Source organism: Apium graveolens, chromosome 1, assembly GCF_009905375.1.
Source record: "Apium graveolens cultivar Ventura chromosome 1, ASM990537v1, whole genome shotgun sequence".
NCBI lineage: Eukaryota > Viridiplantae > Streptophyta > Magnoliopsida > Apiales > Apiaceae > Apium > Apium graveolens.
In genome coordinates this window covers 168,640,441-168,784,619 of record NC_133647.1, presented here as the reverse complement: position 1 = coordinate 168,784,619, position 144,179 = coordinate 168,640,441, and the positions used below count along the sequence as shown (strand labels likewise).

At 35.0% G+C, this 144,179-nt stretch overlaps 8 protein-coding genes and 1 long non-coding RNA gene across 13 annotated transcripts; 7 read left to right on the top strand and 2 right to left on the bottom strand.

Moving 5' to 3' along the window:
- Positions 1-41,913: 41,913 nt before the first annotated feature.
- LOC141711274 (uncharacterized) lies at positions 41,914-43,948 on the bottom strand. Its single transcript, XM_074513672.1, has 5 exons — positions 43,747-43,948; positions 43,442-43,675; positions 42,563-43,303; positions 42,359-42,477; positions 41,914-42,249 (listed from the first exon to the last, which is right to left on the bottom strand). The coding sequence occupies exons 1-5, from the start codon at positions 43,946-43,948 to the stop codon at positions 41,914-41,916; spliced, it is 1,632 nt and encodes a 543-aa protein (XP_074369773.1).
- A 1,119-nt stretch (positions 43,949-45,067) lies between these two features.
- LOC141711264 (uncharacterized) lies at positions 45,068-49,189 on the top strand. Its single transcript, XM_074513669.1, has 7 exons — positions 45,068-45,249; positions 45,340-45,460; positions 45,551-45,622; positions 46,146-46,656; positions 46,879-47,253; positions 47,449-47,593; positions 48,043-49,189. Exons 1-7 carry the CDS (start codon positions 45,068-45,070, stop codon positions 49,187-49,189), a joined length of 2,553 nt encoding a protein of 850 aa, XP_074369770.1.
- Positions 49,190-56,978: 7,789 nt separating this feature from the next.
- Positions 56,979-63,867, top strand: LOC141670702 (uncharacterized). Its single transcript, XR_012554683.1, has 2 exons — positions 56,979-57,620; positions 63,581-63,867. It is a non-coding gene; the product is annotated as an uncharacterized LOC141670702 (long non-coding RNA).
- Positions 63,868-67,584: 3,717 nt separating this feature from the next.
- Positions 67,585-70,617, top strand: LOC141670688 (ABC transporter G family member 14-like). The gene is made up of 5 exons (XM_074476644.1): positions 67,585-67,833; positions 67,943-68,702; positions 69,037-69,213; positions 69,367-69,554; positions 69,719-70,617. Exons 1-5 carry the CDS (start codon positions 67,678-67,680, stop codon positions 70,361-70,363), a joined length of 1,926 nt encoding a protein of 641 aa, XP_074332745.1. The 5' UTR covers positions 67,585-67,677; the 3' UTR covers positions 70,364-70,617.
- A 3,848-nt stretch (positions 70,618-74,465) lies between these two features.
- On the top strand, positions 74,466-78,259 carry LOC141670698 (putative zinc finger CCHC domain-containing protein At4g19190). Its single transcript, XM_074476655.1, has 7 exons — positions 74,466-74,774; positions 75,058-75,120; positions 75,568-75,722; positions 75,867-75,977; positions 76,290-76,491; positions 77,242-77,356; positions 77,465-78,259. Exons 1-7 carry the CDS (start codon positions 74,556-74,558, stop codon positions 78,139-78,141), a joined length of 1,542 nt encoding a protein of 513 aa, XP_074332756.1. The 5' UTR covers positions 74,466-74,555; the 3' UTR covers positions 78,142-78,259.
- A 6,890-nt stretch (positions 78,260-85,149) lies between these two features.
- LOC141670679 (nudix hydrolase 3-like) lies at positions 85,150-99,821 on the bottom strand. Its single transcript, XM_074476633.1, has 21 exons — positions 99,671-99,821; positions 98,639-98,818; positions 97,147-97,224; positions 94,848-94,944; positions 94,079-94,212; positions 93,375-93,456; positions 92,205-92,291; positions 91,567-91,673; positions 91,194-91,365; positions 90,849-91,090; positions 90,687-90,768; positions 89,848-89,913; positions 89,318-89,395; positions 89,130-89,225; positions 88,317-88,423; positions 88,031-88,199; positions 86,729-86,812; positions 86,278-86,372; positions 86,103-86,193; positions 85,882-86,028; positions 85,150-85,485 (listed from the first exon to the last, which is right to left on the bottom strand). Exons 1-21 carry the CDS (start codon positions 99,811-99,813, stop codon positions 85,423-85,425), a joined length of 2,400 nt encoding a protein of 799 aa, XP_074332734.1. The 5' UTR covers positions 99,814-99,821; the 3' UTR covers positions 85,150-85,422.
- A 28,881-nt stretch (positions 99,822-128,702) lies between these two features.
- On the top strand, positions 128,703-131,335 carry LOC141670637 (glycine-rich protein A3-like). 5 transcript variants are annotated; one of them, XM_074476584.1, is made up of 3 exons: positions 128,703-128,853; positions 130,091-130,429; positions 130,906-131,335. In XM_074476584.1, exons 2-3 carry the CDS (start codon positions 130,129-130,131, stop codon positions 131,124-131,126), a joined length of 522 nt encoding a protein of 173 aa, XP_074332685.1. In that variant the 5' UTR covers positions 128,703-128,853; positions 130,091-130,128; the 3' UTR covers positions 131,127-131,335. The 5 variants fall into 5 exon arrangements, with proteins under 5 accessions (XP_074332685.1, XP_074332706.1, XP_074332691.1 ...); XM_074476605.1 differs by having other exon boundaries at positions 128,776-128,853; positions 130,072-130,429; XM_074476590.1 differs by lacking the exon at positions 128,703-128,853 and adding an exon at positions 128,892-129,041.
- A 1,155-nt stretch (positions 131,336-132,490) lies between these two features.
- Positions 132,491-133,257, top strand: LOC141670669 (uncharacterized). The gene is made up of 2 exons (XM_074476622.1): positions 132,491-132,681; positions 132,829-133,257. Exons 1-2 carry the CDS (start codon positions 132,528-132,530, stop codon positions 133,029-133,031), a joined length of 357 nt encoding a protein of 118 aa, XP_074332723.1. The 5' UTR covers positions 132,491-132,527; the 3' UTR covers positions 133,032-133,257.
- An 8,579-nt stretch (positions 133,258-141,836) lies between these two features.
- On the top strand, positions 141,837-142,520 carry LOC141670629 (uncharacterized). The gene is made up of 2 exons (XM_074476574.1): positions 141,837-142,047; positions 142,130-142,520. Exons 1-2 carry the CDS (start codon positions 141,900-141,902, stop codon positions 142,327-142,329), a joined length of 348 nt encoding a protein of 115 aa, XP_074332675.1. The 5' UTR covers positions 141,837-141,899; the 3' UTR covers positions 142,330-142,520.
- Positions 142,521-144,179: the final 1,659 nt, after the last annotated feature.

Here is a 144,179-nt window from a genome sequence, read left to right as displayed (position 1 = left end):
ACGTCAAAGGAAGATGCACCTATGCAGGGGGAGCATATTCAAGATCCTACCACATCTCAAGAAACATCAGAACATACATCTGGCTCTTCAAGTTCTGATTCATCAAGTTCTGATAAGCCAAGTTCTGATAGTGCTGAAAATCTAAATACTGAAGAATTCAACTCAGAGAGCATAGTTTCAGGGGGAGCATCAGAAAATGAAAATGAAGACAGCATGGATCATGGGGGAGCATCCAGTTCTAGAGAAAACCTTCCATCTGCAAGGAAGTGGACAAAATCACATACACCTGATTTGATAATTGGAAATCCTGATGCAGGTGTCAGAACTAGAACAGGTACTTCAAATGAATGTCTCTACAATTCTTTTCTCTCTCAGACTGAGCCAAAGAAAGTGGAAGAAGCTCTTCAAGATGCTGATTGGGTGCAAGCAATGCAGGAAGAGTTAAATGAATTTAAAAGAAACAAAGTTTGGACCCTAGTGCCAAGACCAAAGAATAGATCTATTGTTGGTACAAAGTGGGTATTCAGAAACAAAACTGACAGTGATGGCATAATTACAAGGAATAAGGCAAGGCTGGTTGCAAAAGGATATTCTCAACAGGAGGGAATTGATTATGATGAAACATTTGCACCAGTTGCTAGGTTAGAAGCCATAAGGATATTTTTGGCTTATGCTGCTCACAAAAAGTTTACTGTCTTTCAAATGGATATGAAAAGTGCTTTTCTCAATGGAGAATTGGAGGAGGAGGTATATGTTGAACAACCTCCAGGCTTTGTAGATTCCAAACATCCAGATTATGTCTACAGGCTTGATAAAGCACTTTATGGACTTAAGCAAGCTCCTAGAGCATGGTATGAGACTTTAGCTCAGTTTCTTCTGGAAAGTGGATTCAACAGATGAACAATAGATAAAACACTGTTCTACCTCAACCATGGAAAGGACTTACTTCTGGTCCAGATTTATGTTGATGATATCATTTTTGGGTCTACAAATGACAGACTTTGCAAGAAGTTTGCCAAACTAATACAGTCAAGATATCAGATGAGTATGATGGGGGAACTTAGCTATTTTCTGGGCCTTCAAGTCAAGCAGAATGAAGAAGGCACTTTTATTTGTTAAACCAAATACACCAGAAACTTGCTGAAGAAATTTGGAATGCAAGATTGTTCTAGTGCATCCACTCCCATGGCCACTGCAACAAAACTGGATAAGGATACTGGTAAATCAGTAGATATTACTGATTACAGAGGTATGATTGGCTCTCTACTCTATCTAACTGCTAGTAGACCTGATATCATGTATGCTACCTGTCTTTGTGCAAGATTTCAAGCAGATCCAAGAGAACCTCACTTAACAGCTGTGAAAAGAATCTTTAAGTATCTTAAAGGAACAGCTGATCTGGGATTGTGGTGTCCTAGAGAATCAGATTTTAAACTAATAGGTTACTCAGATGCAGATTTTGCAGGTTGCAAAATTGACAGGAAAAGCACAAGTGGAAGCTGCCAATTCCTTGGAGGCAGATTGGTTTCTTGGTTCAGCAAGAAACAAAAGTCAATTTCCACATCAACTGCTGAAGCAGAGTATATTGCTGCAGAAAGCTGTTGTGCACAGATTCTTTGGATGAAGAATCAGTTACTGGATTATGGGTTAACATACTTCAAAATTCCTATTTACTGTGATAATCAAAGTGCTATTGTTATGACAGGTAATCCAGTTCAACACTCCATGACAAAGCACATCAGCATCAGGTACCACTTCATAAGGGAACATGTGGATGAAGGTACAGTGGAATTGCACTTTGTTCCAACAGATCAACAACTAGCAGATATCTTCATAAAACCACTGTGTGAAGCCACTTTTACAAGATTGGTAAATGAACTTGGAATGATTTCAGGTTTTTTCTCTAAATCTGCTTAGTCTTGTTCTGTATTATCAGACTTTATGATCAGTATTTACAGAATTTAATCTCTTTGTGTATTCTGTGATTAATTGACAAATGTTTTTAAGTACTGACTGCTGTCTGATATATGTTTCTAAACTCTGATAAGTGATATGTCTGTCTAAGTAACCATTCAATCCTATGAGGATAACTGTGCTAGATACTGACTTACTAGTCTTCAATAAACAAATGATCCCATGTAAGAAGTAATTATTTCTGTGGAAATCTTATGACACTAGCAAATTCTGATAATTGAGCTTAGTTGAGTTTACTTTGTTTATCTTATTACTAAGTCACAAATTAGAATATTGTTACTCATCTGTTAAGTTCTGATACTAGTAAAACTGCTGAATGTACTAAGTGCTGATAAACCTCACTTATAAAAAGAAAAATCAAAAGGATCAAAGAATAAAATCAGGTACTCCTTTGAGATCTAGAGTAAAAATGTGGAAGGGAAGACCCAAGTGCATTGCTGGTATTAAGTAAATATGCATTAGAAAAGCAAAATATTTTCTTGGTGACTTTTCACACTCTATGATTACTGGAGAAATACTCTGATAATAGCATAAATTCTGATAAGCAGTCATGACTCACTTACACTGAGGAGCCACTGTAAAATAGAATTTAAAAAGATGCATAAAATTAGCACAAAATAGATGAGGTGGACTCAAGCATGAACTCATTCATCAGTAGGTTTCAGGATAATGACAGCTCTTTAGCAAAATTTTAGTTATGCCTTATTTCTAAGATATACTGAAGTGAATCAGACTTTACTCTTTTTCTGCTATTTAGCTTGATGCACACACTAATCACTTCATCTGAATGATGAAAATTACTGTGGTGGTCTATGTTGTTTTAGATAAACAGTCATTGTGTCATTTTGCACTAACTCTGAGGCCAAGTTCTAGTTGCATATTCTGACGATTAAGTTCTGAAGAGTATAACTCAGCACTTGTATGAGGATTTACTTAGATAGGCATTCCTTTTTCGAGTTAAGAAATTATGTTCTGATGACTGTTGTTAGGAATATGTGTATTAGTTTGATGATAAGTTCAGCAAAACACTTAAGTAGAAATCTAGTGTTTGTAGCCTCAACGGATAAGACCATCTTGGCTATCCGTTGAAGGAGTAGCCTTACTTAGCAATAAGTTTGGTATTGTAGCACATCTCACTCTCTGATTTCAAGCTGTAATTCTTAGATGTTGTTAGGAGATAATCAGTCATGTTGACTACTAATGGATGTACAAATAGGAGGGCTAATTGTAAATATTTCATGCCTTGTAATTTTGTATAAGTGAAGAAGTGTCAACGGATATTGAAGACCTTCAACGGATGAGAAACTAAGCTTTAACGGATGCCTCTAATGCTTCAACGGATAATATCCATCAACGGATAAGTGCTTCAATGGATAAAGCTTCAACTGCTAGAGCATCAACGGATAAAGCCATCAACGGATGAAAGCTTCAATGGATGCACTGCTAGAGCATCAACGGATAAAGCCATCAACGGATGAAAGCTTCAACGGATGCTCAGTCTCATAGCAGTTGATAGTGACAGTTAACAAAGCTGACAGAGGCACATAGATTGACAGAGATGTGGTAGCCTATTTCAGGAACAGCAGAAAAAACAGCTATTTTTAGTCTGGTTCATAATGGAAAGTCAACAGATAATTCCATATTACACTGGATAAAAATGGAACAGAAACAAGTGGAGAATTATTGTCTTATTGTACTTTATCTTTGTCTTCACTTGTAAACTTGGGATATATAAACCAAGTAGTAGCTAGTAATTAGACATGAATTTTCCCTGAGCTGTTTAGAAATATCAAGAGAGAAAATCATCTAGTTTGTACTAGGAAGCAGCTGTGATTTAATTTTGAATCACAGATTTTCTGAAATAACACATCTCTGGTGGAACAACAAATCCACCAGAAAAGTTTTTAAGTTCTTTGTGTTCATTACATTTGTGTTTGAATATATATCTGTCTGCATCAGCTCCAAGCAATTCACACACATTTGATTACTCAAACACTTAGTCTTACAAACTGCTCAAAACTTGAAAAAGTTTTGAGATTTACATTCAACCCCCCTTCTGTAAATCTCATTGTTAGTCCACTGGGAATAACAATTGGTATCAGAGCAAGCTCTTAACATACAGAGAGTTTAAAGATCTATTCTGCTAACATCATGAGTAAGAAGGATATTGGTATAAAGATTCCAATCCTGGAAAGAGATAACTATCATCACTGGAAGGTGAAGATGCATTTACATCTTCTCTCTCAAGATGAAAGCTACATCAACTGCATTGAGAATGGTCCTCACATCCCACACAAGGTGGCCACAGCTGCTACTGCTACAGTTGCTGTTGGACAGTCTATTCCCAAGCCAAAGGCAGAATGGACTGTTGAAGATATTGAAGAGGTCCACAAGGACAAGAAAGCCATGAACATTTTGTTTAATGGCCTGGATCAAGATATGTTTGACAATGTCATCAATAGCCAAACTACTAAGGAAATTTGGGATACTGTGCAGCTTATCTGTGAAGGCACGGAGCAAGTTAGAGAAAACAAAATGCAGCTTCTCATTCAACAATATGAATATTTCCACTTTGAAGAAGGAGAATCATTGAATGATACATTCAACAGATTTCAGAAACTATTGAATGGATTAAAGCTGTATGGGAGAATGTACCAAGTCAAGGACTCCAATCTAAAATTTCTAAGGTCTCTACCAAAGGAATGGAAGCCTATGACTGTTTCTCTAAGAAATTCTCAAGATTATAAGGACTTCACACTTGAAAGATTATATGGAATTTTGAAGACTTATGAACTTGAGATGGAGCAAGATGAGCTGTTGGAAAAGGGAAAGAGAAAAGGAGGATCAGTTGCACTTGTAGCTGACAGTGAAAAAGTTGAAGCCAGAAATGAGGAAAAGACAATGCCAAGTCTCAAAATTGGCATAAGCAAATCAGAATCAAGCAAGGGTAAAGAGCAAGTTGCTGAGGATGAAGACAATTCCAGTCAGGATGAATCTGATGATATTGATGAACATCTGGCCTTTCTGTCCAGGAGGTTTGCAAAGATGAAGTTCAGGAAAAACACAAAGTTCACTAAGCCAAACAAAAATATGGTGGACAAATCAAAGTTCAAATGTTACAACTGTGGCATTAGTGGACACTTTGCAAGTGAGTGTAGGAAGCCAAATTCTGAGAAAAAGAAATTTGAGCAAGTTGATTACAAAAGGAAGTATTTTGATTTGCTCAAACAAAAGGAAAGAGCTTTTCTCACTCAAGATGATTGGGCAGCAGATGGGGTAAATGAAGATGATGATGTGGAATATGTCAACCTAGCCCTGATGGCTAATTCTGATGAAAATGAAACTAGTTCATCAAGCAACCAGGTAATTACTACTGATCTCTCTCAGCTTTCTAAACATGAATGCAATGAAGCCATAAATGATATGTCCAATGAATTATATCATTTGCGTGTTTCTCTTAAATCACTAGCTAAAGAAAACACTAGGATCAAAGAAAATAATGTGTTTTTAAGTGATAGGAATGTTGTGTTAGAGAGTCAGGTAATTGAGCTTGAAAAGATTAAACTTAAATGCTTGACTGTCGAGAGTGAACTAGAAGAAGCTGTTAAGAAAGTAGTGTTAGGTCCCAATGTGTTTGTAGAAGGGGGGGTTGAATACAAACGTTACCAAATAATCGAATAAAATGCGGAATAAAAAATGTGAAACAAAATTCAAGTTAAATAAAAATATTATTAAACTTGAAAGGTGTTACAACAACTGTATCGATTACAAGGTATTAATCTCAAATCAATTATCACAAATCTAGAATAAATTCGACATGAACTTTTTCTATTTTTGCAATAATTAGAATCAAATGCTAAACGCGATTTGAGATTAAGTTCTAGGGATTTTGATCCGCTAGATTGTTACACAAGAACAAGATAAATAATTCTAGTGGTTGAATTTAACATTAACAAACTAGAATTTTGATCTTTGATTAAACAGATGAAAAATGTAATATTTCAAGGCGGCTGCTTTTCTTGTTCTTTGTTCTTCTGTTTGAATGATTTTTTAGTTGCTGCTTCTCTGCTTCTTTTTAAATCAACAAACCAATAGAATTGAATTGGCATGACAATCCTATAGCTGGCAAGACTTTCGGTAGGACAATTGATTGAACTAGCAAGACAATCTGAATGAACTAGCATGACAATCAGAATGAACTAGCAAGACAATCATCCTCCTAGAGTAACTTTCGGTGAGACAATTGACAATGGCCTAGCATGACAATCGGTATGACAATCCTGATTGTCATGCTAGTTCATTTTCAATTGTCTTGCTGATTTAATGCTTGAATTTAATCCAATTAAACTTCTGAAAATTCCTAGAATTAATTCAGAATTAATTAATCAATTAATTCAATTAATAAATAAATTATTCTTCGCAGATATAATTTATTTTCTTAATTAAATTAGGTGACTTAATTAATTAATAGAGAATTAATTCTAGTCTTGAGCAGCAACCATTCTTCTGCAAATCTTCTGAAAATCACTGAAAATTATGAATCAATTCCACCACTTCAACGTTGACACTCGATGTACTGTCTGGTTCATGAGTGACTAACTTCCGTGACGTTTCTTCATGTCTTGACTTTGACACTTTGATTTTCTTCAGATTAAATCCTTGTAATTTATTGATACCCTGACGAGATCTCTGTCACTTGATTAAATCCACGATCTTGATTTATATCACTGAGGCATGATCAACTTCTTGAACTTCTTCCAGTGAATTAACTCCTCAAGTCTGTAGATGAACATTGTCTCTGAATCCTTTGACAGATATTACTTTGCGAGATCTCTCTGACGGTCGATCCACTATTTACTTATTACATTCTTATTTGAGTTGAGTTGAATCCTCGAATATACAAATAGGCTATGACATATGACTTACAAGTAGAAATTCTTTCTAAACAGTTAGAAAGTGAGCAAGAGGTAATCAAGGCCTGGAAAACATCTAGGGATGTTGGTGTTCAAATTGCCAAGGTTCAGGGAATTGAATCATTCTGTGAGGATGCCTGGAAGAAAAACAAAAAGAAGTTAGAATTAATTGATGGATTGTCGACGGATGTGGAATCAACGGATGATGAAAGTTATCCGTTGAAGGAAGAAAAGGAGCATCCGTTGAAGGCTCATCAATTAAAACAGGCAAGTTCTTTTAAAAATAAAAAGAATGATTCAACTCTCAAGAACTTTGTCAGAGAAGGAGCTAGTACATCCAGAGATGTCAGTAAGGTGAATATAGGACACATGACTTTAGATCAGTTGAAAGATAGGCTTAAGTTGGTTGAGGATAAGAAGGAAACTAAAAGAAAATCTAAAGAAATGGGAAGGTAGGGATTAATAAACATAACAATTACACACCTGATAGGTATGCTCCTAGAAAAAGCTGTGTACATTGTAAAAGTGTTAATCACCTATCTGATAATTGCAAATCTGTTAAAAATTCTCCCATGCCTTCAAATCCCTCCATGCCTAACATGTCTATGTCACCTCTGCATGCTATGCCTGTTATGTCTCACCAGAATCCCCATGCACATTTTGCAAACATGGCATACATTAACAATCCTTACTTTACTGCATTTAGTATGCCTCAAATACCATACAATATGCCTATATGAAATAACATGTTTGCACAACCTATGCCTTATCAAATTCAATCAAATGTGTTAAATGATTCTGTGACTAACCCTACACTTCAACCAACCACATCTGAGACCAAGGTTGACCCAAAGTTACCTAAGTCAAAAGATGCAGGAGGAATGAAGTCTAGGAAAAAGACTAACAAGGCTGGACCCAAGGAAACTTGGGTACCAAAATCAACTTGATTGATTTTGTTGTGTGCAGGGACAAAGAAGGAATCTTTGGTACTTGGACAGTGGTTGTTCAAGACACATGACAGGAGATTTCACCCTGCTCACAGAATTTAAGGAGAGAGCTGGCCCTAACATAACCTTTGGAGATGACAGCAAAGGATTCACTATGGGATATGGCTTGATTTCAAAAGAAAATGTCATCATTGATGAAGTTGCATTGGTTGATGGTCTCAAACACAATTTATTGAGCATCAGTCAACTATGTGACAGAGGGAATACTGTTTCCTTCAATTCTGAAGCCTGTATTGTCACAAGTAAAAAGGACAATAAAGTAGTTCTAACTGGAGTTAGAAAAGGAAATGTGTACTTAGCTGATTTCAACTCTACAGATGCAGAATCCATTACTTGTCTTCTCAGCAAAGCAAGTCCAGTTGAAAGTTGGCTATGGCATAAGAAGCTGTCCCATTTGAATTTCAAGACAATGAATGATCTAGTCAAAAAGGACTTAGTTAGAGGAATGCCTCTAGTGGAATTCACAAGGGATGGACTGTGTGATGCTTGTCAGAAAGGAAAGCAAAAGAAAGTATCATTCAGTAAGAAGCTTGAATCTGCAATTGATGAACCACTGCAACTTCTACACATGGATCTCTTTGGACCAGTCAATGTATTGTCAATTTCAAGGAAAAGATACTGCCTAGTGATTGTAGATGATTTCTCAAAGTTTTTATGGGTTTATTTTCTTGGATCAAAGGATGAAGCTAGTGAAATCATCATCAATCATATCAAGCAAGTCAACAATCATCCTGATTTCAAAGTAAGGAATATTAGGAGTGACAATGGAACTGAGTTCAAGAATTTAACCATAAAGATGTTCTGTGGAGTAAATGGGATCATGCATGAGTTCTCAGCTCCAAGAACTCCACAACAAAATGGTGTGGTGGAAAGGAAGAACAGATCACTAATTGAAGCTGCAAGGACAATGCTTGAGGAGTCAAAGCTCCCAACTTATTTTTGGGCTGAGGCTGTTAACAGTGCATGTTACACTCAGAATATCTCTCTAATCAATCAAGCAAAATGCATGACTCCCTATCAATTATTCAAGAGAAGAAAACCAACTTTAAACTTTCTACATGTCTTTGGTTGCAAATGTTACATCTTAAGGAATCAATCTGATCACAAAGGAAAGTTTGATGCAAAGGCTGATGAAGGAATATTTGTTGGTTATTCTGCTGGAAAATCTTATAGGGTCTACAATCTAAGAACCAACATTGTCATGGAATCTGTACATGTTGTGTTTGATGATAAAAAGATTAATGGACTAACAGATGAGGGACATCATGAAGGACTCAAATTTAAAAATATTGAGATATATTGTGATGATAGTGAATATGAATAATGAAGAAGACATCTCAAGAAGAAACCAGAGCCTGTCTTTGGATAATGCACAGAATGCTGCATCCGTTGAAAGTCAAAATTCAGCTTCCGTTGAAAGAAGCAATGCAGCATCCGTTGAAAGACAAAGTGCATCATCCGTTGAAGTTCATAACGAAGCATCCGTTGATCACAGTCTGTCAACGGATAATCACTTCACCTCATCAGTTGATAGAACTCCCATTTCCGTTCAAAGGATCAGCAACTCAGGGGGAGTTTCAATAAATCAACATGTTATTCCTAGAGGACTAACAATGAGATTTACAGAAGGGGGGGTTGAATGTAAATCTCAAAACTTTTTCAAGTTTTGAGAAGTTTATTAAAGCAGTGTGTTCTAGATGAACAAGTGTATGAATTGCTTTGAGCTAATGCAGACAGATATATATTCAAACACAAAATGTAAAGAACACAACAAACTTTAAAAACTTTTCTGGTGGATTTGTTGTTCCACCAGAGATGGTATATTAGAAAATCTGTGTTCAACAATGTTGATCACAGTTGCATCCTAGTACAAACTAGATGAATTTTCTCTCAAGATATTTCTTAACAGCTCTGGAAAAACTCTCTCTAATTACTAGCTTCTTCTTGGTTTATATATTACCAAGTGTACAAGTGAAAAACAATATAAAATTACAATAGTAAAATAAGTTCTTCACTTGCTTCTTTTCCTGTTCACTCAAGTACTTTGTTGACTATTGCAACTTTGTACTAAAGAAGAACGGCTGCTTTTTCTGTTGATCCTGAAATTCGGCTACCACATCTCAGGTTTTCTCTGTCAACCCACGTGCCTCTGTTTGTAGGTACAACTACCACTTATCAACGGCTAATTAGCAGAACATCCGTTGAAGCTTTCATCCATTGATGACTTCATCCGTTGAAGGATGTTATCCGTTGAAGCTTTCATCCGTTGATGCTCTCATCCGTTGAAGGATGTTATCCGTTGAAGCTTTAGAGACATCCGTTGAAGCTTAGCTTCTCATCCGTTGAAGGTCTTTAAGTCATCCGTTGATACCACTTCATTTATACAAAATTACAAGGCATGAAATATTTACAATTGGCCTTCCTATCTGCATATCATCTAGTAGTCAACATGACTCATAGTTTCTCTCAACTTCTAAGAATTACAATTTTAAATACAGAGACTGAAATATGCTACAATACTAGACTTATTTCTAAGTAAAGCTACACCATCAACGGATAGCCAAAGTGGTCTTATCCGTTGAGGCTACAGACACTAAATTTCTACTTAAGTGTTTTGTTAAACATATCATCAAACTAATGCACATATATTCCTAACAATCTCCCCCTATTTATGTCTATAAGAACTGTAGGCATAAATTCAGGGTTAACTTGATGATAACAAAACACTTAACAAATATTTGAATTGAAACTAAGTAGAAATATAAAAAGTGCTGCAAAAGTGTATGTACTAGGAGGTAATTGAAGATTTACAGTATTTCCAAGGGTGCTCCTCTAGCCTGAGCAAATCATCATTTTCTTCTTTGTTCCCTGGTTTTCTTTCCTAGCCCTTTGTCATTTTCCTCAATTTGGAGTTGGAGTTGTCTGAAGAATTCAGCTTCATCTTCATCACTGATATCCAACTTAGATTGCATTTCCTTGAGAGTTTCATTGCTGGCAATCTTGAGTTAGTCTTCAAGTCTGAAAAATCTTCTGACTCCTTTGTCATCTCTAAATTCCATCAACCAATGAGGTGATTTGTGAATTTTAGTTCCCCTTTCTTGTATGAGTAAGGTTCTGGGCAAAGCATTTGGTTCCCTCCAAGTCTTCCTTATGTTGGCAATCTTGTTGAGAATTTCAGTCTTGGCTGTTCTGGTAAAGCCAGAATCCTTTTTGATGGCTGAAAAGACTCTGATCAAGGTAGAGTAGCCTTCATTTAGAATCCTGTAGAGAGGCCATGTTCTTTCCCCAGCTCCCTTATATCTGAAAACCAATCTCTCTGGTAGCTGTCTGTAGGCAGCTATTCCCCTTACTTCCTCCAGCTCATCCAGATAGAGATTAATGTCTGAAGCTTCTTTTATGTCACAGATGTGAACATAATCATCTTTAGAAATGGGTGGCTTAGGGTTAGGTTTTTGTTTTTGAGTGAATTTCTTAGAGGTTAGGGGAGGTGTAGATTTAGATTTTCTTTTCTGTTTCTTTGGTAGTGGTATATTGGTTACAAAGGTAGGCAATGTGATGTTGTCCCAATCAATAGGTTCCTCTTTTGGAATGATTGGTTCACCATGGATATTTATAGAGGGATCAGCAACAAAAGGTTCAGGTATGGAAGGTAGTGGTTTAGATATAGATTTGGTATCTTCAGGGTTATCTTCACTCCTTCTGTGTGCCTTGGCCTTTCTTCTGTTTCCCTTCTGCCATTCCTCTCTTTCCTCCATATTTTCACCAAATATGCTCCCAAGAACCTCATCTAAGTTAGCAATCTTTTCTTCACCCCTGACTTCAATTCCTTTCATTTCTTCAACTTGGCTTGACTTTAGCTGTTTTTCAAGCTTTGCTTGTGCTCTTTTGTCAGCCTTGAGTTTTACAGCTTCTTTCTTCAACCTTCTGGTTTCTTCCCTTTTAGCCTTTAGAAATTTGGGATGTCCTTGCATCACACAGATACTCTTTCCCTCTCTATAGATAAAGGCCATGTTCATTCTCTCACCCTTGTCCTTGGTCTCCTTCTTCTTTATGATGCTTGCACTTAGAACTTTGTCTCCATCAGGTTTTGGAAGAGGAAAGTCTACTTCCTTTATCTGAGCAAAGTCTAGGGGATTCTTTGTGGAGTCCATACTGGATCTAGTGTTAGGCTTTAGAACCATAGGTTTTAAATTCTTGAAAGAAGTCTCTCCAACCTTATTTCTCCCTACTGGCTTGAGCTCCATGTTGATTGGTTCAATCTTTGTGCTAAATTTCACAGATGTTGATTTATTTTGTGTAGAACCAAACACCAATTGTAACCTTTCATCAATTTTCCTCCATTGTTCTTTCATTTGTATTTCAGCTGCTGCTAGCTGAATCAAATCAATTCCATCAGGTTTTCCCTTGATTTGAATGATTGGAGAGGTAGTGATGGCAGGAACTAGCACTTTAGATATCTGAATCTTTGTAGAGGGCTCTCCTTCCCCTTCCCTTTTATTCTCCCCCTTTTTGTTATCATCAAGGAGAGGGGTCAAGCCTTGTGCTTTTGCCAGCTGCATTAGGAGATTGGTTTGAGATTGTTGGTTGAGAAGAAGGGTGGCCACAGAGTCTTCAATTCCTTGAACTCTGTCTTCCAACTTGGCCAGCCTTTGTTCAGTAACTGATTCCTTTTTCAATCTCGAAACCAAGTCCTGCAAAGTACCATAGGGCAGGACTGAATCCAATTTTTCTGAAGTGAAGGATTTCAAGTCAGCAATATCTTTCCTGAGATCATCTAGACTCATATTTTGCTTTACTTTCTGCAACTTCATGAGATGCAGTGAGTCCAGGTGAGCTTGGAGGATAGCCTTGATATTTGCATTTGAAGTGTTCTGAATGGCCTGTTGAATAGTGATGATTTGTTTGACCAAGTGGACATTGAATTCACCTGTTCTATGCTCCTTAGTCAGGGCCCATTCAGGTAGATTAGGAATGGAACTAGGGTCTTCATCTCCCCCTATGTTCATGCTTCCATCAGAAGAAATAGAGTCATCATCATCAGAATTTACTCCAAATTCCTCAGATGGCTCACCAGCTGTAGAAGGCATCCTGTTAATAGCAGCTTTATCCCTTTGAAGAGATTCTGTTGTGTGCACTAGATGTAGTGTCCTTTCTGCCTCCTCATTGCCCTGAGCAGCCAACATTTGATAGGCTGTCACAGGATGAGTAAAAGTGTCAGCATCCAAGGAAATGTTATCAATTACAGCTTTGTAATGTTGCTGAAATTGTCTTTCCTTTTCAGCATCATCCACAATCATTGACTCATGAGCAATGGCTGGTTTCACCCTTGTATCAACTGTACCTGCTATTCTCTCTTTTTCTCTATGTTCTTGCATCAGGGGCTCCCCCTGGCTCACACATCTCACTCCCTCACCTTCACCTTCTAAGGTGGTACTCCACTCACTGACTTTTGCCATGCTGGAAGAAATAGCATGCATTTTTGTGCTCTCAATCTCTCCTTTTGCCTGGGAGCAACCCAGCCTCTCACTCAAATTTTCACTCCCTGCCCTCAATCCTAAAAGTGATTGCACAGTATTCATGTCTTCTACACTTGGAATCATTTCAGTTATTTGTGTAGAGACTATCAACGGATGTGGAATATCCGTTGAAGTTGAAACTGTTGTTATCAACGGATAACTGCTGTTAAGCTTATCCGTTGAAGAGCAACCACTTGTCAACGGATGAGTGATATCCGTTGAAGAAGGAAAAGAAGATGAAATTGAAAGTGATATAACTGTTGAATCTGTATAGATTGATTTGATATGTGTTGATACAGATCCTTCAATTATATCTGAAAGAATTTGCGGGTGATCCAACAAATCATCTAAAAGATGATGATCACCTGTATTTGAGTGGGGCTCCTCCCTGAGTTGTAAAGAGGGAGAATCAGGAATTGATGGGAATAACATATCCACATCCAGAGATGGTGAAGAAGTATTTGGTGATTGATGTGTAGTTATTGTGAGAGAATGGGGCTGTGACTCCACATTTATTGGAGTCACATCAAACTGAGTTTGAGAAGGCACAGAGACAGATGGATGTATCTGTGCAGTGTGTGCACCCTGTGTAGAAGATTGGGTTCTAGCCTTCTTCCTTCTAATAAAAGCTTTTGTAGGTGAGTGTTTGGCTTTAGTGTCCCTCCCTCTTTTGTTCTGTGTTCCTGGTTGGGAACTCTTTTCAATAGTAACATCCTTTTGGGAGGATGCTACTAGGGATGTGCTAGAAACCTTTTCAACCACCACAGCTTTTTGAGAAACTGGGGCTTGGCTAGCTTGGGAAGCACTCAACTCTCCTTCCTTATCCTGGGGGTTTCTTTGATGTTCACCCCTCCCCTCACCACTCACACCCTGTTCACTTCCCTCAGGGTTAATGGTTGTTGTTACAACTGTTGTCTTTTGAGAAACAACAGAGGTGGTTTTCTTTGTCTTGGATTTTGAAAGTTTAGATTTGGTGACCTTGGTAGAAATCTGTTGGGGCATTGACACAGATTTCATGGCCACACTAGAAGATAAAGAAATAGAGGGGTTGGAAGAAGTAGGAGTTGTAGAAGCAATTACCTCACCTACCTGGGGTGCATTCATGATTGGTAAATATACCAATTGCACACTGCTGTTGAGATCCATTCTCAATAAGTCTGCAAGAACTCTTTTCTCTTGTGCCCAACACTTGAGTTTATTATTCTCATTGATAATGACTAAACCTTCAGCAACATGGTTAGCCAATAACATAAAGAATCTAGCATAATAGATGTTATTAGGTCTATTAGCTTTGTTACCTAATCTAGTACCTAATTCTAGCATCACATAGTTGCTAAAGTTAAAGTACCTATCAGAAACAAGCATATAGAACATATTAACAAGAGATGAAGTTATGGCATCAAAATTACTAATTTTCCCAGAGAAAACCTTTATGAAGGCATCCCCAAGAAAACTCCATTCTTTCCTAAGGCCTTTTCGTCTAATACCCCCTAAATTAGCAGAGTTAAGAGAGTAACCTATGGAATCTAACATATTGGATACATCACTATCAGTGTGTGGTGTCATGGCATTGTTCTCAGGTAATTTAAAACATGCTTGTAAGTCATCACAGTTAATACAGTGATTTTTACCTTTGAGAGTGAAGGAGATAGTCATATCCATGGAGTTGAACTCAGCAGTTGTCCAAATCTCCTCAACTACTTCACAGAAAATCGTTGGGGCTTCCAGCATTGCATAGCTAAGTTTACAGTTTTTGATGAAGTCCATCATTTTGTGATAATCTGAGTGGGCTTCATTCTTTTCTACCAGAGCTATGAAATTGTTCTTCTCGTAGATGAACCCAGATTGAGACATAATCTTCACGACTGGTGCCATTGTTGTGAGTAGAAATTGCAGAGAATAACTTGAAGGTTTTGCAGAGAGAAAATGGTAAATGCTTGAAATTCTAAGAAAGCGTAAAGTAATAATGAACAATCAGAAGGGCTTATATGCTTTCAAAGAAAAAGAAATAAATAAAGGATTAATCAATAAATAGGTGTTAGTGAATTTCAGCCGTTTAAGAATAAACTGTAAGTATTCTAATAACTACCTTTAAAACCAATACATACAGATGTATGTATGGTATCAACGGTTAAGAAAATAGAATCAACGGCTATGAAACACCTCAAACGTCTGATGTGACATTTCAACGGATAATGTAAATTGTCATCCGTTGAAAGGTACTTCAGCTTTATCCGTTGACGGATAAAAGTTCCAGAGATATACTTGTCTTTCAACGGATAATGAATATCCGTTGATAGAGCAATTTTGACTTTCAACGGATAGGGAACATCCGTTGATAGAATAAACTTTGTTAAAAGTCAAATTTGTTCTAGCAACTAATATATTTCAGGCTTCACATCAAATTGCAAAGAAGACATGAATTTTAAGAGTAATTAAGCATACCTAGCTCACTTACCAATCTTGTGAATGTTGATTCATCAAGTGGCTTGGTAAATATGTCAGCAATTTGTTGTTCACTTGGAACAAAATGTAGTTCCACTGTACCATTCATGACATGCTCCCTGATGAAGTGGTACTTAATATCAATGTGCTTGGTCCTTGAGTGCTGCACAGGATTCTCTGTTATGGCTATGGCACTTGTGTTGTCACAAAAGATAGGTATTCTATCAACATGAAGTCCATAATCAAGGAGTTGATTCCTCATCCATAACATTTGAGAACAGCAACTTCCAGCAGCAATGTATTCAGCCTCAGCTGTAGAAGTAGAGACTGAATTTTGCTTTTTGCTAAACCATGATACAAGCTTGTTTCCCAGGAATTGGCAGGAGCCTGTTGTACTTTTCCTGTCTAATTTGCAACCTGCATAGTCTGCATCTGAATAACCAATTAGATCAAAGCCAGATTCTCTAGGATACCAAATTCCTAAATTTGGTGTACCCTTGAGATATCTGAAAATTCTCTTAATAGCAATTAAGTGAGACTCCCTAGGATCAACTTGAAATCTAGCACACAGACATGTAGCAAACATTATATCTGGTCTGCTAGCAGTTAAATATAAAAGTGAACCAACCATGCCTCTATAACTTGTAATGTCCACAGACCTTTCAGTCTTATTTAATTCAAGTTTGGTGGCAGTGGCCATGGGAGTTTTTGCAGATGAACATTCCATTAAGTCAAACTTCTTTAAAAGATCATGAATATATTTAGTTTGACTAATGAAAATTCCATTACTAACTTGTTTAATTTGTAAACCAAGAAAATAGGTTAGTTCTCCCATTAGGCTCATTTCATAATTACTTTGCATTAGCTTAGCAAACTTTTTACAAAGTTTATTATCTTTAGAACCAAATATTATGTCATCTACATAAATTTGAACAAGTATACTAGAGCCATTAACATTTCTAAAGAAGAGAGTTTTATCAACAGTACCTCTAGTGAAGTGATTCTCCAAAAGAAATTTTGATAATGTTTCATACCAGGCTCTAGGTGCTTGCTTCAGTCCATAGAGTGCTTTCAACAGATAATACACATAGTCTGGAAAATTTGGATCTTCAAATCCTGGAGGTTGACTTACATAGACTTCTTCCTCTAATTTTCCATTTAGAAATGCACTCTTGACATCCATTTGATAGACTTTGAAATTGGCATGGGCTGCATAGGCTAGAAAGATTCTGATAGCTTCAAGTCTTGCAACAGGAGCATATGTCTCATCAAAATCTATTCCCTCTTGCTGAGAATAGCCTTTAGCAACCAATCTGGCTTTATTCCTTATGATAATGCCATTTTCATCCATCTTATTTCTGAATACCCATTTTGTATCAATAGGACTTTTGTTCTTTGGTTTGGGTACCAGCTTCCAAACTTGGTTTTTCTCAAATTGGTTTAGCTCTTCCTGCATAGCTAATATCCAATCTGGATCCAATAAGGCTTCTTCCACTTTCTTAGGTTCCTCCTGAGATAGAAAACTACTATACAGACATTCATCTTGAGTAGCTCTTCTTGTTTGCACTTTAGATGATGCATCACCAATGATCAGTTCAAAGGGATGATTCTTGGTCCATTTCCTTTGAGGTGGAAGATGAGCTCTAGATGAGGTGATCTCAGTATTGTCATGATGTGAGACAGCGTTTTGATTAGTTGAAACTCCCCCTGAGTTGTTGGTCCTTTGCAGGGAACTTGGAGTTCCATCAATTAATGATGTAAATTGATTATCAGTTGATGAGCTATGATCAACGGATGCTTCATTAAGTACTTCAACGGATGATGCACAATGTCTTTCAACGGATGCTGAATTTTGTGCATTATCCAGGGGCAAATTTTGTATTCCTTTTGAAGTGTCGTCTCCATCAATCTCTTCTTCACTATCATCACAATATATTTCAATATTGTCAAATTTGAGTCTCTCATAATGTTCCTCATCTGTTAGTCCATCAATCTTTTTATCATCAAACACAACATGCACAGATTCCATAACAATGTTGGTTCTTAGATTGTAGACCCTATAAGATTTTCCAGCTGAATAACCAACAAATATTCCTTCATCAGCCTTTGCATCAAACTTCCCTTTATGGTCAGATTGATTCCTCAGTATAAAACATTTACATCCAAAGACATGAAGAAAGTTTAGAGTTGGTTTTCTTTTCTTGAACAACTGATAAGGAGTCATGCCTTTAGCTTGATTGATCAAAGAAATATTTTGAGTGAAACAGGCACAATTAACAGCTTCAGCCCAAAAATATGTTGGTAACTTTGATTCTTCAAGCATTGTTCTGGCAGCCTCAATTAAAGATCTGTTCTTTCTTTCAACTACCCCATTTTGCTGAGGTGTTCTTGGAGCTGAGAACTCATGCATGATTCCATTTTCTTCACAGAACAGCCTTAATGTCAAATTCTTGAACTCAGTTCCATTGTCACTCCTGATGTTTCTTACCTTCAAGTCAGGATGATTATTGACTTGCCTGATGTGATTGATAATGATTTCACTTGCTTCAGCCTTTGATCCAAGAAAATAGACCCATGAGAACTTTGAGAAATCATCTACAATCACTAAGCAATATCTTTTTCTTGCTATTGACAATACATTGACTGGTCCAAACAAATCCATATGTAGCAGCTGTAATGGTTCATCAATTGTTGTTTCAAGCTTCTTCTGAAATGATGCTTTCCTTTGTTTGCCTTTCTGACAAGCATCACACAGACCATCCCTTGAGAATTCAACAAGAGGAATTCCTCTTACTAAGTCCTTTTTGACTAGATCATTCATTGTCTTGAAATTCAAATGGGATAGCTTCTTGTGCCATAGCCAACTCTCAACTGAAATTGCTTTGCTGAAGAGACAAGTAATAGATTCTGCATCTGTAGAGTTGAAGTCAGCTAAGTACACATTTCCTTTTCTAACTCCAGTTAGAACCACTTTGTTGTCTTTCTTACTAGTGACAATACAGGCTTCAGAATTGAAGGAAACTGTATTCCCTCTATCACATAGTTGACTGATGCTCAGTAAGTTGTGCTTGAGACCATCAACTAATGCAACTTCTTCAATGATGACATTCCTTGTTGAAATCAAGCCATATCCCATAGTAAACCCTTTGCTGTCATCTCCAAAGGTTATGCTGGGGCCAGCTCTCTCTTTAAACTCTGTGAGCAGGGAGAAATCTCCAGTCATGTGTCTTGAACAGCCACTGTCCAAGTACCATAGATTTCTTCTATTTTCCTGCACACCACAAAATCAATCAATTTGATTTTGGTACCCAAGTTTCCTTGGGTCCATTCTTGTTAGCCTTTCTCCTAGACTTCATTCCTCCTGCATCTTTAGACTTAGGTGATTTTAGTCAACCTTGGTCTTAGATGTGGTTGGTTGAGGTGTAGGGTTAGTCACAACATTATCCAGCACATTTATAGAATTATTAGGCATGGATTGTGCATACATGTTATTCCACATTGGCATATTGTATGGCATTTGAGGCATACTGAATGCAGCAAGATAAGGATTGTTAAAATATGGCATGTTTGCATAATGTGCATAAGGATTTTGTTGAGACATAACAGGCATAGCATGTAGAGGTGATACAGACATGTTAGGCATGGAAGAGGGTACAGTTATGGGAGATTTCTTAATAGATTTACAATTAGCAGATAGATGATTAACACTACTACAATGCACACAGCTTTTTCTAGGAGCATACTTATCAGGTGTGTAATTGTTATGTTTGTTAACTCCTACCTTCCCATTTCTGTTGGATTTCCTTTTGGATTCCTTTTTATCCTCAACCATCTTGAGCCTATTGTTTAACTGTTCTAAGGTCATGTGCCCTACATTCACCTTTCTGACATCTTTGGATGTGCTTGCTTCTTCTTTGACAAAGTTCTTTGAAGTTGAACCAAACTTTTTGTTGAGTTTCTTTAGATTTTCTCTTTTAGAAACATCTGCCTGTTTTAATTGAGGAACCTTCAACGGATGTTCCTTTTCTTCCTTCAACGGATAACTTTCATCATCCGTTGATTCCACATCCGTTGACAGTCCATCAATTAATTCCAGTTTCTTTTTATTTTTATCCCAGGCAGTTTCACAGAATGATTCAATTCCTTGGACTTTGGCAATTTGAGCACTTACATCCCTAGATATTTTCCAGGCTTTAATCACCTCTTGCTCTTTCTCTAATTGATTGGAAAGTATTTTTACTTTCTTAACAGATTCAGCTAGTTCATTCTCAACAGATATACAATGCAATTTGGTTTTCTCTAGGTCAATCAACTTATTTTCTAACACAGTATTTCTATTGCTTAAAAACAGATTGTTCTCTTTGATCCTACTATTTTCTTTAGCAAGAGATTTAAGAGACACACGCAAATGATACAATTCAGTAGACATGTCATTGAAAGCATCATTGCACTCTTCTTTAGTAAGCTGTGTTAAATCAGTAGTGATTACCTGATTGCTTGATGAACTAACTTCGTTTTCTTCAGAATCAGCCATGAGAGCAAGGTTGACATAATCCACATCTTCATCCTCTTCATCTCCATCAGCTGCCCAGTCCTTTTCTTGAGTAATGAAAGCCCTTTCCTTCTGTTTGAGCAGATCAAAGTATTTCTTTTTGTAATCTACTTGTTCAAATTTCTTCTTTTCAGAGGTTGGCTTTCTGCACTCACTTGCAAAATGTCCACTTATACCACAATTAAAACACTTGAACTTGGATTTGTCCACCATGTTCTTATAGGGTTTAGTGGCTCTAGTGTTTTTCCTGAACTTCATCTTTGCAAATCTCCTGGACAGAAATGCAAGATGCTCATCAATACCATCAGAGTCATCTTGACTGGAGTTGTCTTCATTTTCAGCAACTTGCTCTTTACCCTTGTCTGATTCTGGATTTCTTACACCATCTTTGGAGCTTGATGTAGATCTCACAGTTTCTTTTCTGCATGCTTTCTCATTTTCAGCTACCAATGCAACTGAACCTCCTTTCTTTCTCCCCCTCTCCAATACCTCATCCTGTTCCAACTCTAGTTCATAAGTCTTCAAGATTCCATATAATCTTTCAAGAGTAAAGTCCTTATAATCCTGAGAGTTTCTTAAGGAAACAGTCATGGGTTTCCATTCCTTTGGTAAGGATCTCAAAAATTTAAGATTTGAATCCTTCACCTGGTACACTCTACCATACAGCTTCAGTCCATTCAACAGCTTTTGGAATCTATTGAATGTGTCATTTAAAGATTCATTCTCTTCAAAATGAAAGTACTCATACTGTTGAATGAGAAGCTGCATTTTGTTCTCTTTTACTTGTTCTGTACCTTCACACAGCAGCTGAACTGTGTCCCAAACCTCTTTGGCAGTTGAACAATTTATCACATTATCAAACATATCCTTATCAAGACCATTAAACAAAATGTTCATAGCCTTCTTATCCTTGTGGACTTCTTCTGTGTCTTCCATTGTCCATTCTGCTCTAGGTTTTGGAATGGATTGACCAACAGCAATTGTGGCCGTAGCAACTGTGGCTACTTTGTGGGGAATGTGAGGACCATTCTCAATGCAGTTTACATAACCTTCATCTTGGGAGAGTAGATGAAGGTGCATTTTCACCTTCCAGTGGTGATAACTGTCTTTGTCAAGAACTGGGATCTTTACTCCAATATCCTTCTTACTCATCTTTGTTAGATTCCAAGATCTTTAAACTCTTTGTGTGTCAAGAGCTTGCTCTGATACCAATTGTTATTCCTAGAGGACTAACAATGAGATTTACAGAAGGGGGGGTTGAATGTAAATCTCAAAACTTTTTCAAGTTTTGAGAAGTTTATTAAAGCAGTGTGTTCTAGATGAACAAGTGTATGAATTGCTTTGAGCTAATGCAGACAGATATATATTCAAACACAAAATGTAAAGAACACAACAAACTTTAAAAACTTTTCTGGTGGATTTGTTGTTCCACCAGAGATGGTATATTAGAAAATCTGTGTTCAACAATGTTGATCACAGCTGCATCCTAGTACAAACTAGATGAATTTTCTCTCAAGATATTTCTTAACAGCTCTGGAAAAACTCTCTCTAATTACTAGCTTCTTCTTGGTTTATATATTACCAAGTGTACAAGTGAAAAACAATATAAAATTACAATAGTAAAATAAGTTCTTCACTTGCTTCTTTTCCTGTTCACTCAAGTACTTTGTTGACTATTGCAACTTTGTACTAAAGAAGAACGGCTGCTTTTTCTGTTGATCCTGAAATTCGGCTACCACATCTCAGGTTTTCTCTGTCAACCCACGTGCCTCTGTTTGTAGGTACAACTACCACTTATCAACGGCTAATTAGCAGAACATCCGTTGAAGCTTTCATCCGTTGATGACTTCATCCGTTGAAGGATGTTATCCGTTGAAGCTTTCATCCGTTGATGCTCTCATCCGTTGAAGGATGTTATCCGTTGAAGCTTTAGAGACATCCGTTGAAGCTTAGCTTCTCATCCGTTGAAGGTCTTTAAGTCATCCGTTGATACCACTTCATTTATACAAAATTACAAGGCATGAAATATTTACAATTGGCCTTCCTATCTGCATATCATCTAGTAGTCAACATGACTCATAGTTTCTCTCAACTTCTAAGAATTACAATTTTAAATACAGAGACTGAAATATGCTACAATACTAGACTTATTTCTAAGTAAAGCTACACCATCAACGGATAGCCAAAGTGGTCTTATCCGTTGAGGCTACAGACACTAAATTTCTACTTAAGTGTTTTGTTAAACATATCATCAAACTAATGCACATATATTCCTAACACAACATTCTATCTCACATCATGACAATACTGAGGCAACCTCAGTAAGGGCTAATCTACCACCTCAAAGGAAATGGACCAAGAATCACCCTTTTGAACTGATCATTGGGAATGCTACATCAAAAGTACAAACTAGAAGGGCTACTTAAGATGAATGTCTGTATAGTAGCTTTCTATCACAGGAGGAACCTAAGAGAGTGGAAGAAGCTCTATTGGATCCAGATTGGATTTTAGCAATGCAAGAGGAGCTAAACCAATTTGAGAGGAACAAAGTATGGAAGCTGGTACCCAAGCCAAAGAACAAGAGTTCTATTGACACAAAATGGGTATTCAGAAACAAGATGGATGAAAATGGCATTGTCATAAGGAATAAAGCCAGATTGGTTGCCAAAGGCTATTCTCAACAAGAGGGAATAGATTTTGATGAAACATTTGCTCCAGTTGCAAGACTTGAAGCCATCAGAATCTTTCTAGCCTATGCAGCTAATGCCAATTTCAAAGTCTATCAGATGGATGTCAAGAGTGCATTTCTAAATGGGGAATTGGAGGAAGAAGTTTATGTAACCCAACCTCCTGGTTTTGAAGATCCAAATTTTCCAGACAATGTGTATTATTTGTTGAAAGCACTCTATGGACTAAAGCAAGCACCTAGAGCCTGGTATGAGACTTTATCAAAGTTCCTTCTAGATAATCACTTCACAAGAGGTACTGTTGACAAAACTCTCTTCTTTAGAAATGTTAATGGCTCTAAGATACTTGTACAAATTTATGTAGATGATATTATATTTGGATCTACAGATGATAAACTTTGTAAAAAGTTTGTTAAATTAATGCAAAGTAAATATGAAATGAGCATGATGGGAGAGCTAACTTACTTTCTTGGTTTACAAGTTAAACAAGTTAGTGGTGGAATTTTCATTAGTCAAACTAAATATATTTATGATCTTTTAAAGAAGTTTGACTTAATGGATTGTTCACCTGCAAAAACTCCCATGGCCACTGCCACCAAGCTTGAATTAAACAAGGCTGAAAAGTCTGTGGATATTACAAGTTATAGAGGCATGGTTGGCTCACTTTTATATTTAACTGCCAGTAGACCTGATATTATGTTTTCTACATGTCTCTGTGCTAGATTTCAAGCTGACCCTAAAGAATCTCACTTAGTGGCTATTAAAAGAATTTTCAGATATCTCAAAGGGACTCCAAATCTAGGAATTTGGTACCCTAGAGAGTCTAGTGTTGATCTAATTGGCTACTCAGATGCAGATTATGCAGGTTGCAAATTAGACAGGAAAAGCACAACAGGCACCTGTCAATTTCTAGGAAACAAGCTTGTATCATGGTTCAGCAAGAAGCAGAATTCTGTTTCCACATCAACAGCTGAAGCTGAATACATTGCAGCTGGTAGTTGCTGTGCACAAATACTGTGGATGAGGAATCAGTTATTTGACTATGGTATAACTGTTGACAAAATTCCAATATTTTGTGACAATACAAGTGCCATTGCCATTACTGAAAATCCAGTGCAGCACTCAAGAACCAAGCACATTGATATCAAGTACCATTTCATTAGGGAATATATGATGAAAGGTACAGTGGAACTTCATTTTGTTCCAAGTGAAAAGCATATTGCAGACATATTTACCAAGCCACTTGATGAATCAACATTCACAAGATTAGTAAGTGAGTTAGGTATGCTTAACTATTCATAATCTATGTCATCTATGTAATCTGTCTTGTAGCCTGAAATGAATTTGCTGCAAGAACAAAGTTGGCTTTTATCAAGACTTATCCTATCAACGGATATTCCCTATCCGTTGAAAGCCAAAATTGTTCTATCAACGGATATTCATTATCCGTTGAAAGACAAATACATTTCTGGTAATTTTATCCTTTAACGGATAAAATAGTGTTGTTCATCAACGGATAACTATTTACCTTATCCGTTGATGTGTCACGTTAGTGAGTCACAGCCGTTGATTCTTTTACTCAACCGTTGATACAGATATACAGTGTTGTATGTATTTGTATTTACGGTAGTTTTCAAAATTTCTATAGTTTCTTTTATTCCTGAACGGCTTTCACTTACTTAAAAGTATCATTTAATTGTTTTAATTTGTGTTTTAATTCAAGAAAGTATAAAAGCCCGATTGAATTCTTATTTTCACTTTACGCTTTCTTGCAATTATCATTCTCTTTCTCTCTCAATTCTCAAGTTCTTCTCTGCAACCTCTACTCACAAAAATGGCACCAGTAGTCAAAATTATATCTCAAACAGGATTTGTTTATGAAAAGAATAATTTCATAGTCTTGGTTGAAAAGAAGGAAGCCCATTCTGATTATCACAAGATGATGAACTTCATCAAGAACTGCAAACTAAGCTATGCAATGCTGGAAGCCCCAACCATCTACTGTGAAGTGATTGAGGAGATTTGGACAACTGCAGAGTTCAACTCCACAGATATGACCATTGCCTTCTCTCTCAAAGGTAAAGACTATTGCATTAATTGTGATGATTTACAATCTTGCTTTAAGTTGCCTGAGAATAATGCCATGACACAACACACTAATAAAGATGTCTCTGCTATGCTAGATTCCATAGGCTATGCTTTTGATTCTACTAGTTTAGGTAGTATTAGAAGGAAAGGCCTTAGGAAAGAATGGAGTTTTCTTGGAGATGCCTTTATTAAGGTTTTCTCTGGGAAGATTAGCAATTTTGATGCTATCACTTCATCTCTTGTTAATATGCTCTATATGCTAGTTTCTGATAGGTACTTTAATTTTAGCAACTGTGTTATGCTAGAATTAGGTTCCAGATTAGGTAACAAAGCTAATAGACCACATAACATCTATTTTGCTAGATTCTTTATGTTATTGGCTAACCATGTTGCTGAAGGTTTGGTTATATCCAATGAGAATAATAAACTCAAATGCTGGGCACAAGAGAAAAGAGTCCTTGCAAACCTTTTGAGAATGAACCTCAACAGCCAGGTGCCATTGGTATACTTGCCAATCATGAATGCACCACAGGTAAGTGAGGTAAATGTTTCTATAACTCCTACTATTTCCAACCCCAATGTTTCTTTGCCTTCTAGTGTGGCTATGGAACCTGTGTCATTGTCCAAACAGGCTCCTACCAAAGCCACCAAATCTAAAATCTCCAAAGTCAAGTCAAAGAAACCTACCTCTGTTGTTTCTCAAAAGACAACAGTTGTAACAACTACCATAAACCCTGAAGGGAGTAAACAGGGTGTGAGTGGTGAGGGGAGGGGTGAACATCAAAAAGCCCCCCAGGATAAGGTGGGAGAGGTGAGTGGTACCCAAACCAGCCAAGCCACAGTCTCTCAAAAGATTGTGGTGGTTCAAAAGGAGTCCAACACATCCCTAGTTGCATCCTCCCAAAAGGTTGTAACTATTGAAAATAGTCCCCAACCAGGGACACAGAACAAAAGAGGGAGGGACACTGAAGCTAAACATTCACCAATTCAAACCTTTTCAAGAAAGAAGATGGCCAAAACCCTAGTTTCCACACAAGGGGCACACACAGCACAGATACACCCACCAGTATCTGTGCCTTCTCAAATTCAGCTTGATGTGATTCCAGCAAATGTGGAATCACAGCCCCATTCTCTCAATATAGACACACATCATTCCTCAAACTCTCCTACTCCCTCTCTGGATGTGGATATGATATTCACATCAATTCCTGATTCTCCCTCATTAAAACTCAGGGAGGAGCCCCACTCAAAACCTGGTGATCATCATCTTTTAGATGATTTGTTGGATCATCAGCCAATTCTTTCAGATGTAGTTGCAGAATCTGTGTCACCTCACTTAAAATCAATCCACACAGATTCAACAATTATATCACTTTCTATCTCTACATCATTTCCTTCTTCAACGGATATCTCTCATCCGTTGACAAGTGGTTGTTCTTCAACGGATAAGCTTAACAGCAGTTATCCGTTGATACCATCAGTTTCCACTTCAACGGATACTCTCTATCCGTTGATGGCCTCTACACACTTAACAGAAACAACTCCAACTGTAGAGGACATGGCAACTGTACAATCACTTTTAGGCTTGAGGGAAGGGAGTGATTTCTTGAGTGAGAGGCTGGGTTGCTCCCAGGCAAAAGGAGAGGATGAGAGTCACCAAATGCATGCTATTTCTTCCAGCATGGCAAAAGTAAGTGAGAGGAGTGCCACCTTAGAAGGTGAAGGTGAGGGTGTGAGGGTGTGTGTGAGCCAGGGGGAGCCCCTGATGCAAGAAAAGAGAGAAATTGAGAGAAAGGCAGGTACAGAAGCTATAAGGGTGGATCCAGCCATTGCTAGTGAGTTAATGAGAGTGGATGATGCAGATAAGGGAAGACAATTTCAGCAACACTACAAAGCTGTCATTGATAACATTTCCTTGGATGCTGACACTTTTACTCACCCTGTTTCAGCCTATCAATTATTGGCTGCACAGGGCAATGTGGAGGCAGAACAGACACTACACATTGTACACACTTCATAATCTCTTCTAAGAGACAAAGTTGCTGTCAACAGGCTGCCTTCTCAAGCTGGTGAGCCATCTGAAGAATTTGGAGTAAATTCTAATGATGATGACTCTAATTCTTTGAATGAGAGCATAAACTTAGGGGGAGTAGCAGGCCCAAGTTCTGTTCCTAATCTTCCTGCATGGGCATGGGCCAAACCATCAACACCAGGAGAGTTTGGTGTCACTTTGGTCAAACAGGTCATGACAATTCAGCAAGCCATTCAGGAGACTCAGGATGTTGGCACCAAGGCAATTCTTCAAGCTCATCTGGAATCTCTGCATCTCTTGCAATTGCAGCATTACCAGCACAATCTAAGTGTGGATGAGCTCAAGCTGGACATTGCTGATCTGAAATCCTACAATGCTGAGAAATTGGATTCAGTTATACCATATGGTACTATGCAAGATTTGTTGGGGAGACTAAGGAAGGCCTCTGATGCTGATAAGAGGTTGGCCAGATTGGAAGATAGGGTTCAAATAATTGAAGACTCTATGGTCACCATTCTTCAGAATCAACAAACTCAAACAAATCTCCTCATGCAGCTGGCACAAGCACAAGGCTTGACCCCTACCCTTGATGATAACAAAAAGGGGGAGAATAAAGGGGAAGGGGAAGGAGAGCCATCTACAACAGTTCAGATTTCTCAAGTGCTAGTTCCTGTCATCACAACTTCTCCACCAATTCAAGTCAAAGGAAAGCTAGATGGAATTGATCTAATCCAGATAGCAGCAGCTGAATTGCAAGTCAAAGAGCAAAGGAAGAAGATTGATGAAAAGATGTAACTAATATTTGGTTCTACAACTTCTCAATCACAATCTGTGAAGCATAGCACAAAAGTGGAATCAATTATTATGGAACTCAAGCCAGTAGGGAGGCATAAGGATGGAGAAACTTCTTCCAAAGATCTGCAACCTATGGTTCTCAAGCCCAACAACAGATCCAATAAGGACTCTACAAAGAATCCTCTAAAAGAGGTGGATTTTCCTCTTCCAAAAGCAGATGAGGACAAGCTTTTAGGAAGAAGTATTGCATATCTCAAAGAGACCATGGATGAGGCTGTAAGGAGAAACATGGCTATTATTTTCAGAGAGATAAAGAGCATATGTGTGATGCAAGGACATCCCAAATTCTCAATAGCCAAGAAGGAAGAAACCAAAAGGTTGAAGGAAGAAGCCAAACAGCTAAAGGCTGACAAAAGAGCACAAGCAAAGCTTGAAAAACAGCTAGAGTCAAGTCAGGCTGATGATCAGAAAGTAATTGAAGACAAAGGTGAAGATGAAGCTATGGGGGACATGGTTGGTACTGAGATGGAGGAAAGAAGTAAGGAAGAATGGCAGAAAGGGAAAAGAAAGAAGGTCAATGCAAAGAGAAAGAAGGTAGATAAGACTGAAGAAACCCAATCAATATTCAAACCACTACCCTCCATTCCTGAACCCATTGTACCTGACCCCTTCATGAATATTCATGGTGAAACAATCATTCCCAAGGAGGAACCAATTGATTGGGACACCATCAAATTGCCCACCTTCCTAACCTCTTCTCCACCATCAAAGAAGCAGAAAAGAAGAATCAAATCAACACCCTCTAAAGCCTCAATCAAATTCACACAGAAGCCTAAGTCCAAACCTCAAAACTCTAAAGTTGATTATGTTCACATCTGTGACATAAAAGAATTTTCAGACATTGAACTCTATCTGGATGAGCTGGAGGATGTAAGGGGAATAGCTGCCTACAGACAGCTACCAGAAATACTAGTGTTCAAATACAAAGGAGCTGGGGAAAGAACATGGCCTCTTCACAGAATTATGAATGAAGGCTACACTACCTTGATTAGAGTCTACTCAGCCATACATAAGGATTCTGGCTTTACCAGAACTGCCAGGACTGAGATTCTCAACAAGATTGCCAACATAAGGAAAACTTGGAGGGAGCCCAATGCTTTGCCTAGAACCTTACTCATTCCAGAGAGAGGTATTACAATTCACAAATCACCTCATTGGTTGATGGAGTTCAGAGACAACAAAGGAGTCAGAAGATTTTTCAGAATTGAAGATCAGCTAAAGATTGCCAGTAATGAAACTCTCAAGGATATGCAATCTAAGTTAGATATCAATGAAGAAGATGAAGCTGAATTCTACAGACAACTTCAACTTCAAATAAAGGAGAATGACAGGATGCTAGGAAAGAAAACCAGGGATCAAAGGAAAAGAAAGTAATTTGCTCAGGCTAAAGGAGCACCCTTGGAAACAATGTACTTCTTCAATTTCATCTCAGCATATACACTTTTGCAGCACTTTTGAATTTCTGCTTTGTTACAGTTAATATATTTGTTAAGTGTTTTGTTATCATCAAGCTAAACCCAAATTTATGCCTACAGTTCTAGTAGACATAAATTAGGGGAGATTGTTAGGAATATGTGTATTAGTTTGATGATAAGTTCAGCAAAACACTTAAGTAGAAATCTAGTGTTTGTAGCCTCAACGGATAAGACCATCTTGGCTATCCGTTGAAGGAGTAGCCTTACTTAGCAATAAGTTTGGTATTGTAGCACATCTCACTCTCTGATTTCAAGCTGTAATTCTTAGATGTTGTTAGGAGATAATCAGTCATGTTGACTACTAATGGATGTACAAATAGGAGGGCTAATTGTAAATATTTCATGTCTTGTAATTTTGTATAAGTGAAGAATTGTCAACAGATATTGAAGACCTTCAACGGATGAGAAACTAAGCTTCAACGGATGCCTCTAATGCTTCAACGGATAATATCCATCAATGGATAAGTGCTTCAACGGATAAAGCTTCAACTGCTAGAGCATCAACGGATAAAGCCATCAACGGATGAAAACTTCAACGGATGCACTGCTAGAACATCAACGGATAAAGCCATCAACGGATGAAAGCTTCAACGGATGCTCAGTCTCATAGCAGTTGATAGTGACAGTTAACAAAGCTGACAGAGGCACATGGATTGACAGAGATGTGGTAGCCTATTTCAGGAACAGCAGAAAAAGCAGCCGTTTTTAGTCTGGTTCATAATGGAAAGTCAACAGATAATTCCATATTACACTGGATAAAAATGGAACAGAAACAAGTGGAGAACTATTGTCTTATTGTACTTTATCTTTGTCTTCACTTGTAAACTTGGGATATATAAACCAAGTAGTAGCTAGTAATTAGACATGAATTTTCCCTGAGCTGTTTAGAAATATCAAGAGAGAAAATCATCTAGTTTGTACTAGGAAGCAGCTGTGATTTAATTTTGAATTACAGATTTTCTGAAATAACACATCTCTGGTGGAACAACAAATCCACCAGAAAAGTTTTTAAGTTCTTTGTGTTCATTACATTTGTGTTTGAATATATATCTGTCTGCATCAGCTCCAAGCAATTCACACACATTTGATCACTCAAACACTTAGTCTTACAAACTGCTCAAAACTTGAAAAAGTTTTGAGATTTACATTCAACCCCCCTTCTGTAAATCTCATTGTTAGTCCACTGGGAATAACAACTGTTAAGTTCTGAAATAAGTCTAAGTTCTGATATTACAGTATAAATTCTTTACTTGACTTATCTGTGGATAAAATTTGATAACAGTCTCGGTACAAACTAGAACATGTGAAGTGGAAGATTAATAGTCACTATAGTTAGGATTAATGGTACTCGTACTTGAACAGTCAACTTTTACTTGTGTCTTGTGCGCATTCAACCATGTTTTCTCTTTCCAATGAATATTATTCTTTTTTCAAGTCTGGGGAGACGAGGTAGAATTAATTCTACATGTCAGCATTAACAACCTTTATGTCTCCTGGCATTCTCTTGCCTATATAAACAGCCTCTTCACATCATCCTTCCCATCAAATTCTTTCTCACAAACTTACCTTCATACTTTTTCTTTCAAAAACACAATGGTCAGATACAACATGTTTTTGAACTACCAAAACTTCAATATGGAGCTAAGCTGTGCCGACTGGCAGCAGGAATGGCATGTCACGGCCATTCCTGAGGAGATATGGGACTCTGTCCCACAGGAGGTACTGACCCACCTCCTGTTCTTCTATATGGACTACCATCGTCATCTGGAGCGATTGGAGGAGGAAAGGCTGGAAGCTCTCCGCCAGCAAGAGCGAATCATCCGACTCGCCATTCTGTTTGTCGAGAGTAGGAAGAAGAAATGATTTAATCTCGTCTTCTTCCTGTTTTTCTTCATCATCAACTTTGTCGGGCTTCTTAGCTAGGACTAAAGCTGTTGATGTTAGGTTTAGTAGCTTAGGGAAATCTTGTATAAGTACTGATGTAATTTCCATTTCATGAATGTATTCTCTTGATATATTAATGAAATATGTCTTTATTTCAAGAGTTTGTCTCTAAGTTATTTTGTAATGCATTGATAAATCCTGATTGATATTCTGATGACCATATAAATTCTGTTTTAATTTAAGTTCTGACTTTCCTTTATCAGTACTTACTCATATGATTTATCTTGGTCATTTTCACTTGATTTCTTTTCAGAATATTAATGATGCAGTGAAAAATAAGTAAATCAGTGGGAACGGTTTCAATTTTGAATTAAAACTGTTTCACCTTGATTAATGGAATATCTGGGTAAATGGAACGGTTTTTCCTTGAAAACAGGAAAGTGGGCAAGTAATGATTACTGTTTTCTCGCGCCCAGTAACTATCTGTTATTACTGCATGTCTGACAGGTGTCCAACGGTAACATTTTTTTTAGAGTATAAGTACGACAGAGAAAGGATTTCTTTAATCTCTTATTTCCTTCATACTTTTTCTCTCTACTTGCTTTTACTCTCTCTTTCTCTCACGTTGGTTTTTCATACAGACATTTTATCAAACACCTAACAAGCACTTTTGAATCTCAATTTTTCACATGGCACCTAAGGATTTAATTATTGATGGAGCTAAGTTTGTTCCAAACAACTATGTTGCAATTCTTGATCATGCTGAAGTTCCATCTGAATTGCATTTTGTGCAAGATCTTCTTGCACACAGTGAGATTGGGTATGCATTAACCCAGCCTTCAGTCTTTTCGAGTCAACAAGTTCTGACGTTTTGGCGGACTGGGCACTTTGATGATGGTGGTAAACATGGCACTCCCAGTATTGTTTTCGAAGTGGGTGATTCATCTTATGCAGTCACTCCTGGTATAATACGCAAAGCTCTACATCTCCCAGAAGATTGTACCTTTTCAATTCCAGAAGAATCAGCTCTTCAGGAGTTAATGGCAAATTTAGGGTATGAAAGGAGTTTGGAAAAACTTGGGCAGTTGAAACGGGCTCATATCAGAAGAGAATGGAGCTTCTTCTTCGACTGCATCATCAAAGCTTTTGGGAACAAATGTTCGAATTTTGATGTTATCCCAATTCTGAGTCAGCACATCGGGTATGCTATTATCAATCAAACTCATTTTGATTTTGTAACTGGTATAATTGGTTTTATTGGGGATAGGATAATAGAGGATAGGAATGTTGTCTATTTTGCTAGATTCTGTCAACTTATTTATACTTTTTGTACTGATGAACCTTAATTAGTCAGTTCCTCAACCCCACCTTTTAAAGTTGCAAAACGATACTGTAATGACCTGGTAAATGCTGACACTAAGAAATCAGTGGTTAGACCATTACAGATTCCTCAGTCTGTAAAACAGATCCTAGTAAATGCTGATCCTGATACTTATAGATCTGTTTACTCTGATGTCCAACCAACAATAAACACCCAAAAACCATCATCCTCAGCACCTACCACTCATTCTACTCAACCTACCCTCAGGAAATATCTCAAATCCTATCTCTCTACTTCACAAACTGTTCAACCCTCATCCTCAGCACCTACTGTGACGCCTTCATCCTCCAAGCCAAAGAGGACAAAGACTGTTCCTCAAACACCTCAAAAGAGAAGGAGGATTGCCTTGAAAGATGAATCTGATATTGAGGAACAGGTACATTCTTCAGAACCTGTTGTAGGTGAAGCTGAGAAAAAGACTTCTCAGAAGGATTATGGAATTGGGGGATCTAGGCTTCTCAAAAGGCTTAGAAGAATGACAGTCCCTGAAACTCCCAAGGAATCCAAATCAACAAAGAGATATCAGAAACAGAGGGCAAAAAGGCCAGTTTCAGATGATGAAGAGGAAGCAGCTAAGGAAGGGGATCAGGAGTCTCTGATCTCACAAGACAAGGAATTTGCTCCAGTCACTTCTTCTCCATCAACTCCATCTAAGGAAGCTGCTACTGAAAAGGCCAACACACCATCTGTGTTTCCTGTTCAAAAGTCTGTCTCTCCTGTTGATCCAGGCCTAAGTGCTGAAATTGATATTCAGAACCTGGTTGTGCCTGAAATACTTTTCTTAGAAGCTCCACCAGCAACTAATCCTTCTACAACACCTGTTCCTGATGTTGTTCAAACTCCAGAGTTATCAACAACATCTTCTCTGAATCATGATGCTGATGATGAGACTTTAGGTGAGCATCAGGATCTGGCTGTTGATCAGAACTTAGAACAAGATCAGCAATTAGAGGATGCTGAAGCCTCTATTTCCACTCACACTGTTGTCTTATCAGAAGATACTGATTCTTTAAGTTCTGATGCTGCAAATGCTGGAGATACTGGTGATGCTGCTCCAACTGCAGATGCTGATACAGCAGGTCCTTCAGGACATGCTCCTCAACAGACTATTCTAAAGTCTGAACTGGTTAAGAAGTTTGTTACCGGAGAAGCACCAGTACCTTGGAGTGAAACTCCTGCAGGTCAGGAGTGGACTAAGGAATGGAACTCAGTTTCATGTGTTCCAACTGAAAAGCATCTTGCTGAGCACTTGACTAAAGCTGATGAAATGTTAAATTCTGATGATTTCAAAACCCAGCTTAGAGTCACTGCATTGAGTACTAAACATCTACAAGGTCTTCATTCAACTACTCATGCAGAGCTACACAAGATTCAGGAGAACTTTATCAAACAGGAACAAGTTTGGAAAATTGATAAGAAAAAGTTCTTCTGTAATAACCCCAATTTTTGGAATTTTTGAAACCCTTATGAATAGTGATTTTGCTGATTATGCTGAATAAGAAAACTTTTCATACCACACCATGTAGGAGCTCTTTTATTGATCTTCTGGGATATTATTAGTACTCTATATGATAAATAAGTGTATGTAAAGATCGTCAGAATTCAAATTCGAACACTTTGATTTTTCCCGAAAATCTACCAGATACAGAAAGAATTGAGTATAAGGTAACAGAATAAAAAGAATTTAAATTCAAGGATTATAAGAGAGGATCATGAAAGGAATATAATGTATTGAGAAAGGTTAAAGAAACCTAAGTAATAAGATCCCGGGTATGATCCCTCAAACGATAAACGAAAACGAAAGTTAAGCGAACCGTATAACAGATCAGCGGTCATTAGGCAAGCAATTAAGAGTTAATCAAGGAGGTTAGGGATGACGATGTCATCAAACCAACAAGAAGAAGACAAGTGTGGAGGGTGACATCACATGATGACCAAAGCATGACATAAGGGAAAGAAGTGTGGTTGATTTATAACCACACAATTTTTTTTCATGGCTAAAAATGATTAAAACAAAACAAAAGTCAACCAACCAAGGCAAATCAAAACAAATCACAAAAAACACAAAAGCTCTTCCCTTTTCTTCATCAAGCTCCCGGCCAAAATAAACACAGCAACTTCAAACTGCCATATCTCCTTCAATACTCACTCAAATGTTGTGTTCTATAGCTCGTTGGAAAGGTATTGAGATGGCCTACAACCCTTGTTCACAAGTATCGTCCAAATAAGCATGGTAAGACCCTCATTTTTACAGTTCTTTCAATCGGACTTTTAGAAACTTTAAAGCCTAACTTTGTGTTCTTGATTTCTTTGGAAAGATCAAGCTTGTAGGAGGCTCCATAAGGATTCCTAGTAACTTTTCACCCTCCAAGAAAGGTATAAATCTTCACACCCTTTAGTAATAAGTTTGAATGTTGAAGTTTGGAGATGGTTTGGATGGATGAGTAGTAATTTGAATGATAAGCATGATTCGAGCTTAATTGTTAAGTAGTTTAGTTGAATTTGGAGATGTTATAATATATGATTGGATTGAGATCCTTGAGCTTATTATGACTGAAATCAGTAGCATTGATGTGTATCTTGAGTTTTTGTTGATTGGTAGTTGGATTGATATGATTTGGAATGGTAAAAATTTGGGAAATCGCGTAAACATAGCCGTCATAATGTCCGATTTACTTTAGACTGTTTTTGCTCTTAACATCAGGACCCGAGAACTCCCTGTTAGGTTTTTACCATTGCCATTATTAGATAGTTCATGTTACGAGCTTCGTTTTGATATGTGGTTCGTTTGAATCCGATGTACGGTTTAGGAGAAATGACTGTTTTAAGTAACGGCGTTTCGCGACCGAACCATTACCCCTCGCCTTACTTTGAAACCTTGGTTAAGGACCTTAAATAACTAATTGGGGTAAGAAACAATTATGTAAAGTGGATTAGGCAGTTGGTAAGGTACTCGCGAAAGAATCGCCTTAAAACCTTTAATGGTTAATTTATTAAAAATGGTGGAGCCGAGGGTACTCGAGCGACTTAAGTAAATCGTTAAGCGCGAAAGCGAACGTTAGGACTCTAAATGGTTAAAGTCTAGTTTCTTAAGCGACCGGGGTTTAATTCCGACTTATGTTGTTGTTCATAGGTTATCGGACCCACTCTAAGCTTAAGTCTATCCGGGAGCACTCAGGCAAGTTTTCTACCCGTTATACTGTTGTTGTGATGTATATATGTATATGCATTATCTTGTGATAAGTGCATGATTGTTATTAGCAAATCTTGCGATATATTGGAGCATGTGTTATGGTATATATGCATGCCTGTTTTCGAAATCTTGATTTCTAATTGTTGATTCAATTGCTTATAAGTTGCATAATACCTATGCTAGAGATAAGCAGTAGTTGCGTATACCCTTAGTATAGGGGACCCAAAGGTGAACATTTTCTAAAACCGGGAGTCGATGTTCCCGAGTATATTATATATATTTATATATATATTGATATAGTTTTCAAAACTATTAATCGAATAAGGTTTATTCGATAAGTTTATTTCATTTAATGAATATTATTTTGAATATTCATTTGAGGACTTATGACTCCGCTTACTTTATTTAATGAATATTATTTTGAATATTCATTCGAGGACTTAAGACTCCGTTTATTTTATTTAATGAATATTATTTTGAATATTCATTCGAGGACTTAAGACTCCGTTTATTTTATTTAATGAATATTATTTTGAATATTCATTTGAGGACTTAAGACTCCGTTTATTTTATTTAATGAATATTATTTTGAATATTCATTTGAGGACTTAAGACTCCGTTTATTTTATTTAATGAATATTATTTTGAATATTCATTTGAGGACTTATGACTCCGCTTATTTATTAAATAATATTCTTTATTTTATTAAAGAATAACATTCCGATAATCAAACTTATTTTCGATTATTCAAATAAAGATCGTACTTTCGTATAAGTATATCTTTGGTTATTTATTATTCATTTCAAGTATAAGTTTTAAAACTTTTACTTCAACTATTTTTATAAAGATTATTCTTTATGGGAATATTATTTAAATAACAATATTCAGATATTTTCTAATATATCGGGACTGATTTATTTTAATAAATCAGCAGTACTCCAAACATTCTTAAAAATGTTTTCGAGTCTTCAAAATGATTCTAAAAGTTAGGGCGGATCCCAAAAGTCATTCTTTTATATTTAAGATCCTCCTTTCGAAGGGGATTTAAATACTCGCTCAAAACCTGGGGGATCCGGCTCTGTGGTGTATTTTACATTCGCAACGTGGTTGCTGTTTTGAGAAAACAATTTGATTACTTGCCCAACGTTCGGGAAGTAAGTCCATCTAATTGAGTCGGCATAAGCGACAGGCCGGGGTACGGTCTATCAAAGTGTAAGTGGCTGGGTGGCAGTCCATCAACGCGTAAGAGGCCGGATGGCGGTCCAGCACAAGGTCCTAATGAGGCCAGGGTGATGACCGGTGGGGGATTCATCCATCTACTAGTAGAAAAGGTTACTTATTGGTATCTTTGCCTGATTAGCAAGATATCGGGTTTATGCCAAAATTCTTTTCTTTCCAAAATTCATTGGATATTGCAACTCTGTTCATACTTTACATGACAGAGGTTTTCAGGAAATGTATGAGATATATATATATATATATATATATATGGATATATATATATATATTGGGACTTAATGAAGTATCTCGTAACTTCATTTCATTCAATAATATTTCAAAGATTGAATCTATTCAAGTCTTATCTTGTATTCTCATCTATGTGATGAACTTTTGAAACTAATTATAACTTGAACGGTGGTAGTTCAAGTAGTATTCGGAAAGATATAAGTATATTGGAGTATCTTGTAACTTCATCTTTTAAACTTATATCTAGTAAATGATTATCTTGTGCATGTCAAAGATTTTCGGAAAAATGTTGAGACAAGGTTAGATATATGAGATCACCTTGCAACGATATTTTATACAGTTATAAATGGGAACTCTGTGTTTATTATGCATGGAGGAGGACTTCCAAGATTTTGAAAAGTATATGTATATATATACTGGATTATTTTGTGACTTGGTCGCGTTAAGATATCAGCTTGGTTCATTTCTTCTTGACCAAGACTTTCATGAGTACTATGAGAATGCTCATATATTGTTAATTATTATACATATTATTTTGGTGGGCTTGTTGCTCACCCTTGCTTTCTTCTTTCATCACACAACATCAGATAGACAAGATGAACAGGATCAAGCTCCCAATTCGCGAGCGGATAGGAAACATTCCGCAGTTTTCTGTAGGCGTTGATGCCATTGTAGCTGAGGTAGGATCTACCAATAGGCTAGGCTTTCAACTTTTGATGTACCAGACTTATGTATATTTATGAATTGTAATAATGACAAGGAAAATGTAAATTTATTCAGAAACCCTTTTAAGGTGTAATGGCAAATAATTGTGGAATAAAATGACTCGTGTTATTTTTGGATATTCATCTCTGAGACTATAACTTGTTGTGTGTGTGTTTATTGTGGGGTCACAGTACGGAGTAGTTGATTGTTTATTAAGATTGGGTGTTATTAAGGGAAATGGAACTCGTGACAACCCGGATCCCCGACCCCGGATTTGGGGGTGTTACATCTTCCAACCTACCATTGACAGGATTGCTTATATTGAGAAGACTCAAGATCATCAACAAGCTCAGATTGATGAAATTCTGAAAAATCAAGCTTCTCAGCAATCACAACTAACTGAAATCCAATCCTCAGTGGAATTGCTTATCTCTCTTCTACTACCTGCTGATGCCAAAAAGGGGGAAAAAGTAATTAAGTCCAAATGCAAGACTGACAAGACACTGACAGAAAAGGATAATGAAAAAGATGATCAAGGAAACTCTGGAATGGGTAGAGGTCATAGTCAAGGTAGAGGATTCACATCAAGACAAGCTAGTCACAGGACAAGTTCTGATACTGGGAAGAGAATAAGTTCTGCTACTGGTAAAAGGATAAGTTCTGATGAACTTTTAGATCTTGATGAGGAAATGTCAAGACAGTTATTTCTTCAGGAAAATCCAGGAATGGACTTGGAGAGTTTAATGAAAGAAGAAGCCAGGCTTAAATCAGAGAAAGTCACATCTAAATCTGAAGCTTCTGGTAAAAAGCCACTTCCAAAACTCAAAGGCATTGTGATCAAAGAAAGGACACTTACTGAAGCAACATTGGCTAGATCACAACCGTAGATAGATCCAAGATCCAAGGGTAAAGAAAAAGTTGGTGAACCTATCAAGGTTTATGTGCCTCCTGAGGATGAAGAAATTACTGATGCAAAAGGATGATCTTGCTCTGACTTCAAGAAAAGTTCTTAAAATAACCTCTGACATGGCTCAAGTTGTTCATAGTCAAGAAATTGTAAGTTCTGATATTTAGAAGAAGCAAGTAACCTCTGACATAGCTCAAGTTAACTTGATATCAGAAGATAGACCAAAGACACTCCTACCAGGATTCACTAAAGCAAAACAGACTCAACCTTTGAAGACTACTGCAAGTGGTTTTGAAGTAAGAGTAGTTACTGGAAAGGAAGCTAGAGATAAAACTGGATTGGGAAGTGCTGATGAAAGAAGAATACATAACACTACCAATGATCCAACTTTCTTGAGTGAACCAGGTATTGGAGCAACTCCTGAGAGATTGAATCAACTGGAATCTGTACAGATGGTTTACCATACCTACTTGAAAGAATACATCATGTTGTATTTCATGACAGATGGTAGGGTTTATCATATAAGACAAAATGCCATTCCATTGAAGTATTTTGAAGAATTGGAGCATGTACTTTTCTTACTTCAAGTGGATGACAGAATAATAGGAACTGCTGCAAACTATTTAAAAGAACAGATTCAGAGACAGAAAAGGCTTTATTCTATTAAGTCTGACAGCATATATGTTCCAAAGTACAGAGATCACAATGGTGATATAGTTGAAATGAAGCCCAACACTGCTAAGATTATAACTACCTTTCTGGGGTACAGGGCTGTTGAATTCAATCTTGAGTCTGATAAAGCTTATTTGATCAGACTGGATCAGGATATAAGAAAAGCAAAGATCAATGATCTCAGAGCTGCAATCTTTCAAATTGGTGAAGGTACTGCAGAGCTTAAAGATGCCAAAAGGAGAATGATTGATGAACTCAGATATGCTGAGAAATGTTTATTGAAGAACTATCTCAGAACAACTCCTGACATCAGAGAAATCAGATGATGAAGCCAAGTCGAAGATCTACAACTGCTTAAATTCTGATATTTGTACAGACTGAAGTTGTTATCAGAAGTTGAATATTGGTAAAGCTTTAAGGACTGTAAGTTGTACTTATCTAGTCTAATTCTCATGCATTTGTACTTAATATTTTTGACATCATCAAATATCTGTTAAACTTGTATATTATGCTAATTTACAAGTTGGGGGAGATTGTTAGATATATTTGATAATGTCATGGCTAATATAATTTATGTTTAGATTTCAGATCTTACTTAACAGGACAAATCAGTACTTAACTGTTGATCAGTACTTATACTGGAAGTCAGGACTTAAGGATATCAGTACTTATATTATCAGGAGATAATCATCAGAAGTTAGATATCAGAACTTAAGTGCTGAAGGACGATCAGATAAGGACAGTAGCTGATTAAAGGAAAGAAGATCGAGATAAACATAAGAAGAGATATGCATGAAGAAGGAGTTTCGTAAAGAATGGAATACTTGGATGAAAAGATATCTGATTGATATATTTTAGGAAGCAGAATTATATTCCATATCAATTAGTGATTATCTTGTAACTGTGTAGTATATAAACAAAGACATAGGGTTTATACTATAAGTGTTATCATATTCGAGAAGATTATTCATTGTAACCCTAGCAGCTCTCGTGATATTTGTTCATCACTGAGAGGTAACAGTTCCATACTGTAACAGAGTTTATTGTTTCAATAAAGTTTGTTTTCTGTTACTTAATATATTAAATATCGATTTGATTGTATTATACACTGTATTCACCCCCCTCTACAGTGTGTATGACCTAACATATCTCAAGTTTATATTTTTAAGATTAACCATATACTCCCTCTGTCCCAAATTGTATGAGCTACTTTGACTTACATGCTTTTTAAGAAATTTAAGATAGAATTCAATATGGACCACAAAAAGGAGATAGTGGAGGTTAAAGTAAGTGTATTATATAAATGTATGGTTGGAAGAATCTTAAATATATATTATAAAAGGGAGGTTCAATCTTTTTGGGACGTCCAAAAAAGGAAAGTTGTTCATATAAAATGGGATAGAGGGAGTACCATTTGTTATCAACTTTCATTTTTCTTAATATGTGAGATTTTTTAAAAGTGGACATGTAATTTAAAACAGATGAATTATATTTAATTAACTCTGTAGGTTAGATAAGTCTAATTAATAAAAAAAAATAGTCAAAAAAATTATGATCAAGTTGTTAGAGTTTTTCACTATTTTGAGTTTTTTTTTTATCATTACTTCAATCAACTAAATTGCATTTCTATAATTATTTAATTTACCATTTTGTTGACCGAAAGAAAGAGTTAGCCATTTTATCTCTAATTTATGTTTTTGAAATATAAGGATTTTAAAGAGATGACGTTAAAAATGGACTAAGGCCGTTAAATTTTACTCAAGTAAAGTTGTTTTGCAAAATTTTGTAAAAAATAGTCCAAACTGAGGGGACGGGGGTATCTAATTACGCCACGTGCATTTCTCCAAGTCTTGCTAGCAGTGTTGTAAAAAGCACAAATCGGACCAAAGCGGTGAGGGTACCTTCTAGCGCTTAAGCGCTAAAGCGGCCGCTTAAGCGGATTTTAAAGCGGCTCACTAAGCGGTTTCTAAATATATACAAATATATATATATATATGTATTTATATATATATGTACATAATTAAATAAAATATTGATTTTATTTATATATCATGTCATCAAATCAAGAACATTCACATTCACAAAGTCATAATCAGCTTAAGAAAATGCAATACTTGGACATATCAGACTACAATTTTTAAAAAAAACATATGCATTGTTTCACCATCCTTGTTCATCGGAATCATCGAAATCAAACATAAGATTTTCATTATTATTCACTTCGTCTTCCGATTGAAAGTCTTCTTCATCAAGTTCTCGAACAACCCTTGCTTCATCAATGTCCTCACTTGTGATGTTAGAATCAAAAGAAAGCTCTTCATCATCATCACCTCCCTCAACTATCCATGCTTGAGCCATACTAGCATCATTAGCAACTAACACATCATATTTTTCTTTCATTTTCTTCTTCCTGTTGAAAAGTTTTGAATTGAATTGAACATATACTAGATGGATCATCCTCACAGCATCTAATCCATTCCTCTTTTTGGTGTGAATCTGTAAAAACAAAAAATAAAAGAGACAACAATTAGCTAATAGTTACAAGCTGTAATTAAAAGAAACTCCTATAATAAATTTGTTTTGGAATATCATTCAATCAACTTACTCCCTCAAATGTACTCCAATTTCTTTCACATCCTGAAGAACTTGAAGTTAATGAAAGTATCTTCATGGCCATCATTTGTAAATTTGGAGTTTCGGCACCATAATTTGACCACCATCCAACTACAATAAGAAAATATGAAAGTATTAGTTAAAGTCAAATAAGTCACAAATATAGAAATTTAGAAGCAGATAATTATTTACTTACCAACGTCGAAACTATCATTATTAGCTATTCTGCCCATTTTGGCTAATTTTTTTCCAAACATTCCTTCCATTGCTTTATATTTCAGCAACTCAATATTGGATACCAAGTGCTGGACATGAAAGTCATCAGGAAAGAATGCTTCAATACATGTTAAAATAGCTGCCATACATGCTGGATCTTTTTGCGCCTCATCATCTCGATAGTAGTAATAAGGATTTAACAAGTATCCTGCTAAGTGTAAAGGGAAATCAAGTCGATCCTTAGCCCTTGAGTCTATGATTCCAATAATGGGCTCATATATCTCTTTTACATCTTTACAAAGTTTAATTATTTCTTTTTTGGCATCTTTAAGTTTACCATATACAAAACCCATAGATGGACACCAATCTCCGTCAACAAACCTAAGAACCTTAACTAAAGGTTTGAACAACTCAAAACACATTGCAAGATTAGTCCAAAATGATTGATTAACAATTGTTGCATAAGAGGCCACACTTTTTGCACTAGTTGAGAATTTGCATTGACCCCATTCTTCTGAGAGAAACATAAACTTCAACTTCTCTTGTTTCTCCAATATACTTTGCATCATCAGAAAGGAACTTGCAAATCGTGTAACACCAGGCCTCACGATATCTCTTTTTGTATACTTCCTCATCAAAGCCAAGGTTTTATGATGCGCATAGATAAAGATGGTCAAAGCCTTTGTTTTATCAATCACAAATTTAAATTTTGGAGTTTTACCTGAAATAAGAAATAGTACAAAAAATGCATAACAATTTGCACAAAAACTGCAGAAAAATTCTGCAAACAATGCAGAAAAATCTGCAGAAAACTAAATAAAAAACTGCATAGAGATTTGCAGAAAAGCTGCAGAATTACCTATGGCCTCAAGCATAAGATTGAGTGTATGTGTAGCACAAGAAGTCCAAAATATATGTGGTCTTTTATCTCTCAGTAATTTTACTGCAGCCATGTTATTTGATGCGTTGTCCGTCACCACCTGGATCACATTGCTTGGTCCAACTTCTTGAATGTACTTATCCACATACTCATATATAAACTTAGCCGTATGAGCCTCATTCGAACATTCAATAGAAGAGAGGAAAATTGTGCCTAGTTTACAATTTACACACAAAATTGTGGCTCCCTCAATTGGTGTTGGCTTGGTGGTATGTATCGGGGACCAAATTGTCCAACTGCTTCACAAAATCGATGAAAGTCGTCATTGTTAATTGCATTGAAAGGAATCCCTGCTCCATACACCCACTTAGCCAAGTAAGTATGTACTTCGTTGGTTCTATTCTTAAATAGCGCATCATTAATATTTTGTTGTCTTGTTTTCCTTAATGATGCATCTGGATCTATCGTCCGTGCGAACTGATCCATTGGTCCAAGGGACCGTACGGGTTTAGAGCCTCCACTGTCAAGTTCAACAACATCATCACTGTCTTTGCTGATTGTAACGTCATCCCTAACTTCCTCAATACGTTCTTTCTTGTCATATCTTCTTTTTTTATCCCTCCAAGGCTTGTAAGCATTTAGATTTATCCAAAGGAGTAGAGTTCGGACATGGTTTCACATTACCTCTAAGACCAGCTATATGTTGCTTTAACCGATATATTCCTCCACTAAATGCTTTGTCACATAACTTGCATTTGATTTTATCGTAGTTATTTGGTAAAGTTAATTCACCATAATCCCACCCAACATCATCTGATTTTCGCTTAACAACCTCTGGCTATAAGGAACCCATAGTCTGCGAATTGAAAGCAGCTGAAGAACCCCCTGTTTCCATTTCTAGTTTTCTACAAATACGAAATCAAAAAAGTTGAAAAAATTCAAGCATCTCAGTATCAAATCAAGTAATCAATATTCTATACACTTTACAAAGATTCCAAATTAAGCATCTCAGATTCTCAATATCAAATCTAGTATCAAATTAACATTCTAATATTATATATGCTATACAAAATTAAAAATACAAGTTACAACTTACAACTTACAGAGTTACAGGTGTGATTGTTTAATGTTAATACATATATGATTTAAACCTAAAGATATGAGACAAACCTGAAGAATGGAACCCTAGCGCCTCTTCTCCTCTTTCTTTTTGATTCTGAACTCTAAGACCTAACTTTGAAATAGAAACAAGAAAGTACCGTGTTTGTTTTTTATTTTTTTAGTTGATTTAACCCCCGCTTAATTAATGCTTAATCGGTCAAACACCCGCTTAAGCGGGCTTTGACCGCCTAACCAGTACTAAACGTTTAGAAGCCCGATTTTGAACTAATCGAGGCGGTTGGACCCCCGACTCCGCTTAAGCGGCCGCTTAAGCGGCCGCTTAATGCGCTTTTCATAACATTGCTTGCTGGTGCACACTCTTCTTCTCTGTTGTATTGTACTTCCAAAACCCTAATCAAACAAAAATGTCAGCAAGGGTGAAGAACAGACGAATCCAAAACTGAGGTTTTGGATGACTGTCGTAGGAGTTATTGTGTAGCTGGGATGGGATATGATAAACTTAGTGATGATTATAAAGTTGTTAGGATTGTGTATGTTTGCGGAGAGGTGGTTCCCAAGGTTGAGGTTTTTAGTTTTAGGAATCATGCGTGGAGAAAGTTGAAAAATCCTGGAGTTCGTAGACTTGTTCATGGATATGGAGTTTATGTCGATGGTTGTTATTACTGGTTGGAATTTTAAAATGCCGCTATTTACCCTGCTTTTAGTGATGAAGAATTCAGGGTGGTGTCTTTTGATTTTGATACTGAGCTGTTTAGGGAATTTAAAGTGTCGGATGATGTTCCCGATAGTTTGGGAGAGGTTTCCCCGTTTAAACTATTCAAGTTTGAGAATTCACTTGCTCTTTGTTATAGAGGCTCGCTGCTGTCTGATAAAGGGGTAGCTAGCTATCCTTATTATGTAATGTCGATGAAGTAAGAAAAAGGTGTAGTTTCCTGGACTCTGTCTTTCATATTCGTACTTGAACAGCTTGGGTATCCTTTAGACATTACAAAGGATGGAACACTTGTAGTAGAGTCGGTTCACTCGGAGAGTGATAACGTTACAAGCATTATGATCTTAAAACCATGACTCATAAAGATCACGGGTTTGGTAAACCTGGAGGTCCGGAGGTTTCACGATTTATTCGTACTCCTTCTGTGAAGAAATAAATAAAGCATTTAACATAATTTACTTGTTCAATTTATCTTTTGTCTCATTAGTAAGCTGGACCATCTTTCTATTTGTCTGGACTGTAATAAGTTACGTGGCTATGTGTCATTCCTAGCTGTTATTTGTAACAAACTATTAAGTGACCATCCCCCAGCTGCTAGACTCAGAGCAATCATTTTGAACCTATCCATCATTTTGGGATAAGGGTTTTTCTCTCAATATTCTCTGTGTTGTCTTCTTTATTTCAAGCTTTTATATAGCTTGTTTTCATGGTATTAGAGCCAACACACGGAAGAATATTATAAAGCTTGCTCATAAACTCTGTTTTTCATGGCTGGTGCCAGACTCACCTATCAAGAAATGATGACGCCTTTTATTTCTCCATCCATCCGAAAATGATAATTATATTCAGGTCGATAAACTCTATGGATCGTCTGATTATAGAGCTTGGCGGCGTTCAATGGAGATCAATTTGACGTCCAAAAGAAAACTGGGTTTTGTTAATGGTACAACAACGTTACCTATTGATGACCCTGTGAAGGCTGAGATGTGGGAAACAGCAAACAACATGGTGATAGCTTGGTTGACTGTAAATGTTTCACCAACCATCAAAAGCCCTGTCATGTATATGGCATCTGCAAAAGAGATTTGGGAGAATCTTGAAAAGAGGTTTTCCTTAACAAATGGCAGTAGAAAATACAAACTATCACGAGATCTATATGACATGAAACAAAAGTCCACATCTATGACTGAATATTACACTGCTATGAAAGCGATTTGGGAGGAGCTTGATTCTCTAAACATGCTCCCTTCTGTTTCAAACCCTGCTACTGATGTGGTTAAACTCCTAGAAGCCATCAATCTACAGAAAGAAGAAGCACGTCTTTTTCAGTTCTTGAATGGATTAGATGAACAATATAATAGTCAGAGGAGTCAACTACTACTAAAGACTCCATTACCCACTGTGGAAACTGCTTGCTCCGCCTTAGAATAAGAAGAGGCTCAACGCTTACTGCTAGATCTTGACAAACCCAGAACTGATGTTATGGCCATGTTCACCAAAACTCAACAAGAAAGAAATGTGGGGGGAGTGGCTTGTAATGTTTGTGGTATGAAGGGACATCTCTCTGAAAAATGCTGAAAAGTGATTGGCTATCCACGGTGGCACCCAAAGTCCAACAGGCCGCAACAAGGTCCTCAAGGTCCTAATAAGAATTTCACTGCAAACAGATGGGGAAACACTTCGAAGAACAACCCCAGATTTGCTTCTAATGCTCAAACTTCGGAGGCATCTTCAGTTTTTACACCAGAACAACTTGAGCAGCTAGCAAAATGGATGCCTCAGCTAGCACAACAGACTAAGAATTCTGACACGGATGAAGAAATTGATTTTCATTTCTCAGGAATGATCTCGAGCTGTCATGCTGTCGGTGTTTCAACTGAGTGGATCGTTGATTCTGGAGCCTCAGACCATATGACTCCTCATGGTCCAGCCTTGATCAACACTTCTCTATTGCTTGGTTCTTAAAGCATAAACTTACCAACTGGAGACAAGGTTGTTATAAGCAAAAAAGGTCAGCTGTTCTTAGCCCCTACTCTGTTGCTCGATAATGTCTTGGTAGTTCCTACTTTTAGACATAATCTTTTATCTGTGCAAAGATTAATTATTGTTGGTAACTGTGATGTATAATTTTCACCCACTCACTGTATCATAGCTGATAAAACTACTAGACATATTCATGTCGTTGGTGTAGCAAGAAATGGTTTATATTATGTAGACACTGCAGCCTTGAAATTACAAATTGGTATGTCTGTTGTTAATAGTGCTACTACTGCTTCTGACGGAGACCTTGCCTTGTGGCATCTAGACTAGGACATGCTTCCTTGTCTAATATTAAAACCATTTCTAGTTTAAAGTTGGGTAGTGCACAGTCAACTTCCATTTGTGTGTCATGTCCCATGTCAAAACTTGCTAGACTCCCTTTTTCTTCTAGCCCCTCACATGGTGCAGAATCCTTTGAACTAGTGCACATGGACATTTGGGGACCCTATAAAGTTCCTTACAAAATAAATTACAGATACTTCTTGACCCTTGTAGATGATTTTTCTTGACACACTTGGGTATATCTCTTGAAATTAAAATCAGATGCACTTGACAACCTAAAATCTTTTCTGAATTATGTCTCGAACCATTTTGGAAAAACTATCTGATTCATTCGATCTGATAATGCTTTGGAATTCACCTCTGAAGCATGTACCAAATTCTTCTCAAACCATGGTATTATACATCAAAAATCTTGCCCATATAGGCCTCAGCAAAATGTGAGAGCCGAGAGAAAACATCGACATATATTGGAAGTTGCTCGTGCAATTCGCTTCCATGCTGGGTTGCCTCTCTATCTCTGGGGTCCATGTGTTCTTACTGCTGTACACATTATAAACAAACTGCCCACTGTTGTGTTGAAAAACAAATCCCCATATGAACTTCTATATAATACCGTGCCTGAGTATGACAACTTGAGGATTTTTGGATGCTTAGCTTTCGCCTACAACCCTACACCACCAACTGATAAATTTGATCATAGGGGAGTGCCTTGCGTTTTCCTTGGTTACCCAGCTAGTACCAAGGGTTATAAACTCATGAATCTTCTCACTAAAAAAGAATTTACCTCGAGAGATGTCATTTTCCAAGAGTCAATCTTTTATTTTCACAAAAACTCCTCAAACCACTACATGAGTCCTACACCACCTTCAATGCCCACACAACCTACCACTGACATGATCGACGACTTCAACTTGGTGGATTTGAGTGATAATGACCCAGATAACTCACCCAACACTTCTGATGCAGACAACTCACCAATTTCCAGCTCTATTTCTATCCCTACTGTTTCACCTGTACCTATTCGAAAGTCCATGAGAACCCACAAACAACCTACTTGGATGCAGGATTTTCACACAAATAATGCAACTTACTCTGTGTCAAATCTTGCTTTTACCACTGTTGATCCTACATTTGAGTGCTTCATGTTTGTTGTAATCTCTAAACCCGACCCAATCTTGTTCAAAGAAGCAGTAAAAGAGGAGCATTGGGTTAAAGCTATGAATATTGAGTTGAATGCCTTGGAACTAAACAATATCTGGGATATTGTTACTCTGCCACAAGGAAAAAAGGCAATAGGATCCAAGTGGATATACAAAACAAAATTCAAACCCAATGGTGAAGTAGAGAAACATAAAGCCAGGCTGGTAATTCTGGGATATTATCAAAAACCAGGTGTGGATTTCAATGAAACATTCGCACCAGTTGCGAAGTTAACTACTGTTCGCACCATTCTGGCTGTAGCTTCGATTCAAGGTTGGTTTACTCACCAGATGGACGTCTCCAATGCCTTCCTGCACGGAGAATTGTCTGAAACTATCTTTATGAAGCTTCCAAAAGGTTACATGAAATAAGGGAGCAGAATCAGCTTATACATGGACATCGTACCTACAAGTGACACAGTGGTGTGCAAATTGAGAAAGTCACTTTATGGCTTACGACAGGCTCCACGTCTCTGGTTCTCAAAATTGTCCTCTACTTTGCTGAAAATGGATTACAAACAGTCAAAAGCTGACTACAGCTTGTTTAGTAAGCACACATCTGACTCTATCACTTTAATACTTGTATATGTTGACGATTTGCTATTGTGTGGCAGCTCTATGTCATGCATTGATCAACTCAAACTGTTGTTGGCACAAAGTTTCCATATGAAAGACCTTGGCCAATTAAGGTACTTCCTAGGCCTCGAGATAGACACCTCAACAGATGGCATATTTGTCAGCCAAAAGAAATACACATTGGATATCTTGAAAGAACACAACCTGCTTCACGCCAAACCTGTGCAACTTCCTTTGGATACTCATTTGAAGTTAACTGCGGATCTGGGTGATGTTCTACCTAAGTCTGAAGTTTTCCAAAGATTGATGGGACAACTAATATATCTGACAATTACTCGTCCCGATATATGCTATAGTGTTCAGCTTCTCTCCCAGTTCATGAATAAACCAACAACAATACATCTCCAAGCTGTGTTCAGACTTCTGAGGTATCTTGTAGGAACATGTTCTCAAGGAATTCTATTTGCTTCGAGTTCCGCTGCTCATCTGACAGCGTATTGTGACAGCGATTGGGCGGCATGTCCTATTTCCAGACGCTCTACAACTGGTTACTGTATATTTCTAGGTGAATCCCCTATCTCATGGAAGTCCAAAAAGCAGCAGGTGGTTGCAAGATCCTCAGCAGAGGCTGAGTACAGGGCAATGGCCCTTACGACCTGTGAGATAACATGGTTGTCTGCTCTTCTAAAAGACCTTGATCTCAAGGATCTACCTTCCACAATACTGAATTGTGATAACAAGGCTGCTCTAGCCATAGCAGCGAACCCCGTGATGCATGAACGCACAAAACATGTGGAGCTGGACTGTCACTTTATGAGGGATCAAATCAAAGCTGGTAATATTCACACTGCTCATGTCTCTTCCAGAAATCAAGTAGCAGACATCTTCACGAAGCAGCTCTCAGTTCCTTTGCACAATGCACATTTGGACAAGCTGACAGCCACATTTGACAATTCCACTGCAGCTTGAGGGGGTGTGTGAAGAAAGAAATAAAGCATTTAACATAATTTACTTGCTCTATTTATCTTTTGTCTCATTAGTAAGCCGGACCATCTTTCTATAGTTATGTGGTTATGTGTCATTCCTAGCTGTTATTTGTAACAAACTATTAAGGGACCATCCCCAGCTGCTAGCCTCATAACAATCATTTTGAACCTATCCATCATTTTGGGATAAGGGTTTTTCTCTCAATATTCTCTGTCTTGTCTTCTTTATTTCAAGCTTTTATATAGCTTATTTTCATCTTCAACTGTTGACACTTCGTTCCCACAGAGTTTGATCATGTACGAGGGAGGATCGGTTTTGAATCCTTCAAAGTGAGCAATTGGGATTCTTCTTCAGGTAATTGATAGAAATTTATATCTACCTAGTATAATATATGGTCTATTTAAATAATCTGTACTAATTTGGTCTTGTTGCAAGGAAAATAATCATGTGTAGTCTTTTTGCATTTAAAGCTTGCTCACTTCCTAATTTTGCTTTTAACTTCGTGAACTCTCATAATTAGTTGTTTAAACGATGTAAACCTGAGTAACACGTGCTAAAATAATATGTAGGACTTTGAAACCCCATATTTAATTTCTCAATTTTCATTTGAAGTAACAACCTCGAGGGGAAGATAATGCTAGGCCAATATCCCAGTTTATTATAATTTCTTAATGAGTAGAGATACTGAAATTTAGTGAGTAGACATGGAAAGCTGATATACTTTGTGTAGGTTACTGTTATTTTCCATGTCCGCCATCTACTAATCCATTAAATATTCTTACGTTAGTTGTTTGCTATTTTTTTTTCTATTTTGGACAAGCTATAAAATATATACTGAAAATGAAAAAGATATGGACAGGGGAAAGAGATGAAATTTTTGATTTGAATATCTTGATTGTAGTACAATGACTGCAGTGGTTTTGTTTTCCAGTGTTTAATAAACTGCATGGGCAGTTGCACGATAAAGTTGGTAGTGGTCTAGGAAAATATGCTCACATTTCTTTCATTTAGATCTGCGACTTGGACTATTCGTTTTAGGTTTGTGATGGAGTAATTCAAATAGCTTATGCAAATTATAAACAGTTGAGTCTTTGGTATGGAATTTGAATATTACCCATTTGGCCCTTTTTGCATACCTGCCCTGCTGCATATGATGCCCTTTTTGCATACCTGCATATGATCATATTATGTAGAATAAAATCATCCACACTGTCCCCGCCCGTTTAATGAGACTATTGAAGAAACAAGTCTCACACTTCTATACAAGCTAATGCTGTTGCATGCCTTGGTTATAAACCTCAACATAGAGCTAAAATGCATTTAGCAGTAGCCAGTAGGTTTCTAAAGTGGATCCAAATATCTCGCTATGCGTCATATTGGGTGTCGAATGAGTTAGCTTGTTAGGTCAACACAGTTGACTACTCAGTAGTATATATAGCCGCTTGAATGTAATTTTTCTTTTCAAGCTTTGAATCAACAAAACAGAAATGTTTTCTTCATTCGGTATTTACATACACGTATAGATACACAATTTACACACTTGCAGGTATATTCTAGTAAATGTAAAACAATTACTAGGCTATCCAATACAACCTTGCATATGTTATAGTCCCTTTCTCAAGAAGAGCCAACAAAGTAGATCTCTGTGAGGAGGTATCTGGAGGAACTCATTTCATGCGCATCTCCTGGTCCTGGCACAGTTGAACAGCCCTTTAAAATTTAAATTTCAACTTGCACAGACCGTGAATGAGAATAGGATGGATCATACAGTCTGATTTTAGATCAACATTATCTATTCTGTAAAACAATCCTAGTGCCTCATTAACCTGACCACTCTTAAATAGACTGCTGAGCAGCAAACCATAAACATTATCTATCCTGTAAAACAAACCTAGTGCCTCATACACGGAAAAATTCATTAACTTGGAAAATTACATTTTGTTGATTAGAATCAATATTTTTTTTTAATTTTTATATACCCACAATAATGTTACAAGGTTTAGAAGAAAAAAAATTAGAGTGTACAAAAAATACATACCGGAAAATAAGAATGAGTCGGGTTATGCATCATATTATAGAATTGTGTCACAAGTGACAGGTCACAGGACATGACATACTTTTAATCTAAACGTTATGACCTTTTGGTGGTGCTGAGTTAGTGACTTGTGATCAGCAAGTAGTTTGTAAAACACAGGACTTGTTTGCAGTTATTGTATTTGTGATATATATGGGTAAAATGCAAAAAGCATTTAAAAGGACTTGTAATTAGAGCCCGCCAAACGAGCGGTTTGACTCGGTTCGTTCGCTATTCGACTCGTAAAAATTCGTCTAATTCGGTTCGTAAATGAATGAATAATTATTCGACTCGAACCGTATATCCTAACGAACCGAGCACGAATATAATTTTCAGAAACCGCACCGGCCCGGAACTGGACCGGCCGAACCGGCTAATTCGTCAGTGAACTGTAACATGTGAACCGGTAAATTATTCGCGAATAATTCGTTAATTATAGTAGAACAAATATTTGTTCATTACAGAAAAGGGATTATAGTTATTTGTTCAATCTGTAATCTAGTAGTCAGTAGAGTAGTAGTAGTCTAATAGTAGTATGTAAATCTGTGACTAGAGCTGGCCAAATGTGCGGGTTTGAACCGCACATTTGGGACCGGTTCGTACGGAAACCGTAATAAATTCGGACCGCACCGGGCCAGTTCAAACCCGCCCAACTCGCTAAATTCCATGAACCGAATACGAATTGTGAATTCAAGAACCCGGAACCGCACAGCCCGCACGAGCCCGCACGAGCCAAGCCCGCACGAGCCGCACGAGCCGCACGAACCACTCAACCCGCACAGCCCGCACGAGCCCGCATGGCCCGCACGCAACTGTGTTCACGCGCCAACACTTCTCCTCCCTGATGTTTCTGTCGTGCCTGCTGTGACTGTAACGTTAACCTGCAGACTCCAGTTAACGTTAACCTGCAAGTTAACGTTCCCTGTTCCACCTCCAACGGCAACTTTTATCTCCTTATAAATATATACATATAAACAACAATTTATTCACAATTTCTTCGAACTCAATTTCTGGTTCTCTCTCTCAATCTCAATTTCTCCGACCTCCAACTTCTTTCTCCGACCTCCAACTTCTGTTTCTCCGACTTCTTTCTCCGCACAGCCCGCACACGGCTCGCCCAGCCCGCACACACGGCTCGCCCAACTCACGAATTCAACCCGCACAGCCCGCACACACGGCTCGCCCGCGAATTTGTTCGGTTCGTTCGGTTCGGTTACGAGTCCTATTTTAACGGTTCAAACCCGGCCCGAGCCCGGTTCGTAATTCAGCGGTCCGGTTCAGTGTTTAAATACCGAGTGTTCAACCCGTGTGCGGCCCGGCCCGGCACGCACGGACCGCACAAGTGGTCAGGTCTATCTGTGACTGTAATCATTACTTGAAATTAAATTATAAAAAACCTTGCCACTTGCTTTCCAGTTGCCAACCATTCCACATTTCCACTACCAGTATGTACGAATTCAGTATTCGCGAATTATTCGTTCAGTATTCGTCGGACCGTTATATTCGTAGTATTCGCGTGTCGTTCACGGGTTCTTCTTCACGGGTTCTTCTCCCAGTTAACCGGCTCGACCCGACACGGACCGCCATCATTAACGGGTCGTCCACGATTACACTGCGTCATGAACCGGACCGCCTATAATTCGGCCCGACCCGCACGAACCGACCGTTTGGTCAGCTCTACTTGTAACTATGTCTCTATATGGAATTGTTTGGCAGATGCTGCTTTTATTCTCGCTATTGGGGAAATTTTGTTATACATGGTGCGCTAAGAGCAACTCCAATGATGGATGTCAAAAGGGGTGTCAACGCCATGTGACATGACGTGATTTGACACTTTTTTTAGCACTCCATTGGAGTGTTGGGATGTCATTGGAGTGCCAAGTGAGTTGGCATGGGGTGCCAACTTGGGGTATCAAAATTGGCACCCCATAAAGTAGGATGTCAACTTCCTTGGTGGTCCCAATAATGAATATAATACTATTTTATTTTCGACAAACATGAATATATACATATATTTCTTTGATATACTTTTATTGATTTTATATTTTTGCACCATGTATAAACATCTATCATGTACCGGGAAAATATAATTTAAATATTTTAAAATTATTAATTGCATATATATATAAAAAAAATATTTTAAATATTTTAAAATTATTAATTGCATATATATATATATCCTAAAAATTGAGCATATTCTTTCTACGAAAGTTGTTATTTACAACTACTGCTTGCATGTTACATTTTAAGCTTATTATTTCTTTTTTTTACATGAAAGTCATATTTTTAAATTAAACATTTTTTAACAAGTTTACCAACAAGTTCTAAGGGTTAATTATCACTAATCACCACTTTTTATAACTAATATTTGGAGTATTGTTTTCTAAACAATAATATAATATATTTTTTGGTAAAAGATAGGTCCCAACACTTTTTTGAAGTGATGCCAACCATTGAAGCATTTCTAAAATAAGGGATGTTAAGAATGATGTGTAATAGAAATAATGTAAAATATATTAAATATATTGAGGTGGCAAAATTGACATCTCATGATAAATAAGAAGTGCTAATCATTGGAATTGCTTTTAGACAAATAGAACTTTAAACTTTACGCGGGGTAATGTCTTTAAAATTTCTGAGAAGTTGATACCATCACTTTGACCATATTCTTGATCCCTACTTTTATATTCTGCATAATTAGTACTTATCTTGTGTAATTCTAGTTGTCAGAAGTCTTTTGCTAATCATTTAAATTGCTGGCCGATATTTAACAACTTTATAAGTTACTCCCTCCATCCCTTTTGTTTACATTTTTTAGAAAATATTCGACACGCATTTTAAGGTGTATATAAAGTATAGTTCTGTAAAAAAATTTTACAATTTTTTTTTTGAATAAAAATTAAAACATTCAACTTTTATTCAGAAAAAAAAAATTGTAAAAAAAGTGACGTAACTATATTTTTTATGCACCTTAAAATACGTGTCGGGTACTTTCTCAGAAATGTAAACAATTCAAAGGGAGCGAGGGAGTATAATTTAATAAGCACATCTGATAGTGTGTGGGATATATGTTACTTGGTTTATTACACTCCCCGATAGCTTACATCTTTGCCTCGTTACCTATTTGCAAATGCAGGTTAGACGATGTTGCTTGGGAACTCCTGATAACACTAGTGGGTGCAGCATGTTGATAAGTTGTTGAAGGCTACGAGCTTTTGATATCAGAAAGTTAAGAAACAAACATTGAACATTTGATGTAATCGTAGACAGACATCTCCCAAGGACCCAAACTTACCAAGTTTAAGTTGTCTTAACTGTACTCTTTCTTTTTTCTTTCTAATCAATACTACTCCCTTTTGCTACTACCTCTTTGGTCTCTATCATCATAAATTATTTATTATTTTAGCAGTCTGTGTCCGAAATTTCATAATTTTTCAATTCTTGCTGAATTTCAAATGCCCTCCAATAAAACAAGAGAATTAAATTATATTCCGTTAAAATACAGATTTAACTCCATCAAAAACAAAATATTGCATTGTATATTGAAAAAAAAAATATCCAAAAATCAATATTGAAGTCTATGTTATAGAAATCGTATGATTTTTTAAAAATTGTAGATAAATCAGTAAAAAATATTTGATAAATTCAATAAATTATTGATAAATTATCGATAAATAATCCTATTCACCGATTTGGTCAAAAATTATCAGATAAATGACCAATTGAAAAAGAGGGTACATTCCATCTAGTGTAATTACAACACCTGTCCTGTACCCACAGAACGAGCAAAGCTTTTAAGCGCAATAGCAATGTGTATACACAGAACACAACACATCATCTCTCTCTCTCTCTCTCTCTCTCTCTCTAAAACCCTAATCAAACAAAATTGTCAAAAACTGTATCGCCGTCTAACAACATGTCTATGACGTCGTTTAATGATCTTCCTCAAGAAACAGCAGCGTGCATTCTCTTAAGACTCTCTGTTAAAGACCTAATCAGATCAACATCAGTTAACAAAACATGGTACTCTCTCATCACTAACCCCTCTTTCATTTCTGATCAAATTCGTAATGCTATTTCGTCTTGTCATGATAATGCACTGCTTATAATTCCTTCTCTCACTTCTCACCAAAACTATTGCTCTTTAATCTCTGCTCATACTTCCTCTGTTCTCGCAAAATTCGATATCCCTTTCGATACCAAAACTCGTAGTTTGAAATTAGTTACTCAGATACATGGAATGCTTTTATTGACTGATATGGATGTAAGACAGGGTTCTAGACAGTTGTATTTGTGGAATCCCTATGTTAAGAGGCATAGAGTTCTTTTTCCAGTTGTTTTAAGAAGTATTTGGATTATGCTGACCGGACTCATTGTGCAACCGGGATGGGGTTTGATAAGGGGACTAGTGATTACAAAGTTGTTAGGATTGTTTATGTTGGGGATAAAGGGCAGAACCTGTGTGGTGAGGTGGCTCCTAAAGTCGAGGTTTATAGTTTTAGGAAGAACACGTGGAGGAGGTTGAAAAATCATGGAGTTCGGAGACTTGTTGACGGATATGGTGCTTATGTTGATGGCAGTTTCTACTGGGTAGAGAGGATGGAACCTAAAAGTATCTTTACTACTTTGAAGAGTAAAAATCTGAGGATCTTGTCTTTTGATTTTGAAAGCGAGGTGTTTGGGGAAGTCAGATTGCCGGTAGGTGTTCCCGACTGTTTAGGAACGATTACGCCATTTCAGCTCATGGAATTTGAGGGATTGCTTGCCTTTTGTGTTTTAGACACGTTTGACTCTAGTGACGAGGATCTCACGTATCCTTACTGTATGTGGTTGATGAGGCAGGAAAATGGTGTAAGATCTTGGACTCTGCGTTTTAGGACTGTACTCAAAGAAGGCGGGACACCGGTGAATATAACTAAGAATGGAACACTTGTGATAGAGATATTTCGCATGGGGAGTCCTGACATTACAAACTTAGTTTCCTATAATCTTAAGAGCATGATTCGTAAATATCATGGTTATGGTAAGCCCGGGGGTCAAGAAGTTATAAATTCTGCTCTTTCTCATTCTACTGTTGACACTTCGTTCCCCGAGAGTTTGATCATGTTCGAGGGAGGAAAATCACTGGTAAAATCTGCAAAGTGAGCAGTCATCACTTTTCATGTGGTAAGTGGTATCTATCTTTATAAATTTACCATGATCTGTAATCCATATTAAACATCTCTTATATTTTGCACTAAAATGTCTGGTTGTTGATTATAAACAATATAATCGAGTTTTTGCTGTGAGAAGTCTATATATTGGTATCATGTAAAATGTCTGAGTATATTATGATGTATAATCTCTTTTGCTCTTTCTGTGTTTATTGTTTGAAGAAGTCACTTGTACTGAAATGTGGTTATCGATTAGTTGGTGACGGATTTGTCAATATGTTTGACTAATTCTCCAAATCCTTAACACTTAATTTTATGTGTTCATATATTCCTCCCTCTTTCATCTAACACCTACCACAACTCCAGTTCTCCCCAACCACCGAAATGAATATAAGATTCTTACATAGTTTTGCTGTTTAACTATATGGGTTTCCAAGTGCGACATAATCTTATTTATATATACAGGGGCATGTTCAGCGGGTAACCCTATCCGTTGAGTAACTTAGTAACTCTTAACTCCGTTAATATCAGTTTATAAAAGTAGTTACAAGTTACTTTTTCACGTATAGATTTGTATATCTTTTTTTTTCTTTCGTTTTTTAACTTATGTTGCTTAACTTATGTAATTATCTTATTTGTTCTTTGTATTCTTCAATTAATTTATTTGTTTAGTACACTTTTAATGTGTTCTTTAGTTTTTTTAGTGTACTGTATATCTTCAATTAGAATTATCTTTTATTAGAATTCTGATTAGAAAAAAATTTATATTTAATTTTTTTTATGTAGTGTACCTTATTTTCTAGTGTTCAGGATTTTGATTTTCTACATAATATTTTATGTGTTCTCTAAATTTTTTTGTGTAGTGTACCTTATTTTCTAGGGTTCAGTATTTTTTAAATAATATTTCATGTGTTCCTTCTAATCATTACATGTGTTCTGTAATTACTTTTACAGAACACATAATGAATAATAAAGGTTTTGCAAGTGTTCTGAATATTAATGCTATGTAATATAGTGTTTTCTACTTATTTAAATGAGTTCCTTAATTTTTTATAATATATAATTCTTATGAGTGTTCTATAAATTTGGATTCTATTCACTATTTTTATCTAGTTTAATTTATAATTTTTTTGTTTTTTATATTCTAGTGTTCAATAGTTTTTATTTAATATTTCATGTGTTCTATAATTACTTTTACAAAACATAAAATGAATATATTAAAATTTTATCAGTGTTCCTGGCAAATCGGATAACCGGATCGGTTTCGGATCGAATCAATTTCGGATTATGATGTAATTGGAGGCCATTCGGATCGGATGTGATTCGGTCCGGGTTTAATTCAGATTAAAAGCGGATGAAATTCGGATAAAAAACGGATAAAATTTGGTTCAGATAAAATTCGGTTCAGATATTTTCGGATTATAACTTATTTTTTATTTTGTGAGACTTAAAAAATATCTTTTATTAAGTGTAGTACTTTTAATTTAATATAATGTACTTTTACAAAATATTATGATTAAATAATTATATTATCACGAACATAATTACTTTTAAGTATGAATTTTGCTTATTTTGGATCATATTCGATTCAGATAATATATGATTCGGTTTTATTCGGTTCTAATTTATAATCAGATCTAGTATTTCAGATCAATTTCAGCTAAATTTTCGTTTCGGGTAATTTTCGGACCGGATTAATTTGATTTTCAAATTATACATGGTACTAGAAATATATACATCAGATTATACATGGCATTATCCGATTATGTATTTCTAGTACCATGGTACTAAACTGAAATGAAAGGAATTATATATATACATGGTACTAGAAATACATAATCCGATCCGATCAAAAGTACATCAGTCCTACCAACATCTGGTCAAAAGTGAATACATCAGTCTATCCATCTAGTCAAAAAAGGGATAACAATATACAAGTGAAACTCTCCTGGAAAATCGGCACTCTACTATGACCATTTGTAACTAGAAGGCTAGACTACTACATCACCATCTATGAATCAGTCATCTGTAGGGGTCAAGTCCCTCACCCTCGCCCTCGCCATCGCACGCCTGACGATATCTTCCACCTGTGTCCTGGACACCCTGCCATCCCTATCTCCACGAAGAGATCGGATCCTCAATCGAGCCCTGAGCTCAATCCTAGTCAGCCCTTCCTAGCAGCTCGAGGGATGGCAGCTCTCCTCTCGCGAAGAAGTGCAAACCTGGTAGCTCTCTCAGCATCCAACTCTCTCCTCGCCTCATCCAATCTGGCCTCATTCAATCTCGCCTTATTGATGTGACTTTTAAGTCCCACTTTTCAGGGAGTGCAAGAAGAAACTTCAAGTTAGAATCTTCTGAATCATATTCTTTATCGACCAGTGACAAGTCATTCAACAACTTTTGAAACCTGTCATATATCTGAATCAAGGACTCGTCAGCTTTTGAGTCAAAGTGTTCATACTTCTGAGTGAGTATTGTCCTTCTGTTTTTCTTGATAATAGTGGTGCATTGACATTTGACCTCCAAAGTGTCCCAAATTTCCTTGACAGTTTTGCATCCAATAACTCTATTGGACTACTTACATTGCTAATGCTCTTAAGTGCTTTCTTCCGTACGTCAGGACATGGCTCATAGTTGGCCACTGCCGAGGCCAGATTGGATGAGGCGAGGAGAGAGTTGGATGCTCAGAAAGCTACCAGGTTTGCACTCCTTCGCGAGAGGAGAGCTGCCATCCCTCGAGCTGCTAGGAGGGAGCTGATTAGGATTGAGCTCAGGGCTCGATTGTGGATCCGATCTCTTCGTGGAGATAGGGATGGCAGGGTGTCCAGGATACAAGCGGAGGATATCATCAGGCGTGCGATGGCGAGGGGAGGGACTTGACCCGTACTTATGACTGATTCAGAGATTTTGAACTAGCCTTCTAGTTACAGATGACCATAGTAGAGTGTCGATTTTCCGGGATAGTTTCACTTGTATATTGTTATCCTTTTTCTAACTAGATGGATAGACTGATGTATTCACTTTTGACCAAATGTTGGTAGGACTGATGTACTTTTGGCTGGATCGGATTATGTATTTCTAGTACAATGTATATATTTGTTTCCTTTCGGTTCAGTTTAGTTCGGATAATATATGATTTGGTTTTATTCGGTTCCAATTTATAATCGGATCTAGTATTTCAGATCATTTTCGGCTAAATTTTCGGTTCGGGTAATTTTCGGGTCGGTTTAATTTGATTTTCAAATAATTATCGAATAATATGATTTGGATCTTGTATCGGATCTCGGTTACATGAATTTCGGTTCGGTTTTTTAGATCCAGACCCATTTTGCCGATCTAGTGTTCTGTATATTAATATTTTTTAAAAATATTATGTTCACTAATTTTTACCTGTTTAATAATAATTTTTGTGTTGTTTACTTTTTTATTTTTGTATCATGTATTTTACCAGTGTTTTTATTTATCTGTATTGTACATAATGACAAACTCACAAACATAATTTTGAACATACATGAGCCGCTTAATTAGGGTTACTGTATGGTTTCAGTTTCTTTGTAATATCCGTGCATTAACATCGTGTAACATACCTATCAAAAATGGTATGGAACGTTGATCTACTATTAATCCAATGGCTACAATGCAGTTACCTAGTTACCCAGAAAAAAGAGTTACCATTTGATCCTGCCTCTATATATACATACATACATACATAATCTTTATATATATATATATATAAGATTAAAATGTTACTTGGTATTTAGACTTCAAAATTGATATAATATTGAATTGCACATTGGTAGCTTGATCTAAGCCTAAACCATATTTGTTGCAACATTGGCATTTGACTATCCCAAACAATGCATAACCCTTGCAATCTTCGTACTTAGAGGTTACCCTCTTCTGTTTGTAAGTAATAAAAGACTTATAGAGTTTAAAATTCAGTCACTCAAGACATGTTAGAATACTCTAACTCTTGTGTTGAGCTCAGCATGATAATTAAAAAGAAAAGTAATCCCAAATTCTGAAGCATAAATATCTAGTGTAGTCTATAATCCACATAACAAATTATCATCAAAAAGGGTAGGGCTGTCCAGTTAGTTTTGCTATGATTTACCTGCACTATGCTCTATTACAATTTCGAGCTTCAACACCCTCTATATCATTCCCTTTGCCTTTACTGCTGGATCTATACTCAATACTCCTTCGAACAAGAGTTACCCCACTGAGATACAACTCCTTACAAAGGATGGTTGCATATATTTTTCAACCTCTGGAGGTTACATTAGGTTTCTGCTTTATTGGGTTTTATGTTTTACTTTTAAAAAAACCCATCCGTAGAATTTGAATCTGAATTCTGGTCCAACCAGACCTGAGAAAATAAGATGTATAATACCTCAATCAGCAGGCTCTGTCCAAACATAAAGTGAGATGAATTTTTGCTAGGCCATATTGTTCTTTACCAAGAATTTATTGTTAAAAGTGTTTCATCGATCACCTAATACTGACTACAAGTTAGTGATATTCCTATGTGGCTCAACGGCCATGTGCTTTGGTCAATTAGAGGCAGGCTGGCACGGCCTGAAGTTCTTTAAGATATCTTCTCAGAAGAAAGTTAAGATTGTGATGTCAACAAGCAAACAAGCAAGAATATATGATTATGGGGGTAATGTACTTACGCTTCTTAAGAGTTAGAACTGTATATGCATTGCTAAATTATGACCTTTGGTTGGGCGGATTATAACCAAAAGTGTCGAACTAGATCGGTTATTGTATCAGTGGATCTGCATGACTATAGTTTAGGTAGTCGCATGGATACTTGCTTGTGGCCCTATTCACGAATCCCGACACCCAGGCTAGTTTTACTTTTACTTATGTGTTATAGTTCTACCTGTTAAGTTTACATTTCATGCTGTAGGATTGTATCTGACTCCCAATCAATTGTCGAAATGCAGTTGACTCTGACATAAAATGAGTTGAATGCCCCAATACTTGTAATTAATTTAGTGAATATTTAGTATTTGCAAACATTTTTATTCAAATAACAACTCAAGACTTAACAAGTAGATAAAATAAATATGTAAATTAATAACATCAGGAGTTCTTTGGGCCAATACTCTCCATTTGTTGCACTCTGTGTAAGAGTAGAGATTAGCAACTCAAGACTTAGCAAGTAAATAAAATAAATATGTAAATTAATAACATCAGGAGTTCTTTGGGCCAATACTCTCCATTTGTTACACTCTGTGTAAGAGTAGAGATTTTGAACATATACAAGTATTATGGTAAGCTGATGAGCTATTTTCACTTTCTAGGGACAAGCAGGAAGTAGGAAAATTCCGTCTCTGTGAATTGGTTCAACAGACAATTTAGACCTAGTAGATAATTCATTTTGAAGTCCTTTGTGAAATTTCATATTTGTTTTTTTTTCTTTGCTGAGTGCAATCTTCATGTTGAACTGTGGTTTTGTTCCCCAATAAGAAATAAGCTGTTTGGGGAAGTTGTTAAAGAACGTCACAATAGTCTAGGCACAGTTTCTCACTAGTATCGGGAGCTGTGAATTGAACTAGACGCAGAGTTGTAATCAAGGAATTTAGATAGTATATGCTGTTTTTATAGTAGAAAAACTCTGTCCTGAGAGGAACATATAGAGCCTTTGCGTTTAGCTGGTGTAATTTTTTAGTAGAAAAAGTTTAGGTAGAATGTTATTGAAGTTGATAAGTTCTCTTTGAGCATAGTCTTGTTTTCTACATGTATTGCCCACATAATCTGTATAACTTTTGACCATAATTTCTCGCTAATTATTGAAGTGTTGAACAGTTCTTAGACCAAAATTTTCTTTTCCCAACCAAAATAAGCAATTTTGTAAGTCGTACTCATACAGGTTCCAAGCATTTCTTAATGTATAATTGTGTGTTGCATCCTGATATTACTATCTCAAGGGCTTATATTTTTTGTTCTGGAACCCATCTGCAGTTGCAGGTAAAGTTGATGATTGGCTATGGAAGTCCTTACTTGGGATAACATTAACTCTAGAAGGTGCATCTTATATAGAAGCTGGTTGAGGCGGTAGGCTTTGCTAAGAGAAACATGTGGAACTACTTTTGAAATCCACATGGTGTAATATATGAGTAGAAAGACATGTCTCTACAAGTACTTGCGTTTATCAGATGATCTATGTTAACTTGACTCTCAATTGCAACTTCTATCAGCATAAATAATATGCGTTCTCTTTTATGGATACTCGTCACCTTTTAATCAAATGGTGACTGTGCTGTCATTAAACAGTTCAGCCTTTTAATATTTTTAACTATATAAAGATATTTACTTTCAAATACATGCAAAACAATGAGCAAGGATGGAGGGAGTATTACTATTAGAATTTGTCATCGTATCTTCTTCTTCTTGGTTGTGTATCCTAAACTTCTTTTCCAATAATTATTTCATCAACAAATGTAGGCATGTGTTTAAATCTCACCACTTAAGTCAAGATTAGTTGATTAGATAATTTAAATTATTTACATCTCTAGGTAAAGTTGAAGTGTCATCTTGTGATTGACTACACTAGAGACTAAGAGTATGCATGTGAGGTCCACTCCAAGTCCCAAGTATAAAATAAAAACAAAGTGAGTTAACTTTTCACAAATCATCAACTTCCTTCTTCTCTCTTTGACAAAAAGGACCAAATTATGGTACTCTAATTTTTGGAGGATATAAATAATTGCTATACACAACATGGAGATGGTGAGATCCGAGTGCAGAAAGTGCAACTTACCAACTACAACAATAATGACCCTTCTTCTATACCAATGGTTTTCACATTTTTTAAACTTTCATAGTTAATCAAGGCTGTTAAAGTAAGAATAATTATATACTAGAAGCATTAATGATTATGAAAATTTTAAGAAGTTAGGTCATTGCTATAAAGGGTGCATGTCCACAGAATTTACCCCTTCTCCTGAGTTTTAATTAGGAAGAAAAGCAAGTGGTGGGTGAGTAAAGTAGTTTCACTTGCATTCATATTTGTGCTCCCCAATTTTTAAAAGGAGCGAAAACAAGTGATAATGAATGTAAATTTAACGAACTTTCGTTCCAAAACTTTCACTCGGGAGCGAGGCCTTATAGACTGTGGGTTTAAATTGTAGTCTTGTTTAGAACTACTTAAATTACAATGCCATAGCCTATCAATTGACGCCATGATTTGTGAAATAATAGTTGACTCTGCGGACATGACTTTTTTAATATATGCTAATAAGCCACAAAGACGTTACAAATTACCAACATGGAGGAAGAAGTGGAACATGTGAACTATTGGAACCTGAACATCGATTTTTCGGCACTAAGACCTCGTCTTGGAACATAGTTAATACCATTATCTGATCTTATTCTTCAAGAACATGTCATACGCGGTTGCTGTTTGCAAGGAATATAACATTTCTATTTCACAAACTCAAAGTAACAGTGATTCAGATTTAGGGCATGAAATAGCTTGAGAGCTAAAATATCCTTAAAATGCAGACATGTCAATCTTCTGAGAATAAACATAGCTTAAATGTGCCATATGATACTGTATCATTTCAAAGATAAAATGTTGCATAATAACTAATCTAACATTAAAAAAGACAGTAGACAGTTTCAAGTTGCATACCTTAACCTCAGATTAAAGGAAGATATTTATCTCGAATCTCATCGCCAAAATAGCGATACATAACTGCAAGACTACACTTTGATAGCTTGTTTTAATGTGTTATCCATCTTTACCAAGAGAATGACATTTTAGTTTTGCAAAAACATAGTCACTGTTGGAATAAGTTCTGTTAGTGTTGCAGACACATAGTCACTGCTGGAATAAGTTCTGTACCCAGACAGACTATTTGATTGATAGACTCGGTCTGTTTAGCTCAAACTGATAATTTGGCTAGCGTGTGAACATAAATAATCACTAGCTACAGATCAACATACTAGATATATATAAATCACTAGTCACACAAATCACTGATTACAATTCATTAACAAAGACTTGCATGGTCCCAGTACTACGAATTATTTGTATCTGAATGAACATCTACATTTATTGTGTATTCCATTGTATCTAAGAAATTGACTCATATCTGTCAGATTAAAACTTGGTTTTTAATTAAATTTGACTCAGACACTGATAGAACACTTAGAAAACTTGGGCTCGTATTACTGAAATGATTCCCACTTAATCTCATTGCAGCTCGGACAGAACTCGGCTCGGCTATGTTCATTTGCAGCTAATGATTCCCACTTAATCTCAGAACAGAAAGATTATTTGTAATAATTTAAGCCAACGTAAGAGGAAACAGTAGTACCATTATCTTGACTATTAACCGAACAACCTGAAAGAATATGAGAATGAATTTCTAAATAAACAGAACATGAGGGTTGATTAGATTTATCGATGGTGTTAGAAGAAGAATCCACACAACTTGAGCTACAGATAAAAAGATTTGAAAGCAAATAAGAATTTATTGAAAAAGAATCCTTTACAATGAATGTTAGAAATATAAAAGTCGTACTCAGCGCACATGGGCTACACATGGCAACCATATCCAAAGGTCCGAAAAACGGCAAAAACCGCAGTAACGAAAAAGGAATTTAAGAATCAGTTGGCTTTGCAAATAAAAGCACCCCATTCATGTTTTTTTATGTATTTGATTTCTAGACTAAAATAAAAAATAAAAGTCTACCTTCTATCAGAAGCTTATGGGTTTTCCCTTTTCAACATATTCTTGTTCTTCTATGACTGATAAAACAAAGCATATATGCTCCACCAATGGAATTAATATCATAATAATACTAGGCGCTAGCTCTTCATTTCAATATCCTCAAAACTGCACCACAAAGTGATTCTGATTACATATTTATAGTCTGCAGATACTAATTAGTAATGGCCCTCTGCCATTGAAACCATTTGTTGCATGTAAAATGCACAGAAGGAAAACAAGGTTCTTGAAATAAATATATGGCCAGACTAAAATATAATAGCCACTACAAACAAAAGATTACTGATTGCCAAAAGAAGAAAAAGATTATTCAACGAATCCCTAACAAGGATGAGTGAATCGAAAGCTGGAAACCACTATCATTATCAAGATGTGCATGTACTATCATATATAACTTCAAACGTAAACAGCTCAAGCATATTTGCATATTATATAAGTCAAAAACATGATTAGATAATTCAAAATAACCAACGAATAAAGTTTACGATGATATCTTATTTTAAGTTTTTTTTGCTTAATCATCCATCTCATCAAGTGGGTATTCAAGTAAAAATAATGATTTTGTTTAGTGGACTGTCTCTCACTCTCCACATTTTGAGTTTGAGATGTAAGTTTATGTGTCTGACCGTACAATGCAGTCTTCTGAATGGGAAAAGACTTCAAAGAAAACTAGAGCAAGAATCATATAATGGAGTGAACGAAGTATATGCCAATCTGATAAAAGGGAAGGGTAGAAAAGAAAGAGATTCACAAATAATGGACCAAAAATTAGTGTTAGATTACAGCGGTGGGAACCTGGGGCCAGTATTTCAGGAAAATTTCTACTTATGTACCTAGTTGATCTCGAGACTCGAATACACCAAATTATTTAAGGTAAAATGTACATATTTCGCAAGGCATTTCCGGTTTTTTTAGGGGCTTTTACATTTTAATCACTAACACATGTCTCTACTCAAACTCGAAATCCCGACCAATTGTAACCAGACTATCTGTTAGGTTACAATGCTAGAAACTAACAAGTAATTTTTTAAAAGTAAACCAAATAGGCCCCTAATGTTTGTAGTATTACTGTATCAGTTAATACAACTGACCTGGCCTAAGGATAGTATGACCATTCAATAAAAATAAAAAGGTGGGTTCCTACAAAAGAAGCTAGGCCAACATCAAAGTCTTTTAACACATGAGAGATCCTCTAGTGTTTGTACATGTTTATAAATTTACATGTTTCCCATTCACTTTGAGTAACCAATCCTTCTGCTCCTTCCCTTTCTCAGCATCAACATCCTTTCATCCAAAGAGCATCAACATCAGTTCCAACAGGTCATGTCTCTCCAGTGTGCTGGGAAAAATCCTGAATATAATGGCAGCGAAGGTTCACCGGTTCTTTCAGAGCCTCGTAACACAAAATATCCTGATAACCCTGGACAAACTCACTCACGGACCTATCTACAAGTAGCATCATACCCTATAACTTTGAAGGTATATCTCTGTAAGACTTGTGACTTCCTACATGAATAAATTTTTTGTAATAAGTGCGACTTTTTTCGATATACATGTACTCATTTGAATACCATTCTGCCACTTTCAGTTCGAAGAAGTAGTGTACAAAGTCAGCTATCACCAGAAAGACAAGACAATTTTAAATGGAGTAACAGGAATGGTATGCCCAGGAGAAATACTAGCTATGTTGGGTCCATCAGGAAGTGGAAAAACTACTCTGCTTACAGCACTTGGAGGCCGCCTTACAGGGAAACTATCAGGCAAGATCACATACAACAGCAAACTGTTTTCAGGATCAATCAAACGTAAAACAGGATTTGTAGCACAAGATGACGTATTGTATCCTCATCTAACAGTGACTGAAACTCTTGTTTTCACTGCACTGCTAAGGCTTCCGAAAATGCAAACATATGAAGAGAAAATCCATCATGTTGAATGTGTTATTAGTGAGTTGGGGCTGACCAAATGCAAGAACAGCATGATAGGTGGTCCACTATTTAGAGGCATATCAGGAGGGGAGAGGAAGAGAGTGAGCATAGGACAAGAGATGCTAATTAATCCAAGCTTATTGTTGTTGGATGAGCCTACCTCAGGTCTGGATTCAACCACAGCTCAAAGAATACTGAACACACTTAAACGACTAGCTTGTGGTGGTCGAACTATTGTTACCACAATTCACCAGCCCTCTAGCCGGCTTTACCATATGTTCGATAAAGTACTATTGCTCTCAGAGGGATGCCCCATCTACTATGGTCCTGCATCAACTGCATTGGATTACTTCTCATCTGTTGGTTTTTCCACAAATATCTCTACTAACCCGTCTGATCTACTCCTTGATCTTGCAAACGGTAAGTGCGCTAACCCTTTTTTAATTCCCTGTTCATACAGTCATACTTACATAATGTTCTTAAATCATATTATAAATACAAACACTTTTATATGGGTGATTGTGTCATCTTAAGGTTCTATATGGGAAGAAAGAACTGTTTCCATTATTAGCAAGAGAGGTCCTAGTAATAATGCTCCTTCCCCTTCTTATAAAAGTAAATTAGTTAAATCCTACTCCCATCATCCCTTTCTTGGAACAATGTACAGAAACAAACTTGTTCAAACTTAAAAATTATGTTGTTTTACATAAAATAAACCGTGTCTAGATTCTCATGGAAGGTGTGAAAACCTCAGGAATTCGGCCTGATTCAGTACAAGTAACAGAGCAAGGTGATGCAACAGAACAAGAACAGAAGTCTGTAAGAGAAGTACTAAAGGCAAGCTATGACACTAACATTTTCACAAGGTTGAGGGCTGAGATATGCAGTGCTGATGTTAATAATTATAGCCCCACAAAATGTGATTCTTCAAGTAAGTTGGTGCACTAAAATTATCACTCAATGCTCACATATAGTAGAAATCATTTCAAATATATATATATATATGATTGAGAAATGAGCATATTTCAAACTCTTCACAAGAAGGCAATGAGTAGGATCTCTTACCTTTTCCATAATGATGCAGAACTCCGAGTAAATTCAGAGCAATGGTGCACAAGTTGGTGTCATCAGTTTAAGGTGCTTCTTTTGAGGGGATTAAGAGAGCGGAGGTATGATGCATTTAATAGGCTAAGGATTTTCCAAGTGATAAGTGTCGCCGTACTTGGTGGACTCTTATGGTGGAACACCCCTACGTCCCATATTGAAGATCGTGTAAGAATCTTAATTTTTGAACTAATTATGCTTCTGCAGTAACGCTTGCAGTAATCATAAAACAAATATTCAGTATCTTCAATCGAGGGTCATTTTTAGTGGCCCGGAGATTATGTTTCTAAAACTTACACTAACCAGGGTCCATGACTGGTTTTTATATGCAGATCACCTTGATATTTTTCTTCTCGGCCTTTTGGGGATTCTACCCTCTTTACAGTGCTGTTTTCACATTTCCCCAAGAAAGGAGAATGCTTATAAAGGAAAGATCATCAGGAATGTACCGCCTCTCATCATACTTCTTAGCCAGGACAATTGGAGACCTTCCATTAGAGCTTGCACTCCCAACTGCTTTTACATGTATAGTCTACTGGATGGGAGGGCTTAAACCTGATCCTTTCACATTCATCCTCTCTCTTCTTGTTGTTCTATACAGTGTCCTTGTCGCCCAAAGTCTCGGACTAGCCTTTGGTGCCCTACTCATGGATGTTAAACAAGCCACTACTTTAGCCTCAGTTACTACCCTTGTTTTTCTCATGGCTGGTGGGTACTATATTCAACAAATTCCTCCTTTTATAGTCTGGCTAAAGTACTTGAGCTACAGCTACTACTTTTACAAGCTTCTTCTCGGGGTCCAGTACAATAATGATGATATGTACGAGTGCTCAAAAGGTGTCTATTGCAAGGTTGCAGAATTTCCTGCGGTGAAATCGGTGGGCTTAGACCATCTAGCCATAGATGTTTTTGTTATGGCTCTGATGTTGATTGGTTATAGGCTCATTGCATACCTAGCATTGTGCAGGGTCAGTTGAATATGATTCAGCACATAACCCATTTTGCCGAAGGGGGATTCTAAAGAGTTCCCCATCTCCAGAAAAGAAAATTAATGTTACAGTTTTTGGCGAGAAATGCTGCCAATTTTGATTGTTATCAGTTGAGAGTTGAGACTTACAGGTACATCCCTTCCAGCAGGGGTTTGTAATAATACTGGTAAGGCTAAATCACCCTTTAAGCCACTAGTTTTGTAAATTTGAATTTTTAATATACTTATCTTCTGAAGACGTTTCACCAGACACTTTCTGACCAAATTGCAAGAAGGTAAACCTTGTTTTAGCAAAAAAATACGGTTGTATACAAGGTATCCTCGTGGCAAACGCTTTTTTCCGTTCAAATCCTCAATGCTCCTCCCCTCTACCCAAAAAACTATGCATGATACCCACTTACAGACGGTAAAAAGAGATGTTACATTAGGAAACAAATTGATTTTGATTTTTGATTCATGATTATTGTTAAAAATAAATATTGCAGCCATTTTTATTTTTGAAAAAATAAGCACCTGCGATAATCTAATAGAATCATACATAAGACTCTCAGACACAAACTCAGGAGGGGTAATACTCCACTCCCGTAAACCTGACCTAGAAGACGTCGCTCTTGCTAGCTTATGAGCAACGACATTCGCAGATCTATGAACAAACTTAACTAGCACGTTTTCGAAGTGCTTATAGTAATCAACACAATCAATAACTATTGTGTGAAAATATGACTCTCCCTGGACTCCATTGCAGGCATCGGCCAATTGTTCAGCGTCTGTTTCGAACACACAATTCTTGAAACCCAGTTCTTTAACCCAAGATAGTGCTTCTCTTAAGCTTACTGCTTCTGCCTCTCTTGGCTGTAGCAAAGAGCCAGTTAATTGGCTACGAGCACGTAGAAAACCCCCCTGATCATTTCGAATCACTGCACCTATCCCAATACTATTTCTCTCCACGAATCTGGCAGCATCGACATTAAAATTGTTATGAAGGGTGAACAATTTTAGATGGGAGAAAAACTAGTGGTAACAAGTTAAGGTTGAAGTTGAGAAGCCATAACACTAATTTCAAGTGTCAAGGTGTTCGGCACTGAGTACACTGACCATCAAAATCGAAGACACGATATGCCCCAAAAACACACATCTTAGAAAGTTCAAACTTCTGAGATAGAGTGTCTGACTATTTGAATTATGTGTATTATTTTTTGTCAGGATTTGAATTAATGTATCACTTAGCAACATATATAACATGCATGTATTCAGTATAACAAGGAGAAAAAGGAACACAACATATAAAAAAGAAACAACTGTGAATACTGAATACTGTAACATAAATTAACATACGTACCTCCAAGGAAGGGGCAAAGACTCCACAAGACCCTCCACTTGATTTTAATACTTCACAGTAAAATTGTAATTTATAAAAAAAACTTAATATCAGTTTATTACTTTATACAAAAGGAAAATTTGAGATTGATCCCCTTAATATAGAGATCCACAAAAGCATACCCGGCCCGGTTTTGACCGGTATTAAAAAACGGGGTTTAAGCGGGTCGGTTTTTTGGGCATTGTCTTTGACCGGGTCAGACCGGGCCGGACGGGGCTTTCTTAACAGAGCATGTTTGGGCTCTCGAGGCGGATATAACTGGGTTTTTTTCGGGTCGGATCAGATATGGCCGGGTCGGACTACATATGTTAGCAACTAGATCATCATAAAAATGTATTAGTTTAAATAGAATATTTTATGCATTTCTACCATAATATCATAATTTGGGGAAAAAACGGCCAAAATCTCACTAACGCGGTAAAATGACCCTTTTTATTATTTGTAAATGTAAAAAATAAATTGCCTTTCCTATCAAAATATAAACGCAAATTTTTATGGCGTTTCTTAGGAATGCCCAACTTGATTGACTTTTGAAATTTAACAGAATATACACAATTTTTTCATACGTTTAATCAGAAAACACAATTTTTTTTTGTGTTTCTTTGTCTTCTAACGCAACAGCTAATTGCGTTTCTGAGCAATTTTAACAGGCCAGTACCTAGGCCCATTAACATATACACCAGTATTTAAATGTTACCAATATGTGTGATAAAAGACGATTTTCCTCTTATTATGATATTTTGAATAATTTAATTTCAAATTATGAAATTAAGGGTCATTTTTTCAAATTTGATAATGATAAATTGTAATACATATTCTTTCTTGAAAACGTCAATTGTGAGAGCATATATTCCAGTAAAATAATTTTTTCTATTTCTATAGCATAGTAAAAAAAATTAATAAAATAATTTTTCTATTTCTATAGCATAGTAAAAAAAATTAATTAACAAAGCACCAATATTTCACTATTTAATTTAATAAAGTAGAAAAATTAAACGGAACATGCCCGAAAGAATATAGATTTTTTCAAAAGACGAATTATTTTACTTTAGTATAATTACAAAAGATAAATACTAGAGTAAAACTACAAAAGAAAACAAATAACAGTACAACACAAGAATGCATATCAAAATTGGTGGGTTAAATGATAATTTTGTCACGAACGTTCACATTTCAAGTGGATCATTAAATTTAAGAAAGATTCAAATGAATAATTCAATCGATTAAATCTTGCAATTCGATGCTAAAAATTAAAAAATTTACACATCTATTATGTTGAGTTTGTCTTTAACGGAAATCCGTAAATAAATTTGTTTAGTAACTCCACGTTCCTTGTTACGTAAGAAATGATTTCTGAATTAAAAGATTAAATATGAAAACAATCATTGAACTTATGTCTAAGTTGTTAAACTCGAAAAATTTACGATTGAATCATTGAATATAAAAAAAATATTCTATAACCATTAACAAAATTACAAATAAATAGTGCATCTTTTATTTAAATAAATTATAAAATATATAAAAAAATTTATTGCCTAGTAAATAACCTACAATTAAATTTCACCCACAAAATAATGTGAGTTTTACCTTTTCTTCTTTCAGATTTAAATTTTACTCGATATAATAAAAAATTCATTAAATTTGGGTATATAATCTCAATTCTCTTAATAATTTCATCGCCCTAAATTAGTATCAATAAAATTTATATGTTAATCATTTATATCAAATATATTATTATTCTTATAACATTCATTAATAATATTATCTCACAATTAAAACAAGTAATTTAATTGAAAAGATAAAATAAATAATATTAACTTAATTGAAAGTTTTTTGAGTTAAATGACCCATTTGCAAGTTGGATCTATGTTGGATAATATTTTAATTTTTGAAGAATCATGTGAGCATTATACGTCATTTTTTCATTTATTTTGTAACATTTTTTAACGACAATAATAAGAATGGCAACATATCGAATCATATCGGGTTTTGTAAGATCCAAATTTGATCTGTTATGTATTGGTTCAGATCGGGTTAGGGTCCGGATATTAAAACAAAGATTTAAATTCGATCCATCGGATCTTTTCGTGTTTCGGGTTTAATTCAAATATTTTAAAAATAATTGCTTAAAATTAAAGAAATTTATACTAGTATACAAACAAGTTAGGTAACAATTTTTTCAATGTTAAGAATACAAAACTGATACTTTATATATAGTCAATAAAGGGTTATTGTACTGTTCGAGGTCTTATTTTTCTAAATAGAGTTTAAAGTTCTCATGACTCGTGTGCGTTTATTTAACTAAAAAAAAATAATATTATGTATATTTAGATAATTCAATTCAATATTAGTATGAAATATAATAAATTTAATAATCGATCATTATCCAACATCTCTGTTATAACATTAAATATAATTATTTGATGTCTACAAATCAGGTATTATTGTTATAAAATTATGTAATATAAGAATATGCTATCGGATTTTTTCGGGTTTCAGATTCGAATCGGGTTTAGAACGAATTTCAGATTTCGGGTCTGATATTGGTTTAGTACACCTAAGATTCAAATCCATATTCCAATTTTTTCGGATATAAATATAAGATCCGATCCAAATCCAAAAAATTGGGTTCGGGTAAATTCGTTGGGTCGGGTAAAACTGTAATCAATAACCCGATTAAAAGGGCAATTTACCTTACCGGATTTCTGACAGCCCAAAATTGGTAAAGCCAAACAGGCCTTAATTTTGGTGTGCATAATTATAAACCCTTAGTTCAATCAAAACACAAAATTAGGGCAAAAAGATGGACGAAGAAGAAAGAGGACCAAAGCTAAGCAAGAGATTCAATGACAATAAAGAAGGAGAAGTTGATTACAAGACCAAATCAGGCACAGCTTGGTCCCACAATTTCCTGAATCAAAAGCCATGGCATCCTCTCTCTTATCCCAATCAGCGTCGCAAGTGGATCGCTGAGCAGACCCATGCTCAGCGTGATCGTAGAGCTGAAGAAGTTGCTCGTGAGGTAATTGCGTCTTGTTTTTTTGGAAAAATCTTGGTTGGTTTGGCAAATGGAGTGTTTTTTTTTAAGATTCTTGAGTGCCCTTTTGTTTGAATTGAGTTAATTTGGCTGTTTTGGCAATTGGGTTGTGTTTTTTGAAGAATCTTGAGTGCCCTTTTGTTTTGATTTGAGTATTTTGGTTGGTTTGTTTGATGGGTCAATTTATTTTTAAGAATATTGAGTGCCCTTTTGATGATTTTGGCTAATTTAGTTGTTTTTGGTTGGTGGGTCTGTTTTGTTTGTGCAGTATGCTCAGGAGCAGGAGTTTTTTCGACAGACTGCTCTTGTTTCCAAGAAAGAAAAGGAGAAGGTGGGTATGACTATATGTATATGAATTTTAGGATGATGCTCTAATGTATAATGTGGATTTGTTTTCTGGAATTATGAGTTCGAAAATTAGTATATTTGTTTCTGACTTTTGTGCTTGTTAAAGTATATTGAAGAGTTAAAATTCTTGATTTTTTAAAAGATCAGTTCTGTACAATACTACTGCTTATGGTGAATTATAATTAGTTGTTTGAGACTTTGAAAAATTCATATTAAGGAGAATCATCAAATTATATTGGTAGCTTACATTGGCAATGATTTGAAAATTCTAGCATATGTAAATTCCAAAATGGACTTTGATCATATTGCTTGAATTATGTAGAATGCTTGAAAAATGCTGACTTGTATTAACTGCACGTGCACAAGTATGTGCTGCTGTGATGTTAATCTATAAATTAATTGATTTAAAGCTCACTTTTTAATCCTTTAGATGGAGATGATGAAAGCTGTCAGCTTTATGTACGTTCGTCCGCCAGGTTATAATGCAGAGAGCGCCAAAGCTGCAGAAATTGCTGAGAATACAAAGAAGCAGGAACCAGACAACTCTTCTCAAGATCCAGCATCAAATGCTGAATCTGTTGCACTGTATTGGCTCTTGCACTAAAAGACTTCATTTTGTTCTAATATTTAATTGATCAGTGATTGTGACTATTAAGTCACTGCCCTCATTATGTGTTATAAATTATAATCATTGAGTATCTGAAATATAAAATTATACTTTTCTTGTAGGCCCTCGGACTTCCCTGCAGTTGAAGAAAAGAAGAAAAAGAGGGTAAAAGACATTTATGGCCGTGCTTTACCAACAGAAGAACAATTTGATATTTTAAAAAATGCCCCAAGGTATTTTTAGCTTCTAGGAATGCTCAAGTGGTTTAGCAATTATGTAACTTATTGTTTAACAAGTGTATGCTAGCCTTGGTGACTAGGTTCCTTTCTTTTGGAGTAACTACAAGTACCTTGACACTATGTTAGTTTAATTAATTCTAAAATCATGTAACCAAACAAAGGAACTCCTTTTGGTTCCAATGAACTTGTGGTTATGTTGGTTCATCAAAACAAAGAAGGCCATAATGTTGTAATGTTGAGTCCAACTACCCACCTTCAGAGTTGAAGCAGCTGAATAGAGCATTAACTTTGATGTGATTTTTTCAGGTTGGAGACAGGTGTGATTGCACGTGCAAGACCATTTGGAATTGAAATACGGAATGTGAAATGTTTAAGATGTGGAAACTATGGGCATCAAAGTGGTGATCGGGAGTGTCCATTGAAGGATGCCATAATGCCTAATGAAGAGAGTCGACTGAAAAGAGATGACCCCCTAACAGTAATATTGGATCGCACAGATGCTTCGGAGGTGATGTTGCTTCCTTGTCAGATTTTCAAAAGATTGTGTTTAATATTGTCTAATTGATTGTTTCGTGATATTTATCGTTTTGATTAAATTGGTTCACAATACTACATTTCAATCATGCAAGTGGAGCTATCTGAATAAAATAATATTGTTAAACTGAATAGCTAAGATTTTAACTTTAGTCTTTAAAGCTGTAGGCCTGTAGACTATACTGAGTCTCATAGTGCATGAACACAATTAATTGTTGTACTAGTCATAATATATTTCAATTCTGAGTATTGATGTCAAATTTAGTTAATATGGAGAAACGAACTAAATGAAATTTTATATGTATTAGTGTAATCTGGAGATATGAACTATATATTATAGTAGTATATAACTAAAGAGTGGAGAAAGATTCAAGAATTTTGGTCTCTAAAGCTGCGGACTTTAGTCAATCTCATGGTGTGTGGACAGATGATTAATTGTTGTACTGGTCATAATTAATTGCTGCTGTGAGTTATGATTTCAATGTGGCCAATTTGTGAAATGCTCAAGTAACGGTTGAAGTTTATGCAATGAAGTTAGAAATGTGTTGATCCATACATTATATTTTGCTAATATTAATAAATCATTTTTGTTTTTGTTTTTTTTTTATATTAGAAGTGGGATTAATGCAAGTTGAGCTTTTCGCTAATGTTTCTTATGTCCCTCGCTAATTAAGATAATAATAATAACCACATTATTCCATCTAATGTGTACTGGGTCTTGCAGCCCTTGAAGTGGGAACTGAAGCAAAAGCCAGGTATGAGTCCACCACGTGGTGGATTTAACCCTGATGATCCGAACCAACAGATAGTCGCTGAGGATATATTTGATGAGTATGGAGGTAAATTTAATTACTGTTTCTATATTTTTTCTTTCATCAACTTGACTGGAAAGTCTGAAATACATAATGTTGAACATCTGTTTATTCCAATTCCAATCTGGTATTTAGGATTCTTAAGTGGGCAGAACATACCTGACTTATTGGCCAACTTTTCCACAAGCAAGACTAAAAACAAGAAGTCGAGTAGCAAGAGGAAGCAGAAAAAACACCTGTCACCCCATATTACTGAGACGAGAGATCGCGAGGAAGAGAAATTGTCTTCGAATAGCGATGAAGAAAGGAAGTCAAGAAAGAAGAAAGAAAATAAGGAAGAAAAGAAAAGGAAGGGAAAATTATATGAAGCAGATTTACCGAAAGATACTGGAGTTGATAGGCGACATAGGAGCAGAAGCAAAAGACAGTATCCAAGTTCTCCTGAAAGTACAGATTCTGACTTGAGACATCGACATAAACAGATTAAAAGGAGAAGTCATTTAAGTCCTCGTGAAAGTTTAGATTCCGATGGGAAACATCGACATAAACAGAGCAGGAGTAGACATTTAAGTTCTTGTGAAAGTTCAGATTCTGATGGGAAACATCGACATAAACAAAGCAAAAGAAGAAGACATCATCCAAGTTCTCCTGAAGGTTTAGATTCCAATCAGAGACACAGACACTCACAGAGCAGAAGCGGAAGGCATTATTCAAGTCCCACCATCGAGAAACATAGACATAGAAGTAAACATTATAATCACCATAGTTATCATAGGCACCGTCATCGTCAACCGTCAGACTTGTCGGAATGATATCTTACCATCTACATTTTTCTTGTATTGATGATCGCAAGTCAGGAAGTATCTCTTGATTCATGCGTGTGTAATTACTTGATCAATTTTTGTATTCTATGTCAAGTTTCGGCCATCATATTCTTCAGACTTTGTTTCTTCATGCACTAGCACCTTCATTTGTTGTATTCTCTTTGATTTTATCGTCCTTATTCCTAAGAATCTAACTAAAGATGGCTCTCGTGATAAATTATTATGATAGGAAAAAGAATTTCGCATTGTTTTCTAGTATTGGACATTGTATTGTAACATGGTATTCAACACCCTACAATAGTTTTAGTGGTTTATTAGATGGTAACAGAATCAGGACCATTATAGACTCGAGATTAACAAAAATAATCAATACTTAGTTTTTGCAGATTAGTTGTGGATAGGTAAAAGAAAATTCTACTTTTCCTACTGACATCGATAAAATTGAATTTTTTTTCTACTAATTTATTAAGGTCAATGAAATTTTAGAATGTATCGTTTGAAATTGTTTTCTACTAATTTTTGAAGTTCGGTGAGATTTTAGAATTTATCGATTGTGTATTGAATGTCCTCAAAAATATAGCTGCCACCTGACAATTGATGTAAGACGCAGAATTAAATTATATAAGCAAAAATAATACAAAATTGAACTTTTATAGATATATAATCATGTAATTGGAAATGTGTCTAGTTGCATGAGTTTCAATGTTACATTGTGATAGCATCTTATGATTTTGATGAACCAACTAAATCTTAAAGGTGTGATGTTTGCTTACAAAAAACAGAAATATGTTGTTACCTGGCTATACTTGATGTTTCAGTAACATAGTTTAGGCCACTGGTGTGCTGTTTTTATTCAATATAAGGTCATGCCTTATAGCAAGAGTTTGGTCCAAATTCGGACTAACCCTTCTCCAACTCCAATAGTTTGATCTAAATTTTGGTCCAACTCTCAAAATATTTATTTAATTATTTTAAGGTCTTATAATAATAAATATATTATTTTTATATGATGTAAGATATTGTCTTTATATTTTATTATTATTATTATTAATTACTTGTTTTATTTTAAAATTGTTAATAAATAAATAATAGAATTCAAGAAATGCAATGATATTTATTTAATTACGTTTGAATGTTTTTTAATTTAAATTATTATTTAAATATTTTTTAATTTAATTATTATTTAAATAAATAATAATAACATCCTAATATCTGTTAATTGCATTTATAAATACCCGAAATCAAAACTTTATGTAATAAACTAAAATAAATACATTAAAAACTATTATTTTAATCTCGGTCCAAATTTGGACCGATGAATAGTTAGGCCGGCACTATTCATCGGTCCAAATTTGAACTGAGATTTAGGCTACCGTTGGATGAATTTGGATCAAAATTTGGACTAAAATCGATTCAAATTTGGCCCAACAGCAAATTCTTCGATAAACATTTTTTAATAGTGAGATTTTGAAGAGAAACAAAAGGTGATAAAGGTTAGGGTGAATGCGATCAATTAATATATTTAAAAGTGAGAACCAGTCAATACAGTGTAATATAATAGTGCTATTATAAAATGAGCAGTAAAACAAAAGTTTTTAAGGTTTGATTATAATTGCATTTCGTGTATTTAGGTCGGAAATATCATTGATCTAAAATGTTAAAGGAGACAAAACCCGCCTCATGTTAACTGGAATTGAACCCAAGTACGTTCATTTATCAATATATAATATTATATTTTTTTTTGAAGCAATCAATATTATATTAAAATATTACTTGTGTTTTAAACATACATATAATTTATAATATGTGAATGTCATTTAATATTGAGATATTTTGTTTAATTTTAAATATAAATATTGTATTATTTGTGGAGTTAATATTAATCAGTATTGTAATCAAACGTAAAAATGCTTGCATTAATGTAAAATCGGATATTTAAGCATTTAGTAAAGTTTAAGTGGGTTTAAGAGAGGGCTTAAGAGATTTTAAGTGAAATTTAAACGGGTTTTGACCAATTAAACGGGGATTAAAAATAATTAGAAAAATGTAAATATTATTTTTAAAAGATGTGTATTTGATATTTTTTAAATGTTACTTTATTTTTTTAAGTTGATTGTAACTCTGTAAATGATTATTTTGTTGGTTTATTATAATATGTGAATGTTAACACTTTATTCAAAAAATATTCATTATTTTTAATATATACATATTTATTTATTTATAATTTGATTAATGACCCGCTTTTAAAACGACTTAAAGATCCATTTCAATGCTTAAATCCTAGAAGATAATCTCACCGTTTAGGTCCAATTTATATTTTTTTTCAATACTTATATTAATAAATTGAATTTAAATATATGTTCAAACATAATTCATTAGTAAATCATTATCTTATTAATAATTTCTATGTTAAAAATATGTCAACCGTCGTTGTAGTTGTTTCTCTTCTCTCCGGCGCTTCCGTCGTCCCCAACATCTTTAAGCCTGATGTGGTTTTACGTTGAAGATACACCCTGCCCTGGGTATCTTTATTTGCATTACTATCCTGTTCACTCGAATCATCTTGCTCATTTAATCAGCGGTGTCTGATACATGCTTTTATACTTTCACTTAATCGCTAGGGGTGTACACAACTCGAGCAAACCGATCAAACCGACCTTATTTCGGTCAATCCAAACTGATTTTTTTCAACCCGATACATATTTGGATTGAAAAAATGTCAACTCGATTTAATAGGGTTGAATATGAATTTCGATATTTTTAAACCGATCCAACCCAACCCGCTTCGCTATCGCTTCTATGTAGCGGTCGAAAAAGTAGTATTCCTGCCATACTATAATGCCTGCCTTGGGAGGACCGGTAACAAATAGTCCCTCCCTGATCGTGCTTAAGATTCTTTTTCTAATAGATTAAAAATATAATTACACGTTAATCTGTTAATTTTACAACTATGAATATGTTCAGCCATAATAGATGGCTCATTTATCTGTAGTTTATAACATCGGTTCTCAATATTTAAAGAATATGCCACTGTTTTCTTTTATCGAGTTTAATGTTTAAAGAAAGTTTAAAGATTAAGTATTGTATTATCACTCTCTTTTGGAAATTTAAGTCATATCTGACGTGGATGATTATAATATTTTATTGAATTATTTTCAAGTGTTTTAGACTTTGTGACTTTACGCTTTATTCTATAATTATTAATATTAGTTTTGAATATTTACTAAACCGATCAAACCGATTCAAACCGAATTACTACAAATTGGTTTATGTTACAAATTTAAACGGTTCGGTTTGGGTTGAAATTTTGAAAACCCGAATTAATTGGGTTGGGTTGCTAAATTCCCTCAACCCGCCCAACCTGATCCGTGTACACCCCTAGTAACCCGTCATTATCATCTTGAACTTTTCCTATGCTATTTACTACAAGATCAAGGCACGAAAATTCTTTATTTTACGTCTTCTATGAATCCAGATCAAATTTGGAACAAAAGGGGTTATATTCTTCCTTATACAATTTCATTCAGAAGCAATTTTGGCAATTGAAAAATGCATCTTGTTTATCGAGAGGAACCGTCTTTCTTTCGAACGGTTACTTTTTGTATTTATCAATCACACACATATATGTACTTGTTCATCATTACCCATTTAAAAATGAATTTTCAAACTTCTTACCCGATTGGTTGCAACTTGCGGGTGACCAAGCAACAAGCAACAAATAACAAATAATTAGGTAAGTTTCATGTGACGACTTTTTTCAATTTAAGTTATTAGATTTTTTTTGTTTGTTTAAAGTGAGTATTAATTCTTGCATTTATGTTATATTATTTTTTTCACTTTTTACGTATTTTTGACACACACACAAGTCAGGGGTCTTTCGGAAAATAGCCTATTCATTATTTGGAATGAAGGGAAAGCTGCGTACATCTTATCCTCCACAGATTCTGCTTTAAGCGGGATATACGAGGTATGTTTGGTTTTGTTTTACAAATCCCTTATATTTTTTAAAATATACTGGAATCTCTCTCTCTCTAATATGTATATATTCACTATCGTAAAGAGTTGGTGTAGTATATTTGAATTTGAAATCCTAATTTGACCAAACTTTTTTTAAAAAGAACTTATATTCGGAATTTGACCTTTTTAAAAAAAAATATTCGTCATTTGGTTATATGAACCAATTCACTACCAAGTTGAGTCAATTTAAATTATGAGTTTGACGAAGACATCTAATCAGTAAGACGAAATATTTTATATCAATAAATTAAATGCGTTTAATATTTTTTAAGATCAATTGAATAACTATTATGATCAAATTTACTAACTATGGATTACTTTATGGACTTGATATAAATGGATTTTGACATGAGTCATCTTAAAATCTGTTGATCACCCAAACTTTCAAGATGTGTGTTTACCGGTGGAAACTATAAATCCAGTTGATTTCGATGTAACCTCATCTATCAGTTTATATAAAATGCTCAGGTTGAAAAATAAATAAATATTATTATTATTAAATTAATAAAAGGTTGAAGTCATTCACGAATAAAAGTCTGACATTGATTAAAATAACACTATATTAATTCATATACTAAGAAACAATCTATGTCTGATGTACATCAACACGACCAACATTATTACATATTCTAAAATACATATACATCATTTTACATAACTATGTTATAATCTACACATCGCTATCATGAATATAACAACATTGTACCAACATTTTAATACGAGATCATTGAAATTGGACGAGGATATTGTCGATTCCAAATACAACAAGTTTCAATTATCTTACAAGCATAAAAATATAAATTATCATTAATATCGCCACATCAACTCAAAAATCACATTTACCCAAATTATCAATTGTGTCTAGAATCATCAAAGCGTAAAAAAGAAAAATTATAAAAACTGCACAATATTTTATCACTCGAAAGTTTTAAATAATTGAGTATAACTGTTTCATGACATCTTTCGTACACTTCAAATAAATAATGAAGGATAATATAATTATTTTCACCTGCGTAAACTGAAATTTAAAAATTATACCCTTTGCATTATAAAATATTGCTAAAAAATATGTGTTTCGCACAAATTATCATGCTAATTAAATATATTAATCACAGTAATGACCGGCCTCAAACCAGCATAAAAGGGAAAATGCAAGATGTCCGCAAAGTTATTAAAAAGACGGGCTAACAAATCAGATCCTTTCGGTTTGAGACTAAAAGATGAATGCCTCAACCACGGTAAGGTTGCAACATCAATACATGGCGCGCGCGGCTGCAACATTCCTACCATTTAAAAATCTTAATGCTGGAGATACCTTGGTTTTAGCCTCCGGCCAAAACTTGGGATACCTACTCATTAATCCAATCAGACTCACTGTCCTCCATGGTATGATTCTCTTCTGCATAAACTTGGACTCATTTCTTTGTTTGAAGCAAGTGTTTGGATGCCAGAACATATCCAGCTTCACATTTTTCTTATATTTAGCCTCCAACCAGAGCGGACACTGAGATATGTAAATCCCCCAGCGAGAAAGATTTTGTGTCCAACAATAAATCAACAAAATTAAAAGAAACAAAATATACATAATATTTATGTTGATCCAACTAAGAAAAAAGATATATAATTATTTTTATGGTCTTTTAAAATAAAAATTTTAAAAATGTGCCTCTAAAATTTATTTTGTGCCAATATTTTTTACTTTTCTTTTGTTCCTTCGTGTACATAAAAAAAATGTGCCACCGAGAATTTAAATTTATCGGTACCACTATCCGTTAGCATACCGCAACCGGTTCTAACCTCCAACTCCGCAAGTCTCCGGCGGGTAAATGATTTCGAGCCTTTCCTGATTAGCCACCTCATAAGCCTCCAACCCCGCAAGTCTCTGATGGGTGAATGATTTCGAGTTTTTTATTACTAGCCACCTCGTAAGGCTTTTGAAAATGTTCAGTAGCATTACCGATCGGAATTTCTTTATGGAAATACAAAGGCCGCACCTGGGATTATGAACTGGTACCTTCTCGGTCCATATGCAAGAAACAAATTGTGGGGCAGACATTGCAAAACCACACCTGGGATCAATGACAAATGAGGGCGGTCTGAGTGCATTGACATAACGGAGACGGGAATTACCAATCAACTTCAATATATTTCTGGGATTTTATATCTGAGAATGGGATGACAGTCCCTCACATGATACAAAACTTTTCTACAACTAATTCCTCCAGACGAATTAAGTGATTGTGGGTTGGAGACTTGGAGTAGGAAGTATCAACTGTAACTCCAACAAAAACGACCTCAACAGTCGACACCACCTGGAGGATGCATGGCATGCATCATGCACGTACCTCCGCCAAAACCAATCAAGTTAGGTCTAGCCTCGATATATCAGTCCAACCAAACAATGACACAAAATATAACACAATATTCTTACCTTCCAGGTGTTTAGCCTGGACCGGATGATTGCGGACATTGTAAGTAATGGGAAATCCCTGTCTCATCCCTGTCTCTAGTACTGCAGTGAAGAGAATGTCTGATAAATTAACTCTATCACCATTCTTAAGCAACCGAGTCTCAACATTAACCTCCTACTCCGATTTATTGGATCTATCCATCAGCTTCTTCTTGGAAGATCCCTCGATCGTCCTCCACCAACTTCTTGTTGTGCTTTCTCCTACATCTATCCACCTTGTTGTTCCACTCTTTCTTCAAATTCCGTGTATATATAGGTATGGATTATAATAACTTAATAGTTTTTTTAAAATATTAATCTATGTTTACTTAAATATCCAACTACATCAACATAATCTTTTGGATCAAGTTTCATATGCGACGCGCAAATATTTGATCAACTCTTACAATCTACCATCTCTTTGCAAATTTTTAGCACAGCTGAGTGGATTGATAGATTTCCATCCCATTTTAGAAAAATACAAAACTACGCAGTAAGCAAAAAATTATTCAACCCTATATCAAAATATGTAGAATAATATCATAGTTTAGAAAATCCAGAGGACTTGCAAAAGTATTCAATTGTAACCAGATTAAACTTGCCACAAGCAAAATAGTTTACACTTTTACAATTTTTACTGTAAAAAAAGTCAAAATCGCTCACATTTATGAAAGGGAACTACATATATTAGAAGCACAAGGAGCATACTTTCACTGAAAATCACATTTGTGAAAATAATTAAGTATCCTCAAGCATCTCCAGCCTCCAGCCTCCTGGCACCTAACAGTTGCACAGATGAACTTTTAACGACTCGCGTGCAATATTTGTTCTGCAATTGGGAACTCGGGAGCTATATCTATGGGAACCTGCAAAACATTAAGATGAATCATTTCAGAATTCAGGAAGTGTGACAAGCAATTAAGAAATGTAATACTTATTTGCAAAAACAAATGTTAAAAAATTTATTTCGGTTCATGTCTAATTTGATTATCCATCATTCAGTGGTTTATAGGTGATTAGTTCATATGCATTTGTTTTGCAACTGTAACATTTTCATTAAAAAAAATTAAGAAAATTTCTATAAAAACTGTGTTGCCATTTGTTTCCATCTTAAGGTTATGCACTGCGAATTCTTCGCCGTCTAGGTAAACAATAATGCAAGGTTTGAAGTCAACAGCTTCAGCTGACCCATTTTCGCTACAAATACTATTAATATGTAGAGTTATGCATGGCAGAGAACCAAGGCTATGTGACTGTCAAACCTGAACCATTTCTAGCTTCTTCAAAGCCATTTGCAGTGGTGGTGTCATTTGACAGTAATACTGAAGAAGTTCATTTGCAGCATCTTTATCACCTTTGGCCTGTATCGTTAGTATTTTTCTACTCAAGCTCTCCACTGCACCTTCAACCTGAAGTTACACAGTTATTTTGTACTGTCTGAAAAGCAGTGTGAAGAATTGGAAATTTGTACAAGTAATAATACCTTATCAAAGTCAACAGAGAAAGTTTCATCTTCATGCAAAACAAGGGCACCTTTTTCGAATAACCAATTAAATTGCAGTGCTTGTCCTTTGCTGAAAAAGTATATCAAGTCACTCATCCCGATCTAATATACACCATTCATTAAAAACAAGAATATTGATGAATAAATGAGTTACCCATGAGCTTCCTCTAATCCAAAACGTACAGATCTGAAGCATCCCGCAAGGAACGAAACATACATCGATTTCATCAGACTACTTGAAAGAACATCCTAGAGGAAGGCAGTTCAATTTCAGTAAGTAAAAAAACTTGGTGTCTAAAATAGTCAAGCCAGATTTTAGCAGAAGAGATTATTCAGTTAGCTTTCCAAAATGATCAAGATACAGGAGTTGTTTTGAGCATATTCTATCCTTGAAGGATCATGAAAAGTTCTCTCCTTGCCTCGTACCGAAGTCTAAATTTTTTTTACGCAGCTACTTATTTTTTATTGAGGGATTAATTACTTGTAACAATAGTACTTGGCTCGAAAACATCTTAACACCGACACATATGAACGCGGCGGAGGTTTGTATGATACAATATTGTCATCATATCAAGATATATACAACCAATTAGAAAGAAACTAACCTTGTCGATTAAAAACTTTAAGGCCCAAAGACCAACAATATCAGCTTTGGCTTCTTCTAAAGGTAAATGGAGTTCTTGGAGCTCCTGTTTTACATGAACGAAATATGACAATCACATAGAAGGATGCGATGCATGTACACAATGCACAACACCAGCAGGCCTGGGGAATGTATCATGTAAGACTTTTCTTTTACCCTTTTCTCTACATTGAATAATTGATAGGTAGCATAGCATGTGTTCTACAAAATAGGACAAGCATACATGTTGCGATCAAGAAAAGCAAAATTCACCTCACTTGTGTAACCACTATGAGTGAGTTCTTGCTCCTACACCTTTTTTCGAAAAGGCAAGCATAGTTCTTAAAGAGGGCCCCTATGAACTATGAGAACTCTGACCCCTGACCTTGTCATTAGGGAAGGAGGATAGACCTATATTACCAGGCTTCCCCAAATCCATTAATATTTCAATTATAAAACAGCACTTTACAGATTTCGTTGAATCATTTTGCCTTTACAGAAGTAGCTCATTTACTTGACGTGTACAGACTTACATGATGAGTCAAGCTTATCATAAAGTAGAAACAGTGGTCCTTTAATTTGGTGAAACGAACTCCTTTTTTTCGGCTAAATGAAAACTCCTTTGCTTGTACAATTCCATGTGTAAGCTACGACAGTATGGTGGCCACTGGCTCTATAAAGAAACTACCAAGAATCCCTCTAAGACTCAAAAATTGGACACCTTTTACAGGAGGAAGACAAGACAGTTCAAGGCCATGTTTGTTTTGGCAATTTTAACTTGTATGGGAAAATTGAACTTACCAAGAACTGAATATGTGATTACTATCAAGGAAGAAAAATGAAAGGTGTTTAGTTCACTTTTTTTATCCTACTGATCTTGAATTTTTTAGTATTAGTTTACTACCTACTGGTGCTAATCCAAGATGTGTGTGTGTGTGTATTATTTAATCATGAATAGTACATGTATATACAAACTACAATACGAAATATATTTTAAATAACGTAAAAAAATAATTTCCCGTTAATAAATTCAGTCAGATACTAGACAAATGAAGGTATAATCATCAAGTGAACCAAATCAAGAACTAACAGATAGTGTTATTAATAAGCACACTGCAATACTAGTGCGTACGCAACACAAAGCATTGTTGATTTTCTTTAAATGAGACAAGGCCATGCATTAAAAGTTCCAACGTATTAATTAAAAAAATTAGAAAAAGACCCACTAAAACGAAGAATATCTACACAACAAGTACTATCAAATTTGTTGTATAAGCCAACTTACCAATCTAACTGTAGACTTTTTACCACTTGGAAGTGTTATGCTGTGTGGTCCAATACCATGGCAACATTCATGGCAAATTATGTGAGTGAAGAAAGAGTCAAAGTCCACATGATGCTGTTGTTCCTTTGAAATACAAGCATAAGCTATAGGACGGAGAATTAACTTAAACCTGGTTAAAAATTCAGTTCAACAAGTTAAAGGATATCCGATATGGAGTAAATACAGATGAACTATAGTTTGATGACATGTTATCTTGATATCATGATCTTTATTGATAGTATATTACTTTGCTTCTGAAACATTCTTCAGCATGACCATTGATGATCCTCGGTCCTTTACTATACGTTCATCATTTGGAAGATTAAATGCAACTGTCTGCGGACCCTTCACATCCTGCCATAAGGTATAAATTCAATTGATATCATAAACACCCCGGTAACATTTTGTCCAAACAAAAATGATAAAAACATTATGAGCTCAAGTAACATATACAAGTCCAGCGAGAATATGTGCTTAATTCGTCTTTAGAGTAACATTCCGTAAGTAACTGGAGAAATACCAGCTAGCTGTCTGTGTTGTCTAAAAAATCGAGAAATATTTATCTAATGAAAATATACTGAAATATTCTTGAAAGTTTGAAGACAATCTTGGTACTAAGTGGGTGAAGATTTAGGGCCGTTTTTGAAGATATTGAGGACCTGAAATGGAGATTTACAGTATTTCTGCTGTTAAGAGGGAAATGTAGAGAATGAAGTGCTAGCCTAGGTTGTGCATTAGAATGTCATTGCCCCATCCCCTATACAGAGAAATGTAATTCTCTAAATTATATATAGTGTTAAGTAACCAGTCCCTTTAAAACCTGAAGGCATCAGAGGAAGTCCCCAAGATAATCTTAGACTCTTCAACACTTCCAGTTATACCTTTCCAATTAACATGAGACGTTAGATGTCTTTCCAGTGACCTTTCCAATTATACTTACCTTTGTTCTTCTCCATGACAAAAGACTTTCTTATGCTTTAGTGTTTGTGAATGTTACATTACATGCAAGGTAAGAAAATTGAAACAAACTACAGTTGTTCATATGTACACAGTGACTAACCCCTGCATTATATAAAAGCTGGACGACGCGAATAGGAGCAGCAAACACAACCTCTGATTTGTACACATTATCTAGTGGAAGATTTTTCTCCAAAACCTGCAACAAGAAGACCTTCGTTAGGGTGAAAGTGCACCTTCTAACTGTAGAAAATACATGGGGACAAATCAAGGCGATTTTACAGAAAGTACCTGCAAATGATCACCAAAGAGTTTAAGTTGAGCAGTTGCTTTGTCATCACGAACCCCAACGAATGCCTCAAATGTGGCCTGAACAGAAACTTTACGGTATGTTACACAAACACAAAAGAACTAGATAAATTCTATTAAAAAATGGTCATAAATGCTCATCCTCAATGGACTATTTTGTTAGCAATGATTTTCGACAGAACCCAAGTTTTCCACCATGTTCCATATATCAGAAGCCGTTACAGTTTATAAACTTGTAGGTATATCACGGATAAACTCGTGCTTATTTCAAATAGTGGGTCAGTAGCACTAGCACTAGTTTCAAGGATATATCTAAGAATGTAAACAATGTAGTTATAATATCCTAGCATAAACATAAATGCTCCATAGGTAATTTAGAACGCTGTTAAGATCAGGACAAGTCAAAATCTTATAAAAATAGTGACTCCGGACACAGGAATTTGTATGACCTTCATCTTTTACACAGAGTTTAAACTAAATTAGGATGTATATAAACAGAGTCAATTAATTACCTTGTACCCGAATATCGCATCTTCATACGTCTCATACGGGCCTATAGTAATGTCCAACTTAGAGTCCTTGGTAAGATAAAAACAAAGTTATCAAATTTGTTTGCGGAATAGTGTAGCACACAAGTAATATACATTTTAAAAAAATTTAAAAATCAGAACAGAAAATAGATAGTTGGATGCAAACATAAACAACTACAACGACCTTTAGAAATAGTGATTACGGTTAGACCTTCTAGTGATACTGTTATAGTAGTTCAAGAATGGGGAGAAGCCATAATGATTGCAATTGAGTATTTTTGGATGAGGGATTTTATTTTGAAAAGATATAAAAGGTAATGTGTTTTAATTAGAAAAAGCAATTGGTTAGTTATTATTACTTTTATTATTTTGTTAATTTATTAAATAGAATGACCTACTGGAAACCAAACTGGCAAACTTTTAATATTTCGGTTTTAATAATATGGTATAGGTATGTGTAAGGTAAATCAAAATACCACTTGGGAACCGCTCTTATCTGAGACTAGCTGTGTTGGCTGTAATTCAATCCTTGCTTGAAGAATATAAAGTATTTTTAGAAGGAACTGAGAATATATATAATTATAAATCAATTACAAACAAATAGGAGTAATAAATACGAATATGGAGAATGTACTGGTAAATTATATTTTTATAAACAAACTGAGACTTACTTTTATGAATAAAGATAAATAAAAATTAAATCAGTAGAGTAATAGTGAGAGTAAATAAACCCCACATCATAAACGAATCCTCACATACCAACATCAGATCCGGTAGATACCTCAAAAAAAAAAATTGATCATAAACACTACTGTGCTTACCAGTTCCATCCAAGCTATATCAGACTCGTAGTAGTCATTGGTGTGGAAAGCATCAGCCTTTCCATGAAGCAGCCTCTTTAAACTACACAAATAATGCTTTTGGATTAATTTAATTTCCAGGATTCCAGTAACTTGAAAGATGAAGTTGATTAGAAAATAAACCTTGGTGTGTCAGTCATGTCCCCTGCTTTTCGAAGCAACTCGGCAGCTTTAACAAGGAAAGTTTCATACTCTTGAGAGTATGGAACAACATAAAGATCGTGAGGAAGAGTAGAATTAACTGCTGTATTTCTGCATTTTGAGGAGTCCAAGTCCAGTTCACTCAGCCTTTTAATAACACTAAAAAATCCAGTTGCCTCCAGCCTTTGGTTCACTGTGAGGCTGTCCTTCCATAATTCAAATTCCTACCACAAGTACAACTCTATAAGCATTCATGCAGGTGAAACTAGTAGTGCTTGATGGATTAATTTTAATGAAGCATGTAAAAAGTAACTTTCAACACTGTACCATTTTATCCATATCTGAAGGGTAAAAATTTGCACATGGTGACTTTTCAGCAGGAAAGGCAGATCTGTATTCAAGACCCTTCCATCCCGTGACTGGCTTTGTAGCCTCAGGAAGCAACTTGATAGCGGAGTCTGCAGTTGTCAAAAATGCTTCGTTCTCATCGATACAAGACCTGCAAAAAGAGGCAGGCTAGTCTTATGTTGCATAGATAATGCACATAATAAACAGAATAATGGACCTCATTAGGAATTGACCTAACATTTGATATCACTTTTCAAGTGTTGTATATCATGCGCTCAAATAGATGGTCATCAAATTTGTAACAATATAGCGAGAGATGATAATCATAAATAGCACTAAATAAAGGATTTACCAAGGATATTTGTTGATAAGAAAATATCTCCACTTTAACTTATCCAAGTCAGAAAGTTCAGCATTCTTGTTTAACCAATCCCGCAAAGACGGGTTGCTGTACCAAGTCTAAAGGACAAACAAGGAAATTTGAGTTCAATACTTTAATAGTAAAGCTAAAAGCACAAAACCTTCACCAATCACAACAATTAACGACATTGATGGTTAAAATCCTTTAATAAGTATCAATGTGAGACCAGACTCCGAACCACTTCCCATCACCATGAGCAACCATGCTCCCAATAAAAAGATCAAGTAAATCAAAGTCATTAGAATTAATCTTCTGCAGAACAATAGAGTAGTCCAAAAACCCTAATAATAATTTTTCCCTCTTGTTTGGCCCAAGTTTATTAGAGTTTTCTTTCCCTGTAATGATCCCTTCTGTTGAACGATTAATTTCTTACGCCTGCTTATACAGATATACATTTTTCCTAGACAGTAATTATAATTTATAATCAACTTGGGGTAGATATGTTCCGGTTCAATCTACGAAGGCTGTTAATCTGTGCTTTAGTTTTGTTCTACATTATTCTCTCCAACAAGACTTGTGAACCAGGGCCAATACGCAGGCTAAAAAGCTAGTTCGCAAACTAAGACAACCTGAAGGTGAAAAATGTCATCCATTATCCTGGCAGCTTTTATAATATACTCCAATGCCCCTTTGTCTGCTTCAGTGATGCCCGTTAACTGCAAAAAACCGAATTTATCAATACAAGCTGTATTTAAGCAACAGAAGTTAATAATCTGATACCTTAACAAACATAAATGAAAAAAGGTACTCCCTCCGTCCCTCCCAAATGTTTACATTTGGGTGGGACGCGGAGTTTAAGAAAAATGATAAAGTAGTGGAGAAAAGTTGAAAAAATGAGTAAAGTAGTGGGACCGATTAATATTATATGTATAAAGTGGTTATAGTGGAGGAAAGTAGTGGATGTAGTTAATTTAAAAATTATAAAAACTTTACTATTTTTGCAAAGTTTTGAAATGTAAACAATTGGATGGGACATCCCAAAAAGGAAAGTGTAAACAAATGGGAGGGACAGAGGGAGTAATAAATTTTGAATTTTCAGTCTATTGAAGACATGAGTTTGAGACTGTTCTGTGATTTCACTTCCAGATGTACTTAATATTTGGACATTTGCTTTCTAATGTTTTGTTAGCATATTATGTTCAGATGTACTTCCAGATGTACTTTATATTTGTGTTTTTTGTGTGTAATTCTTACTTATGGACCCCATAGCTTTTTTTTCGTTTTTTTTATGTAAATGCCTAGGAGTCTTGGTGTTTTTCCTAGAATCTCATTAATTTAATCTCATTTTAGATTGAAATAAGTCAATTATAGTATAGAAGTATAGATGTAAGAATGTTTGCCAATTATTAAAAAAAATAAGTCAACTGACTGTATGGGACAACTCAAAAAAGGAAAACCAGCCAGTCTTATTTGTGAGTGAAAGAGGGCGCATATTAACTGAATTGCTGAAAACAGTGTTTTGAGGTGTATACGTGTCATTGGCCCTGAAAACCAAATTCATAACATCTGACAACCAAATTCATAATACAAAACTGTCAATTCTTAATTCATTCTTCCGAAATAAACCTATATATATGCTAACTGGCTATTATATCCACAACTCGCAAGGACAAAGGGTGTTAATATTGAACTCAAAAAATTATATATGTTCAAACAGTATACTGAAGAAAATATGAATATTAAATCCAAAACCAAATACAACAATTAAAAATTAGTGCAGCAAGAAAAAAAGTTAAAACCTCTGCATTAAGAGAGACAGGAGCATAGCGGGAGAGCTTCTTTTGTAGATCCAATCTCCGTGTCTCAATATTTCCTTTGTACCTTGTAGTATAACATAAAAACCTAGTCAATCCCTTGGATGTGATCCGAAAGAGAAATCTGTTTTTAGAAGATTGTGTACAGAACTCATTACATAGCTGGCATTCATTTCTCACAACTTATAATGTTCTCTGCTTTTATAATAACTTGTTCAGTTCTTTTCGTAGTACATAATGTAACCTGAAATATGTCACTGTATACACTTTGGATTTCAAACAGTTAATGAAAACTCAATCACCCAACTGTCGATTTATACTTGAGTTGGGTGATTGAGCCACAAGTTTAGGTCTTTAAACATTATAATGGGTCGTGGACAATGTGTTCGTAAATAAGATTAATAAATAATAAATAAAATTCATGTCTTAACTTATAAGTTATACTCACTAGTGATTACCCCTCTCCTTTTGGTAACAAGAGGTCGAAGGACTCAATAAAGGCATGCCGCATGAATATTTAATTCATTCAAGTAAGCTTTCTCAATATTAATATACATAAAATCATAAACAAGTCCCGAAAGCCTACTATAGCAAGGGATGTAAGATAATATCCTCTCTCCACCCATTTTAAGAACACTTTTTGAGGAAAATTACTTAGCACAATCAGGCAAAATTTTAGAAAGACATACCTTTTCGCAATTGTCTCGAAGAGCTGATTGTATTGACCATTTACATCGATAGGGACATACTGAGGATCTTCAGTAGCAAGCTTGCTTCTATACTCCTCAATGGAGATATATTTAACAGCTGAGACTTCTGATTCCTAAAGGGAAATCACATTGAAATAATAAAAAAAAATAATTCTAGCTAATGCAAGTAAAACAAAGCCAATCATAGGTAATCATACATTCATACAAAACAAAGCCAATCACAGGTAATCATACATACATGCAAAACAAATCCAGACCGGATGCCAGGACCAAATTAATATGATGCCATAACTTGCAAACAAACTAATATTGCATATAGGTCAAAGGCAGCAGGAAAAGAAGAAAAAACAAATCACCCGACATGTATTTATTACAGACCGAAACTGAAGAATAGACTTGAATGTAAACTTTTAACAAGAAAACCTTAACATTGTGTGTGATCCCCATGTATACAAAATAAATACAAGAACTGAGAAGCAATTTTAGGAGAAATTGAGGAAAGATGGGCAGGACCCTGAAATTGATTCACACCCAGAATGGGAACATTACGGGCACTTAAACCTTTGATATACATTATTCTACTGAAAGAGTCATGTATCAAAAGATCTAGAAGATGTCACGTTGTTCAACTTTTAACAGATACCTGAACTGAATCCTGGATAACCAACAAATCACTGGATATCTGACTTTCCATTCCATTTGATCTGATATATAATTTAAATATTGAATTATACCGATATCTCCTCACCTGAAGAGTGAAAGCCTCTAATGGAATTGGCTCCAAAGTTGTCACCAAATATACATCATTGTATTCATTATTGATGAAGGTGCCTCCATTTGTGACACTGCATTATGATGTACACTGATGAAAGTTCCTTCACCATGCAAATACTTGTGGAAATATAAGGTTTAAAGTAAACAAGTACACTAATTACCATTAGAAACATTTAAACTAAATCCCTGAAGAAACATCTCATGAGCTCATTTATTGAAATCAGAACTCAAACAATCTATGATACAATAAGGCACAGAAATTCTAGAATATAATCACGCCGACTAGTGAATTAGAATTACAAAAACATGTACTAAATAAGAAATGAAGAACCTGTAAAAAAAAGATTTTTTAAATTCAGGATTACGAACAATAGGCACATATTAAAGATATCTCAGCGTATTTTCTTTTAGCTAAAAATGTTCTTATGGTACATACAACAGAGTGAAAATGTACTAATCTTAGCTGAATGAGAGTTGACAAGACTTTTATGATGTCCGTGTAATGACATTTAAAAGGATGGTCCTCCAATCTCTTCGTTAATTGCATAAAATGTATGATTTTGAACAGTTTTAAACTTCATCAGATACATTAGTGTATAAGTAATTTGGAAAAATGTTTATTTTTACTAAAAGAATCTAGTTTATGAATAATCATGCATCCCAAATAAATAATCACACTTAATAAGTTCCCTTTGATGAGTTAATAATGAATTTTTTTTTCCAGTATGTTTCCTATGCATGTGCTCAGGAAATTCATTTTCAAGTTGCAAGTGGTAAACAGATAACTGGTTAAGGTATTCTTCCCTCCTTTTTCAAGAAACAAATTAAAATCAACACTGTATGGAGGTGGGGTGAAAGTCGAACCTCGCATCACCGAAGGTTTTGCAAATGTTGCATGTCCCCATGTGAGTTAATGCCTTAATTTTGGTTCATTTTTGCATTTGAAAATTCTATATGACAAAATTATATCATGCCTAAATATATGAAACAAAAAATATATCGATTCATATATCACATTATCTGTAATTATCTTATTTTATAACTAAGTAACATATTTTAATTTGTCCGTTACATTTAGTGTCTGTAATCAAATTAGCTCTTTCATCAGCTAGTACTATTTCATTTCTACAAAAAATTTAAATGAAGCATCCATGTTTTAAAGTAGTATGTACCCTGTGTCTTTACCAGAAATAGTATGTACTCTGTGATATAGGAAAAGATGGAGGAGAGGAAACATACATAACATAACTTATGGAAAGTTTATTCAGTAGCTCACACATCTGTATGATTAAATAACTACAATGCAGCAGAAACAACAATAGCAAATTTAAGTGTTACACGGACGGATCGTTGGAATGCTTTGTCTTGCTAAACTATATGTTAATCCTCTGCATTGTAAATTTCAGTAGATATAAGCAACTGATGGACAAGGTATTCAAAGGATAATGAATAGATTAAATAAACAACGTTCCTGAGAAAGACAGTGCTAAATAAACATTGTGAATTCATCCAACAATCTATAATTAGAAATGTAGAACAATTTTATACAAAAGAAAAAATCCTTACACAAACCCTGTCATAATAATAGTTTAGCTCTCAAATCTCAACAAGTATATTTCTCCCACTGCTAATCTAAGAGAGGCATGATTTTAATAAAAAAAAAAACCTAACAATCTTGTACCAAATAAATTACATTAAAACTATTTAAAAGACAGCAAACAAAATAAGTATTTAATAGAATTCAATCACTGCTCTTGCATCATGAAGCATAATCACAACTCTTTTCTCCAACTCTCCACAATCCAGGAAAAACTAACCATGAAATTTCCTTGTGATAGAAAAACAACTATGTATTGTAGTCGAAAACATAATTTCTTATGTATACTTGTTGAATTTAAATGCAACTCATTTTTCTTGATAAAGTCAACATAAAAAGAAGAAAAGCTTTGATCTTGAAGCAACAAGCAAATTGAAAAAAAAAAATAAGTTTCTCAAATGTAAAGTAGACAGCTTAAATACTACTAGGCCAGAAATGTTTGAAACAAAAACCTAGCATTGTAGCCCATTGGATACCACCCGCTCTTGGTAACAAGAGGTCAAGGCCTCAAAGGTTCAAACCTCGTGTGAGTCAGTATTTAAGTTTATAGCAAGTAACCATACTGCACAAAAAATAGTTTAAAAAACATCGTGGTACCGCAGTGTAAATAGAGTAAAACTAAGAGTTGTTGACAACAAAAAGATTCAACATAAAAGAAAAGGTTTTATCTACCAACCTCTCTTGTAGAAAAATGAATAGTTTTTCAAATGCATCCTTGGGTAGGAGTACCCCAAGCTCTTCATGGAGCTCCCTCCTGTAGGAACACAAGTGTTAGAGAAAGTTAAAGAATTACAAATTTTAATTTTCATGCAGACCACAACTATTTGAAAACATAATAAACCCATAAGCTTGTACTTGGATGCATCATCCACAAAAAAAAATATCTATGATAGTTTCTTTCCTAGTGAACTTGGATCAAGACTAAAATTCACTCTAGGAAAAGAGGTTTAGGGATATTTTCTATGTGAAAATATATAAACTGTAGATAAAAAGAGAGGGGAGTTGCTTCTTTCTCTTGAAAGGCGAACAAAAAACTTTTTCCCTAAGAAGGTGATTCTTTAACTTGAAATGCAGTTACCATGGCTCTATAATATTCCTGTTCTATAATTGAAAGTTGTTATAAGATATCGACAACAACTTAATTGCTTCATGCATCGAAATGCAAATCAACACCTCCAATTGATTACTGAAAATCTTTAGGAAGTAAGAAATGATTAAAGTGTCCAGTAAGCAGTGCCTTCGGACTCCTATTAGTTATGCACATAGAACAAGGACAGATAAGGTCAATAATGAAAAAAAAGTGATTAAGAAAAAGACTCTTTAGGTTTCAAATTAGTAATATAATTTGTATGCGTAAGAAAAAAAAGCAGAAGAGAAAATGAAGAAAGCAAAACCACTCCCCATATATGGTGACACTATATACCAGTATCTCAGAAAAGTAAAAAGAGAGTACCTGAGGCAATACTGGAAATCAAGACTCTCAGTCTTGAATTCCAGATTTAGGTGGAGAGGTTCAAGATTATATAATATTTCTATACCATAAGTTTGGTTGAAAGATTCCAGATCACTTAAAGTGCACAGTAATCCTTTAGAAGATTCCAGATTATGGTAAAGTTTAATGGATCCAGTCAACATTTCAAAATTTAATTAAATATACTAGAAGTCCCTTAAGAGCATTCTGGGTGTGAGGCCCAGCTTTTCAATCATCACATTCTTCATCTCAGTCCTAAATCCTTCTCTAACTCTATCATATGAATAAGTTTAGCATTGAGATAAAGATCCTGCATCAGCATGGAAACATAAATACACACATGGAACAGTGTTACACTGGAAAACTTTCATGTAATACAAGGTCCAGTTTAGCTATTGAGGTGGTAGTACAATCTTTATCATCCATTTTAGATGAGCATAAAATTAAAATGATTAACGCAGGTTTGGTGCAAACAAGAGTGTAAGAACATTACTCTTTTTTATATTTATAATTCAGCCATTAAGAAATTTCTATTGCACTAATTTTATGGTAAAAATAAAAATAATAATAGCAATTTACCAATGCCATTTTTTTCTTAACCGTTAATAACAAGAAGCAAATACATGCTACTTGTAAAACTTTGTTACACTACTCTTACGAAGTACAGCCATAGAGTAATCTAAAGAGATATATCTACCTGGCTGTGACAAGGAATGAGTCTCCTGCAGATACATGACCCGCACTAGAAATATCCCACAAGCCAGGCCATGAATCCTTGCAGTCAGCACGTCGCTGTAAAAGTAGTTCCTGTGTGCTTTCGGCATATATCCAAACATGCACAGCTCGATGATAGTCTCCATCACGATGAACAGCTCCCCTATAACAGGTAAGTTTAAGTTAATATACATATAGATATTGCAGCATCTTGATAACTCAGACAGGTAAAGTCGATGTACTTATTAGCAGTTTATACGTGGTTACATACATTAAGACAATCCTACTTATAAAATTGTAATTGATCTTCAGGAATGAGGTCTAGCACAAGCTAAAATAGAGTCTCAATACTTACTAGCAGTTTTTGTTCTGTTAAAACATCGAGATATTATTACCACTGATAAATTGTAAATGCGTCTATTTAAATAGAGTATATAAGGTATCTCAAAAGTATCCATGCACAGCAAGTTTGAAGCATCAATATTTTTTCACAAAGTCGATGTGTCGAGGGATTAATTATTGCCACATCTCATTACGGAAAGAAAATGACTACAAAAAAAACACATTCGCAACTATTTTTTTAAAAAAGTGAAGCATTTCAGACCATTGTTGTGTATCCCCCTATAATGACATCAAATTGTCAGGCTTTAATCATAGCAGCAATGAAATAGGAGTAGAAATTAACATATAAAAAATATATATGCCTGAAAGAAACAACCTTTAATCATGAAACAGGCGCATCATAAATATTCGATGAAATCCAAGAAACACATTTCATACCATCATGATTATTAACACACGATCAAGATTCTAACTCATGTCATCATCGGTTAATTTCAAATAATTCTTTTTTCGCAACCAATTCAACAAAATTAAGGCATTTAATGTTTACACGGAAGGACTATCTACTAAAAGGAACAAAAAAGAAGAAGAGGAATTTATAGATAATCTTGATTATTTTAATAAGTAATGAGGCAGTAACAATGTATATAAGTAATGTTGATTGTAAAGTCACCTAGGTTTGGTGAGACCAGTTTTGTGACCCAGTTTGTCCAGAACATCAAAGTGTTCTTCTTGCTCTGTGACACCCTGCTGCTGCTGCTGCTGCTTGTGTTCCCCCATTGTCCTAAATTTCCAGCATACAATGGATGAAGACATGAAGTAGTCCCTGGACTATATACACTTGAGGCTTTTACTCATTTATGAATTAAAAAATAGGATGGTATTTAATTCGGATTTTAAAAAAAATTGGATTTTAAAAATCTTAGGATATTTAATTTGGATTCTTAAAAATTCTTTAAAATTTGATATTATTCAATAGGGATTAAAAAGTCTTTTAAAATCTGGTGATATTCAATTTAAATTTTAAAAAGTACATTAAAATATGATGATATTAAATTTGGATTTTAAAAAATTAATTAAAATTTAGTGTTATTCAAAAGTTCATGGATTTTTTTTTTGTATTTTATAAAATTGTAGATTTTGATGGATTTATTAGTGTATTTTATATTTTTAGAAATTTTAGCAAAATCCGAGATTTTTTTATGTATTTGTAAAAATCACTACTCAAATCAACAAGAATCTGCGAGATTTATTCAACAATTTCGTTAAAATCTGCGTACAATTAAAATTAGTAATAATCATTCAATAAATTGTTATAAATCCTCTAAAATCTGAACTGAATGTACCCCTCATGAAATTTGGTATCTTTTATTATCTAATTATTAATTTTGTTACAAAAGGAAAAGCACTTTTAAAACCGTAGGCATCTTTTATTTTCTTATCTTTTATTATCTTATTATTAAGAATATTTTATTTTTTGAGAAGAAAATATATTGGAAAGAAAGATATTTGTAATTTTAATAACCCCTACTAATTAAGATGCCTGAAAATAAAAAATTAAATATAACCTCCATTAATAAAACTCCATCAAAATTCAATTAAAGTTCAACAACTTCCTAACAAACCAATAACTTATAATTCTTGAAATTAAAATACGACTAAAATTACAACCACGACAACAAACTCTAACAAAAATCTAAGAATTAAACATAACTCATCAAAATTCTGCAACTCGCAGTCCTCCCACTAAGTAGCCCACATAGGTAAGAACATCTACAGGAGGAAAATAAAGAAAACAAACGACCCACAGAGAGCGAAATGCTCATATACGGGTATGAAATAACGTATAACATGAATAAAGGCCGAACAAGATGTCAATATGAACATAAACCGCATAGCGAAACAACGAGTGATGTCAAAAATCAGGAAAAATAAAATATCATGATACATAAATTCACAATATGAACACACAAACAATTTTTAATCAAAATAACTTACACTTCCAAATATGTTCTTACCACTTATAAATAATGATCATAAATAATATAATCGAAAGCACATATGATAAACTTTAATCATACTCTTACGCGTACTCTTACACTTACAAAATAATATACAAAACAGTTTACATACGAACATGGGAGGCAATCTTACACACACTAGCCATGGCTATAAGTGTTCCACAACTTCAACGACACGCTCATACAATTTAATTACACCGCATAGGAGGTGTCAATCACGAGATTATCCACTCGCGACAGATGTGTTACAAACTCCCAATTGATAAAAATATCATAAATAAGTCAAAACACCTACTCAAATATCACCCATCCAATACTTACATCTTTAAATCATATACAAATATATTAAAATAACCTCAAAACATATTGGTCTAATAAAGCAAACCAAAAATCGTAAATAACTGTTTATTATTGTAAAAATCAGACTTATCAGTTCTAAAGAATGCTAAATTACTGCATAAAGAAGAATTTAAATGAAAAAGTACGAAACACGAAAGTTGTAGGAAATTCTGAGAAGTTTCCAGAATGGTAAGGCTCATTAAAAACGAACAAGTGACGAAATCAAAAAAAGACAGATTTGTGAACTGCGGAACAAAATCAGCCCTTGATTACAGTAGTATTTTGATGTTTAAGACATCAAAATCACAGAATTTAGCAGCGAATTATAAACTCAAAATGCAAATATCGAAAAGAGATTTCCAAAATGGTATTACTCATAATATTTGAACAAAATTTCAATTTACTATGAATTTACGAAGTTAGCACGTACAAATAGAAATTTAAGCAACAGATTACACAAACAACAGATTTTGATATATTTACGAGCAAAACTAAGAAAAATGCGAAGAACGAACATTGTTGATAATCGAAATATCTTTACAAAGAGTCCAAAATCACAGCATTTGGGTAAATAACGAATCAGATACAAATTTTACACGAAATCAGAATTGCTTAAAATCATACATACGAATTTTGAATAATAATACGAATACAAAGTGGAAGAGAAAGATATCTGTAACAGCCCGCACTTCCAGACTATTAATTCTAAACCAAAACTAATACAAAATACAAATTTACTAATACGAAATTCTATTACAAAGATGACTATTACAAAAGCGCAGCTAACGGAAATCCAAAAGTCAATCTACTCTAATACTAAGATCCTCGAACTTCAATGCTATCCAACTCGAACTCTTAGGCGAAACCTGAAATTATAAGAATGAGCTATACAGCCTAACAAGAGACCAATCGATCCAACTAGTAGGCCAAGTAACACACACATATAACAAAATACGATAATCTATACGATACAATATACGAAATAAACACTTTTGATACACTTTCTTGTTCTTATTCTTATTCGATACACACAATACACATAGCACATAGACAACAATAATTCAAAATCAATAACTCATGCCAACACAACTACAACCCGATGATAACGGTCCTAAATTTTCACAAAACTGTCACTACAATCCGGTGACTGCGGTCCTAAATTCGTATTCGATATTTTCACAAACCATGGCATAAATCAAAGATCTGAAATTAGTTGGTTTAGTATAATTAAATTGTTTTATTAGATACATATAACATGCTTTAAGTCTTGTTGACATTTGATTAATATGATTGATATTATAAACAAAAGTGACAAGGTGTTGCTTTGCAAAATTAATATTTGTATCGAGTGTGTTAGTTGGTCCATAAGTCCTGTTTATTTTCTTAATATGAATCCGAAAATATAATGTTTGTCGTGCCTCTGTACAGCCTTTATATGATTACGCGGGTGTCTATTTGTTAGTATAGAGTTTGTATATAATTTTGATAATATTATGCTTATCAAATGTTAGGTTGTTCGTGTTATTAATTTCGGATTTTAAGTGTCAATTTTGAGGTAAGTACTTTTGACTTACTTTTAATTTTCAGAAAAAGATAACTCAATTCTATTTTTGATTTCGTATAAGATATAAGAACTTTGATTTCGAAATTATAAGATATAAGTATTTGTGAATTTTAGAACCCAATCTCTACATTTTTCGAACCCGTTCGTAATTTACGCTATATTTCCAGAACTAGCCTTAGATACCCTTATTAGGCGCACAAGTATGCAACTTTAGATACCTATTAAGGGCGCGTAATTATTGAACTTTAGATGCCGACCACTGACAAAGTGTGGTAAATTAGAATAAGAATAAGAATAAGATGCCGGCTACTGGCAAAGTGTGGCCGTAGATCAAGACTGTGGTACTTATAAGAATATTGTTTCGTTCTGTTTTATTTTGTTCTGATCTGTTATAAAATATGTTCTATTATAAAATCTGCTTTGTTCTGTTTTAAATTCTGAATTTTAAAATATAAAACTTTGGGTTGGATTTATTTTAGAAAATATTTTACAAAATTATTATTGTTTTAAGAAAATTTGTTTTATTAAAACACCCATTATTTTTCTGTTTATGAGTTAGTCAATTTGTACTTGCTGAGCTTTATAACTCACCCCTTTTAATATTTCAGGTTTGGAATTTGGAGCATATTGAGAATAATGAATGAGAATTATGTGGAGATCTGTGCTGCTTCGTTTCGTACTATTTGAATTAGAATAAAGGCTTTCTTTTTAGAAAATAAATTTGATTATCTGTTCAGACAATTAATATCGGATTTGTGGAGCTGCGTCTCTATTTTTATGATTTTGATTATTGAGTTTGACCGCTGCTTTGATTTTTGTAATATATTTTAAATTATCGAGTAATAATCTATTTTATTTTTAGTTTTCGATTTAGAACTAATAGTCCGGAAGTGCGGGCTGTTACAATATCCGTATCTCAAAAGCTTAACCAACGAATTCAGAAACCCCAATAACAAGAATCCTAATCCCTTAAATTTCAAATCCAAAATCTCTGATTAAACTTTGTTAATTATCTGTTTCACCTTATCTTCTCTCTTCTCTTTTTCCATCTCTTTCACTCCGTCATCTTCTCTCAATCTCTTTCTCTCTTCTCCTCTCTCTTTTCATAAAAGTAACGTAAGTACTTTTTTTAGAGCAAGTCCAATAGTGTCTTGAAAGGTTCTTATTGTTGTGTATATGTTGTGTACTTGATGATTCATTAACAAAACACCTTGGTAGATTTTACTTAGTGAAAATTGTAGCACTCGACGGATAAGGATTATAGTCCCGACAGATAACTCAATATAGTCTCGACGAATAATGATTTATTATTCATCGAGTGAGTAGCTTATGTAATAATAAGTCTGTAGCACATTTCTGCATACACATTGTTTAGATTCTGTAGTGGTACTCGAGTCATGTTGACTTTAACTAGATATGCAGAATAGGTTGATTAATTGTACATAGATGATGTCTTGTAATTCTGCATAAATGAAATGAAGTCAAGTGCCAGATTGCTACCCGACGGATAATCAACAATGCCATTCGACGGATAAACAATAATGCCATTCGACGGATGATCAACAAGACAACCCGACGGATAATCATGAACTCGACGGATGATCATGAATTCGACGGATAAAGAATTCAAACATCTGTTGACAGTGACAACACAGTCACATGCATCGAGTGTATGCAAATGGAATGTGGAAGCGTTTCAACTGGGTTTTTAGAGAACAAAGAAGCATTGCCATTTCCATGCTATTATGAAGATATTCAAAGATGCTGGAATAGAGTAATGAAGTAGCATAGTATTAGACTTGATAGTTTTTGTTTTATTATCTTGTCTTATTGCTTTGTAATCTTGGTGATATATAAACCAAGAAGTAGCAAATAGTACAAAAAACTAAGAAACCAAAAAGAGAAACATTTGTAAGCTGTATTCTTAGCATTTCTCTACAATCTTAGTTGTTGACAATTTGTAAACAGCTGTGAGCTAATTGCTACACAGAGTTCTCTTGATATATTATATATCTCTGGTGGATACATTCAAATCCACCAGAAAGTTTTTAAAGACTTGTGTTTTTAATTACTTGTGTTTTGGTTCATTTCAAGTTATTTTTCCGCACTCTGCAAATCAATTCACACTGATATATATATATATATATATATATATATATATTTAAGTTAGAACAATTTTATTTGTGAAAAAGTTTCAAGAATTCCATTCAACCCCCCTTCTGTAATTCTTGTTGCATTGTTAAGGGACTAACAATTGGTATCAGAGCAAGCTCTTGATAAACAAAGAGTTTAAAGATCACAACAAAACATCAAGATGAACAAGAAGGATGTTGAAGTCAAGATTCCTTTTCTGGATAAAGATAATTACCATCACTGGAAGGTAAAGATGCATCTTCATTTACTTTCTCGAGATGAAGCCTATGTAGATTGCATAGAAAGAGGCCCTCATGTACCAATGAGAGCTGCAACTGGAAATGAGCCATTTGTCCCCAAGCCAAGGCATGAATGGTCTGATCCTGATATTGAACAAGTCAGGAAAGATAAGAAGGCCATGAATATCATGTTCAATGGAGTTGATGGTGATATGTTTGACAATATTATCAATTGCAAAACTGCCAAGGATGTTTGGGATACAATACAAATTATCTGTGATGGCACTGAGCAAGTTAGAGAAAACAAGATGCAACTACTGATTCAGCAATATGAGCATTTTCATAGTGAAGAAAGTGAGTCTCTCACTGACATCTTTAGTAGGTTTCAAAAACTACTAAATGCTCTGAAGTTGCATGGAAGGGTCTATCAGACAAAAGACTCCAATCTGAAGTTCCTTAGATCTCTTTCAAAGGAATGGAAACCTATTACAGTCTCATTGAGAAACTCTCAAGATTACAAGGAGTTTACTTTGGAGAGACTGTATGGCATCCTGAAAATCTATGAGCTTGAAATAGAGCAAGATGAGAGGATGGAGAGAGGAAAGAAGAAAGGAGGATCCATTGCACTAGTTGCTGAGTTAGAAAAAGAGAAGGAGATGAAGATGGAAGCTGTTGAATCAACTTCAAAGGTCTGTGAAAACAAGGGCAAGGGGCTTGCAGCAGAAAATGAAGATTCTTTGAGCCAAGATGACATGGAAGATATTGATGAACATCTAGCATTTCTTTCCAGAAGATTTTCCAAGCTCAAGTTCAAGAAGAACTTTGGAGCAGCTAAGCCAAATAGAAACATGGTGGATAAATCAAAATTCAAGTGTTTCAAATGTGGCTTGGCTGGGCACTTTTCCAGTGAGTGTAGAAAGTCAGATTTCAACAAAAAGAAGTTTGAGCCTGTGGATTATAAATAGAAATACTTTGAGCTGCTCAAACAAAAGGAAAGGGCTTTCATTACACAAGAAAATGACCGGGCTGCAGATGATCTGGATGAGGATGAGGATGTCAGCTATGTCAATCTAGCCCTAATGGCCAAGTCTGATGAAATAGAGACAAGTTCTTCTAGTAATCAGGTAATCACCACTAACCTTGCATATTTATCTAAAGCTATGTAATGATGCTATAAATGACATGTCTATAAAATTATATCATTTGCGTATTACACTTAAGTCTCTCACTAAAGAAAATGCTAAAATCAAATAAAACAATTTGTTTTTAAGTGAGAGGAATAATGTGCTAGAGTCTCAGTTCATTGAATTTGAAAAATTAAGAATTGAGTGCAAAATTGCTAAGGATGAATTAACTGAGTCCTTGAAGAAAGAAGAGATCTTGAAGAAGCAGCTTGAACGTGAACAGGAGGTGATTAAGGCATGGAAAACATCTAGAGATGTTCATGCTCAAATCACCAAAGTTCAAGGGATTGAGTCCTTTTGTGATGCATCCTGGAAGAAGAACAAGGAGAAGTTGGAATCCAATTTGGTGGAAGGATTGCTAACAGATGTAGACTCGACGGATGATGAGGGTCATCCGTCGGATAGCAAAAAGGGTTATCCGTCGAGTGACATAAATCCTCATCCGTTGACTGTGAGCAAGCCTGTGAGTAAAGCCAAGCTTGTCAAGTTAAATGAGAGATATGGATCAGTTTCCAAGAATTTTGTTCCAGTAGAATCTAGTCAAGTGAAGAAGGAGAAGAAGGCTAATGTTGGTCATATGACTGTCAAGCAATTGAGTGATAGACTTGAAAAGATTGAGGTTAAAACAGAGGCTAAAAGGAAAAATAATAGAAATGGTAAAGTAGGGATTAACAAAAACAATAACTATACACCTGATAAATATGCTCCTAGAAAAATCTGTGTTAAGTATGGTAGTATAAATCATTTGTCTGTTAATTTTAAATCTGCCATGCCTACTTTCATATCTATGCCACCTCACTTTCCCAACATGAATGTCATGCCTCCTATGCCTATGAATGTTATGTCTATACAGAATATAAATGCACAGTTTGCTAATATGCCATTTGCACCTAATCCTTATTATGTTGCATTTAGTATGCCACAAATGCCATTTAGCATGCCTTACTAGAATAACATGTTCACTAATAGCATGCCATTCCCTGTTAATCATAATATGCATGATATTTCTGCTATAATGAATGGTTTCAAAGGTTCAACTCAAATTACTAAGGATGAATCTGATATCCCCAAGATAAATGAGATCAAACCTAAGAAACAGAAAAAGAAAGCTAACAAGGCAGGACCCAAGGAAACTTGGGTACCAAAATCAACTTGATTTGATTTTGATGTGTGCAGGGAAACAGAAAGAATCTATGGTACTTGGATAGTGGTTGTTCAAGACACATGACTGGTGATTCTACCCTGCTCACAGAGTTCAATGAGAGAGCTGGCCCTATTATTACTTTTAGAGATGAGAGTAAGGGTTATACTGTGGGATATGGCTTGATTTCAAAAGACAATGTCATCATTGAGTAAGTTGCCTTAGTGGATGGTCTCATGCATAATTTGCTGAGTATCAACCAGCTTTGTGATAAAGACAATTCAGTAACCTTCAACTCAGAAGCATGTGTTGTGACTAACAAGAGGAGCAACAAAGTGGTTCTCACTGGTGTGAGAAAAGGAAATGTGTACCTAGCTGACTTCAACTCACCAAATGCAGAATCTGTTACTTGTCTTCTCAGCAAAGCAAGTCAGGATGAAAGTTGGTTATGACACAAGAAGCTATCCCATTTAAACTTCAAGACCATGAATGAACTAGTAAAGAAAGAACTGGTTAGAGGCATTCCTCAAGTGGAGTTTTCTAAGGATGGATTGTGTGATGCCTGTCAAAAAGGAAAGTAGATCAAAGCATCATTCAGGAAGAAGCTTGATTCAACAATTGAAGAACCTTTAAAACTTCTACACATGGATTTGTTTGGACCAGTCAATGTGTTGTCCATTTCAAGGAAAAGATATTGCCTAGTAATTGTAGATGATTTCTCAAAGTTCTCTTGGACATATTTCCTAAATTCTAAAGATGAGGCTAGTGAAATCATCATAAATCACATAAGGCAAGTCAATAATCATCCTGATTTGAAAGTGAGAAGAATCATGAGTGACAATGAAACTGAGTTTAAGAATTCTGTCATGAGAGCATTTTGTGAAGAAAATGGAATTTTGCATGAGTTTTCAGCAGCAAGAACTCCACAACAGAATGGAGTAGTGGAAAGAAAGAACATATCACTCATTGAAGATGCCAGGACAATGCTTGAAGAATCTAAATTACCAACATATTTATGGGCTGAAGTTGTAAATACTGCATGCTACACTCAGAATATTTCTCTGATTAATCAAGCAAAATGCATGACTCCCTATAAATTATTCACGAACAAGAAGCCAACTCTAAATTTTCTTTATGTCTTTGACTGCAAATGTTATATTTTGAGAAACCAAACTGATCAGAATGGGAAGTTTGATGCTAAAGCAGATGAAGGAATTTTTGTTGGATATGCTGTTGGTAAAGCATATAGTCTACAATCTAAGAACCAACATTGTTGTGGAATCAATACATGTTGTGTTTGATGATAAAAAGATTGAAGGACTGCAAGATGGAGACTACCATGAGAGCCTCAAATTTGACAATGTGGAGATAGTTAGTGATGACAGTGATGATGAAAGTGATCAAGAAACAGTATCAAAGGATAATGTAGAAACATCTACTACCAATGAAGCATAAAATTCAACATATGTCAAGTTGCATAATGCTTCATCCGTCGGAAGACAGTCTGCCTTATCCGTCGGAAGGCAACCTGCTTCATCCGTCGGTACTCAGAATTCACCATCCGTCGTGTTATCAAAAGGAGCTGGGAGTCAGGATAGATCACTTACAGAAAGTTCCCCTTTCTCAAATCAAAGATCCATTAACTCAGGGAGAGTTTCTAACAATCAAAACTCAATCACACATCAAGATAACAATGAGGCATCTTCATCTAGAGCTAATCTACCTCAACAAAGAAAATGGACAAAAGATCACCCCTTTGAGATCATCATTGGTGATGTATCTTCTAGAGTTCAAACAAGGAGAGCAACTCAAGAAGAATGTATGTACAACAACTTTCTGTCAAAGGAAGAACCAAAGAAGGTAGAAGAAGTTTTGTTGGATCCTGATTGGATTTTAGCTATGCAGGAGGAGCTAAACTAATTTGAGAGGAATAAGGTATGGAAGCTGGTGCCCAAGCCTAGGGGAAAGAATCCAATTGACACCAAATGGGTATTCAGAAATAAGATGGATGAAAATGGTATAGTAGACAGGAACAAAGCTAGATTGGTTGCTAAGGGCTATTGTCAACAAGAAGGAATAGATTTTGATGAAATATTTGCTCCTATTGCAAGACTTGAAGCCATCAGAATCTTCTTAGCCTATGCAGCCCATGCCAATTTCAAGGTCTATCAAATGGATGTCAAAAGTGCCTTTCTGAATGGAGACTTGGAGGAGGAAGTCTATGTTAGTCAGCTTCCTGGTTTTGAAGATCCAAATTTTCCAGAATATGTCTACTATCTTTTGAAAGCACTTTATGGACTGAAGCAAGCACCTAGAGCCTGGTATGACACTTTATCAAAGTTCCTTTTGGAAAATCACTTCACAAGAGGTACTGTAGATAAAACTTTATTCTTTAGAAATGTTAATGGCTCTAGTATACTTGTTCAAATTTATGCAGATGACATTATTTTTGGCTCTATAGATGAAAAACTTTGCAAAAAGTTTGCCAAATTGATGCAGAGTAAATATGAAATGAGTATGATGGGAGAACTAACTTACTTTCTTGGTTTGCAAGTTAAGCAAGTTAGTGATGGAATATTCATTAGTCAAACTAAATACATTTATGATCTTTTAAAGAAGTTTGATCTAATGGATTGCACATCTGCAAAAACTCCTATGGCCACTGCAACTAAGCTTGAATTAAACACTACTGAAAAGTCTGTGGATATTTCAAGTTATAGGGGCATGGTTGGCTCACTTATGTACTTAACAGCTAGTATGCCAGATATAATGTTTGCTACATATTTGTGTGCTAGATTTCAGGCTGATCCTAGAGAATCTCACTTAGTAGCTATTAAGAGAATTTTCAGATATCTCAAGGGAACACCAAAACTTGGCATTTGGTACCCTAGAGATTCTGGTTTTGATCTAACTGGTTATTCAGATGCAGATTATGCAGGTTGTAGAATTGATAGAAAAAGTACAACAGGAACTTGTCAATTTCTAGGAAATAAGTTTGTGTCCTGGTTCAGTAAAAAGCAAAATTCAGTTTCTACCTCTACAGCTGAAGCTGAATATATTGTTGCTGGCAGTTGTTGTGCACAGATTTTGTGGATGAAAAATCAATTGCTAGACTATGGTCTGCAAGTTGAGAGGATTCCTATTTTCTATGATAACAAAAGTACAATTGCCATCACTGAAAATCCAATACAACATTCAAGGACAAAGCACATAGACATCAAGTACCACTTCATAAGGGAACATGTAATGAATGGTACTGTGGAACTACATTTTGTTCCAAGTGAAAAACAGCTTGCAGATATATTTACCAAGCCACTGGATGAATCCACCTTCTCAAGGTTGGTAAGTGAGTTAGGTATGCTTAATTATTCTTAAATCTTTTCAGATAATTTGCAGGTTGTTATGCAACCAGAAATTTAATTGATTTTTCAGTCTAAGATGGAATTTTGGCTAAGTCAAAATTTACATCTCGATGGATGATCTTTATCCATCGAGTTTGATCATCCGTCGGTATATTGCTTGTAAATAAAAATCAATTATTTTTCTAAAATAGTTTATAACTCGACGGATAACAGTTTATCCTCATCCGTCGAATTGTCTTAATCTTAGCCGTTAATTTCCTGAACATTATCCATTGAGTATACTTACAGTTTGTAAGCATAACACGACGGATAATAGATGGAATATTTACAGTTTATTTTTAAACGGCTATTTTAGGCAATTTTCATTGGTTACTTTATTTCACTTTATTTTTTAAATAGTATAAAAACTTATTTCATTTCCATTGCTTTTCTTTTATCATTCTCAAATTATCTGCTCTAAATTCTCTCTTTCTCAAAAGCAATTAGCATCTCTATCTCTGCAATTTCCATTCTCTAACAATGGCACCAGTAGTCAAGATCATGTCACAAATTGGATACATCTATGAGAAGAACAACTTCACGGCTCTAGTGAACAAGGGGATTCAACATTCAAATGACTACCACAAAATGATGGATTTTGTGAAGAACTGCAAACTCAGCTATGCAATGCTAGAATCACCCACCATTTTCTGTGAGGTTGTTGAAGAGATGTGGACTACTGCTTCATACAACTCGACAGATAAGACCATCACACTCAACATTAAAGGTAAGGAATTCTGTATTAATAGTGATGTTATCAAAGCATATTTCAAGATTCCTGATAATACTGTGACCTCACCATACACAGACACTGATATAGTTAATATGCTTAATTCCATTAACTATGCTCTTTTGACTTCTAAGTTAAGTGACATTAGGAGATTGGGTCTTAGGAAGGAACGGAGTTTCATGTGTGATGTAGTGACCAAGGTCTTTTCTAGTAAAATCAGTAATTTTGATTCTGTCAATATTTCCATGCTTAACATGCTTTACATGCTAGCTACATATAAGTTCTTTAATTTCAGTGATCTTGTTCTGTTTGATTTGGGATTTAAATTAGGAGAGTTAAATAAGAGGGGCAAAATGTTTATTATGCTAGATTTTTCATGATGTTAGCTAACCACCTCTCTGAGGAAATTGTACTTGAGAACCCAAACAACAAATTAGATTGTTGGGTTCAAGAGAGAAGAATTATTGCATATTTGAACAGGGTAAATCATCATAGAGAAGTGCCACTCTTCTATTTTCCTGCAATGGAAGCACCTCAGGTAAGTGAGGTAAGTTCATCTGTCCCTACTATTCCAACCTCACAAATTTCTTTCAATTCTAGTGTAGCAATGACAACTGTGTCAATGACCCAACAGTTGCCTACCCAAGCTACTAAATCATCAAAAACTTCAAAATCCAAATCAAAGAAAGCCCCCTCTGGTATCTCTCAAAGATGCCAGTTGCAAAATCTAACAAAACCAAAGAAGGGAGTGTGAAGGTGGGTAAGGTAGGTGAGGGACATGGTGAACATAAAATAAACCCTAAGAATAAGGATGGAGAGTTGAGTGGTTCCCAGCCTAGCCACACTGCAGTTTCTCAACAAACTGCAGTGATTAATAAGGATAAAAGCTCATTTCTTGTTGCATCCTCCCAAAAGGATGTGGCTATTGAAAAAAGCTCTCGGCCAAGTGCACAGGCCAAAAGGGTAAGGAACACTAGCTTACCCCAAACTTATGCCAGAAAGAAGAAATCCAAAACCTTTGGGGATGCACGGGGTTCACACACTGTGCAAACTGGTGCAAAAGACACAGTCACTGCACCTTCACAAATTCAGCTTGATGTGGCTCCAATAAATGTGGAGTCACAGCCAAATTCATTAGTTATAGAAGCACCTCAAACACCAAATTCTCCCACAAACTCTCTGGATGTGGACATGATCAACAAATCAATTCCTGATTCCCCTTCTTTAACTTTGTTGGGGAAGCCAAAATCTATTGCAAGTGAGCATCATCTTTTGGATGATTTGTTGGCTCACTTGCCAATTCTTTCAGAAACTGTTGAAATATCTGTGCCCAAAATCACATCAATCAACACAGAGTCCACAATAGTTTCAATTCCAAGTTCATTAATTTCTACTCTCTCGATGGATATTGCTCATCCGTCGAGTAGTGATTGTATCCCGACGGATAAGCTTAACAACATTTATCTGTCGGATAGTCAAACTGCTAACCCAATAGATATTCATCATCCATCGAGTGTCTCTGCACAACTTCAAATTTCATCTATTATCTCTAGTGCAGAAGACTTAGTGGTTGTACAGTCACTCTTAGGATTGGGGGAAGATAGTATTATGAGTGAGAGTCTGGGTTGCTCCCAGGAAAAATGAGAGAAAAAGAGTGAAAATATGCAATCCATTTCTTCAGGATTGGCAAAAGAGAGTGAGAGGAGTCCCACCTTAGATGGTGAAGGTGAGGGTGTGAGGGTGGGAAGCCAGGGTGAGACCCTGATGCAACAAAAGAGAGAACAAGAGAGAAATGCAGTTACAGGAGCTATAAGGATGGATGTCATTGCTAGTGAGTTAATGAATGTCCAGGATGTAGGCAGGGAGGGACTATCTCAGCAATCTCAAGCTGTTATAGATTCCACCTCCCTTGATGCTGAGGCATTTACTCACCCTGTTCCAGCTTATCAACTTCTAGCTGAACAGGGCAATGACAATGCAGAAAGGATGCTCAATTTGGTGCATACCACTCAGTCAATGCTAAGAGCTAAGAATGCCATCATAGCTTTGCCATCTACAGCTGGTGATGTTGATTATGAGACTGGTGGTTAAGCAGATTTCTTTGGAGATGAATGTGGAGATAGTGAAGAAGAACCATTGGACATAGGGGGAGAAGTAGGTTCTAGTTCAAGATCAGACATGCCATTATGGGCATTTTCAAAACATTATGATGAACACTACTTCAAGACAACCCTGATCCAACTCATAAATCAGAAAAATTCTGCTCTTCAAACCACTACAAATGCCAACACCAAGAAGCTCCTTCAAGCACATCTTGCTTCTCTGTAACTACAACAGATTCAAGGCTTCCAACATGCTAGAGATGTCAACACCATCAAAGGTGATATTGATGAGATGAAAAAGGCTATTTCTGACAAGATGGACTCTAAGCTTCCAGAAGCTACAATGCTTGACATCAAGAGACAACTCAGGAAAAATTATGATATTGCCACAAAGATAGATGCTTTAGATACAAGAATGTCAGCTATGGAAGCATCTGTAATAACCATTCATCTTCATCAAGCTCAACAAACAGACTTACTTCAGAAACTGGTGGCTGCACAAACCTCCTCCTCTACTCAACTTAATGATAACAAAAAGGGGGAGAAAGGACCAAGTGAGGGGGAGAAGCTTTAAATTCAAATCAGTAAAGTAATCGTGCCTACAATTGCTTTCACCAAGCCACTGGTAACAGATAGTATTGATCTGATCAATGCAACAACAACCAATTTAAGAGAAGCTGAAAAGGAGCAGTTGAAGCCAATCAACTGGGAGAAAATTGATGAGGATATACAAAAGAAGTTTGGGCTAGTAAAGGAGCCAGTAAAGTCAGCCATTCATCACTCTCAAGTCAAGCAGATCTCTGTGAATGAAATGAGCATGAACTATCTGGAAAGAGGACAACCATCCTACATCAAATCTCCAAAGGCTGAAATTATTCTGAAGCCAAGGGTAAACTATCCAAAATCATCATTAAAGAATCCTTTGGATACAGTATATGAGACACCTAAGACTGATGAGAAGAAGCTTCTGTCAAGATCAATTGCCTTCTACAAGGATCCAGTTGATTCAGCTTTAAAAAGGAGAATTGCTAAAGTTTTCAGGAATGGGAAAGAAATTTGTGTGGTGGATGGACACCCTCAATTTGCTCAAGCAAAGAGAGAAGAAAAGGCAAGATTGAAGCAGGAAAAGAAGCAAGCTATTCTAAATACCAAAAAGGCTAAGCAAAAGAAAGAGCAAGCTGCTATCTTGGCCAAGCTACAAGCTGTGAAACCAACACAACAGATTCCTGCTCAGCCATCTGAAATCACTTAATCTCAAGATCCGAAGAAGCAAGTTGAATCACAATTGAAGAAATCTCAGAGATACAAGGAATTGGCCAAAAGAACCAAAAGGAAATTGAACTTTGTTGGTAAGGAATTGGAGGATCAGTTTCCCAAGGAATCCACTCCAACTACAACTCAAGCATCAAAACCCTCTGTGGTATTTGAAGACATCAAGGTGGTGGATCCTTACAGGAACATTCATGGTGAACCTATTGTGCCTAAGGATGAACCAATAGTCTGGGAGAGGCTACCAATTCATGACTTTAATCTGCCAATCCTTAACAAGCCAAAGAGAACAAAGTCAAGAGCAGTCAAGAAAATGAAGTTGTCACCTCTCAAATCCAAATCTCTAGTCAAAGCTTAATCTAAAGTCAACAAGGGAGATTACATGTACTTGTGTGACATCAAGGAATTCTCTGATCTAAATCTCTATCTAGATGAAGTAGAAGAAGTGAGAGGGATTGATGCATACAGAAATCTACCTGAAAGGTTAGTTTTCAAGTACAAGGGAGGAAAGGAGATTCAATGGCCACTTCATAGGATCCTTCAAGAAAGCCAAGTTGTACTGATAAAGGTTTATTCATCTTTCAAGAAGAACTTTGGGTTCAATGTAACTGCAAGAAGACTGGTTCTAAACAAGATTGAAGAACTGAGGAGTAGTAGAGCTAAAGATGCACTCCCAAAGACTCTATTATTCTTTACACAGGGAGAAAAGTGCATCTAAGGCCCTACTGGCTGATGGAGTTTATGGATGACAAAGGAGTTAAGAGATTTTTCAGATTAGATGACCAATTGAGCATCTCTAGCAATGAGCCTCTCTTGGAGATGCAAGAAAAGCTAAATCTATCAGAATCTGATGAACTGGAATTCCACAGACAGCTCCAAAATCAGATAGAAGAAAACAACAGAAAGCTTGGAAAAAAATCCAGACCTTCAAGGAACTAGATAAATATGTTCAGGCTAGAGGAGCACCTTGAAAATGTCTGTGAGTTAAACTTTGTACATTTTGTTAAATGATGCACTTTACAGTTTTATCTACCTACTTTCAAAGTTGTATTTGTTTAGGGTGTTTTGTTATCATCAAGTTTCTCTTAATTTATGGCTATAATTCCAGTAGACATAAATTGGGGGAGATTGTTGTGTATATGTTGTGTACTTGATGATTTCATTAACAAAACACCTTGGTAGATTTTACTTAGTGAAAAATGTAGCACTCGACGGATAAGGATTATAGTCCCGATGGATAACTCAATATAGTCCCGATGGATAATGATTTATTATCCATCGAGTGAGTAGCTTATGTAACAATAAGTCTGTAACACATTTCTGCATACACATTGTTTAAATTCTGTAGTAGTACTCAAGTCATGTTGACTTTAACTAGATATGCAGAATAGGTTGATTAATTGTACATAGATGATGTCTTGTAATTCTGCATAAATGAAATGAAGTCAAGTGCCATATTGCTACCCGACGGATAATCAACAATGCCATTTGACGGATAAATAACAATGCCATTCGACGGATGATTAACAAGACAACCCGACAGATGATCATGAACTCGACGGATGATCATGAATTCGACGGATAAAGAATTCAAACATCTGTTGACAGTGACAACACGGTCACATGCGTCGAGTGTATGCAAATGGAATGTGAAAGCCTATTCAACTGGGTTTTAGAGAATAAAGAAGCATTGTCATTTTCATGCTATTATGAAGATATTCAAAGATGCTGGAATAGAGTAATGAAGTAGCATAGTATTAGACTTGATAGTTTTTGTTTTATTATCTTGTCTTATTGCTTTGTAATCTTGGTGATATATAAACCAAGAAGTAACAAATAGTACAAAAAACTAAAAAACCAAAAAGAGAAACATTTGTAAGCTGTATTCTTAGAATTTTTCTACAATCTTAGTTGTTGACAATTTGTAAGCAGCTGTGAGCTAATTGCTACACAGAGTTCTCTTGATATATTATATATCTCTGGTGGATACATTCAAATCCACCAGAAAGTTTTTAAAGACTTGTCTTTTTAATTACTTGTGTTTTGATTCATTTCAAGTTATTATTCCGCACTCTGCAAATCAATTCACACTGATATATATATATATATATATATATATATACCAAAAGGACGTTATAGGACCAACAAATATTAATATAAACAGTAGGGAGAGTAATATAGTATGACTAAGACATGGTATGCATAATATATATAACTAAGTCATGGCAAAACATAAGAATTAACACAAAATATTAAAAGATGATATGAACAAGAATAGGATTTGAAATTACTTGAAAACGCTTTTGATTATATAACTGAAAGCAATCTGCTAGTCTTTGTGTACAATTTGAGAAAACTTGAGAATAAACTTCGGAAATATGAACTGCTATCACTGGTACAAGATGTGTATATTATCTGCTCTCTAATTTCAAGTGTGTTTATTACTCTCTTCTTCCTCCTATTTATAGAAGGATGGGGAGTCTAATTTCTTGAAACAACATCATTCTTTTTCTTGTAGTGGAGTTCTGCTTTCCTGAGTGGACAACTTGACTTGAGTGGGAGATCCTTTTTTTCTTAGTGGAGGGGCTGCTTTCCTGAGTGGGTGGTTGCTTTCTTCACAGGATTTTGAGTATGATTCCTCTTCCACCGAAAGTTGCTTTGTTTGGAGAATATTGCTGAGTTGGTCTCAGTGGGAATCTTCTTTTGTGTCTTCTTTGTCTTCTTTTGAATATTGCTGAGTTAGTCTCAGTGGGAAGTGTCTTCTTTTGTGTTCTCTGCTTATTTTACGGAGAAAAACTAGATACAAAATTTAAATGTTGTACAATATCTTTTTTAAGTACTTTTTACCGTTTTACCCCTAATAATTTGGAGTAAAAAAGTATCTTTACAAACTGATTACAATAATGAAATAAAGGAAAACTAAATAATATGAAATGATGTAAATTTGCATGAAATTTTTGGGGGTATTTTGGACTTTTTTCTTTTTCCTCTTTTTTTTTATGATTTCAATCAGTGGAAACTACAGGGGAAAATATCCCGTGGCAGTCATCTTCGTTGTCATCTCGTAAATGAACCGGACTGCTGTCGTCGTCAGAATCATAAATTGAATTTGCGAGTTGAAGTAAGGATTCTTTGTATTGGCTTCTGGTTTTTGCTTGGGCTAATAATGCCTAGGCATTTGATTTTTGGGCAAAGAAAGTGGCAACTTCTTTGTTGGTAATAAAATTTTGACTTGATAACCATTTTTGAATGATCTCTTTGGAAATCTTTTGGTCTTCTTTGAAATTGCTCCACCATTTGACTTTAAAGGACCGAACAATACATGACTGTATTTGGTTGAAATGAATTTTAAACTCCCAAGAACAGACCCATGGAAGAAAGAAATTTGAACATAACATTAAAAGAGGAGGAAAACGTCTTTCGTATTCTGTGGGTTTGAAGTGTGTTTTGAACAGTTTTAGACATTCAGATGCATTTGGAGTAAGAATTTCTTCAATTGCTCCGAAGAAATCCCACCATTGAAGGAACCAAACAGGGAGTTCCCGAACTTGGATTTTGGTGTTGAAATAAAACAACCAGGAATGACTATTCTTCTGATTTTGAATAAAGAATGAATTATGCCATGCTTGCTGGTAATCCCAGTAGGAATATGAGGAGCAGTGTTTTAATTGTCTTTTGAAGTTTGAAGGAAAAAATTTTGGACGGTGGAGTTCTTGGCCCCATTGACTTGGGTGGATGACCTTTTGTATTTGACATGTTGTGTATGAAGGCGTTGAGTGTTCTCTATCCTGGGTGTTGTAAAAATGTTTGAACGTGACCGATTCAGTAGACAAGAGAATGGCTTGATAATAGTCATTATTTTTTTATAGATCCCAGGGTTTGAACATCCATCCTTTAGGGAAAACATTTGAAATTTCTAGGGAGGCATCATCATTATTAAATCCCCTTTCAACTGATACTATTTTTTGATGGTTTCTTGTTAGATATATTTGATAATGTCATGGCTAAATATGATTTATGTTTAGTTTTCAGATCTTACTTAAACATGATAAATCAGTACTTACTGGAAGTCAGGACTTAAGGATATCAGTACTTATATTATCAGGAGATAATCATCAGAAGATGGATATCAGAACTTAAGTGCTGAAGTACATTCAGATAAGGACAGTAGCTGATTAAAGTAAAGAAGATCAAGATAAACATAAGAAGAGATATGCATGAAGAAGGAATTCTATGAAGAATAGAATACTTGGAAGAAAAGATATCTGATTGATATATTTTAGGAAGCAGAATTATATTCCATATCAATTAGCGATTATCTTGTAACTGTGTAGTATATAAACACAGACATAGGGTTTACACTATAAGTGTTAATATATTCGAGAAGATTATTCATTGTAACCCTAGCAGCTCTCGTGATATTTGTTCATCACTGAGAGGTAACAGTTCCATACTGTAACAGAGTTTATTGTTTCAATAAAGTTTGTTTTCTGTAACTTGAGATATTAAAGTTCGATTTGATTGTACTTTACACTGTATTCACCCCCTCTACAGTGTGTGTGACCTAACATTTCTTTTGGTATAGTAATTAGAATTGGATTTTGAAAAGTTTGACTGGCTGACCACTACCTCCTGGTTTTGCATTTTTGGGGTATCAAATTCTAATTGTGACATAGGTCGCTGAGGAACTAAGAGGGTTGGGTTTTGAAAACTGACTGTTTGTGTAGTTTAAAAGGGAGTATTTGTAGGTTGGCTGGAAGAAGTGTTTTCTTGGGTAACTTTAATAGATTTTTCTAAAGAGCTTTGGGAGGCTGTTGAGGGATTTTGGATGTTGAGGCCATGGGCTTTGATGGTTTGAAGGGCTAGAAATAATTTATTATCTTCTTCATCTGCAATTACCTTATCGATCTAGGATGTGATCGGTTTTCCTGAAGAAGTACTTGCTTTGCTTTGTTGAGTGACCGGGAGTTGTCCGGGAAAGGCTGGGGTTTTTCCCCCACCTCTGCCTTTTCGAGGCATGAGACTATCTGTTTTGTAGAAACTCACAGGTCAGGAAATAAGGGACACAGTTCATATCTCCCTTAATGTGTTCAATATCAAAATCAAAAATGCTTAATAATGCTTGCCATCTGGCGAAAATTTGTTTTGATGCAATATTTTGGACATCTTTTTGTAAAACCTCTTTTGCAGATTTACAATCGACTCTAAGGAGAAATTTTTGATTTAATAAATCACTTTGAAATTTTGTAATACATAAAACAATTGAAAGTATTTCCTTTTTTATAGTAGAATAATTTCTTTGACAATCATTCCAATGTGCAGATATAAACTGGACTATTTGTTCTTTACCATTGACTACTTGTTTTAGTATACCGCCGTATCCTAACTCAGAAGCATATGTTTCAACTACTTTAGAAGCATTTGGATCATCAAGGTGTAGACAAGAGATTTCTAGAACCTGAGCTTTGATTTTTCGAACAATTTTGATATGTTCAGATGACCAAGGGACGGGGTTAGTTTTAAGGCGGTCATGTAAGGGCTTGGCTATCCTATTGATGTTTGGATAGAAGTCTAGGACATAGTTGAGACTTCCTAAAAATCTTTGGAGTTGGGTTTTATCTGTGATTTTATCGGAAAATTTTGTTGCAAAGGTCAGGGCTCTTTCAATTGGTGTAACTGTTCCTTTGATATGCAAGAAATCTTACACGAGTTTGAAATGGGGAAATCTTGGATTTTGATATGACTAAACCATTTTTCCTAGATATATGGCAGAAAGTTTTAAGGTGTTTGAAATGTTGTTCAATAGATTCTGAGAAAACTAGAACATCATCAATATATACTATACAGAATGTAGAATAGTCATTGAATATGTCATTCATAATTCTTTGGAATTCGCTAGGGGCAGTTTTAATTCCAAATGGAAGGACATTCCATTCCAACTGTCCGAATGGGACCGTAAAAGCGGTTTTATATCTATCTTTTGGGTGGATTTGAATATGCCAAAATCCTGATTTTAAATCAAATTTGGAGAATATTACTGAAGATCTTAATTTTTGTAAAAGGTCTTTTTTATTAGGTATAGGGTATCGTACCCATCTTAAGGCTTTATTTAGAGGCTTATAGTTGATAACCAGCCTTGGTGTCCCTCTCTCAATTTCAGCATTTTTGTTTACATAGAAAGCTCCACAGGACCACGGGGATCTGAATTTTGATATGATTCCTTTGGATTCGAGATCGGTGATTTCTTTTCTGCAATGTTGTTCTAGGTCGGAGTTCATTTGGATATGTCTCGCTTTTGTTGGTATTTCCTTCTCATCAAAATCTTTTTCATAAGGTAAATCAATCATATGTTGTTTTTTATGCCAAAATTTATTTGGTAAGTCAGAATAGAGTTCCACTTCTATTTGTTTTAGTAATTTTAAGATTTTTTCTTTGATAAAGCGGTCTTGTAACTGCTTCTCAATCTTGTGAGAGGAAAAGTCTTGTTTTAGATGGGATAATTGTATCTGTTTGCCTTGTATTAAGGCATTTATCTCGTTATTATATATAGAATATGCCTTTATTGTATTGAGGTTAGGGTTTTGGGTTTTTCAAGAAATGGGAAGGTAAGTTTGGTGTCATGGGTTTTGAAAGTAATACCTTCGTAGGTGACAGTATAGGGGTTATTAAATTGAAGAAAGGTGTACCTAATATGACAAGATGATGTATGCCTTTAACTAGGAGAAAAGATGTCTTAATTTGGAAGGTTTTATTATTGATAGAGGCATCAACCTTACTAACTACATTGAGGTTTGAGTTATTAGCGGCGGTTAATTTTTCGTTGGTATGTTGATGAAATATTTTTGGTATTATTTCTTCTTTAATGCAATTCAAATCTGCTCCTGTATCGAATAAGGCAATGGTATCTAAGATAAAGTCATCTGAGAAGACAACTTTGACTTTTATGAGATATTTTCGGTAGGTTACTTGTCTTAATTCATATAAGAAATCTTCATCTTGTTCAGGAGTATTGTTTAAACTGCTTAGTTGTTTTTGTTCAGTATTTTGCTCTTCTACTTCACGAACTAGAACGACATTTACAGCTTCAGAATCTATCTTCTATTGTTCTTTAAGGATTTTTAATTCTTCTTTGATTTCTTTCTGTAGGTCTTGTATTGTTGGAACAGATTTCTGGTTGGGTTTATGTTTTTTTAATATTGTGGTCAAGTCATATGTAGTTTTTGTTGATGGGAGAATATAAGGTTGTTGTTCTGGTTTAGGTTCAATTGGTCGTTGGAGTAATTTTTCTAAGAGCTCTTTTCTTATTTGGGGATCAATTATCTTTTCTTCGAGAGAATGTTCCTCATTTCTGGTGAGGACGTTGATTCGTCTGTCTTCAGAGGAGAAATTGTGAGAGGAAGATGAGCTTGTTGCAATCTCATCTATTTGAAGAGGTTCATCATTTCCAGACATTTCAGATGTCTCAGAGTTGGAAGATTCAAGGAGTAAAGCCGAGATTTTGTTGGATAGGCTTTCTTCTATGTTTGACTATTGTATTTTCCTATTAAGTCTACAGAATCTAGATATATGTCCCTTTTTTCCGCATTTGTAACAAGGTATATCTTTATTGGTTGGTTTAGTAAATTTATTTTTGTTGAAAGGTTTTTTGTTGTAGGAAGGTTTATTATTATTATTAAAGGAAGGTTTATTATAGAACGGTTCTGTTGATTTTTTGTAGAAATGTTTAGATTTTGTGAAAGACCTTTTCTGATAAGTTCTTTGATATGGCTTACATTCGCCATCACATTTTGTTTTTGAATAGCTTTTGTTGGGATTATAGTCAAACTGTTGACAGAAAGTACCTAATTCCTGCTTTGTTCTTTTCATTTCCCATTTGAGATGTCTTTGAAGTTTTAAATCTTGACAAATCTTTAGACCTTCTCGTTGTGTTTGGCTTATGAGTTGGCCATATGTCAGTTTTTTGTAAGGTATCGGGCTTCCGTGTTCAGTTATTAAAGAAGTTCTAACTCTTTCACCGAGTAAGGTTGGAAGTCCGGCTAAGAATTTTTCCTTCCAATTTGCATGGTTCCAGTCTTATCTAAGCATGATTCTGGTAAGGAAAGTAGTTTTATATCTTTGGAAATCACTAAGTTTTTTACATTTGAGATTATGTAAAAGCTCAGCATTCTTATCTCTCAGGTGAGAAGGGTCACCAATGAAGTGGTGTGTTACGACTAGAATGAGTTGTGCTACTGCTCCTTGGATAGGGTTTCCTTGTTCATCTAAAATGGGTTTTCCCTCTTCATCTTCCCTAATGGAATTTAAGATTTCAAGATAATTTTCAGGGGTAAGGTGATAGTCCCACCAACCTTTTAATTGGCCAGAGAACCCTGCTATGAGTAATTCAGTTATAGCTTTGTCTGGGGTTCCTATTTGGGTTATATAAGCATTGGCTGCCATGGTCATTTGTTGTAAATGATTTAGAATGTTATATTCAGACATTCCGTCTATATTCTATTCATAAACAGAGGATGCATTGAATTTAGACTGGGTTAAAATTTCAGGTCTATTTTCAACTCCAATGTCTGAGGCTGTGAATTTTGGAACCATTTGTCGGAGGTCATGAACTTGGGGTATTTCATTTATGAAAGCATCTTCATCTGAGTCATGATGTATGACATTCAGTTGTTTAGATGAAACACTGTCAGCAGCTATTTGGGTTGTGGAAGAGGAGACTTCAAGTCTGCTAAGATGGTCTTTGATGGCTTTAACGAATTCTGGTCTATTTGTTTGAATTTGTTGTTGGCTTTGTCTAGAAACTTGGTATGGCTTAAAGATGGGTTCTTGGTTATTAATACTTTTGGGGAAATCTATTGTTTTTTGAATTCGGTCTTCTATTCGGTTTAGTTGACTTCCTATGCTATTTAGGTGGGTGTTTGTGTAATTAATAGCAAGGATTGTATTCCTAGTATTTTTTAGTATGTCATCATCTGGTCTCTTGATGGGGTGTGCCTCGATTTTTTCACTATGAACTGTTAGTGTGACATTTCTAAAAGGTGGGTGGTGTGATTCTATAGTTCCGCTACTTGTTTCCCATTATTTCTGTTTTTGGCTCATGCTTCGAGTGATGGGGTTTATATATATATGTTTAAGTTAGAATAATTTTATTTGTGAAAAAGTTTCAAGAATTCTATTTAACCCCCCTTCTATAATTCTTGTTGCATTGTTAAGGGACTAACACTTATAAATATTATAAAATTTTAACTCTTAGTGATTTAAGACATGATTTTGAATCTGAACTCTAACAATGATCCTTATCTTCATTCCTTATTTATAATAATAATAAATTTGAAAGAGATATGAAAGGAAGAGAGAGAAAAGAACTAAAAAAGAGAGAGAGAAATCATTTTTTTATTGATAAAAATGAAATAAGGGATGACTTGTGGTTCCTTAAAGATAAGACATGAGAGAGGTGTCTTAGTAATATAAGGAGTGCAATTTTATATCATATTTCTTATATTTGGACTTAAGAGAATGTTTAAGGGAGCTGTTGGACTCGCTCTAACTCTTCTTTCTTTCTCCTATTTTTAACCTCACTTTTTTATACAAGCCTTACCTTTTCTTTAACTAACATTCTTAAAACAATATTTTTATTATAAATATAAAAATAAACTCACACAAACTAATTTAATTATAACTCACTAATATTATTGATAATAAATATCAAATAATCTAATTAAAAAAATCATTAAATTATCGGGATGTTACATTATTCTCTTCTTACAGAAATTTCGTCCTCAAAATTTAACTTGCACACTTCTGCTAAAAACGGATATAACGAACACAGAATAATCTCGAAAGAACACGAAATGAAGCACACTCTTAAGTAGGGCTGTAAACGAACCGAGCTGATCGTTAGGCTCGACTCGACTCGACTCGTTTAACTCGACTCGACTCGTTAAGTAATCGAGTTTGAGTTCAAACAAGAAAATATGCTCGTTTAACTTATCGAGTCCATCCGAGTTTTACAAGTGATCGACTCGAACTCGACTTGAGATCGACTCGACTCGTTCCACGAGACTCGAACTCGACTCGATAAGTAATATGCATAAAAAATCTAAATATATACATGAGCATGCACTATTTTCTACCTGTGTCTTCCTAATTGGACCGGGCTTAAATTTTATTTTATTTGGGTTGGATCTTGTTTGGACTCTAATTGTGAAAAAGACCAAAAAAATTAAAAATTAGTGACCAACTCGAACTCGACTCGAGTTCGACTCAACTCGAAAAGTTCGTGAAAAACTCGAACTCGACTCGGCTGTTAACGAACTCGAGTTCGAACATGAAAATCTGATCGTTGAACTTTTTGAACTCGACTCGACTCGTTAAGGAAAAACTCGAATTCGAACTCGTTAAAGAAAAACTCGACTCGACTCGGTTCATTTACAACCCTTCTCTTAGGTAACCGATCATTCTAAAGTCTACCCACGCTCACAGGTCGAGCCTAAAGGCAACTCTAAAACTAAAATTCTATCTTATAACTACCCAAAATTCACACCTGGAGCCTAAAAGCAAGTCTACAAAATCTTAAAATTTTATCTCTGATGTCAACTTTAATAACCCAACTAATTAAGGTGCCTCGAAACAAAAAATTAAATCCATTCTCCATTAATAAAACTCCACTAAAATCCAATAAAAGTTCAACAACTTCCCAACAAACCAATAACTTATAATTCTTGAAATTAAAATACAGTTAAAACTACAACCACAACAACAAACTCTAACAAGAATCTAAGAATTAAACCAAACTCCTCAAATTCCGCAACTCGCACTCTTCCCACTAAGTAGCCCACATATGTAAGAATACCCTCCGGAGGATAATAAAGAAAACAAACGACCGACAGTGAGCGAAAGGCTCATATACGCATATGAAATAACGTATAAGATGAATAAAGATCGGACAAGATGCCAATATGAACATAAACCGAATAACGAAACAATGAGTGATGCCAAAAATCATGGGAGATAAAATACCGTGATACATAAATTCACAATATAAATACATAAATAATTTATAATCAAAATAACTTACTCTTCCTAATATGTTCTTACCACTTACAAATAATGATCATAAATAAAAAAATCGAAGGCACAAATGATAAACTGTATTCATACTCTTACATGTACTCTTATACATATTTTCACACTTACAAAATAATATACAAAATAGCTTACATACTAACATGAGAGGCAATCTTACACTTACAGGATGTCCCACTTTTTCGGTAATCCAGAAATATGTAATTATCAAAACATGCAGGGGTTTGCACAGTACAAAGCAAATGCTACCCAAAAAATCTTACAGGGGCTCGCACGACAATAAACACATGATACCCAAAAGACCAAATCATACACACACTAGCCATGGCTATACATATATTGGTCTAATAAAGCAAACCAAAAATTGTAAAAAATCGTTTATTATTGTAAAAATCAGACTTGATCAGTTCTAAAGAATGCCAAACTACTGCATAGAGAAGAATTTAAATGAAAAAGTACAAAACACGAAAGTCGTAGGAATTTCTGAGATCTTTCCATTATGGTAAGACTCACTAAAAACGAATAAGTGACGAATTCATAAAAGATAGATTTGTGAACTGCTGAACAAAATCAGCCCGAGATTACAGTAATATTTTGATGTTTAAGATATCAAAATCACAGAATTTAGCAGAGGATTATAAGGACAAAATGCAGATGTCGAAAAGTGTTTTCTAGAATGGTATTGCTCATAATATTTGAGCAAAATTTCAATTTACTATGCATTTACGAAGTTAGGACATACTAATAGAAATTTAAGCAACATATTATACAAACAACAGATTTTGATATATTTACAAGCATAATTAAGAAAAATGCGAAGAACGAACGTTTTTGATAATCGAAATATCTTTACAAGGAGTCCAAAATCACATCATTTGGGTAAATAACGAATCAGATACAAACTTTACAAGAAATCAGAATTGCTTGAAATCATGCATACGAATTTTAAATAATAATACGAACACAAAGTGGAAGAGAAAGATATCCGTATCTCAAAAACTTAACCAACGAATTTAGAAACCCCAATAACTAGAATTCTAATCCATTAAATTTCAAACCAAAATCTTTGATTAAGTTTTGCTAATTAACTCTTTCTCCTTGTGTTCTCTATTCTCTTTTTCCATCTCTTTCGCTCCTTCCTCTTCTCTCCGTATCTTTCTTTTTTCGCCTCTCTTTTTTCATAAAAGTAATGTAAGCCCTTTTTTTATCAACCCTAACTCTTCTTTGTTTCTCTTTTTTTAACCTCACTTTTTTATAAAAATCTTACTTTTTTTAATTAGCACTCTTAAAATAATATTTTAATTATAAATATAAAATAATCGCATTTATATAAAATATAATGATATATTAAAATACGAAAATTTTTAATTAACATATATTTTATCTTATAATTTTTAAAGTAAACGAGACAATATTTTCACTCGTAATTTTATTCACATGAGACTTTTAAAAATAAAAATGAATAAAAATAGTTACGATTGCAACGTATATAGGGAGGGGGAACATTTACGGTAACTTTGAAGTAAAGTGATTATATTGACATAATTTACATGGCTTATTGTCCATCCGCCGCGAACTCTGTAATCCTATATTTTCAACTTCCAAATCGCTTGCAATTTACATGAAATTTTTGACTTGCAGTTCAAATATTTTGAAGATGGCAATTTCTTCTTACGTTGAATGCATTCATGCCAAAAACTGACTTGCGAAAAATGAGACTTCAATAAAATTAAGGGCCAGGAGGTTTGGAGAAGATGATGACAAGAATTCAATTCAAAATTTGATAGTGGTAGATTTGAACCATGTAAGTGGAAAATACAAAATGTTATATGTAAATCTTTGTATACAAATATGATAAATACAAATTGAATACTGGAAGTGAGGGAATTGAAGTAAGGAAAAATAATGAGAATTGAGAATAGCAGTGTGAATTCGACAAATTTTTAGTTGAGAAATTTTTTATTGCAGGATAATAATTTTTTTTGGCAACCTATTCTTCTCCGACCTTGTATCCAAATAAGACAGAGGCTCAATCCAATCCCACCTAATCTAACCAAACCTAACTTAACCCAACCTAATCCCAATCAAACAAAGTCTTATAAAATAAATTAATTACTTTCGATTTATGATGTATTTGAAATTGCTGTTAATGAAAAACAGCTTAAAATCAGTTTGGTAAAAATTAAAAGTTACTTTTTTGAAAAGTGTTTTTCATCATGGTATGAGAGTAAATATGCTTCTCGTGCTATTGGAAAATATTAATTTTCAGTTTTTGCAAAAAACGGCTACTGATTTTATCATCAAATTTCATTGAAAAAATTATTATTTTAATAATTTTTTACATCAAAATATATTAATATCAAAAATATTATCAAACATTAATTTTATTTTTTTAACAACACTGTACAGCCACTTTTTAAAATCAATCCCCTGCCATCCAAAAAAACAGCATGCAAAATGGGGAAAACAAGCCAAATACGTGTTTGAAAGTAAATTAAAATCCGGTTATTACACGCCTAGAAAAACGCCTAAAAAATGAAAGATACATACATCTATTTCTTAGTCCTTTCTATTCCATTCACATTTAGATAACTACTTTTTCTTACAACATCTGCATTTCAGGATTCTCTAGCATTCTTCCTACTATATCCGTAAGGCTCTTTAATTCTCCTTTTTCCCCTGAATTTTACGTTTCTTGTATCATCATATATGGTTGCTTACATATTCATGGTTTGGTTACATGCATGAAGATAAGTCTTTGAAATTCCTATTACATTTTAAAATAAAAAAAGGGCCAAAGTGATTGGTTGTTGAAATCTTCTGCGTGTGCTTCACAAAGGTACATTTTACTTGTTTTGATGGATTAAAATCGAATTTTGAGAAATTTGAGAAATCTTCTTGGTCTATATGAGATAATCTTAAAAGTATATAAGGGATAGATGATAGGGAAATTATCCACGACCAACTTGGCTGAGATACACCAGCCGCAATATTACATTGCGGGCTGCCGCAATGTTTCATTGCGGCGGCGGGTGAGTGCACCCGCAATGAAACAATGCGGCTGCTGTATCCCATCCAACATTGGGTGGGGATCAGTTCCTAGATGATATATTAAAGTCTTGATCGAACCTCAAGAACAAATTCTTCGTGGTAAGATAACTAAGGTTGTGTAGACAGCACCTTTCGACAAGAGCCGTATGCGCTAGGTACTTTCTTTTCCTGATATAATCATTTGAAGTTGTGATCAGATTGAAATTTTGTAAATGGTTAGAATGGAAGTTGGGATGCTATAATTTTGGGGATGGATGATACATTTGCGAATTGCGATGTAAGGAGCGATGGTTTTGGGTTTCTTTTACATGTCAGTTGAGCTTTCTCTCCGAGTGGAAGGATAGTATAGAAGGGTACATTATGGATGTTTTATTTTACATAATATATACTGATAGTTTTATTTTACATAATATATTTGCTATTAAATACTTTTGATTTGAGTTTTTATTGTTTAGAATACCGAAAAATAGAGATGACGCTAGATCGAATTTGATTCCTGTCTTGCATTGGCAGTGTTCTATTAATTTGTTGCTAAAATAAATGTGGTTTGTGTAAATTATGAAGGAGACTTTAAGGGTCTAATGATAGATTAAGTACATACCTTTAGAGCGGTATGCTTCAGATGGTACTAGGTTATATACCAACTTTAATTCAATGTTCTTCTCAGCATGTTAAGAAGCATTTTGCATTTTAATTATCTATTGAAATGAAATTAACTCGATTAGTTGACCGCTTCTTGCTATTTTACTCCAGATGTATAATCTGTCTCCATGATAGAGTGCTTATCTTGTTCAATATGCTAATCCTTGTTTCACCAGTTTAACATTATCTGTACAGGTACAGAGTATCATCACGAACCTCTCTGGTAATGAATAATGGGTGGTGGCAACGAACATAACGATCAAGATAGGGGAATGTCTTCGCATGGTAATTATCCTCCAGGGCAGTACCCACCAGGAGGTGGAGGTTATCCTCCCCAGGGATATCCTGCAGCTGATGGAGGGTATCCTCCACAAGGGTATCCTCCAGCAGGCGGGGGGTATCCTCCACAGGGGTATCCTCCAGCAGGTGGGGGTTATCCTCCACCAGGCAACGAACATAATGATCAAGATAAGGGAATGTTTTCGCATGGTCATCATCCTCCCCACGGCTACCCTCCTGCTGGACAGCATTCAGGTTGTAGTAATTGAATTTCTACTGTTGTTTCATAGCTAACTTATTTCATTGTGAAAAATTATTGTTTGTTCCTCTCAGTAATATATTAGTATGCTCTACTGAAATATAAAGGAGCACAAAACATTAGGGGAAATAATTTGATTTAATCATGCGGTCTGTATGTGAGACCACTGCTGCTCGCCCAGGCAGTGGCATAGGCAAGAGGCACATTTAAGCAGAGTTTGTCTGCCTCAGGCCGCAGCTGATGTGATCCTCTTCAAAGAGGTGTGTGCCTCGTGCTCATGGACTTGGTTTGAGCCGAGCAATAAGAGGCAGGAGGCTCATAATAGGCGAAATAATCTGTCTGATTATTTATAAAATGAGAACCGGGTTGAATATGTGTTCTTCTTAAATTCAGTTTCTCAGTTTTGTTGACTTTGCTGTTCTCTTAGATCCGGGCCACTAATTTTTCCTATTCTAAATATAATAAATATTAGGTTATGGAGTAGCAGGGATGGTCGCTGGTGGTGCAGCAGCTTATGGTGTTCATCACATGACTCATGGACACGGGCACGGACATGGTGGCTATGCGCATGGCCCCATGGGCATGCCAGGCATGGGAGGCTATGGCCATGGAAAGTTGAAGCATGGCCATGGAAAATTTAAGCACGGAAAGCATGGGAAGGGCAAGAAGCATGGATACAAAAAGTGGAAGTAATTTCACCCAAGTGTCTTAAGTCATGGCTTTTTGATTAATAAAATAACAGAAACATTTCTTGTTTGCAGTCCTAGCAATTTGCTAGTTTTCATTTTGGGCCACAGTACTGCTGAATGCTCATTTGCAGTACTGAGGCCTGTTGTTAATTGTACTTGTTAATTTATGGATTGTTGTTACTTCTTTAAGAATCAAAGGGGTTGTACATCTCACTGATTGAGGTTCTTTTATTTGTATAAACTATATTTTGCTCACCTTTTATTTGTATAAACTATATTTTGCTCACCTTGTAGTTTTCCTCCGGAGAAAATGAATGTTTAAAATCAAGGTTAGACTAGTCTGTCTAGCCAAGTCCTGAAACTGCAGGTTCCTTGTCTTAGTTTTTAGATGATTCTTCTTGCGCCTTCTAGTAAATTATTAGATAACATATCAATCACGTCACAGGGACACATAAACTTCATGGGATGTTTAGGTTTTAGTTTTTTTTGTAAACAATTTTTATTTCGTGGCATTTAGAATGCACGTCGTACTTTTACTTTAGTGATTTTTCTGTGCTGGTATGTATAATGAAAGGAGAGCATATGGCTTGTTCCGGTGTTCTACTGGATGCTCCTTGGAGATGGTACCCTACTTATTCTCAAGGGTTAACTAATTTCCGAAGTACTGTTAAGGTTGAATAAATTTGTTTATAGCTAATTGATTTTCTGGCCGCTGTTAAGATTCAGAGAAATGCTTTACTGTTTTGACAGAAAGAGGTTGCTGGTAGGCTTTGCCTTCTGTATTTAAAGTTTGGATATAGAAGAATTGCAGGTCTCCGATGTGCTTTCATATGGCATATAACATATAACCTGTGATACAGAAGAAAACATATCGTCTTCAACTGAAATTTTCTTGTAAGAATGTTGGTTGCAGATTATAAGATAAGATGACGATCTAGGTTGGTCACTGATCAGTATGCAAGAACTCTGATTTGATTGATTGCAAGGACCAAGTCCAGCATCTCTAATGCACATAACAGAAAAATGTTTTTATTCCAATACCATTTATAACTTAGCAATCAAGCACTGAAACTAAAAAATTTCCAAGTCATATGCACACTAGTGCCCCTCAGAAACTTGACGTCCCACTCAATGATTTGTTCACACATCAAATAAATGTTGCTTTATTCTGTTATGTTGTTAAATTGGAACTAGCCCATTCACCAAGTCCCATCAAACAGCTTACTTCTCAGGCTAGAAAGATTAAAGAAAATGTTGGCATATTCTCTTCACACTGTAACATTCGTGATTCTTGAGTAATTTGTAGTATTATAAGTAAAGATTATTCCTCACAACTCTTTGTTTCTCCTATAAATTCTAAATCTAGGCTGAGTTAAGTTTCATCAATCTATTTACTGGCAAAGAAATGTGGGGAAGTGGCCATAATCATCACCACCATCATCATGGACAATATCCGAGCTACGGGGGCTATCCTCCCCCGAGCTACCCTCCCGTAGCTGGATGTCCTCCACCGACCTATGGACCATCCGGATACCCTCATGGCTATTCCCACCATTCAGGTAAGTACACCAACACACAAACACAAATTCTGCCTGTTTAATTTAAAGACTGTAAAAATTATGTAAAGGCAACACAAAACAATCTACTGTTTTTTTGTATGTTGATGTTGGTTCCTAAGACTTTAGAGTGTATACCAATATATTCAGGCCATGGAACTGGTGTAGTAGGAATGCTTGCTGGTGCTGCAGCCTCATATGGTGCTAACCATATGGCCCATGGCAACGGTTATGGTCACGGTGGTTATGTCCATGGCGGCTATGGCGGGCACGGTGGATACTATGGACACAAACATGGCAAATTCAAGCACGGAAAATTTGGAAAACATGGGAAGTTGAAGAAGTGGAAGTGATCCATTTAAATCTTCTTTACTCATCATAAAATCTATTAATAAAATTACAAATAATACACTATGATATAAAATTTGTAACATCATCCCTCTAATATCTGGCTATTGTACTAAAGCATTTATTTTCTGAAATACAGTTTGAACTATTTGTGCTTGTTTGTATACAATCCAACCTTTGTTCCATTTTCTCACCGGGAGAGTAATAATAGTTTGTCAAGTGTTGTGTATACTAGCATATATGCTTGTCACATTTAGAGAAACATAATCATATATATAATCCCTAGCATGATACTTAAGAATTCGGCTTTCTGCAGTGAATGAAACCAAATAATATCAAATTTTCACGAGCATATGATAACGTTCAGTTTCCTCTGTAATACCAAATAATTACTCAGAAAGTGATGGAAATTATGGATGCTCTAAATTACAGAAAGAGCGATGATCATCGTACTTGATGTTAAACAAAATTGCTAATAATCTTAATTCAAATACCTTGCATGCACCGCAACATTCTTTCACCAAAAAGATCACAAGCAGTGATCCTTCTCTTCCTTTTCTGCAGAGCATTAGATCTCGTTTTGCCAATTTCTAGTAATTCCTCTACAAATCTTACCTTTTTCTTCTTCAATTTCCTGGACTTAATTTCTCGGCCTTCTTCTTCTTCACTAGAATCGTCCACCTCTACCACATTGTCCATCTTCTTATGATAACCATTATTATCACAATTCAATGTAGTTTTGCCAACACTAAAGTTTCTTCCAGAATCATCGGATTCAGAATCATCAAACTTAAATTCCCCATTTTCCAAATGTAAAGCTCTCATCCTACGTTGAACTTCTTTCACTCCATCTTCCATTTCAAAATCATCAAAACTGAATTGCCGATTATTCAAACACAAACTGCTTTCCTCATCTGTTCTCTCGAAATCCTTAACCTTAACCTCATTCTTCCCAACATTCCTTTCATCGTCATGACGTGCCTTTCTCTTCTTTCCACACTTATCCGAAGATTTAATTTCTTCATCAACCCCTCCATATTCACAATCCAGATGGAACTTGCATGCAGATTTAAGAGTAGTATGTTGTCTCTTACCATTTGGAGGAACATACTTTACCTTAATCCTGTTGCTAAACTTGTCTAAAGTGTTACGAAAAGTCCATCCAACTGCAGCAAGATGTTGCTTAGCTTTCATTATAAACTCTTGCAAAACTTCTTTCTCAACACCATAACTATCAAGAAAATAATAATCTCGGATTGCTTTTGGATTAAACACAGGTTCTACATCGTGACATCCTAAATCATTCATGCTTAAGAAATTTTATTATTATGTTAGACCAACCTCTCTTTGTTTCTCCTCCCTGAAACTGTCTAATGTTGTCACATGGTTTACAAATCTTGCAATTATTTGATATATATCTCCAATATTGTGATTTGCATTATCTCATTATCTGGTACCATTTTCTGTTTGTTCAGCTAGTTTCCTCATCTCCAAACTCTTTTATGTACACTGTTGGCTATCATATATCTTTTTATTGGCTAAGTGAATAAATTTTCCCTTCAAAATGGGCAAGTATTTTGAGGCATATATCTGAAGTTTTTCTACGGACGGCGTGTCTGATTTATTGCTAGTTAACTAATTTTTACTTAATTAATTATGCCTATAACTTTTACTAGTTTAGTTTAATGCGTGCATGTGATGTTTTGAAATTTTTTAGTATGAGTTTATTTTTATAATAAATAATATTTTTAAATTTAAAAATTTATGAATTGATATTTAAAAGTTGAATTTTATTAATTCATTTAGTCATCTCTCATAAAATTTTATGTTTTGTTTTATTTTTAAAATTAATATATGTTTTTTCCACTCAATAACTTTACTATAATATATATATATAACTAATTATTGATTTCAGAGTAAACTTGCAAAAAAATATTTTACAAATCTCGTTCAATTCATGTAAGATTTAAAAATTAATAATATTTTCAATTTTAATTTAATATTACTTCAAAAATATAATTACTTCAAATACTTATGAAATGACAAATTTGTAATATGTTTTAGTTTTATTTAATTTTAACTTATTATAACATTTTAATATACAAATTTGTAATGTGTTTTAGTTTTATTTTAGTTTTTAACTTTTTACGACATTTTGATATCTTACCTTTAATTTCTTATTTTACAATTTTTTGGTTTGAATTTATTTTTACTTTATGTAAATTTTGGTTATATTATTGAGTCGAAATGTTAATAGATTTAAATTTTATCAATTGCTAACTACTATTAAAATTATAATTATATCTTACATTGTTAAAAATTAATTTTGAGTATCTATCGTGAGTTGTGTATAATGTGTTGGTTGTTGTGTAAGTTTATGTCTCTTCTTCTGATTACAATATTAACCTAATCACTTATTCTAATTATAATGTTAACCTAACCTGACGACCAAAACTTACCACATTAACTCCCTTACTCCAATTATACTTCTGGTGGTACTAAATTTCATTTCACCACTATTTAGTTTAATCATAGTTTAGCCCTTTCATTCCGACTAGCTGATCCGGGCTACGTTACATGTACTTTTAATTAAATTTTAATTTGGTTTTAGCAAGACATTTAATTTTAATTAAATTTTATTTTTGTCGGCTTAACCAATTATATCAGTCATGCGACACTATTAATATATGTACACTATTAATATATGCATAATTTGGATACTAAATGTCCTAAATAATACAAGCTGCGAAAATGATCCTAAATAACACTTTAAAATATCGAATAATTTAACGTTTAATTAAAACTCTAGATCATGTAACATTTTCGCAGAGATATCAAATATGCTACTCTAAAGTACCGTTTTGCCAAACCCAGCCATAGGAAGCCCAATATAGGAAGATGCCACACAAACTAGCATTTTGAGTTTAAACTTTAAGTGCTAAATATTGTAATATTACAATGATAGTAACATTCCACACAAACTTTATATCACACGATTGTTGATAGTCTTATTTATCTCACTGTTACTTGTCCGGATATTGCACATGATGTTCATATAATTAGTCAATTTGTCACTTTTTTTACTACCGTACATTGGGCTGCAGTTCTTCGTATTCTCAGGTATCTTCGAGGGACTCAGTTTCAGAGTCTTTTGTTTTCTTCTAACTCATCTTTAGGGTTGCGTGCTTATAGTGATGCTGATTGGGCTGGTGATCCAGAGGATCGTAAATCCATAACTGGTTTTTATATTTTTATTGGTGATTCTCTTATTTCACGGAAGAGTAAAAAATAAGATGTTGTTTCGAGATCGTCTTCAAAAGCTGAGTATCGTGTCATGGCTTCCACTACTTGTGAGATTGTTTGGTTACGTCCCTTACTAGCAGATTTGGGTGTTAGCCTTCCTATTTCCACCTCATTATATTGTGATAATAGGAGTGCAATTCATATTGCACGTAATTCGGTATTTTATGAGCGCGCTAAACATATTTTTTAAACATATTAAAATTGATTGTTATCTTACTCGCCATCATGTGCTGTAAGGCACTATCTCTTGCCTTTTGTTCCTTTTTCGCTTCAGATTGCTGATATTTTTACAAAGGTTCACTTTATTTCGCGATTTCATTTTTTTATCTGACAAACTCTCAATGCTCATTGTTGCAGTATCGTGAATTTGAGGGGGAATGTTAGAATATATATTTATATTATATATATTAAGAAATTTTCGGTATTTAGTTTATATTGATTTTCTAATATAAGTTCAAACATTTATTATAAATTCTAAGTCGATTGCAATAAAGTTTTATATTCGTATTTGTTGTTTGAGGAAAATCGTAACAATACGAAATCGGAGGGTTGTTGAAATAATAGAGCAATTTAGGTATAATTGTGAGATTAGGGTTAATGAAAAAAGAGGATGGACTTGGGAGGCGTCTCGATTTGTCTCGTTGTATCGGATCCCTTTTCCAAGATGCTTGCATACCAATTTATATTGGATCAAGCTTATGCATTTCTGTGAAATTTGGGCTTATCCCTAAGAGACTTTAGGGATGAGTTTCGTTAATGTGGTAATTACCGATTTTATCTGATTTAATCTGAGCGTTGTGACATCTTCCTGATTTGAAGAATATCGTTTAGAGATACTTTCCGTTATTGATTTATTGAGATTGATTTTTTTCTCGTTTCCTCGAGAGGATAACTTGGGCCTTAAGCAATTAATTATTAAACATATTTAATAATTAATAAATTATGAGATTATTAGAAAATATTAGTTATGCCAAAATATGGCAAAACAACCACCCCCAGTTTTTCAGTGTAGTTTGCTGTAGCGGAGAACTAAACATTCTTCGATCGCGCGAAACAACTGAAAATCAGTGTTTAGTTCATAACATAGAGCACCTTCGTGCTCAAAACAATTATAAAATGCACGTGCGAGACCATGCAAGATCCAAAAAAGATACATATTTCTCTTGTTCGTGGTTGCGCGAGCACAAATTTATAAAATCATTGTGAATATCATTATTAAGTTAGACTTTGACGTAGACACTCTTCAAGATAAGTATAGTAGCGGATTGTGAAATAGTATTGTTGAGATAAACTGCTAGTATTATATGAATGTAATAAGATTAACAAACATGCCTTCAACATAAGATAATGTGGAACTCCCTACCTTCAATCTCTTTCTGTACTTGAGATAATGTGAAACTATCGACCTTCAATCTCTTTCTATACTTGAGATAAGGTGAGCTCGCACCTTCAATCTTTCCATTTGTAATCTTTTTGCCTATCTAGGCATAAGGTTTTAATAATAAACAAGTTCACAATCCATATTGTATATCCTTCCAAGTGGTTGTCTCAGCTACCCAACTTAGCAATTCCAATTCACAAGTTTGAAAATATTTTTCGACATATATGTACTACCGCGACAGTATATGTAAAATATTTTAAAACACAATTAAGAAATAATAAATATGTTAATTTAAAATTTTCGCGATATTTATTGTTCCCAAAAATAATTCTCTTTCTTAAACATTTTCCCAAAATTATGCAACTAGCATAAATATTTTCTATTTCAGAAATATGCAGCTCGTACGATCTTCTAAAAATCAACAATTCTCTCAAATATATATCTCGTACGATATTTTCAAAAATATATGCGTCGTCTAAAATTAGAATGATACAATAATTTTACAATCATAAAAATATATGACTCGCACGAATTAATATTTTTCTCTGCATAAAAATATTTAAGAACACAATTTTTACATGTGTAGCATATTATAATTAATTGCTTAATATTAAAATAAAAATTCGAAAAATTATCTTCGAGTTTTTGGGTCACTTTACTTGTTAGCTGCCTTGCTCCTTCCATGCATGCCCTGCTTGTGTTCGACAATACATCGATTTGTTGGTTGCCTTTATTCTTGATGTACATCGCGGGTTCCACAGCAAATTACATCCTTACCTTGTTTTCTTTTAATCTTCATGTTTCAAGTTATGTACAAAGTTTCCTTTTTTTCTATGTCTTCGTGCGTGACCTTGCTAGTTACTTGTCCTTTTTTTCTTTTAATGCCATGTTTGCATGCCGCCCCCGGGGTCTTGTGATTCACCATGAGACTGACTTTGCTACTCCGTGTTGCACTGCCTGGGCTGCGCCAAATTGTGTGTTATTGTATAGCCGTATAGAATAGATGTGCCACTAGTTTTTTTTTTCATTATTGGTAATCCGCATCGACCCCCCTTTACGGATAAGCCATAAACCCCACGAATTTTGTAAAATTTATTCGTCCTCCTCGAATAATAAACCTCTCATTCTAGCACCAAATGTTGTTGTAGAAATTTCGTAACAACACGAAATCGTAGGGTTGCTGGAATAATAGAGCAATTTAGGTATAATTGTGAGATTAAGGTTTATGATAAAGAGAGGCTGGACTTGAGAGGTGTCTCGATTTGTCTAGCTGTATCGGATCCCTTTTCCAAGATGTCTGCGTACTAATTTATATTCGATCAAGACTACGCAGTTCTGTGAAATTTGGGTTTATCCCTAAGAGACTTTAGGGATAAGTTTCGTTAATGTGGTAATTACTGATTTTATCTGATTTAATATGAGCGTTGTGATATCTTCCTGATTTGAAGAATATCGCTTAGAGATATTTTCCGTTATTGAATTATTGAGATTGATTCTTTTCTCTCGAATAACTTGGGCCTTAAGCAATTAATTATTAAACATAATTAACAATTAATAAATTATGGGATTATTAGGAAATATTGGCTATGCCAAAATGTTTATTGAGATTGATTCTTTCCTCGAGAGGATAACTTGGGTCTTAAGCAATTAATTATTAAACATAATTAATAATTAATAAATTGTAGGATTATTATAATATACTAACTTAAAACCCGTGCGATGCACGGATCGCCCAGATTTTTTTAATATTATATAAAATTTTAATAATATTTTGAATTCAATTCTAAATTTTATTCATTTAAAACTTTAAATGTCATAACTTCATGATAATTATATTAGTAGACGTATATGTTCATAATTTTTTAGAACATTTAAACTTATTTAAAGTGATAACATTGCATTGGTAGGGGAAATATTATTATAACAAAATTATTATTTTATTGAGGGTAAAAATATGATGTCTCCATTATGTTAGGACCTTAAAAAAATATTATTTTTAACATGGTGATTACTTAATCGATTAATTATAACTTTATAAAAGATATTTGAAAAAGACAATATTAGAGATTGAACGATATAGTTTTATTGATAATTATATGTGTACTTACTAAAAATAATTTTTATGTTTTAATCAAAATTTGATTTTTTTAGTTCACATCAATAGGATACGAATTATACTTAATTTTATATTAATTTGATTTATCTCGAATAAGTGGTTTACATTATTTTATTTTAACCCGATGCCGAATACACCGACCAAATAAAACTAATTATTTTTAGTTTTATTTTATTTTATTTTAAAATCTGGATCAATAAGATAATTTTGATTTAGACTGAATAATTAGAATATATGATTTTATTTTTATTGGTCGAATTGTATTTTTATTTTAGTTTTGTGTTAATCTGAATTAATTGTATAATATATTTTTTTATCCTGAATAAATAAAATATATTACTTTGTTTATCCAAGTTCATTAATATAATTTTTTTAGAAGAATTGATATTATTATTATTTTATTTTAAACCGACTCACATTATATCAACTAAATCTTAATAATTATATTTAATTTGTTTAAATTTAATTTAGCCTAAAGTAATAAATTAGAATAATATAGAATTCGATATGAATTAAAAAAATTAAATTGGTAGAAGAAGTTGGATTTAATATAAATTATAATGATATAAAGTTTGATATAAAATATAATTGAAATTGGTAAAATAATAGAGGAAGTTGACTTCAATAAAATTAGAATTAATCGACCCAATAATTAAAATTAGAATAATTAAGGCTAATAATGGAAGTTGACTTTAATATAATTAAAATTGATCGACCGAATAATTGAAATTAGAATAATGAATATAGACCCAATAATTAAAATTAGAATAATTAAGGCTAATAATGGAAGTTGACTTTAATATAATTAAAATTGATCGACCGAATAATTGAAATTAGAATAATGAATATAGACCCAATAATTAAAATTAGAATAATTAAGGCTAATTAAGTAATTAAGTAATCAGAGAACAGGACGTTCATAAACTTTAACATAACTAACTCACAGGACAAATTAATGTAAGAGGTGTACTGTAAGGAACATTGTGGAGGCAGCTGCTGTTAGGAATGGAAGCTTGTGCTTTCGAGAGGGACCCATATGTATATATATATTTTTTGTGAGGGAGAGTAATGAATTTTAAGATTAAATGATGATATTGTTTTTTGCCATTACATTGCTCTGGCCTATAAGTTATCAGTCATTAATCTTGCACTCTGTTTTAATGTATGCAGACTACGTGTTTCTTAAGTTGTATGTGAAGATGCGGGTAGTGTGTTTCATGTCCAATTCACTACAAAGCTGTCAGTGTTCACTCTTGCACTAATAGGAAGGATCGTGAGCTTCCCAAGCGTTGCAATTGGAAAATCTATGTTATCATCTTTTCATGGTAAAAGTTTATGTTTTTATCGATCTCAGGATGATCTACCTAAACCAGGACACAACCACCAAGGACTGCCGGGGCACCAGTTTCTGTCCAGCTTTCATGACAGCTTTGGTGTCATTGTGACGTTCAGTATTTTATGGTTATAATTATATTTCTTGTCGCATCAGATTAAATGACGATGGTTAAGATTTGAACCTGATTCCAGAATACAATTTTTGTTTCAAAGGTCGATTATTCCCTGGTTTGGATGCTAATTGATAGTATGCTTTCTACTTTCTGTGCTTCAGTCATGTTTTAAGCATTTGCTTCACCCCATTTACCTACTTGTAAATTTTACGTGTTTGTCAAGTGAAATTGTCATGTTTCATGGAGAAAGAATATCTACATTGGTTGAGAATATATATAGGCAGGTGTTGAGAATACATCGGTTGAGAAAGAACATCAATATGCTATTTTACTTCCCTCTCATCCGAAAATCTAACACGCCAAAAACACGTTTAAGAATCAAAATTGATAGCATATATTCCATTAATTCCCAATATGTGAAGCTGGACATGTTATGACTCCATACAGATAAAAAGTAATATGAATCTCTTTTCCAGAGAGGTGGAGTAGCGGCTGTATGGCTGGCTATTCTTTGGAATCAGAATGCCCCTCATTTCCCTCTTATAAATGAAGCTTACACTTGAGCTGGTATCAGGCAGGGGCATCCAACTCAATATAATTTCTTGTGTTGGGAGAGAGTTTAGAAATGTGGGGATCTGGGCATAATTCTCATCACGGTCAATACCCTTATCAGGGAGGTTACCCTCCACAGAGCTACCCACCGGCTGCGGGATATCCACCACAATCCTACAACCATCAGCATGGTTATCCACAAGGTCACATGTATCCCTCAGGTATGCTTCAAACTCTCCCTCTGCTATCTCTTTTCACTTGGTTTATTTGCTATTTCATTCATTTATCTGCTAAATGTTTCAGGACATGGATTTGGTGGTCTAGGTGGAATGCCAGGTAACATAGGTGGTTATGGAAACCACCAGGGTTACAGTCACAGTCATGGTCACGGTGGCTACGCTCACAGTGGTAGCGGTTACGGACACAGTGGTTATGGGCACGGTGGTCATCACGGAAAGTTTGGGAAAGCTGGAAAGATGCATGGATTTAAGAAGTGGAAGTAATCTTATTGATGCAAGAAATCATCAGGACTCTTAAGACAATATTGCCAATGTATACTTATCTAAACATTAATGTAATAAAGGTTGCCTAGTACTATGATGTATCCACATGACGCATTGTTGGGCAAACACATGTGCCACAACAATTGTCTTCATATAGTTTCTAAAGGGCAATAACACATTATTTACCTAAATTACATGTGTTGTATTCGTAGTATCTGCATTGTGGAGAGAAGAATTTCTCAACAGACTCACAAAACCTTTCTGCAACTAATAATTCTACAACATATTGTTGTACAAGGTTTTTCCATAAGTTTGAGTGGGTTTGGCGATTTAGGAGGCGATGTAATGTATAAGTTATCCGGATAGCAAAAGGGAACATTATCAATAAAAAAATGCTCCTTAGAAAAGCTTTAAGGTCGTTCTGAATTTGAACTCCTGCAAAAGCTTTAAGTTCATACCTGACTCTTTAGAAAGTATACAAATGTTTTCTGTAACTTCTAATTATAGAGGATGTCCCAAGAAATAAAAACAATGACCTCAAAACCAATTTTATAATAACTCAAGTAAAATGCTGGACAGTCGGCATTCATTCACAAACAAATACACTTGTGTCTAGAAACTGTTTTAATGTTTTTAAAAACAGAAAACAGTTTTTAGCATTGAAGCCAAAAGGACTCTAATATCCCAAAATTCTCTACTACCCGTAAAATTGATCAATGCATAGCCCTGATCACAAAAAAATTTCCATAAAAGAGACTTTCCTGTCAACGACTCATTAATTTTAGCTAAATCAAAACAGTGATGTCAACCACCCAAACAATAGTAAAAAGCTGAAAAACAAAACATACAGAACCAAATTTAATTTGTGACACAAAAAAATTAACAAGAGCTGAATAACTCGTTTACTGCAATGTAATAAACCCCCCGTAAAATCTATAGTATGAACCACTCAATCCTTCCATCGCTCTCCTAATTTTCTTATAGTCTTAAATTCAATGATAGGACTTTCATGATATTTTTCTTAAAATCACACCACCATCATTCTGTATTACTTACCTAGTTTTCCTCCTAATGACAAAAGCTATAGTGGCTGCAGCTTGCGAATCATCCTTCAGATTCATAGATATAAATTGCTCTTTTAAACAGAGATTGAAGTGGAAGACCCCGCAATAATGCACTGAATGGCACAATATGAAAATATGGCCCTTTGTGGCACAGAAAAAAAAACGCGAAGGCTTCTTGCGTTTCCTCTTTTTTTTACAAAAAAAAAAAAAATAGGCCTGAAAACGCATTATAAGTTAGCGCTACCGTCAGTATAAACGTAATATAAACTTGCATCTCCAAAAAACGTCACATGGAATTGCGTTTACACTGAAGTAAAATAAATTTCAGTACATGTTTTTTTGACTGGGAACACACACGTAGATTGTGCCCTTTTCCTGTGAAGGAACTAACACTGTTGGGTCCACTATCTGACCTTTCCTTTAATGGAATCACTAAATCCAAATTAATACTAGGATAAACATAGAAAACGCTAGATAATATAGTGTTTCTTATAAGGGCCATTTTTTTAATTATACTCTTTTGGGCATTTCCCCTTCCAATAGTGACAAATGGGGCCATTTCTCCGGTTAGAAGCCCATAAATTATCCCAAATTTTTTCCCGACTCTCTAATGAGGATAGGTGTTTGGCCTAGCTTATTACCAGAGAACGACAAAATAACTAGCACCAATCAGTCGCCCACAATAAACATCGTAAAGATAGGGTGCTGACATTTGGACAGCTTACACGAAAACATTGGCCCGTGAAATCACTTATATGGGAAAAAAGTTACCATAAGAAATTGAAG

Bases quoted from the DNA above. Each gene is read 5' to 3' on its own strand.
- LOC141711274 (XM_074513672.1), bottom strand. From the start codon at position 43,948: ATGGATCAGTTCGCACGGACGATAGATCCAGATGCATCATTAAGGAAA. The intron at 43,676-43,746 runs GTCCCCGATACA...ATTGTAAACTAG, and splicing joins TGAAGCAGTTGGACAATTTG to GCACAATTTTCCTCTCTTCT. The intron at 42,478-42,562 runs GTAAGTAAATAA...TTCTTATTGTAG, and splicing joins TAATGATAGTTTCGACGTTG to TTGGATGGTGGTCAAATTAT.
- LOC141711264 (XM_074513669.1), top strand. From the start codon at position 45,068: ATGGGATATGATAAACTTAGTGATGATTATAAAGTTGTTAGGATTGTG. The intron at 45,461-45,550 runs GTAGCTAGCTAT...GTACTTGAACAG, and splicing joins CGCTGCTGTCTGATAAAGGG to CTTGGGTATCCTTTAGACAT. The intron at 47,594-48,042 runs GCATCTAGACTA...TTGCCCATATAG, and splicing joins GACGGAGACCTTGCCTTGTG to GCCTCAGCAAAATGTGAGAG.
- LOC141670688 (XM_074476644.1), top strand. From the start codon at position 67,678: ATGTCTCTCCAGTGTGCTGGGAAAAATCCTGAATATAATGGCAGCGAA. The intron at 68,703-69,036 runs GTAAGTGCGCTA...TGAAAACCTCAG, and splicing joins ACTCCTTGATCTTGCAAACG to GAATTCGGCCTGATTCAGTA. The intron at 69,214-69,366 runs GTAAGTTGGTGC...ATAATGATGCAG, and splicing joins CACAAAATGTGATTCTTCAA to AACTCCGAGTAAATTCAGAG.
- LOC141670698 (XM_074476655.1), top strand. From the start codon at position 74,556: ATGGACGAAGAAGAAAGAGGACCAAAGCTAAGCAAGAGATTCAATGAC. The intron at 74,775-75,057 runs GTAATTGCGTCT...TTGTTTGTGCAG, and splicing joins CTGAAGAAGTTGCTCGTGAG to TATGCTCAGGAGCAGGAGTT. The intron at 77,357-77,464 runs GTAAATTTAATT...TCTGGTATTTAG, and splicing joins TATATTTGATGAGTATGGAG to GATTCTTAAGTGGGCAGAAC.
- LOC141670679 (XM_074476633.1), bottom strand. From the start codon at position 99,813: ATGTCTTCATCCATTGTATGCTGGAAATTTAGGACAATGGGGGAACAC. The intron at 94,945-97,146 runs GTTGGTAGATAA...ATCATAATGCAG, and splicing joins TTCATTTTTCTACAAGAGAG to TGTCACAAATGGAGGCACCT. The intron at 92,292-93,374 runs GTTTTAACTTTT...GGTTTTTTGCAG, and splicing joins CTGTCTCTCTTAATGCAGAG to TTAACGGGCATCACTGAAGC.
- LOC141670637 (XM_074476584.1), top strand. From the start codon at position 130,129: ATGGGTGGTGGCAACGAACATAACGATCAAGATAGGGGAATGTCTTCG. The intron at 130,430-130,905 runs GTTGTAGTAATT...AATAAATATTAG, and splicing joins TCCTGCTGGACAGCATTCAG to GTTATGGAGTAGCAGGGATG.
- LOC141670669 (XM_074476622.1), top strand. From the start codon at position 132,528: ATGTGGGGAAGTGGCCATAATCATCACCACCATCATCATGGACAATAT. The intron at 132,682-132,828 runs GTAAGTACACCA...CAATATATTCAG, and splicing joins TGGCTATTCCCACCATTCAG to GCCATGGAACTGGTGTAGTA.
- LOC141670629 (XM_074476574.1), top strand. From the start codon at position 141,900: ATGTGGGGATCTGGGCATAATTCTCATCACGGTCAATACCCTTATCAG. The intron at 142,048-142,129 runs GTATGCTTCAAA...TAAATGTTTCAG, and splicing joins AGGTCACATGTATCCCTCAG to GACATGGATTTGGTGGTCTA.